The 129,473-nt window shown below is 48.8% G+C and overlaps 5 protein-coding genes across 9 annotated transcripts in view; 2 read left to right on the forward strand and 3 right to left on the reverse strand.

Moving 5' to 3' along the window:
• Positions 1–3,471, reverse strand: part of TERB2 (telomere repeat binding bouquet formation protein 2) — a 16,978-nt gene extending 13,507 nt beyond the window's left edge. For all 3 annotated transcript variants that reach the window (XM_034784845.1, XM_034784844.1, XM_034784843.1), the window contains exon 1: positions 3,318–3,471. In XM_034784845.1, coding sequence (XP_034640736.1) covers positions 3,318–3,381 — 64 coding nt within the window. In that variant the 5' untranslated portion in view covers positions 3,382–3,471. The remainder of the gene's footprint in view (positions 1–3,317) is intronic.
• Positions 3,472–6,246: 2,775 nt separating this feature from the next.
• TRIM69 (tripartite motif containing 69) lies at positions 6,247–25,126 on the reverse strand. Its single transcript, XM_034784169.1, has 6 exons — positions 24,620–25,126; positions 17,732–17,827; positions 11,533–11,766; positions 10,554–10,576; positions 8,617–8,741; positions 6,247–6,849 (listed from the first exon to the last, which is right to left on the reverse strand). The coding sequence occupies exons 1-6, from the start codon at positions 25,124–25,126 to the stop codon at positions 6,308–6,310; spliced, it is 1,527 nt and encodes a 508-aa protein (XP_034640060.1). The 3' UTR covers positions 6,247–6,307.
• Positions 25,127–32,403: 7,277 nt separating this feature from the next.
• Positions 32,404–38,069, reverse strand: B2M (beta-2-microglobulin). The gene is made up of 4 exons (XM_034784317.1): positions 37,921–38,069; positions 36,028–36,306; positions 34,413–34,447; positions 32,404–33,299 (listed from the first exon to the last, which is right to left on the reverse strand). The coding sequence occupies exons 1-3, from the start codon at positions 37,985–37,987 to the stop codon at positions 34,434–34,436; spliced, it is 360 nt and encodes a 119-aa protein (XP_034640208.1). The 5' UTR covers positions 37,988–38,069; the 3' UTR covers positions 32,404–33,299; positions 34,413–34,433.
• Positions 38,070–53,851: 15,782 nt separating this feature from the next.
• On the forward strand, positions 53,852–71,387 carry PATL2 (PAT1 homolog 2). 3 transcript variants are annotated; one of them, XM_034784740.1, is made up of 19 exons: positions 53,852–53,966; positions 56,358–56,460; positions 56,817–57,241; positions 57,661–57,729; positions 58,475–58,540; positions 59,544–59,711; positions 60,155–60,241; positions 62,775–62,929; positions 63,530–63,610; positions 65,169–65,310; positions 66,132–66,252; positions 66,335–66,432; positions 66,851–66,895; positions 67,724–67,872; positions 68,409–68,568; positions 69,344–69,484; positions 69,707–69,804; positions 69,938–70,087; positions 70,962–71,387. In XM_034784740.1, exons 1-19 carry the CDS (start codon positions 53,943–53,945, stop codon positions 70,999–71,001), a joined length of 2,322 nt encoding a protein of 773 aa, XP_034640631.1. In that variant the 5' UTR covers positions 53,852–53,942; the 3' UTR covers positions 71,002–71,387. The 3 variants fall into 3 exon arrangements, with proteins under 3 accessions (XP_034640631.1, XP_034640632.1, XP_034640633.1); XM_034784741.1 differs by lacking the exon at positions 56,358–56,460 and having other exon boundaries at positions 53,888–53,966; XM_034784742.1 differs by lacking the exons at positions 53,852–53,966; positions 56,358–56,460; positions 56,817–57,241; positions 57,661–57,729 and having other exon boundaries at positions 58,107–58,540; positions 59,620–59,711.
• Positions 71,388–81,010: 9,623 nt separating this feature from the next.
• SNX1 (sorting nexin 1) lies at positions 81,011–121,174 on the forward strand. The gene is made up of 15 exons (XM_034783535.1): positions 81,011–81,191; positions 100,549–100,651; positions 101,870–102,006; positions 103,864–103,930; positions 105,118–105,161; positions 108,015–108,156; positions 108,917–108,995; positions 110,271–110,346; positions 113,955–114,068; positions 114,276–114,369; positions 115,183–115,388; positions 118,070–118,213; positions 119,263–119,343; positions 120,044–120,115; positions 120,730–121,174. Exons 1-15 carry the CDS (start codon positions 81,072–81,074, stop codon positions 120,778–120,780), a joined length of 1,530 nt encoding a protein of 509 aa, XP_034639426.1. The 5' UTR covers positions 81,011–81,071; the 3' UTR covers positions 120,781–121,174.
• The last annotated feature ends 8,299 nt before the right edge of the window (positions 121,175–129,473 follow it).

Genomic DNA, 129,473 nt, shown 5'->3' on the forward strand with positions numbered 1-129,473 from the left:
CATTTGCAAACTTTATCAATGAGGATTTTGTGTTTTCTTCCTGGTCATTGATAAAAATGTTAAATAGCGTAGGGCCAAGAACAGATCCCCGCAGAACCCCACTAGAAACACACCCACTCAATGATGATTTCCTGTTTACCATTATATTTTGAGACTTATCATTTAGCTAGTTTTTAATCCAGTTAATCTGTGCCATGTTAATTTTATATCATTATAGTTTTTTAAATCAAATGTCATTTGTTACCAAATCAAATGCTTTACTGAAGTCTAAGTATATACATCAACACCTTTTTCAACTAACCTTGTAATCTCTTTAAAAATCAACTTTATTTGATAGGTTCTATTTTTCATAAACATATGTTGATTGGTATTAATTATGTTATTCTCTTTTCATTCTTTATTAAGTGAAGCCTGTATCAGTCGCTCCATTATATTGTCCGGAATCAATGTCAGACTGACAGACCTATAATTATCCCCAAGTCATCCCATTTACCCTTTTAAAATTGGCATATCAGCTGTCTTCCAGTCTTCTGGAACTTAAGTCTTTCAAGACTTATTGAAAATCAACATTAACAGTCCAGTGAGCTCCTCATCCAGCTCTGTTAAAAGTCTTGGATGCCAGTTAACTGGACCTGCTAATTTTAAAATGTCTAACCTTAGCTGTTATTCAACATCCTCTTCCAATACTAATGGAATGGAAAAAGAGCTATCATATGATATGACATCATCAGTTTTTTTCCCAGATACAGAACCAATATTTGTTGAACACTTCTGCCTTTTCTGCATCATTATTGATAATTATACTATTTCCATCTAGTATTGGACTAGTATCATTGTTTGGAGTCTTTTTGTTCACAGTGCACTTAAAAAACTCTCTTAATGACATTAACTGTCAGTCACAGAGCTCGCCTGGTGTCCCTTTGCTTCCCTTATCAATTTCTACAATTCCTAGCTTCTGATTTATAATTATTACTGTCATCTTCCCCTTTCTTCCACTTGTTATATTTTATTTTTTTATAGCTGTCTTCACTTCCCCTCTAAACCAAGTCTCTTTTTTAACCAACTTGGCATTCTTCCTTGATTATGGTCTTTTGGGCATCTAATAAAGTGTTCTTAAACAATTCCCAATTATTATTCATATTTTTCTGATTAAATTCTTCCTCACAGTTGATTTGGCTCATAACCGTTTTCAGCTTGTGAAATCGGCCCTTTTAAAAGCACCAAATGTGTGTGTGTATTAGTGGTCTAGACTTTATTCTGTTTTCACTTTACAAACGTGATCAAGTTATGATCATGTGTACCTAAGCACCCATTAATTTTTAGTTCTGCGATCTGTTCCACTTTATCTGTCAAGACAAGGTCTAATACAGAACTCTCCTGTGTTGGATGCAACACCTTGAGTTAGAATATTGCTATCTATAATATTTAGAAATGCCAAAGATGTTTTAGTACTGGCAGCATGTCATGTCTAGACTGGAAATAAGGTGTAAATTTTTAAGTGAGAGTAATTAACCACTAGGACAATTTACCAAAGGCTGTGATAGATGTTTTTCTAAGAGAGGTGGCTCAAGGAATTATTTTGGGGAGGTTCTCTGGCCTGTCTTACACAGGAAGTTACAGTAGATGATGACAATGGTCCCTTCTGGCCTTGGAGTCTATGGAGGTGTCAGTTAGACTGAAGCAACCCATGATCACAGTTAATTTTCCTACCCATTGTAGCAGGCTGTGCCAGGAGCCGGTCAGCCTGGTCCCCAATGAGCTCTGATGGTCTCAAAGCACTACCATACAGAAGTTCTGGGGTGCAGAAACTGGGGGCACAGGGACACGCAGCTGCTAGTAAGCACTATCACCAGCTGGCCCTGTGCTAAGTATCAGACATCCTCACACAGGCTGTGACGGTGCCCACAGGGCCATGCCTGCAGCTGGGAACAGCCCTTGTGAAGCAGCTCCAGGGGTGACGCTCCCCATCCGCTGCCCCATGTAGGACATGGGCTGTCAGCTGGGACCCCTCGCCCGGGACCCCTCAGCGTCCTTTTACCCCACCTGAGCCATGCGGAGGGAGTGGGCTGCCCTGGGGAAGGAGGGCGGCTCCCCCCAGGGCAGACCAGGCAGAGTCATAATGTGGTGCCGCAGCAGCCTGGTGGGTGACCCTAACCAGACACTCGTTGCTGCCCACTCAGCCCTGACAACGGCCAGAGCCCAGCCGGGGGAGGGGGGCTGCTCTGGCGGTAGGCACCTGCCCAGCGCCCCAGCTCCGAGACCGAGTCAGCCCCAGAGCGCTTCCGCCCGCACAGCCCCCGAGGGCAGGGTGCGTCACTGACTTCCCACCCCCGGCCTGTGCCCCCCTCAGCAGGGCCTGCCTCCACCCTCAGCAGGATATGACACTGCCCCCTCTCCAGCTGGGCCACTCAGCAACGTTTGCCACTGCCCATGGGCGGCGAGTTTTTTGGGCCCTTGGTGCCTGGGCACCAGGAATATTCCTGGCCCCGGGCCCGGATCCAGCCATGTTTGAGGCCAGGTCTCTCCCTCAGCCCCGCTTTCCGCCCCCTGGGTGATTTAAAACGGCCCAGGGCCCCCACCAACCACCAGCAGCACAGCAGAGCTGAGTGGCTTCCTCTCTGCTCACCCTATGTGGTACCGGCCCCTCCCTGCAGCCCCTGGGCAGGGTGGGTCTGTGTCCCGCCCCTGTGGCCAATAGGAAGCTGCAGGGGCAGTGCCTGGGGTTAGCAGCATGCTGAGGCCCCCCAGCCCGCCCTGCCTAGGAGCCCAAGGTAAACGCCACACCCCCAACCCAGAGCCTGCACACAACTTGCTCCCAGAGCCTGCACCCTTCACCCCCTCCTATACCCCTACCCCATCCCAGAGCCTGCACCCCAATCCCCTGCCCAGGGCCTGAACCCCCAACCTAAACTCCCTCACAGAACCTTAGGCAGGTGGGGGCAGAGTTTGGGGGGGGGCGGGCTCTGGGCATTCTGGGCACCACCAAAATTTCTACAAACCTGCCAACCCTGCCTCCACCCACCTCACGCCCCCATCAGCGGGGTGTGTCCAGTGCCATCCCGACCCATACACAAAGTACGCAGCTGCATAGGGCAGCAAGAAAGCTGCGTGAGGCTCCATCCCCTGCCCCGCCTCTTCCCCAAGGCCCCTGCCCCGTCCCCATTCCATCCCTTCCCCAAAGCCTCCACCCCTGCCCCGCTCCCCTGAGGAGGGCCGGGCCTGCACGCACCGGCGGCGAGCGCGGGCGGGCGGTTCCCCCCCCCGGGGGGGGGCTCCCTAGGGCCCAAGAATAACTGGCCGCTCGGCCCCCCCCTCACCCCACAAATCGCGGAGTTCCCGGCTGACGCTCTGCGAGAACCAGGCGCTGCGGCCCCGGAACATCCCGACACCCGCGCCTCAGAGCGAACTCCCGGCCCTCAGCTTGGCGGACAGCGTGGAGGAGGGGCCTGGAGCACTGCCCCGCCCACCGCCTGTCTCCGGGCTGTAGGGGGAGGGGCCTGGAGCACTGCCCCGCCCACCGCCTCTCCTGGGGCAGCGGAGAGTCCATAATGCGGCTTGATCACAGCGCCCTTAAACAGACACGCTCACCCCTCGCGTCATATTCATTGTATTTCTCTTTTGCAAACTTCTCTGTTTATTAACTGCAACACGTTATAGTCAAGAGATCAGTCGAACAAAGACAACAAACAACTTGGCTTTCAAGCAAAGTTATACAGCGAGAGCCTGTGTGTATAAATTCAACTGGGAAAATGTAAATTATAAGTTTATTTAAAGAATGCTCCCCTGGCGGAAACTCACAAGTCCAGCCAGGCCAGACTCAGTTCAGAAAAGAGAATACTAGTACTGTACACAGCTTTCAGATGAACTGCAGTAAGTGCTAAATATTTTTAACATTAACAAAAAAGTGAACATAAACTCTAGATTCTAAGAGGATGCAAAAAAGCAGTGTGTAAGGATGCATCCCCATCATCATTATGACTTTAATGAGCAACAACAATTAACCAGGAAAAAAAGCTGTCAGTAATATAAGTTTTCAACTTTAAATCTGAAAAACAATATAATACAAGTGTCCAGCACTTATAGTAAGGACTGCATTCTTCTCTCACACTGGTGTAAGCCTGCTGTAAATCAGAGAACAATCAGGCCCTGAGTATTTTCCATTCCTAAAGATATGTCCTTGTATCAAACCAAGTATTCATGGCAGAATTTTAGGGGTCCACTTTAACTTCCTCTAGCAATTTTAGGGGTGAAAATTATTTCTTTGTCATTAAGATTTAATAAAACTGCTACCCTAAAGCACTGCTCTATATGTAAGGGCTTCTTGAATGTTAAGGACTACAAGATTGTAATGTGTTGACAGGTGGTGCTAGTTAGATCAAAGACTTCTGCTCCTTCATAGATCTCTGGAATCTGGACATTTTCACTTCTCACATGTTCTCCAATATTTCACACTTCTTTAGAGGGCTCTACAATTCTGAGTTGTCAGTGCCATGATCTGCACCCACTGAGCTCTATGGGAGTTTTGCTATGGACTTTAATGAGAATAGGGTCAGGCCTCAAGTAAACTTGTTTCTTTTCTATAACATCTTTCTCATTGTCCTGTATTTTAGTCATGCCATGGTTTGACTGCCTCTGTGCTCCTCACTCATCCCTTATGATTGTTTCCATTGGAAAAAAGATGTCCTTTTACATTCGTTTAAAAAACTGGCTCATGCCAATGGACTTCAGTGACCTCTTTAGCTGTTCAAACTTCAGTACAGTTCTTGGTCTCCATTTGCTACTTTTTGTGTTTAGCAATAGCCCCTGTGCAGCTGTCAGAAATTCACTGCTGTTCTTTGTATTAGGTTCTGCTCCTGCCCCCTTCTAATTGTATTATTTTAAAACAAATCTATCTGCAATGGCATTTTGGGCTGTATAAAGTAGGGGCATTGCCAGCAGATCGAGGGACGTGATCGTTCCCCTTTATTCGACATTGGTGAGGCCTCATCTGGAGTACTGTGTCCAGTTTTGGGCCCCACACTACAAGAAGGATGTGGAAAAATTGGAAAGAGTCCAGCGGAGGGCGACAAAAATGATTAGGGGTCTGGAGCACATGACTTATGAGGAGATGCTGAGGGAACTGGGATTGTTTAGTCTCCAGAAGAGAAGAATGAGGGAGGATTTGATAGCAGCCTTCAACTACCTGAAGGGGGGTTCCAAAGAAGATGGAGCTCGGCTGTTCTCAGTGGTGGCAGATGACAGAACAAGGAGCAATGGTCTCAAGTTGCAGTGGGGGAGGTCCAAGTTGGATATTAGGAAAAAATATTTCACTACGAGGGTGGTGAAACACTGGAATGCATTACCTAGGGAGGTGGTGGAGTCTCCTTCCTTCGAGGTTTTTAAGGCCCGGCTTGACAAAGCCCTGGCTGGGATGATTTAGTTGGGAATTGGTCCTGCTTTGAGCAGGGGGTTGGACTAGATGACCTCTTGAGGTCCCTTCCAACCCTGATATTCTATGATTCTATGATTCTAGGTTACTGTGCAGAGTTCTATACTGGTTTATGGTGGACAAGAGGAGACTGAATGGAATAAAATTTGGTTTAAAAGGGCAACTTTTACACTCAAGGAGTCCCAATGCACATTTCTCTCCCAGCCTTGGCTATTTGAGCCTGTCTTATTTAGAGGAGAAATGTTGACCCTTTCCTTGCCTAAGAGGATCTCCTTAACCCTTAGAACAAGTGAAGAACAGTATACTCATCCTCAGCTCCTTCCCCCCAATACCCCAACTCCATTGCCCTCAGGCAACCCCTTGGAGACAGCTCAGCCCAAATACCACCCTTCCCTGCAGCTGGCTCTATTACTCTCTCGGATCTGGCTCCCTGCTGGTTTCCTACCCAGTCCTGCCTAGACTTGATCAACTCACCTTCCACACTTTCAAGATCCCAGCCCACTGGATCCTGTCCCAGCCAGTGGAACTGGTCAAGTGGGGAGTATTTTCCAGGCCTCAGGAATGTTTTCCATCAACAAAATAGAGTGAGACTGAATCAGGACTAACTCATGGCAGAAGTCCCAACCTCCCATCAAGACACTACCAGAAACCCTCCCCACTCCCCAGACTACTGCCCCTAAACCTGGAAAACCCTATGAAAGCATCAGAGACAAGTGCTACAAACAGCATTTGTGATGCTGGGTGTGTTGGAAGGGACACACCCTGCTATATTCAACACATTTTTAGTAACATCAGTTACTAAATCTATGAGCCTTGTTTCAGACCTACTGGTGTCTAGGGAACCCTGCTTCACAGGGGGAGCCATCAGCAAATCTGCTCCTACATGTTGAAGAAGATTTTCAGGGGTTCGCTGTTCTCACTGGAGTCATTCAAGCAGGGACAGAAATACGGGTAAAGCTTTTCTGTGAAAGTGTCCATGAAAGTGTAGATATGGGACATCTTATTAGCATCATAAAAGGACACCTGTCCCCCCTCATAGTCCAGATACACCCCAATCCTAGACAGGCTAGTGCTCAGGGTCAGACCTCTCGCAGGTATATCCAAAGCTTTAAACTTATTCCTATTCCTGAGCCTTATAAGCCAGTATCCATCCCTGGGTGATAATGTGTTGTTCCCTTTCCGGTTGATGGACTCTTTGACCACTCCCAAAGTCCATTTGGTCTTGTTCTCCACCTCCACTTCCCAATAATGTTTCCCTGAAGTGAATCCTTCAGATCCCAGGACAGCAACACTGGAATCAAACCTCTCTGGGTTATCTGGGAGCATCTGCTTTGTGTCATCGTGTCTCACACAGCGCAGATCTTCAGAGAGAACGAGGTTTGGATGCGCTGTCTTTGGGTCCAGAGTCACCAAAGAAAGACCTTGGTAAAAAGAGAAAACATGGTTATCAGAGACAGCATTTTAACATGGTACTTTCTGCAGAGTAACCAGGGCCCTGGGCATGCTGCCAAAATTGTCCCAGAACTGAGAAATTCTCCTCTTGCCTGGGAGCCTCTCAGGAGAATCAGACCTAAGAAGCACTGCAGAGCAGACAGAGGAAGCAGAGGCTCCACACATGGCAGGGTTCATCACCAAATCATTCCAAAAAGACCCAGCAAAGTAGGTGCAACCAAACCAAAGGAAAAACTATGGGGAAAATCTATTTGGGGGCGAGACACTCTGGGATGAGGTGAGAGGTGGAGAGAAGAGGAGGAAACAAAGGAGATGATGCTTCCCCTCTCCTCTTTCCACATCAGATAGTCCTTTTAAGTGCTTTCACTCTTTAATCACGTTACAACATTGCTCTCCCACCAAAATACCTCTTAGCCTAGAGAAAAGAAGCCAGCCATTTTAATCCTACCTCTTCCACTGACTAGCACTACATTTCTCAAGCCATATCTAACAAGGGTTCCCAAACATCCATCACCACATTCCTCCACCTCTCCTATTTTATAAATGGGTTAAGTGAGTACCTGGGAGGTGGCCCAAGGTTATAAAAGAAATTTATAGCACAGCTGGGACTAGAATCCAGGAAGAGCCATGTCCCATTTACAGAGCCTCTCAGAAAACATATGCCAGATCATCTGTTAAAGCTGTAAAATAGAGTTACTCCTAGTAGCATAGATACATTAACAAATATTACAATATGCTACACATATGTAACTAAAGTGTAGAAAAGTGTGGGGGGGTATATTGTATCATCTGAGAAATAGTGTAATTGTGTCTCACATGTGCTGTGGCACATGTGACAACAGGATGTCACAAATGTACAATTATAATTTCATAACAAACTTGTATGATATTATATTGCATTACTTGAGACACAGGATACGGCCATGTAATAAAATGCTAAATCATAAAGTGTAGACAAAAGGGGGCAGAGTTAAGGTTTGCCATTTCCTGAATTTACTATGACTTTGCAACCTTAACATTTCTTTATGGTGCTTTTTTTGTACAGAAGATATTATTATATATGCCCTCTTTTATATATGTTAAAAAAAACATTAAGGTTGTAAAACCAACCACTCAAATGTTAGGAAATATCAGAATTAAAGTTTCTGTTCAACCTTAATTTGGCTCCCTTGTGTGTATGCTCATAATACTGTCTTTAATTACATGATCATGTGCTATTTCTTCCACAGGACTTCATAAAGTGAATTACTAGTTATTCCATTTTTGTTTTTCATTCTCCTCATTCAGGGTGTGACTCCAGGCCTTATTTATTGCACACCATCCAAATCCCAAAACTATTAATTCCCTGCTGGGCATTTCTGTGGTGCTCTCATCATAATATCTGATCATACACATGAATGAATTTATCTTCCCAGCACCCCTCTGAGTTTTACAAAATCTAACAGTACTAGAAATATTTTAATAATTTTCAAAAATTAAATTTAAATTATTTTTTTTGTTTAGATTTAAACCTTTCCCTCTAGTTTTGGGACTCCAGGCATATCAGCATGTTGTTATTGCATGTGAATTAAAGATTGAAACAGACTAGAAACTAGGGGGGAAACTGCATGTAATAGCTCAGCATTTTGAAAATCAGGGTGGAACAGCAACACAAAAGGAAAAATAAAACCAGGACTGAAAAAAGGCAGGAATGGGTCAAATGGGCTGTAGCAAATAATGAAGCAATATCTCATTACCTGGTCCGAGGATGGATTTCATTTCCTTCCATGTGTTGTACTGAATTGGACCCTTGAACTGTCCCAGGCTCAGTTCACGACAGACAAGTGCACCCAGAGATAAGGTGCCTGCTTTTTGCTCTAAGCTGTGCAGGACACAAAGCACACTGCCTGTTAGATTGTGTTTACAGTGTCTGGTAAATACAGAGGCTACAGATGCACTAATGCTGCAAAAAACATTGTAGCGTCTTTGGTAAAATGTTAAAGAAAGTCTCTTTGACTGGATTCAAGCCCTTTTGTTTCTCCTTTCTGTGAACATTCTAGCAAACAAGCTATACTGGCACTGTGATTAATTAGACCACTGTGTCTAATCTAATATGGTCACCACTTTTACAAAATTGTGATAAATCTTGTACAAAGTATGCCTTGTGAGGTATAATTGGAAAAGTTATAATCTGCTGAGTATTATTATCTTATTGTACTGTGTCTATCGACATTGTGTGTGGAGTTATGAAATGTTGCTGTATGTTTGTAATTCAAACATGTTGTGAGTCTGAGAAATGCCCACAGGTTAGCTCTTCAGGAATCACAAAGGAACTGTAAACAAGAGCCTCTGCATGTCATTCCTGAAGACACCTCAAATGGGCACGTGCACAGAAGGTGCAAGCAAAAATTTGCAATTCATATGAAGGACTGATGGCAAAGCACAGACACGATTGAACTGCCTGACCCCATGACACACCAAAGATTTTTCCCTCAAAAAGGGTCAACATATAAAAAGGAAGAAGAAGGCCCCCTGGCTACCTCTTTCCTACCCTATCTCTGGACTGGTGAATTCTGACAAAAGAAATTTTGAACAAAAGGATGGAGGTCCCCAAAAATTATTTGGGAAACCCAGAGAGATGTATAGAAAACTAGCAGATTGAACATCCCTGCTATCATTTTGGACTTACAAACTCTAATTCACCTGTAACACATTTTACCTGCTTTAACTTCTAAAAATTCTCATTTCTTTTTCTTATCTAATAAATCTTTAGTTAGTTTACCAAGAAATTGACTGACAGCATTGTCTTTGGAGTGAGCTTTTGAGCATCCATTGACCTGGGGGTAAGTGACGGTCTCTTTAAATATCAGAGGGGTAGCCGGGTTAGTCTGGATCTGTAAAAAGCGACAAAGAGTCCTGTGGCACCTTATAGACTAACAGAAGTATTGGAGCATAAGTCTCTTTAAGGTGGCTGTAAAAACCTAAAGATGGTGATTTGGGGTTTTAATAAGCTTTAATCACAGACATCCAGTTCGTCTGGATGGTGGTATAGGCTGGAGTGTCTAGGGGGACTGTCTGTCGCTCCATAGTAAGCTAGTATAGTGATCCAGAAGCACACATTTGTTGCTGATTTGGTTAAATCTAATTATAGGTTATACTGCAGTGAGGGAGTGTCTGCCCAGTTCTTTGACAGTCTGACCTGAGACTGACCTTCTCAGCTGTGACCCATACCAGACATTGTGACAAGCACAAATACTCAGGATAAGCAAATCTGAAACCTGAATATTCACCAAAACTGAATGTCAGCTGGTGAAACTAATCAACAGCAACAGAAAGTGGAATTTCACACCCAATCATGCAATTCAGAATTTACACTCTTTTATTGATTAATAGCATAAATCATCCAATCTGAGAATGAGAACAATACCACGTGACTTATGTATGGCACCAACCCCACACAAATTCCACTTTCTGAATATTCACGTGGTGCTGTTTGCAAACAATCTGCAGACCAGCAATCATTTGTTGAAGAAATTTGTGAATAATTATGAACTGCTAAATTTGAGAATTTCACAATTTGTTCATAAATGGTTTTGCAAACAGAAAGAAGCAAAAATTGTCAACTAAATGATTTGTTATGAACTATTTGCCCAGCTCTAACAGAGACTGAAGAATACTATAAACTTGTACTTACTGTTCCATGAAGGTTTTTATGCCCTGTCAAAGGAAAAAAAGAGAAAGGTAAGAAGAGCCATTTATTAATTGTCTAATTCTGTATGGCACGTTAATGGTATTTAGAACCCCAGGAGGCAGCTATATGTTGTAGTGGAAAGGAAATTGACAGTTTTTTTGAACTCTCGAAGGAGAAGATGACCCTGCCATAGGCTCTCCTCTGAAACTGTCTCTAGCCTTCCTCCAGAGCATATTCCATTTCTCCCTCCTGACCAAGATCTGAGGGGTGATTTCAGCAAACATGCTTCTCAGGATATTTGGTATTTCACAGCTTGTTCTGGTTTTGATACTGGAGATGCCTTAGAGGGAATTATGGGAAATGTGCTGCTTAGAAACAGCTCCATGAATATATCCTACTTTTTCTATTTCCTTTCCTGTGCTCTTTGGCTGGTATTGTTAAAGGGGCCGAAGGGAGTTTGGCACCCAAATACCAAGGAAACTCCATAGGAGTTGGGCACACTTTAGCTCCTTTGAATTTCTCAGCTTTTAGTACACAGGACAAGTCAATCAGAATCCTTTCTTCCTGAGGCTTCATCTGCTCCTATTACTTATTCCCCAACCAAAATCACAATCCATTGGCTGTCCCAATGCAGGTCTTGGTATCAGGATTATCACAGAGGATCAGGCTTTCAGGTGAGGAATAAGCAGGAGAGCAGAATTTTTAACAAAAACAATTAGCCTATTTTCATGCACATTTCCTTCATAATAAAATCCAGGCATTAGCTGACAAATGTTTCTAAATAAATATTTTAAAGCATCTCATTAGGAATCAGCTGGGGTTAGAAATATCAAGAGGTAAACACCAATGATGGTGACTTGGATCACCCTTCTCCAGTTCTCCCTCCCATGTGCTCTGCAGATAGAACTTCATGTTCCCCAAATTATGACTCTGTCAGTCTACACTTCACTCTGTGTTAATATTTTAAGTCCAGATTTCTCACTGTAAGGAAGTCGATAGAACTGTGCTGGTAGAGCCGGGACTGAATGTGTAACACTGTCTCCTTGGCTCGCTGCCACTTTTCCTGGAGCTTGTTTAGATTGGCCTCCATTTCTTGGAGGAGGATTTTCCCCTCCTCTTGCAGCTCATTCATTAATTTTTTCTCCCTTCCATTAAGGAACTGGTGGAGTTTCAGAAACTCTAAGGAGATGTGGTGCTGAAGATGAAATTTGTTCTCCTGGAAAACACACACAGTTTGTTAAACGGGAAATATCTTGTACTCAGCAGCTTCAGATAAAAATATTTACTAAGATAACTAATTGCTACCAGCTCATAAAGCACAAGTTACAAATCACTTGTTTCATATTTTATAATTGCCAGTGTATCCTGTGAACCATTTATACCTTCTCAGAGGATTGTAGAATCTGCTTTACAAGGACAGACCCTTGGTCTGTCAAGTCTGCTATTGAACTCTAGCCAGGACAAATAAAAAATGGTTACTAACATGTTCTGTAACTTTTGTTCTTCGAGATGTGTTGCACATGTCCATTCCACTTTAAGTGTGTGCATGCCCTTAGAGGTACCCGTTGGGGCAGCGCATACATTATCTGCTGCCTCATGCTGCCATGCAATGGCATAAATGCAGAGTCACCCCCAATACAGTCACTGACTTTTGTTTTTGCCAGGGGGTGCTCTCTGCCTTCTGGTTTCACTGTTTGCCATGTACATGCTCCTGTCACCTACTGTTGGGTCATGGGTACTGAGCACCCCCTATTTTTTTCATTGGGTGCTTGAGCCCCAGAGCACCCATGGAGTCGGTACTTATGACCTCCAACCTCTCTCAGTTCCTTCTTACCAGATAGACTCTGATATAGAGAGGTAGGAGGGTGGGTCACGGAATGGACATATGCAACATATCTCAAAGAACAGCAGTTATGGGACAGATTAGTAACCATTTTTTCTTCTTTGAGTGATTGCACATGTCCATTTGACGTTAGAAGACTCAAAAGCAGTTCAATCTGGAGGTGGGATTGGAATCTACCTGAATAGTAACTGAAGAACTATCCATCCAAACCTTGCCTTATTTCTAGATTGCTGTGAGATGGTATAATGGGAGGCAAAGGTGTGTACTGAAGACCAGGTTGCCACTTTACAAATGTCTAGCACTTGAGCCAGAAAAGCCGTGGAGGTCACCTGAAATCTTGTTGAATGTGGTGTTACCCTGCTTTGTGGAGAAATATTAGCCAAGCCATGTCACAAGCGAATACATGAGGATGTCCAAGATGATATCCTCCGATATCAGACTGGGAGCACTTACATCCATCTGCCATCGCCACAAACAGCTGTTAGGATGATCTAAACTGCTTGGTCCAGTCCAGGTAGAATGCTAACACTCTCCTGACACCCAAAGTGTGAAGTCTCTCCCGTCTTTATGTGCATGTGTTTTGGGAAGAAAGAAGACATATTGCCTGATTGATATGGAAGTTAGACACTGCTTTTGAAACAAACTTTGGATATGGACGTGGATAAACTTTGTCTTTAAATAAAATAGTGTATTGAGTGCTAGATATTAGAACATGTAGCTTTCCTACCCTTCTGGTTGATGTAATAGCCACCAAAAAGGCTACCTTCATCAAGAGATGTAGTTAGGATCTGGTAGCAAAAGGGTCAAAGGGAGAATTCAGTAGTTTTGACACTACCAGGTTTAAGTCCCAAAGAAGAACAGGGTACCTGTACCTGTGGCTACACCTGTTCCAGCCACTTCGAAAACCTTATTGACATAGAATTGGAAACTACAGAGCAATTATCAATGGGAGGGTAGAAAGCCAAAATAGCTGCCAGATGGACTTTGTTAGAACCAACAGTCAGCACCCTGTTTTAGGAATAACCGATAGTCTGGAATATGCTGTATTGAAGATCAGACCAGTGAAACCCCTTTTCATCAGGACTAAATAGAGACTGGCTTCCATTTTGCCATGTTAGTGTTTCTAGCAGATAGTTTTCTACTATTTAAAAGCACATCCTGAACACGTCTCCTCTTCTTGAGGGTCTAGCCATGAAACTTCCAGACTGTCAGGTGCAGAACCTGCAGGTTGGTGTGGAGCAGGAAACCATGTTCTCGAGAAATTAGGTCTGGGCAGGGGCGGCTCCAGGCACCAGCACACCAAGCACAGGGGGCGGTTGCGGCAGCAATTTGGCGGTGGGTACACTGAAGGCGCAGGCCTGGCGGACCTCCCGCAGGCGTGCCGCCAAATCCGCATTACCAGTGGACCTCCTGCAGGCGTGCCGCCGAAGGCTGCCTGACTGCCGTGCTTGGGGCGGCAAAATACATAGAGCCGCCCTTGGGTCTGGGTCCAATGATGGAGGGGGTGGAGCTATGCCCAACAGGGACAAGCGAATGGAGAACCAGTGTTGCTGAGGCCACAATGGGGCTATAAGAATAACTCAGGTATGGTCTGCCCGATCTTCAACAACACTCTGGGTAGGAGTGGGATTAGAGGAAAGGCTACAGGAGCCTGTTAAACCAGGGTGACAGGAAAGCATCTGTGAGGGACCCCAGACTGTGATCTTGTTGAGAACAAAACTGCTGGTATTTCCTGTTGGCTTTCATTGTAAATAGGTCTACCTGGGGATTCTCCCACAGCAGGAAAATGCCCTAGGTGACATCCAGATAGAGAGACCATTCATGGTGACTCGTAAATGAGCTGCTTAGTTGGTCTGACAGCTGTTCTGCACAGCCAGAAGATCAGAGGCTTGGAGGTCAATTGAATTGGCAATGCAAAAGTCCCACTGCTTGCTGCCTCTTAGCAGCATAAAGACTACCTGGCCTATTGAGATAGAAGATGGCCACTGTATTGCCTGTAAGAACAAGCAGATTTCTTTCCTTGATATGGGGAAGAAAGGTTTGACATGCCAGCCAAATGGCTCTCAATTCACTGACATTTATACTCAGAGCTAACTCCTGAGTGGACCATACACCTTGTTTGTGCGGGGAACCCAGGAGGGTTCCCCATTCAAGAGCAGAAGTGTCTGTTACTAAGGTTAACGTTGGCTAAAGAGGAGCAAAGGGAACCCCCCACACACATTGGCAGGGATTGTCCACCAGTCCAGAGAGGCTAAGATCTGAGAGGGTACTTGCACCAACATGTCTAGGGGGTGACAGGTCTGTGAGTATACCAAAGCCAGCCATCCTTGCAGTTTCCTGAGACACACTCTGATGTGCTGGACTATATATGTCCATGAGGCCATATGCCTTTAAAAGCCTGAGGCAATTTCACACTGTCATGTTTGGATGAGCTTTCAGGTCTAATGCAGCAGTCTGTATCGTTGACAACAAACCTGACTGAGAGCCTTCGCCACCGAACTGAGCCTGTGGTCCTCCTTTATGAATAACATCGAGATGTGCTACATTAACATGCTGAGCTATCTACTAATAACATTGGAGCTCCAAGGTCAGAAGCCTGAGCAGCCTAAACAGCATTACCAAAGCAACGACAGTCCATCCTCCAGCACTTAACAACTCTGGATAGTACTATCGAGGTCTGCTGCACCAGCTGTCTGCACAGAGCTGGACATCAGGGGCAAAAATCTCTGGGGATTGGTCCTGCTTTGAGCAGGGGGTTGGACTAGATGACCTCCTGAGGTCCCTTCCAACCCTGATATTCTATGTCTCTAAGCACACTGAGAGAACACACACAAACACACCCACACAGCTGTCACATAAGCCTCTGGCATGAACAGCCCTGGGATAGCCTCAGACTGATGAGGGCACTACCAAGGACAAAGGAACCGCTTCTGGGGCCAAACTCAATGGGGCCTGCGCCAGCGCTGGAGTCAACCACCCTGTGATCCAGTGACTACCTCGAGGAGTGCTTCAATTCAGAGTGCACACTACTCGCACCTCTGTCCACATGTCTGCTGGACTTGGGACCCAGAGGACTCCCTCTCCCAGTCAGTTCCTTACAGGCCCTATGTTTCTTCCTTGGTCCTGGGGAGGGTGAACAGTTCCAGGATTTGTCCAGCACAGGGAGAGTGCTCCTCACAGAAGCTGAAGTGCTTGGCACAAACTTTGAGTAGGATGCCTCCAAAGGTCGCAGAGCTGCCTCCATCAGCAAAATCCTCAGCCTGGCCTTCCTGTCTTTTGTGTTCCTCAGTTTAAAGTCGCTACAAATCCAACACCGATCTCGTACCTGAGAGTCACCCAGATACTTTAGACAACTGGAGTGAGGATCATTCATGGGCATAGGTTTATTACAAGAAAACCAGGGCTTGAAGCCAAGTGACTGAGGCATGTCCAGGTACCAGTAGCAGAACTCAAAAAAGGGGGAACTGAAATGTAAAAATACTCTGAAAGAAAACTTAACACTCAAACTACTAACACTAAACCCATGGTAAACAGGCACCAACTATATACAAAAGGGGGAACTTGAGAAGGCAAGACCACAGATTCTAACAACCATCATGGGCGGTAAGAAGAAACTAAGAGGGGTCAAGGATAGTTCTACCGTTTATGCCATCGCACAGCTGCGTGAGGAAGCAGAGGGTGCATCCACTGCCCCCTATGGGTACCGCTGAGAGAAAGATCTCTGACAACTGTGTACTGGGCACGCACACTCCTGAAGTAGAATGGATATGTGCAATCACTCAAAGAAGAACTGATATTTCATAGGAAGAAGGAAAAATGCCCCTGACCAATTGTGAAATGCTGCAAATTCCTTCCTGACTCCTACAGTGATCCATTCATGCTGTGAAGCATTATATTTAGCTACCCTGTTAAAGCAAAACACAAATGTTACTAGTGGTCAAAGCATCATCCTCAAGAAGCAAAAGAGGATGCAAAAGAGGCAGAGCTGAGCAAACCTCATGTTATGAAAGTCTGTCAACAGGTGCTTCCTGATTGTGCTGCTGTCTTGAAACTCATTAATATTTCAATAAATGTAAGGTTGTTTCAGGAGCAACTGTGGTTTTCCAGTGAGAACTGGTGAAACTCAGTGAATCTGACTGAGTTCACTTTGAGTTAGTTTGAACTGCAAATCATAACCAAAGAAATATTCCACAAACCTTTTTGAACCCATTAGAGCTGGACGGGAATTTTTTGATGAAATGGTTTTTGCCAGAAAATGCATGTTCATCAAAACTGAAACTTTCAATAGAAAAGGGTCAGTTTTGGTGAAAAATTTGTTGGGAAGGTTTCTGAGGCCCAGAAGGGAATTTCTGGGCAAAGTGAGAGAGATAGAGAACCTGTACCTCAGGCTAGCCAACAGCCTGGTGATTAGGACACTTGCTGGGATATGAAAGACCTGGATTCAATCCCCTGCTCTGCCTGATTTACAGCAGGGACAAGAACCTACGTCTCCTACATCTCAGGCAATGCCCTGACCCCCAATATTACACTGTGAGAAGTCTTGGTTTCATCCTGCTCTGGAATGGGAACAATTTCTGAAGTCCTTAAAATGTGTGGGACAAGAAAAACATTTCTCACCCAGCTCTAGAACTGATAACATACACTTTGCAGGGCTCTAGAAATAAGCAGATCTGGTAAGAATGGTAGATATTTATAACTGTCTCCTGGTTAGACCTGATGGAGCAGTTTCTTTACTCTGCACATTCAGGAAGCTAATGATCCAAACTCTACTCCCATTGCTAAGAAATTAACATGGTGTGCAGTTTTTGTAGGTAATAGAGGATGTCTTGGGTGCATTGTCAGGTGTGAGGCCTTCAGCAGTGATGGAGAAACCTCAAACACACAGAGGTTTGGTTCAGGTAAGGCCCCAACATTCAGATGTTAATCAGACTTATCCAGACCTTTGGGATTTCTGTGCAATGAATGGATGAAATGACCTCTTGAGGTCCCTTCCAGCCTTACATTTCTAGGATGCCCAAAACAGTTGAACATGCATGTTGGATTCTGGAAAATCAGCTGATGAGGGACTTAGAGGACAAAGCCAATGAAGTTCTCTCCAAGTGCTTTTTTTGAATGACCATGCAGCAAAGGATTTTTTTAATGCAGGCACATTTCAATGTGCATTAAGATGCTTAATATATACCTCCACATATTGACCGCACATCATTTTGTTCTTAGTAGTAAACTGTCTACTCACTCTAGACTCTTTGTTCCAATAAGAAACCCTGAGTGCTGATCTCATCAAGAATGCCACCTAAAGTGCATTAAAATCAGGTCTTTTTGAATGAATGCTACTCACTTTGTGACAAGAGATCTTCTCTTGCTGGGCATTCTTCAGAGTCTTTAGTTCCTGCACGGTGGCCTCCAACTGAGTTCTGGTGGAGATCAGCTTTTCCTGTTGGTATGACAAAGACAGGCATTATGCTGTAACGTATGTAGTTATTTATACTAGCTGAAGCTAAATGGATGTCTGGGAGATGGGCCTAATGAGACCTAATTTTTCTCCTGCACTTTTCCAGTTGTTATGTTGGAGATCAGTTGAAATTAGGGGTACCAGAGGCACATAGATTATTCTCTGTAATCGATGGAAAGACTGCAGGAAATAGGTCAGTGGTTCTCAACCAGGGGTACATGTACCCCTGGGGGTATGCAAAGGTCTTCCAGGGGGTACATCAACTCATCTAAATATTTGCCTAATTTTAAAGCAGGCTAAATAAAAAGCACTAGCAAAGTCAGTACATACAAAAATTTCATACAGACAATGACTTGTTTATACTGCTCTATGTACTGAACATTGAAATGTAAGTACAGTATTTATATTCCAATTGTTTTGTTTTATAATTATATGGTAAAAATGAAAAAGCCTTTTTTCAGTAACTGTGCTGTGACACTTTTTTGTATTTTTATGCCTGGTTTTGAAAGCAAGTAATTTTTAAGTGAGGTGTAAGTTGGGGGTATGCAAGACAAATCAGACTCCTGAAAGGGTGCAGTATCTAGAAAGGTTGAGAGCCACTGGGTTAGGTGACCTCAGTCCACAGCCTCCCTGCAGATATGAGTGCTGCTGTGCAGTGGAATCCTTGTGGGGGGCAAGAGAATGGCATGAATACATAGCCTATTGCTGATCATATTTGGTACTTCTCTTTTAAAATGTTTCTTTGATGGCTGCTGCAGCCCTCCAAACCCAGGTTACTGTCCACCAAACCCAGGTTACTGTCCTTGTGGATCAGTGCAGCATTCCCCCTCCCAGGGCCGGCTTTAAGCCAATTCAGCCAATTCCACAGAATGGGGCCCCATGCCTAAGAGGGCCCCGCAACGTCCAGAGCTGCCGGTGGAGCGGGGGAAAAAAAAAAAAGCTATGTCCTGCTTCTCCCCCCTCCCTCCAGCACTTGCGCCGCCATAGAGCTGATCAGTGCAAGCCTGGGAGGGAGGGGTGAGGAGGAGGAATGCAGTGTGCTTGGGGAAGACGCGGGGCCAGGGCGGGGATTTGGGGAGAGATCCGAGGGGCGGAGTCGGGGAGGAGTTGGGGCGGAGAGGGGGCGCAAGACAATTCGGGTCCCAGCGTGGGGCCCCGCACCTGCTAAAGCCAGCCCTGCCCCCTCCCCCTCTAAGAAGGGCATCATGCAGGGCCGGCTTTAGGAAGTGCGGGGCCCGATTCAAACAGTTTCGACAGGGCCCTGACAGGGATGACTTAAAAAAAAAAAAAAAAAACATGTTAAAAAAAACACGTGGGGCTTGTACTCACCGGCCCGCGCTCCTAGTCTTTGGTGGCGGGTCCTTCACTCACTCCGGGTCTTCGGCAGCACTGAAGGACCCGCCGCCAAAGTGCCACCAAAGACCCGGAGCGAGTGAAGGACCCGCTGCCAAAGACCTGGAGCGCCGCCAGGTGAGTAAAAATTAAAAAGGTGCCTCTAGCCAGGGAAGGGATTCTCTGCCACTTGCCCCCCACTCTGGCCCTGCCACTGGGCGCGGGGCCCTCTTAAGCGCGGGGCCCGATTCGGGGGAATTGGTGGAATTGGCCTAAAGCCGGCCCTGGCATCATGCATGCTATCTACTCCACACCCACTGTGAATGTCTCAATGAAGTGTTCCAGGAACAGACCAGCAGGCACTCTGCCTTCTGAGACCAGTGAGCCACCCACCTAGGGCTCCACCTCTCCCTCATCCCAGAGAGCACAAGCCCTCCACTCCTGAGGCTATACAAAAGGTAGGAATCAGAGGAGATTCCTACAGCCCACCTCTCAGGAGAGCGCAATACACTAGGGACATACCAGCAACTTCCCTTAGCATCTTAATCACTGCACAATAGTTAACGAGAGTCCTAAACAGAATTTAAAGAGAGACTTTCAGCTGGGTAAGCTTGAATAATTAAACACAAATCCAGTCCCTCAGCCAGTATCTGTCTCAGATCTCTATAGATATATTTGCATTCAAAGCAAAGGGGAGCTTTTCATCCCTCTCACGCTATCTCTTCCTGCTGATGAATTCTGCAACAGTCATTACTGTGGGTTTCTGGCATCACAATCTGTTGTCATGGAAATGATTATGACATCACACACTGCGTTTTTGTGACCTCCCTGCTGGACAAATCTGAGAGGGAGCAAATGTCTCTTCAGTGCAAACATCTGTACAAAGCAAAACATGTGGTGAGAAAGATTAATGAAAGCTGAATCGGGGTTTGACGAATGGCGAATCAAAAACTTGCCCTGGTGACTGGCCCTTACCCATTAGGATTTGGAGAATCTCAGCTTTTTTAGCCCTTATGGTTGGGAAGATCCCTTTTGAATGGGCCTCATGTAATCAATTGCAGTATTGTTTTCTAGAGTCTGCAGTCACACTGAATAACTGTGAACAGCCAAAGGCCCAAATCCTACCACCAGTATACAGCCTGAGCAGCCTGCTCTGTGCTGGGGACTTACTGAAACCCCCAGGTCATTCAGTGGAGCCAGTTGGTGTCTGACACTCCAGCCTTAGGAGCAGCACCTGTGCTCCCACTACGTGAAGGTGTGAAAGGAATAGCTCGAGAGTACAGATCCTATACAAATTCAGTTTGTTTTAAATGGCTTTTGTCTTGACAGGCTTTAAAGTAACTTCCCTCTACCAAGATGAAGATGCCAAAAGATAAACTGCTTGACTTATAGCCCAGTGCTAAAATAGAAAAAATTACTGTACATTCATCAGTTCTAAAGGAACTGGAGCTGATGAAACTGGACATAGTTTGAAGAATTTATCTTTAACTTTGCTGCTGGGTGAATGTTGAGCGATTGGGAGGGATAGCTCAGTGGTTTGAGCATTGTGAGTTCAATCCTTGAGGGGGCCATTTAGGGATTTAATTGGGGGTTGGACTAGATAACCTCCTGGAGTCCCTTCTAACCCTGATATTCTATGATTGGTTGTTGCTAGGGTTCTTTTTTCAATCAGTTATTTTTATATGACTTTTTAATTTTGAACTTTCCTGTAAACTGGTGACACAATGTCATCTCAAGACCTTTTCACCTGGTTACAACCAGACCAGCTTCCCCAAAGTGGTCTCATGAATCCAGATTTTTGCTAATTTTAAGGGATCACAGATGTCAGTCTCTGTGGTATGCAAAACACCACATTTTTTTTCAATTACTGATTTAAGTGGAAAAAGAACAGGAGTACTTGTGGCACCTTAGAGACTAACAAATTTATTAGAGCATAAGCTTTCGTGGGCTGCTGCCCACTTCTTCGGCTGCATATAGAGTGGAACATATATTGAGGAGATATATATACACACATACAGAGAGCATGAACAGGTGGGAGTTGTCTTACCAACTCTGAGAGGCCAATTAAGTAAGAGGAAAAAAAATTTTTTTTGAAGTGATAATCAAGATAGCCCAGTACAGACAGTTTGATAAGAAGTGTGAGAATACTTACAAGGGGAGATAGATTCAATGTTTATAATGGCTCAGGCATTCCCAGTCCTTATTCAATCCTGAGTTGATTGTATCTAGTTTGCATATCAATTCCAGGTCAGCAGTCTCTCGTTGGAGTCTGTTTTTGAAGTTTTTCTGTTGTAAGATAGCCACCTGCAGGTCTGTCATTGAATGGCCAGACAGGTTAAGATCTACAACCTATCCTGAAAGATGATCCTTTACTCTCACAGATCTTGGGAGACAGACCTGTCCTCGCTTACAGACAACCCCCCAACCTAAAGCAAATACTCACCAGCAACCACACATCACTGAACAAAAACACTGACCCAGGAACCTATCCTTGTAACAAAGCCCAATGCCAACTCTGTCCACATATCTATTCAAGTGACATCATCATAGGACCTAATCACATCAGCCATACCATCAGGGGCTCATTCACCTGCACATCTACCAATGTGATATATGCCATCTTGTGCGAGCAATGCCCCTCTGCCATGTACATTAGCCAAACCGGACAGTCTCTACGCAAAAGAATTAATGGACACAAATCTGACATCAGGAATCATAATACTCAAAAACCAGTGGGAGAACACTTTAACCTGTCTGGCCATTCAATGACAGACCTGCGGGTGGCTATCTTACAACAGAAAAACTTCAAAAACAGACTCCAAAGAGAGACTGCTGAGCTGGAATTGATAAGCAAACTAGATACAATCAACTCAGGATTGAATAAGGACTGGGAATGGCTGAGCCATTACAAACATTGAATCTATCTCCCCTTGTAAGTATTCTCACACTTCTTATCAAACTGTCTGTACTGGGCTAGCTTGATTATCACTTCAAAAATTTTTTTTTCTCTTACTTAATTGGCCTCCCAGAGTTGGTAAGACAACTCCCACCTGTTGATGCTCTCTCTCTGTATGTGTGTATATATATCTCCTCAATATATGTTCCACTCTATATGCATCCGAAGAAGTGGGCAGTAGCCCACGAAAGCTTATGCTCTAATAAATGTTAGTCTCTAAGGTGCCACAAGTACTCCTGTTCTTTTTGCGGATACAGACTAACACGGCTGCTACTCTGAAACCTGATTTAAGTGGGACTTTTCCAGGTTGACACTTGCTAAGAAATTACCCAATTGGAACCTCGTTGGAGCAAACTGCATGATTCCAAGGTTGGCCCAGAACTTGATTTGTCCAAAGAACTTGGAGGGAGGCCTTGCAAGACTGAGCAAGCAAAATTTTCAAACTATAAGGATCAAGGATAAGGCTAAGAAGCTTTGCCTTTTGGGTCAACATGCTACTTGAGGCAAGGCTGACCTTCCAGAATCTCCAAGACTGGCCATCTTGGGAACATGAAATCATGACATCAACAAACAGCCTTTGATCAGCACCCAAATAAGGCCCTTTAATGTGTAGCGCTGCACCAGCAAAACATCACCATCTGGCTGTTTGCCTGCAGGTCCAGCTCTTACTCTACAAGAGTCCAGAAGACTGCAAGAATTGAGAGTTCATGAGCCCCTGTTATCTTATTTTTCATTTTTGTACTTTTATTAGCTGGAAGCCATCCCAGCTGCTTAATATTTTTTTAATTTTAGTGTGGGAAAGTGTGGTTATGACCATTCATGTGTGTCTGAGCACCCTCAGAAAGTTCACACAATGAAGGCACCAGAAAGAAAAGTTCCTCAGGTTTAAACAGCTCTAAATAGTGGATCATTCCATTACCCATTGGGGTGTGTACAAAAGCATTGTGTTAAAGTCTGTATTATAAAAGAAGCAGATCTTGTTAGCCACCACATAAGAAAGGAATTCTAAGAAGGCAGCTTTGTAATTGGCTTCCATATTAAGCTCTTGATGAGCTTTAAATCCTCAATTTGATTGGTTTAGATACAATTCTTTAGTTGGAATTGAAAACAAAATAGAGAACCACCTTCTTAGAATCTTCTCTAGAATTGATAAGGATTGATTATTTTTAGCATTCATTTGACTATTTAATTCCAATCCAAAATTGAGACTGTGTGGATTTGATTTTGATTTGACTGTTGTAATGCACCATTTTTAGTTTAGTTTAAAAGTACCGATAGTAGCTTAGATGTATTCTCAATTTATTTTTGTTTAGTTAATAGATTTAATCCCATTAATAAAACTGATACTGAGTCACATTTCCTTCAGAATACAAATGTGGGTTCAGAACCTTTGAGGATATCAGCCAATCAACTTAAAAGCCTGAGCAGCACACGGTTATTAGTTTTTGGTAAGTAGATCACCCTGCTCCCAAATTCCTGGTACAGTGGGGTCCAGAGGCAGCCCCACTTGAAACTAGGCCTCATAGTGTGCAGGGATATTCCTATCCTGCATGGGCTCTCCAAATCCTGTTCTGTCCCCTGCAAAGACAAACTATGCTGGTTCTGGGCCACTACAAGAGAGCCTTCCACTGCCATTGAAAGAGGAGGCAGAATTTACCCCAAGAGCAGTAGTGTTCATCACAGTGGAATGTTAACTCCACTTTATAACTGACACACTTCATAGTCCATCCTTCAGCACTGGGACAGTGCAACTGCTGGAAATTAGAGTATGCACAAGGCTCAAGCAATTTTATTACCTAATACAGCTGGATGATATGATGGTAAAAATACCTGCATCCTCAACAGCTTCTACTGTTGCTACCACTAGCGATGAATTCCAGCTATGAAATTTACTAATGTAAATGCAGCCCTTGGCTCTCACTTTTATCCCTCAGAATTTCAAGCTGCTCTATAACCTAGGAGGCTCAAACCTTTACCCCACCTCCAGAGTTGTGAGCACTTCAAGCCCTGGTGATGAAGATAAAATCCTCTGCCTAGTGACATACTGCATAAATATTCATGTTTTAATTGTAGCATGGACAGTGCTTAGCATGTAAAAATCATGACTCAGATCCCTAAAATCAAGAGAGTGGCTTAAAATAATTATTTTTTAAAAAATAATAAGTGGGGTTCTTTTTATTCACATCCTGGTTTTTGGAGCCTTTGGGGTTCCCTTGGGTAATGTTTTCAAGTATTTCTTCAGAACCATGAAGGCTAGGATCCTATTATTACTTTGAAATGAAAGCTGAGAGTCTCACAAGATCACAGAATTCCAGGAGCCAGGACTTTAAGAATAATATCTAATGTGGCAAGACTTTCAATAACGTGGGAGTTGGCAACACTGTAACGTATTGAATGTTCCACATTCTCTTCAGTGGAAAGGACTCTCTGTAAAATGTGCTAAAGTAGCAGAGAATGTTTCACACCTGCCTTTGACTAAGCCTTACCGCATAGAGCTGCACAGCGTCTGGGAGGAGTAGGAATTGGGAGCTTTGATCTTCAGGCTTCTGGGCATCTCTGCAGAGAAAGCAGGCCAGTTTCCCATCCATCTTCCAGAAGAGCTTGAGAGGCTCACCGTGTTTGCTGCATTTCTGCTGGCATTTCCCTACATGAAAGCCCTTGATCTTTTCCACTAGTTTTTCCAGCACTATGTTCCCTATGTACTGCCTGTCCGGGGACTGTGCTTGGCACTCTGGGCACAGGCAGACCTCCGCCCTGCCCCGGATTTCCTCAATACAGGGTCTGCAGAAGTTGTGGCCACAAGGCAAAATCACCGGCTCCTTAAACCATTCCAGGCACAGAGGGCAGGTCAGCTCCTTGGTGAAATCTTCAGCTTGTGGCCTCGAGGGCAGGTCGGAGGAGCTGGTGCTGAGTAAGAGGTTTATTTTGCTTTCATTATCACTTACAGAAGTGGATGAGGAAGAGGAGACGTTTGTACTGGAGAAAGATGACATCGTGCTGGAGGGAAATGTCTTAGATCAACTACCAAGCAAAGACCATCCTGTCAAAAGGGAAATGACTGGAATGAGATGTCCCTTCCTACCCTAGGGCACAGATCTCATCAAGGGTAACTTAAGCATGAGGAGGAACTTCAGCAAAACTCTCCTGTTGAGAGGGGCCTTGGAGTGAGTCTCTATGACCAAGGCCGCACCCACCCCCAAGCCCAGTGTTAGCTGCTCACATTGGCACATCAGCATAGTGCACATACTGACACTGGGCCAGCCTGGCAGCTACATAGGGAGTAATCAAATTTACCTGATAGCCAGCCCTCAAGCTCACTCCCCGGTCTCCCACTAAACACCTGAGACTGCAGACAGCACTCAACCCAGAGATGTGCACCCAATGAGGAACAACCGTACAAAGTAACACAACCTATAAAAGCACACATAGCCCCGCCCTATATCACCACATACACCCAACCATTCCCCAACTCCCGGCCTCACAGATCTAGCCCCAGTACCGACAAAACCTTGCTCACCAGATATATTACTGCACACAGTGCATGTCCCAGCTACACTTCAGACCCCCCAGATATTCCCCAGTACTAAGATATGCCCCAAACACACACACACCTCATATCTCCTACATATACCAGAGAAATATACAACAGAAACAACTATCCCTAAGTATGTCCTTGACACCCCAACTCACCACTACACAGCTACATTCCACACATAGACTCGAGAAGCCCCAGTTTCCAGATAGACCCCAGACACCATCACATTCCAGCTGGGCACGCAAAAGTCACATTTGGAAATGTAGGTCCATAGATGTATTTTTCACTGCTTCTTCAGTGAGGAAATCATTTTAAAAGCAAAGCCAATCTAAATTATCTTTCTACAGTCTTAAACTAGCAACCCTCGGTTTTGTAGCTCAACTGCACTAACCAATAATCTCTGATATGGTAATGACTCCTCCCACTCCACACTGGTCAGCAATGGAGACTGAATCCCAGATCTTCAGTACTCAAAATGTGAGTCACAGCTATTCGAACTAAGGTAGCACTGCTTTTAGTCGCTTGCACTAGTAGGCTTTTATCATCTTTCTTAGGACCAGCCAGAACGGAGAACTAAAAAAACACCTGGAACCAGTAGGTTACACTTTGCTATTGGCCACTCAGGATTTTTCAACATGTACCAACACTTTAGGGCCCACTGAAAATCCCCTGCAGAATCTCAACATAAAGAGAGAATCCTGTACTAGGTGCTGGGTCTTCTGCTGCTCCTACCTCAGGCCCTGGCAAGATTCACAAGGAGAAATTGCCCTCTGCTACTTCTCCATGCTTCATGGCCCCTTAAGGGTGCATCCCCTTCACTGCTCCTCCTCCCCCCGGCCATGGGTAGGCTCAAGGGGTTAGCTCCTCAGCCATCCCCTCCTTCTCCTCACTCTAGTCCTCCGGAGGAGCTTCCTCTTCTTCCGGCACAGTGGAGAGGGAGTGGGAGGTCTCCTGTTTTGCTCTTATCCTTTCTTCCCCAGGGCCTACCCCCATGCAGCTGCAAGTCCCAGGCTGTGCAGCCACCTTGAGCAGAGCCCTGAGTCTGCTGGCAGCCTGCACCATGGCTCTGTGGTCCCAGAGTGAAGGGGAAGGTAGAGACAAGGCAGCTCCTCTCTGCTCCCTCCCAGGCCAGACTGTGTGCATGGCACACCAGGCGCAGAGCTGCAGGAAACAGCAGCGGGGGGGGGGGGGAGGAGGGAGAGCAAAGGGAGGAGGAGGGAATGGTGTGAAGAGCCTAAAGGCTGGAGGAAGGCAGTCTGAAAAGTCAGCAGCTCTGCTGAAGAGACACCGCGGTCCAGGGTACACCTATCACCCCATCCAGAGACACCTCAGGGTACTCAGCCTACCCCCCACATCCAGCTATTCCACAGGAGATGCCCCCTCCCCATCCAGATATACTGCACACATGCTCCCCCACACATCACTCAGCAAGGTGATGGATGTCCATGAGTCCCAGAGTCTAGGCCTCTATGTTTGTGGTGGAGATCTACCCCAAGGCGATCGGTCTCAACAGATCCTAGGGACTAGGCCCAATGAATCTAGGGAGGAGTTTTATCCTCAGAAGATGGCAATTGGCGAGCTCTGGACTAGGCCCATGTGGAGGACTTGGGAGACTTGCAAACGAGGCAGCTGTCAAGTCACTGGGTCTGGCCAAGCAGGCCCCTTAGTGAGCGATGCCACAGGAAAATGGCACAGGCAAGGTTCTGGAAGAGGGTGAGCATGTGGTGAGGGGCAGGTAGTTCCCCAGGGACCTGGGGGCAGATGCTGGAAGAGAGTGGCTGGGGGAGGCAGACGCTGGGAAAGCTGAGGAATTTGTGACCTTGAAGCAGACCGGCGGTGTTCTGAGGGGTGCGTGGAGTGCAAGGGAGGTTTCTCAGAGAGGATGGCAGTTAGCGAGAGGCAGAATGGCAGTTACTCAGTTCCCTCCCATGGAGGAGAAGGTTCTAGAAAACAGGACCAGCAAGGTAGGGCTTCTCCCATCCACGTTTTCCCAGACTGGCCCCTTGGCTTGGGTAGCTGTCTTGGATGAAATGGTTCGGATGGCCTGGGTTTTTGTAGCTGAGAGGCGGCAACCCTACACACTAATCCACACAGCCCAACATTTCAAGTAGTTACTCTGGGATGGGTCCTAACCCCAGGGAGGGGTGGGAAGCCCTGGGGGTGGGGAGATGGAGAGAAGTTACAGAGTGAGCTTGCCCCACCTTCACCCCACAGCAGCAACTCCTGGGCTCCTATCCTGTGGGGTTGGCAGGGCTCAGCACCCCACCCTGGGCATTATGACCAGGGCCAAGTGCATAGCACTGCTCAGGTTTGGTCTGGACCCCTCACCCCATGCACCAGGTCACAATGCCACTCACTCAAATTTAGCCTGGGCATGCGCACATATATATATGCCAACAGCAGGCCAGGCCAAACCTGACCACCCCTGTGTGACACGGGTCATTTTGTAATACCTAGAACGGGGAGCCAAGCCCAGTGGGGCAGGGATCACTTTGTAATACCGGGAGCGGGGAACCAAGCCCTGTGGGGCAGGAGCCACTTGAACCAGGACAGGGGGGCCGGGGGGGGGGTGTCAAAGCAAGACCGTTCTGCTAAACCTGGGACAACTATTGGGAAGTCTGCTAGTCAGTGGGAGGCATATGGGCAGATAGCATTTTTCCTAATGAAAGTAATTAATTAATATAATGTTCAGCATTTCTACAATCTTAAATATCCTAAAAGTGCTGTGCAAACATTAACTGCTTGGTTTGAGTCCATGAGGTCACAGGAACCTGGGGAGAAAAGTTATGGCTAGAGAGATGGGCAGTAGTACTAATGTATTCATGTTTACTACTTACATAATAATAAAAGTGTTACTTGCATATTAAGTAATTAAAGGTGAACTTTCAGATAAATTTAGACCCAAAAGTAGTTGCAGTTAAAACAAACTTTTGCTAAGCCTCACACCTCAATAGAAACATTCCAGTGAATTTTTTGTTTAAACTTTCAAAGGATACAATTTATTGGTAAAGGCCTAACATTTCCCTACAGTGTTTGCTACCTAGAGATTGCCACCCTCTGCTAATGTGCGAGAATGCAGGAAAGTGATTAGTAACCAAATACATTTATACTCACTCTGTCCCTGCTAATTTAGGTGGTTAGAAAAGAAGAATGGGGTTTAATTATTTGATACACTTTTCTTGGTTTTAAAATACAGATAAATTCCTGTCTCTTACAGAGCATCGACAATTGTAATATACCAGACTTTTCTTTATTCCTGTGTTTTCAGAAAGAGTTTTCTTACTCAGCCTGAGCTTAAAATTTCCATAATTAGAGAGCCTCTTTAAGCAAATGCCGTGTTCAAATACAAAACCTGAAATGGGATGAGAAGATTGTACAAAGTAATGTCTGTCGTCTTCCTTATCTGTTAAAAATAATTTCATGATTAAATGGGAAAAAGTTGTCACATCCTTTCAAACCAGAGGGATGGAATTCCATAATGTCTTTCATACACGCTTGTTCTGCCTCAACAAGCTTGTTAGAGTCACACTATCAGATCGCATGGAAAACATTGCAATCACTATGGTGCCCTGCATCCTGGGCTCTGGCCCTGCCCCATATTAGTTCCTTATTATGCACTTGCTCTTTTTTTTTTTTTACACTGAACAAAAATATTGGCTTTTTCAGAAAATAAGGCCAGCAGGGGCCATTATGATCACAACAGGTATAGGATTTCACCCAGTACACCTCCACCCCGATAGAACGCTGTCCTCAGGAACCAAAAAATCTTACCGCTTTATAGGTGAAACCACATTATATTGAACTTGCTTTGATCCGCCGGAGCGTGCAGCCCTGCCCCCCGGAGCGCTGCTTTACCATGTTATATCCGAATTCATGTTATATCAGGTCACGTTATATTGGGGTAGAGGTGTAATTTCTCCATCAAGCCAAACAACTTCTAGTGGGGCTAGAACCAGGGGCAGCTCTATGTATTTTGCTGCCCCAAGCACGGCAGTCAGGGGGCTTTCGGTGGCACGCCTGCAGGAGGTCCGCTGGTAACACAGATTTGGTGGCATGCCTGCGGGAGGTCTGCCGGTTCCACGCCTTTGGTGTACCTGCCGCCGAAACCGCAGAACCGGCGGACCTCCCGCAGTCATGCCGCTGAAGGCAGCCTGACTGCTGCCCTCACGGTGACCGGCAGACCGCCCCCGTGTCTTGCCACCCCAGGCACGCGCTTGGTGCGCTGGTGCCTGGAGCCACCCCTGGCTAGAACCTCTGTTTTTGATGCCATTCCTTCCAGAATCTTGTTTCTTGACATACCTGAACGCTTGAGGAACAGCGCAAAACCGGATACTAGCCTGGCTTTTGCTGCTGACTGCTCTGGCAGTTGTTTGTAGGAGAAAGGAACCCTGGCTCTCCCTCCATGGTGGAATGGGCTCACCAGGCCTGGACCAGTCTGCCTTTCTATCACACAGCACAACTACACTTGTGAGAAAGCATGTTTGTATAAAAGCGCTTTTTTTTTTTTTTGCAAGTTATCTTAAAGCAAAAAACAGTTGTATAAAGTGGATTGTTCACTTGAATAAAACTTAGAGAAACTGATGAATTTCTCTCATCTAGTTTCCATTTTTGTCTGTTTCTTTCCCAACTGCTTAGATCGGGGTGGGCAAACTTTTTGACCTGAGGGCCGCATCAGGTTTTGTAAATTGTATGGAGGGCCGGTTAGGAGAGGGGGTCATGGCCCAGTCCCCACCTCCTATCTGCCCCCCCCCCAGGACTCCTGTCCCATCCACACACACTGCTCCCTGTCCCCTGACCACCCCCAGACCCCTGCCGCCCCATCCAACCCCTCCTCTCATTTCTGATGGCTCCCCTGGCCCATCCAACCCCCCCTGCCACCCCGTCCAACCCCCCCTCCTTCCTGACTGCCCCCCAGGACACCTGCCCCCATTCAACCCTCTGTTCCCAACTGCCCTGACCCCTATCCACACCCCTGCCCCCCACTCCAAACTCCCCTGCCCTCTATGCAAACCTCCCCTCCCTCCCCCGCTCCCTACCCCCTTACTGTGCTGCCGGTAGCATGGGTGGCTGGCAACACTACAGCCAACTGCCGCCGCAGCAGCTACGAAGCACAGAGACTGGGTCAGGCCGGGCTCTTCAGCTGCGTTGCCCCAGGAGCTCACAGCCCTGCCGCCCAGAGCATTGCTTCGCTGTTAGAGCAAGCAAGCTGAGGCTGCAGGGGAGAGGGAACAGTAGAGGAAGGGCCGGGGGCAAGCCAGGCAGGACGGTCCCACGGGGCCGATGTGGCCCACGCGTGGTAGTTTCCCCACCTCGGGCTTAAATCTTATCACTTTATTTTTCTGTTTTGAAAGAACTGAACAGACCTTAGTGTAACTTATAAGTTTATGCATGAAGGCTTTAGTCATTTTAATTTTTTTTTTTTTAATTAAATGTTAAGGGACTTGTGTTATTCTCCCAGCAAGGCTCCAAGAGCCAGGAACAAAAACCCTACAAGAAATTCAAAGCAGCTGAACTACATGGTGGTTTACTCTCCTGACATCTGGCAACAGCTTTTATTTAAAGAAGAGTATCTGCTAGTCTGTTTGAATGCTACACCTTCTCAGAGCTACAGGTGGGACATTTGTATTGTTCTGGCAGTATCCAGGGTAACCTCAACAATCAGACCTCCTTAAGTAACTCCTGTATTTGTTTCATTTGTCTTCAAACAAGTCTTTTCCTTTCATTGAAGAACTGACTCACTCAAAATCCTTCTGAAAAGTTGTCTGAAGACCACCCTTATTGACAATGTCTCAACTCCACTGACCCAGTCTTCTTCCCATAGCTCTGCTCCTTAGGGTGACCAGATGTCCTGCTTTTATAGGGACAGTCCTGATTTTTGGGTCTTTTTCTTAAATAGACTCCTATTACCACCTCCCCCCCCCCCCCATCCTGAATTTTTCCACACTTGCTGTCTGGTCACTACTGCCCCTCCCTATAGTGAGGTTGGGTGTTCCAGAAACACAAGGATCATGATTCATTTGACCCATACAGAAATATGGTCATGGGGGTGTCTTATAGGAGTTTGTGCAAGGGCAGAGGCTGGAAAATGCACCTGTATTCCACTCCATGGTCCAGCACAGGCTCCCAGTCTGGGCTTCTGGTTCCTCAGCCGTCACCTCTCAGAGGTAGAGACCCTATCTCTTCCCCTCCTAAGCAGGGTTTTTCCAGACTGCATGGTTCCTTGCCTACACTGTTATGCCCAACAAGCTAGACTGCCTCATACAGGTTGGTGTTTGCGCTTTTGCTCTCTTCAGAGGCGATAAAATAGCATAAGTGCCCACTTAGTTACCACACAGCTCATTCTAAGCAAGCATGTTTATTCTTAAGGTAAAAGCACTTCAGAAAATATGCTAAATAATAAAAACATAAATGCATGCTAATAAAACTTCCATGAGATCATCCCCCACAGGTGCTGTGGTTGGAGTCAGTCCTTCTGAGCTGAGGAGAAAGCAAAGGATTGTTAGGAGCAGAGCTGTGCAGGATTTGAAGGCAAGGCTGAGAAGTTAATGATCATATGGATCAGGAACACAATCTCCTCCTTTTACTTTTATCAGAAAGGGGGAAAAAAGATTTGAGTAGCTGCTCTTACAGCAGGGACACCAATTCATTGACAGATTATATTGCATGCCATGCTGTATCCGATGCAAGACAAGAAATGTCCTTTCTTCGACTTAAGAAATCACAACTTCCACAGGGTTGATTTTTTTAAAATATATTTAAGACAAAACATTATATACAATTAAGAACCATACAAAGTGTTACACTCTCCTTTTAATTAGTAAAGCAGTTCCATACTGAGATTGTCCAAAAATGTTTAACAGACTTGCACACAGATTTTTTGCTTAAAACTGGCAATAATTTTATTGATTGGCATTTATAGTAAGAAATGCTGTAGCCAAGAGCTGTTCTTGAAAGCTCTACTACTGCTCACCCCAAAGGGCTTAACACATGTTGCACTCAGGCCCTGATAGCCCTCAATGCTGCCCCCATCCCTGGCGAAGACTGCTGCTGCCTACACATAGGTTGTGCTGGGACCTTGTTATAGCTCTTATGTTCTGGAGCTACTGGAAAGACAAAACTCTTCCAAATTTGCAGTTCAATCTCTCTCAATACCATGAGCACAGCATATCTGGATTAGAAGAAGGATCCGTGGGTCTTAAAGACCCTGAGATATGTTTAGGATTTACTTTACAACTGTCATTTTAACTAGCAGTAGCACACCCACCAGACAGCCCAATACAAGATTGGCTTATCTTTGCATAAGACCTATAATGATTCTATAACATGTCCACCACCAGATTACCCAAGTGGTTTTTTTCCCCCCCACCTAACCAGACAGAGCATCGAGAATTTTGGTGCGAGGCCAGCTGTAATGTCACACTCCATACACAGGGGGCCCCAGACTCAAATCTAACATTTCACACTAGCGGATTATTAATTACAAAAGACCACCCCCACACAATTTATTTAGCATTATCTTAAAAGCTAGACATTCAGCTCCAATACAAAGTGAGCGTGGGGTATGAAGAGCGCAGAGGAAAACAGGTTAGGGCTTAAGCTGATTTCAGATTGCAAGGCAGAGTTCTTCAGACCTGAAAAGAGGGGGGAAAAAAAGATGGTTTTTTATTAAAGCTTATATTATCATAAAGAATAAGCAATCTGAAAGGGAGAACCTGGCTCAGAGATCCCATCTGCAAACAACTAGTATAAACCCTAACAGGTTCTGGACTTCATAGATTCTAAGAGCAGCTGCACCTCCAAAGTCACATTCTCAGACAGTTTAAGGCACTGAACACCTCTTACCTGTTCACATTTGGTGTACTGCATTTGCTGGTGCTGTACATTAAGCCATTTGTTATCATTCACCAACTCAAAGCTGCTCCAGCACTGCCTGCCCCCCCTCCGCCCAAAAATGATGCCTTACAGTGACTGCTGTCCCTCTAACTCTAATGCAGTATTAGCCATCCCTCCCAGGAGATATAGCTAGACCATAAGCAAGGACTGGCAAATGTCAAATCCACCTCTCCCCACCCATCAAGAGAAAACACCATGGGGTCTGGTGACTAGCAGACCCTGTGACATATAAGAACCCTTCTTTCCAGGTGCCAAGTGAAGTCATAAGCCTTGCAAAAAATATAATTTTTGCTTCAAAAGGCTGCTCTCTAATCCTTGGACAAGCAAGTGTAGTCTCCATATGGGCATGATATTGTTACCAGTGCTAAGAAGTGGAACAATTTCAGGCCACACGCATACCACCTAATAAGCTAGACACAGAGCTGCCTGTTTATCTTCTCCCTGTCTTTCTGCCTCAGCATGGCAGGCGTTTTGCTTCCTTCCCTTGGGCTTCAGCCTAAGGCCTGGTCTACACTGGGGGCAGGAAAATCGATCCAAGTTACACAACTTCAGCTACATAAATAACATAGCTGAAGTTGATGTACTTAGATCTACTTACCGCAGTGTCTTTGCTGCAGTAAGTTGACGGCTAATGCTCTCCCGTCGACTCTGCCTCTCACCCTGGTGGAGTACCAGAGTCGACGGGAGAGTGCTCAGCGGTCGATTTATCATGTCTAGACTAGATGCGATAAATCAACCCCCTTTGGATCGATTGCTGACCCTCAATCCAGCGGATAATGTAGTCAAGCCCTAAAGATCAGTCTAGCACCAAACTCACTTTGACAGCAAGAAACGAAATATCCATAACTTACCATATGCGTCTAAGAAGCAGGTTAATTATCTGGGTCTACAAAAAGAGGATGACAGGATGTTAGCCTTCACTTCCAAGACGTTGCTGTGCTGCACAAATAATCCTCCCACCAATCACAACAATTCTAAACACAGAGCCGGGAGAGTTCTATCACTCCAGCAGCCAGAGAGATGCCCGGTGATAAGCCATCACTGCTCATGCTAGGGGATTATGGACTGGGCCAGAAAATAAACTGACACCACACCCTCATCTTCTTGCCAACTGTCCTAAGCATCTTTGCTTAGTTCACCTAAACTAATCAGGTTTCCTCCTCCCAGCAAGCAGAAGTCAACTGGATTCCGTTCCACCCTGGCATCACAAGCATGACAAACAAATTCAAAGTCCTGGACCTTTTATTGTTGGTGATTATGTATCAAATATGGGGGGGGGGGGAGGGGGGGAGGGGGATGTACGGCGTCGGGGGGGGGGGGGGGGGGGCGATTTAAGATACGCAAATTCAGCTACGCAAATAGCGTAACTGAATTCGACGTATTGCAGCTGACTTATCCCGCTGTAGGGACGGCGGCAAAAATCGACCTCTGCGGCTTCCCGTCGACGGCGCTTACTCCCACCTCCGCTGGTGGAGTAAGAGCGTCGATTTGGGGATCGATTGTCGCGTCCCAACGGGACGCGATAAATCAATCCCCGAGAGGTCGATTTCTACCCGCCGATTCAGGCGGGTAGTGTAGACCCAGCCAAAGAAACATAGGGAAAAGCCTGCAGACAGGACAGCAAAGTAAAAGACCAGGCTGAGGTTGAAAATGGTTTCTCTGACAAAAACTGCTCTTTTAATAACTTACCCTTTTTCAACAGGCAAGTCATATAAAAAGTTACATCTAACATATCTGTTCAGGCAGTTTTTATTTAGAGAGGTATATAAGGGAATAAGATACCATTAAGACACTATGATAACATTAAAGTCAGGTACAGAGTGGACAGGCAGCGGTTGTGCACACCTTCCCCAGAGCTCTGCTAACTGAGGCTATGTTTACACTAGCACTTTTGTCGATCAGGGGTGTGAAAAGAACACCCTGGACCAACGTAAGTTTCACCAACAAAAGTACTGGTGTGGACAATGCTATTGTCAGTAGGAGGGCCTCTCCTGCAGACCTAGCTAACACCGCTTGTTTGGGGTGGGGGTGGGGGTTAATTATGCCGGCTACATGGCAGACCTTACAGTGGCACAGCTGTACCTGTAAGGTCCACAGTGTAGATATAGCCTGATCTGATCTACAGCACCTCCACTATTCCAGAAATTAGTCTCTCCCTCTTTCCATTACTATCAGATGTTCCAATGCAGTGCATTCATTTACATGTTCCCTTTGGCAGCTAGAAACAAATTATTTCACTTGAGCCTAGGAAGAAGCCAAAGGTCTCTAGAAACAAGAATTCAGGAACTCACCCTATTACATTAAAAAAAAAAAAAACCCACAACAACCACACCACACTGGACTTGTGACTAAGCAGGCAAGCTGCATCTCTGGCAGAGTGCAGGATCTCAGTAGCAACAGAATCCAAATCCAGTGTACAATTCCTGAGGGATGAAGTGAACAAGATGGAAGTAGTGAAATACTCACCCCATCTGACGTTCTTGGGACTTGTAAGGGTGCTATGCTCCACTTTGCATTCATATGAATCTTTCCCATTAGGAGTGAACGGGGCATGCACCAGGCGCTGGAAAGTCCAGTCGTCACTGAAGGAAAGGTCAGACATTTCCATGGCATCCATCTTAACACCATTCTTCAGCAGGGTGATCTCAATGTTCGGGGGGTGGAACCCCTCCACATAGCAGTTCAGGACATTCGACTTGCCATCCTCCACTGGGTGGCGGGAGTACACATGTACTTTGGGGGAACCTGAAGAAGTTGAGAAAAGAACAGCAGCTAGGATGTCACTCAGCTCTGTAATTGTCTCCCCCCAGGGAGACTCCACCAGCTGTGCACTAACGACTCAAAGAGCCAAGCCAGGGCACAATGGCAGCTTGCTAGAGTTTGAGCCTTTAAAGCTCTAGTACAGTAGCACCTCAGAGTTATGAACACCGCAGGAATAGGAGGCTGTTCACAATGCTGAAATGTTATGGTTGTTCCTTCAAAAGTTTACAACTGAACATTTGCATAGTAAGTTTCAAAGCTGTATAAAGTTAAAGAAAAATGCTGCTTTTAACTATCTTAATGTAAATGAAACAAGCCCAGAAACAGTTTCCTTACTTTGTCAAAAAAATAGATTTTCCTTAGTTCTTTAGTAGTTTACATTTAACAGTACTGTACTATACAGTATTTACTTCCCCCCACATCCTATCTCTGCTACCTGATTATATACTTCTGGTTCCAAATGAGGTGTGTGGTTGACTGGTCAATTGGTAACTCGGGTGTGAAAGTTTTTGGACTGCTACCCCAATGCGTTGGTAGGTATTGCAATAAACGGGCCTTAGGCTTGAGTCTGTGAACTAAAATTAATGCGTGGGTGACTTTTTCCACAACACTCTTGAGTTCTACTGGAGCGCAAGCAGGACTGGCACTGCAGCACAATAAGGGCACAGCTTGGGCACAGCTGATACAACATATCAGTCTAGCTATATGCATAAGTGTGTGAAAAATCCTTAGCCCAATCAACATGCCAGCCACCCCGGCAGCATAGACACAGCTAGAGCCTCTACACGGGCACAGTCCCAGTGCAGACAGCCTACGCCAACAGCAGCTTTGCTGCCAGCGTAGGACCAGCACCTCCCTGACTGCTAGGATCACCAGATATCCTGATTATATAGGGACAGCCACACTATTCTGGGCTTTGTCTTATATTGGTGCCTATAACCCCACTCCCCCTTCCCAATTGTTCACACTTGCTATCTAGTCACCCTATTGCAAGCAGGGTCAGTGGAACCTGGCTCCTGCTGGCCCAGCCAGACTCACGGAGGGAGGTGGGGTCCCCACCGCAGCACCACTTCTCTGAGCACAGGCTACAGCCACACCAGGGCACCCTCAGTATGAACGCAGCCCTGGGGGCTCCCGCCGGGGGCTAACCCGGTGCTGGGGCTCATCCAGCGCCCTCCCACCACCGCAGCAGAGGCGCCCCGCTCCCAACCAAAAGCGAAAGCCAGGCGGGCAGCGCCATCAGGCGCCTTCCCGGAAAGCCCCTGGCGCACGGCCAGCCGGAGCCGCCCGCCCCAGCGGACTCCGCCAACAACCCAGCCAGGGGGTCGCGGGGCGCTGAACACCGCCCGGGGGACCCACTCCCGGGCTGGGCTGTTGGGGAGGTGCCCCCGCCCGGGCCAGTACAGGACTCGACGCACCCCGCGCACCTGAAGCGGGAGTCGCCCCCAGGCTCGGAGCATGGCCCGGCTCCCCGGCTAAGAGCCGCCCCCGCTGCCTGGCAGGACCCCCCAGCTGGCTCGAACACTGCGCGGCCAGGAGCCGGTCTCAAGGCTCACACCCCCACCCCACGGTCCCGGCGCAGCACGGAGCGGGTCTCACTTGTGGTTGCCTCCAGGCCGGCGAGACCAAGCAGTACCAGCAGCAGCACACCGAGACCCCGTGCCATGGCTCCCGCTACACGCGCTCCTCCGCGATCACTCTCAGCGAACTACCGCCCCCGTGCCCCGCCAGCGCCTTTTATACCCTGCCGGCCTCGGGCCAATCACAGCGGGGTGAGGCCTCTCGCATCATTCGTCACCAGGCAGACATGCCACTGACAGGTTATCCGAGCGGAGAGGGGCTTTCCAGCGCGTGCGCGCTCCTCACAGCAGCCCCTCCCTCGGGCTCCAGCTCTCGTTTCGCTTTCGCTTTCCAGGCTCCAGTCTCGGAGCAACTAGCGCGGGCCCCTCTCGCTAGGGCCCTTTGTGTAACAACCTGGGCTCGGCTCTGGTTCCTTACAGCGCCTCTCCCCCAGCTGAGACCCTGCTCAAGATAATAGTCTCAGCGCCTCCGCCGCCTCACCTGCCGCTATCTCCTTCTCCACCACCTGCAAGTGGGATTTCTACAAAAACACCCGTTCCCCCCCACGCCGCGTCCCCACCACCTTACCTAGCCCTGCTCAGCCACAGTGCTCACAGCGCCGTGCACAGGCGGTCAGTCTCCTTAGCCCCTTTTACAGATGGGGAGCTTGAGGCTCTGGCTGGAGCCCTCCTTTAAAACCCCGTAAAGTAGAGGTGGTGCCCTTGGTGGTCACAAGTTCAACAGAGCAAGCACACAGCCCTTCCTTAAGGTTTAGGGCATCCATGAGCCAAGGGCCTGTCCCTTTTCTGGATCAGGAAGAAGGCCCTGAGCCAATTTAAAACCAGGTTATTTATCCAAAAATCCTTTCTTTGTCTGATACAGACTAACATGGCTACTCTTCTTTGTCTGGTAGTTCCTGAAGAATCCAGTGTGAACTAGTGTATGTACACTTTTCTGGGGGTGTCTTCAAAGGGCTGGTAATAGGAATGACATTAATGTTCCCTCCTACTGGAGAAGGTACATACAATGCCACAATAACACACCATAACTGCATTTTTAATACAACAGACCCCAAAGGTATTAAACCTAATTCATAAGGTATAACTTAATTCAGTAAAGTTTATCTTAATTCCAGAAGATTTGTCCAGGGTATTATCAGTCTGTCACATCCAACATCCCTACAGTATTTTTACTGTTAAATTACTGATACATCCACAGACTTAACTCCAGTTTAATTTACTTTGTATCTGGAAATATAAAATAAGATTCATCATTATTGTTCCTATTGCCGTGGGGGGGTTTATGACAAATTAACTAAGTATCACATGACACTGACATAGCTTCTAGCGTCTTCCTGTGTGGTTTACTGGTCGCTTGAGTGTGTGTGTGGTGTGAGGTTTGTCATTCCCTGCAGCACAGAATGTTACCGGTGCATGGAACTGAAAACAAACAAAAAGAGAGAAAGAGAGAGAGAGAGATTCTTAGAAAATAGAGTAACAAAGAACCAGACTCAGCCCTCAGTTATACCCAAGCAAGCCCCTCATCAAGAGCATAAGGTCACATGGTTACGAATGAGGGCAGAATTGGGCCCCTGTTTTTGTTCTTGTTTTTTATTTAAATTTATTGGGATTTGCTTTTAGCTTAATACATTTTGGTCCCTCCAGACTAGCCAAGATTGACCCTTTCAGGGAGTGACAGTTACTTCCTGGTTTCCCTGCTTAGTCACTTATTTTTCCTAATTGGTGAAGGGGGATGTAAGGTTCATGGCAGAATAATAAAAATCCTCTACTCATCCATTTTTAGTTTCTAGCAGAAAAATTCTGTTCTTTTTGAGGTCGTGGCATAGCTTGTTCCCAAACAGCAAGAGTCTCAGATTACAGAGCCTCCCTTTTCCTGGCAACAATCAAGATTACAGCCAACTCAATACAAGGCAAGGTTTCTCAGGGTAAGCCAGCCTTTCATCTTACTTCCCTATATTTCTACCCCTTTCACTAAAGAGATCACTTTTACCAACTCTTATGAATTGATTGAAAGTCTTATCATATTTGGGTTTCAAGTGCCAGTCATGTGAATATGCAAAAATCTCAACTTTTTCATTTTTTAAAGCAAGTTTCTAGCCCTCATGGTTGTGAAGGTAAGTTTGAAAATGTTGCACAAGGCAACGTAAAGGCTCAGAAACCAGAAGCCAAATAAAAAAAACCAACCCTACTGTTACTATTTTTTAAAAGTCTTATGATTTTTAGGCTGGTCTAGTTTTCAGCTGACTGACTCACGATTTTTGACCACTTTGGATTGGCAAAACTATAACAAGTGCCACATACTCCCAACTGAGTCCTGGTAAAAACATAGGTGCCTCCTTTTCACCCACAATTAGGGCACGTCTTCACTACCCGCCGGATCGGCGGGTAGCAATCGATCTATTGGGGATCGACTTATCGTGTCGAGTGAAGACACGATAAAATCGATCCCCGATAACTCTGCCGTCGACTCCGGAAATCCACCATGGCAAGAGGCGGAAGCGGAGTCGATGGCGGCGCAGCAGCGGTCGACTCACCGCCGTCCTCACAGCCAGGTAAGTCGACCTAAAATATGCAACTTCAGCTACGCTATTCACGTAGCTGAAGTTGCGTATCTTAGGTCGACCCCCCCCCCGTAGTGTAGACCTAGGAATACATAAGAACGGCCATACTGAGTCAGACCAAAGGTCCATCTGGCCCAGTATCCTGTCTTCCGACAGCGGACATTGCCAGGTGCCCACAGGGAATGAAAAGAACAGGTAATCATCAAATGATCCACCTCCTGCTCCTGTTGCCCATTCCCAGTTTCTGGCGAACTGAGGTTAGGGATACCATCCCTGCCCTCCCTATTCCTGGCTAATAGCCATTGATGAACCTGTCCTCCATGAATTTATCTAGTTCTTTTTTGAACCTTGTTATAATCTTAGCCTTCACAACATCCTCTGGCAAGGAGTTCCACGGGACACAGTTGTGCCTTGTTAACCCTGGCTAATCACCTTTCTTAATGGTTTGAGTTTGATGGGCAGCACCAGAACAATGTTGGCAAGAAGCTATTTTGGTTCCCGAAAAGGGCTGTACAGCACTGAACCAATGCCCTAATCTGGTGTTAGGGGAACTGTGCTATAGGAGATACCACTTCAAGTAGAGACATAAAACCAACATCCTGCTCACTTGGACTATTAGGGATCCCCCTATTACTTATCACAGAGGTTAGTGGGTCAGCCAGAGCTTTGTGACTAAATTCAAGGCTATTTACATTCTGCCCCATATAATTTCAGTGGGATTTTGAGAACCTGTCATTCTCCTCAGCAATAAAAAAAGAAAAACATATCAGGAACTCACCAATTGGAAGAGAAATGCAGCAAGCAGAGGCCAGCTGCACAGTAGCTACAGCTGCTTGGCTCTGCCAAGCTTAAAGGACCACATGCAGACAGACAGACATAGTAGGAAAAAGTTCCTATAAGAGGGCAAACTTTGCAGTGGGTAGCATCAATAGGAAGCAATTGCTGGATTCACAGGCACCTAAATATCTTTGTGACTCCCACCCCATATTGTCACAAAACACCCTGCAGGCTGATGGGATATGCCTGTGGAAAACCCAAAAAAACCTTAATCAAAGTTATATCAATAGGGAAAAACAAGATATGAATTAAGTGGTTGCTGTTAAGGAGGTGATTCTGTGTATTATGCACTGTCACTTACATTGCATGAGTTCAAGATTGTTCCTTACTTTGTGTTGCATTGTTGTGCATTGTTACAGAGCTGCAGCATTTCAGCCCAGAGGTGATGATATTCTATTAGGAGATACAGTTGTGTTGTAATGAGGTCATAAGGGCTGCTCCTGCCCTCTTGGTTCAATGGGAGCCTTCTCACAAATCCCAACAGTAGCAGGAACAAGCTCATTCCATTTAGGATTTAAGTGCCAGCCAATCTCCATATCTGTTACCAATCCCCTCAGCCAGCCAGTCTTCAGCTGGGATTTGCTGCCTTTGGCCCTGACCTTGCAGGCTTTATTCACATGTTGAACTTCATGCACATAAACAGTCCTAATGACTTCAACAGAATTATTCACATACATAAGTCTTCTCTGGCTGCAGTAAGGGCCCAGCCCTGTCTGTTTGTTCCTCAGGCTTGAAGCTGTTCAGATGGGGATTCCCGGTGATGATCTCATAGTAAACAACCCTGACTGAAAGGGTTTCCTGTAAAAAGAAACTGAACTGTAATCTCCTGCATAGGAAATTTTTAGAAAGCAAAAGGAATCTTGTTTATTTGAAATTCAAGGAAATCCCTCCCATTCTTCTTTTGAATTGTCATAGAATCATAGCATATCAGGGTTGGAAGGGACCTCAGGAGGTCATCTAGTCCAACCCCCTGCTCAAAGCAGGACCACTCCCCAACTAAATTATCCTAGCCAGGGCTTCCTCAAGCCTGACCTTAAAAACCTCTAAGGAAGGAGATTCCACCACCTCCCTAGGTAACCCATTCCAGTGCTTCACCACCCTCCTAGTGAAAAAGTTTTTCCTAATATCCAACCTAAACCTCCCCAACATCTTCCATGTGTTTTTGGACCAATGGAAAAAAACAGGTACAATTCAAGTGACTTTTAAAATTGCGTATGAAACTGAATTAACAAAATTAATGAGCTTATAAACAACCAGAAAATATACTAGGAGTACTTGTGGCACCTTAGAAACTAACAAATTTATTGTAGCATAAGCTTTCGTGGGCTACAGCCCACTTCATTGGATGCATGTAGTGGAAAATACAGAAGGAAGATATATATATACACAGGGAACATGAAACAATGGGTGTTACCATACACATTATAAGGAGAGTGATCAGTTAAGGTGAGCTGTTGTCAGCAAGAGAGAAAAATAACTGTTTGTAGTGGTAATGAAAATGGCCCACTTCCAGCAATTGACAAGGAGATATAAGGAAGATAGCTGGGAGCCTCCCGGCCAATGGGCTGGGCTGGGCTGGGCTGGGGGGAGGAGAGCGGAAGGCAAAGGGGGGGATTGTAGGGAGCTCTGGAGCAGGGGAGGCAGTGGGGGAGGGGAGTTGTCTGGCACAAAGGGGGGGCTATCTGGAGAGGGATGACAGGGGCACGGGCTGTTGGGGAGGTCCCTTGGGGGGGCAGAGGGTTGTGTGGGTCTCTGTGGGGCAGGGGGGAGTGATGGACGGAGCCAGCCGCAGCCCAGGTCTGCTCTGTGGGGGGGGTGTTGCTATAGCCCCCTCAGGAAGCCCCCTCTGTCTGGTGTATTTTATGCCAGCCCCAGGTTGCCCATTGCTGCTCCTTTTCCCCACCCCCGGCTCCATCTGTCTGTCCCCACAACCCCTGGCTGTGTCTGCCTGCCCCCACAACCCCCTGGCTCACTGGCTGTGTCTGTCTATCAGGGACAGACTCCTGCTGCTCACTCTGCCCAGGGCTGAGAGCCGCTGCCTGTGACTCCCGCCCCCTCCCTGCCGTGGAGGCGTGGCCAGGCAGCTCTGGCACAGCCCCCTGCTGCAGCTCCCATTGACTGGATTCACGGCCAATGGGCTGGGAGCTGGGTCAGCGCTGGGGCCTCTCCACAGCATGCAGCGACTCCGGGGACGGGGAGCTGCTCCCGAGGTGAGAGCGCCCCGTGTTGCCGACCCATGGCACGGGGACCCCCAAAGGACGGGGCTTGGGGCCCAAACGTTGGTGGAGCTGAGCCCACCTTCAGGAACATGGGCACCACGGGCCCATATAAGTCGCTGTCTATGCTCCTATGCACTGTTAAGTGTCGTGAGAACATCGCACGTGGCAGCAGAGTTACTCACAAAGTTACTGACAGAGGATGAATCGCAGGCACCAGAATGTGATATGGACAGCAGCAACTTATCAGTGATTTTGGCATTCACAGAGCACCTGCATATGGTAGACCGTCGCTTTTGCGCTAGGGAAACAAGCACTGATTGGGGGGATTGCATTGGCATGCAGGTGTGGGATAATAACCAGTGGGTACAGAACTTTGGGATGCATAAAGCAACCTTCCTGGAGCTATGTGCTGAGCTGGCCCCCGACCTGCAGCGCAAGGACACCAGAATGAGAGCTGCCTTTTCGGTAGAGAAGCGTGTTGCAATCAGTGTGTGGAAGCTGGCGAATCCAGACTGCTACCGGTCAGTTGCAAATCAATTTGGAGTGGGGAAGTGCACTGTTGGGGCTGTATTACTCCAAGTGTGCAGGGCAATAAATTGCATCCTGCTGTGGAGGACCATGACTCTGGGAAATGTGCATGAAATAGTGGATGGCTTTGCAGAGATGGGTTTCCCAAACTGTGGCAGGGCGATTGATGGCACGCACATTCCAATTTTAGCGCCAGACCACCTTGCCTCAGAATACATCAATAGGAAGGAAAACTTCTCCACGGTAGGGTGACCAGACGTCCTGATTTTATCGGGACTGTCCTGATATTTGCTTGTTTGTCCCGCGTCCCGACCAATGTTAGGTTGGGACACTGGACAAACAAGCAAACGCTCCGAAGCCCAGAAGGGCTCCCCCTCCCCCCCGACTCCACCTCCTCCTCCCCCATTGGATCCCTCCCCAAATCCCTGCCCCCATCCCCGCCCCCTCACTGCCCCATTGGCTCCCTCCCCAAATCCCTGCCTCTTCCCCAAGCACGCCATGCCCGGGAGACGCAGGGGAGCGCGGGGCCGGGGTGAGTGTGAGTCCGGCCTGGCCCCGAGCAGGCAGGACTCGGGCGCGGTACCTGGAGGGAGAGTAGGGGGGCAGCCCGCGGGGCCAGGCGGCAGCTGTTCTCCCCATCTGGGCAGCGGGACTCGGGAGCAGCCGCTGCTGCAGCTCCCACTGCCACGGGGGAAGGAAGCGGCCAAGCACGTGGTGCTCGGCGGCTGCGGCTATGGCGCCCGGGCCCGAACCTGGGCCTGCTGCGGGGACCCAGCGCGCACGCTGCGCCCAGCCCCTGGCCAGTCACATCTGGGCTGGCTGCCCAGCTGGTGTAATCCCGCGGGCGGCGGCATCGGCAGCCCCGTTCGTTCCCCTGCGGGACCCGAGCAGGATGGGGGGGCTGGACCCTGCTGCCCCCACTCTGGGGCCGCCCGCGAGATTGCACCAGCTGGGTAGCCAGCCCAGATGCAACTGGCCAGGAGCTGGGTGCGCGCAGCGTCTGCGCTGGGTCGCCGCAGCAGGCCTGGGCTCGGGGGCTTCGTGGGCGCCAGAGCCGCAGCGCGCCACGTGCTTGGCCAGCGGCCGCTTCCTCCCACCGTGGCAGTGGGAGCTGCAGCAGCGGCTGCTCCCGAGTCCTGCTGCCCAGGTGGGGAGAACAGCCGCCGCCTGGCCCCGCGGGCCGCCCCCTACTCTACCTCCAGGTACTGCGCCCGAGTCCTGCCTGCGCTCAGGGCCAGGCTGGACTCTCACTCACCCCAGCCCTGCATCTCCCAGGCCTCCCTCCAGCACTTGCGGAGGGAGGAGGAATGGTGTGTTTGTGCGGGGGGGGGGGGTTGTTGTTTTTTGCTCTGCTGCCATTTTTTTTCCCCCTCTGCCCTCCCCCCCCACATCCCGATATTTGACCTGGGTGATCTGGTCACCCTACTCCATGGTATTGGCGGAGCTTCTGGATCACTGGGGGCGTTTCACGGACATCAATGCAGGCTGGTCTGGAAAGGTGCATGACGCACACATCTTCAGGAACAGTGGCCTGTACAGAAAGCTGCAGGCAGGGACTTTCTTTCCAGACCACAAGATCACAGTGGAGGATGTGGAAATGCCCATATTAATCCTGGGAGACCCGGCTTACCCCTTACAGCCCTGGCTAATGAAACCTTACACAGGGCACCTGGACAGCAGCAAGGAGCATTTTAACAACAGGCTGAACAGGTGCCACATAGTAGTCAAATGTGCCTTTGGCCGTTCGAGACACCTCCGGTGAGCTTTCAATGGCAGGCTTACCGAAGATAATATTCCCGTGGTCATAGCCACCTGCTGCACTTTGCATAATCTGTGTGAATCTAAGGGTGAAATGTTTGCTCAGGTGTGGAGCACCGAGGCAGAGCGCTTAGCTGCACAGTTTCGACAGCCAGATGCTTGGGCTGTCAGAGGAGCCCAGAGGGCTGCTATTAACATCAGAGAGGCTTTGAGGAACCACTTTGACAATGAGGAGCAATAACACATGTCTGCTTTGGAGTTGCTTCCCTGGTACATCCATGTACAATTTTGGGGCCCAAGCTCCATGCAACAAAATCCTTTAGAAGCCTGTTCCTGAGAGTGAATTGATTGCTATACGCTTTTGTAGAACACAAAATAAAAACGCTGTACCGTTAAATACCTTAGCCTTTATTTATAGTTAAAAAGGGTAAAACCTCACAACTGTCATTGTGCAAGCTGTGAGAGGGGGTGGAGTGATGGGGAAACTCAGGAGTGCTGTGAAGTGAAAAAGAATGTGTGGGCATAGAGGGGGGTGGGGTTGGCAAAGAATGGTGCATGTGCATGTGCTGCAGTGGAGGTCGACCACGGATCTGCTCAGTCTGTACCTGTATCGAAGACTCCGTGAGCACCCCAATCATGGTGAGTGTCAGGAGTGGGGGGAAGGTGGTTGTGCGTATGGACAAAATGGTCACGGTTTGCAGGGCAGATTTGCAGGGAACTCATTCTAAAATTATCACACACTTTTGCACAGGCAGCCAGCCTGCTGGCTGACATCTCACTGGTGTGGGTAAGCAGGGAAACCAGGGCACAACTACGGCATGCTTGCGGCTTTCAGCCCAGTCTATATGCACCTCAGCTATGTGCTACTTTGGTCCCAGCTCCAGTGATTGCTAAATGGCATGGTACAGTTTCCTCTAATGGGGACACTAACAAGACTGCAATCCCTTGGAATCTGTGGCAGAGGATTAGCAGGTACCTCTTGGAAACTTTCCAGAGCCTGTCTCTGGAGGATTCCCTGTAGAGGTCTTGATGTCCATTGACACCCTGCTTGGCCATGCAGATTAGCTACACAGGGCAATGTCCAGCTCACATAAAATACTACCTGCCTCCTACTTTTCGATTCCCTACACAAGTCATAGCAACTTACCCAGTGTCTCATCTGCTTCCTGCTCCCCACAGAGCACTTCTGGAGTGGAGAAAAGTTCCTGGCTGCCTGCCCCACCAGGCGACCCCGCTGGGAGCACCACATCCTCTTCTAGCTCCACTTCTTCATCCAGAATTTCAGTCTCTGGGTTACCCCCCCTTTCTGCTGCCTCCAAAGTATCCACGGGGCTATCGGCGATGAAGGTGGGGTCACCACCGAGGATAGCATTCAGCTCCTTATAGAAGCAGCAGATCTTAGGTGCACCACTGGAGCGATGGTTTGCCTCCCACGCCTTATGGTATGCCTGCCTCAGCTCCTTTATCTTCGCTCTGCACTGCTGCGTGTCCCGATCATAGCCCTTTTCGCACAAGCCTATTGCGGTGTGCACGCTATCGCTGTTTTGTCATCAAAAGGCAGTTTTTGGCAACAAAACTTGCCAGTGTAGACAAGCCCTGAGAAACTCTTGTGCATATTGGCACCAAACCCTGATAGCAGAAGGAGGAATCAATTGAAAGTGAGGAGTATCCAACCCTGACTTGGCATCCTGTGTCTGACTGGCATGGTGCAGAGAGAAGCTTCCTTGGGACAAGTGACAAAGCCTTACACTAGGGTGACCAGATGCCCAGTGTTGTGGGTGAGGCCCAGTTTCAGTATAAGCCACTTGAGCCAGCCGTCCCACACCAAGCTCTGGTCTCTTTAATGTGCTGAGGAGGCCATGGTGGACACAGGAGGAAGAGTCAAGGTCCAGAGGCTAAGCCAGTGAGTAGCAGAGAAAGTCTGACAGAGCATCACTTTAAACAAGTATCAGAGGAGTAGCCGTGTTAGTCTGAATCTGTAAAAAGCAACAGAGGGTCCTGTGGCACCAAGACTAACAGAAGTATTGGGAGCATAAGCTTTCGTGGGTAAGAACCTCACTTCTTCAGATGCAAGTAATGGAAATTTCCAGAGGTAGGTATAAGTCAGTATGGAAATAACGAGGTTAGTTCAATCAGGGAGGGTGAGGTGCTCTGCTAGCAGTTGAGGTGTGAACACCAAGGGAGGAGAAACTGTTTCTGTAGTTGGATAGCCATTCACAGTCTTTGTTTAATCCTGATCTGATGGTGTCAAATTTGCAAATGAACTGGAGCTCAGCAGTTTCTCTTTGGAGTCTGGTCCTGAAGTTTTTTTTGCTGTAAAATGGCTACCTTTACATCTGCTATTGTGTGGCCAGGGAGGTTGAAGTGTTCTCCTACAGGTTTTTGTATATTGCCATTCCTGATATCTGACTTGTGTCCATTTATCCTCTTGCGTAGTGACTGTCCAGTTTGGCCAATGTACATAGCAGAGGGGCATTGCTGGCACATGATGGCATATATAACATTGGTGGACGTGCAGGTGAATGAGCCGGTGATGTTGTAGCTGATCTGGTTAGGTCCTGTGATGGTGTTGCTGGCGTAGATATGTGGGCAGAGTTGGCATCGAGGTTTGTTGCATGGGTTGGTTCCTGAGTTAGAGTTGTTATGGTGCGGTGCATGGTTGCTGGTGAGAATATGCTTAAGGTTGGCGGGCTGTCTGTGGGCGAGGACTGGCCTGCCTCCCAAGGTCTGTGAAAGTGAGGGATCATTGTCCAGGATGGGTTGTAGATCACTGATGATGCGTTGGAAAGGTTTAAGCTGAGGACTGTAGGTGATGGCCAGTTCTGTTGGTTTCTTTTTTGGGCCTGTCTTGTAGCAGGAGGCTTCTGGATACACGTCTGGCTCTGTTGATTTGTTTCTTTATTTCCTTGTGTGGGTATCGTAGTTTTGAGAATGCTTGGTGAAGATCTTGTAGGTGTTGGTCTCTGTCTGAGGGGTTGGAGCAGATGCGGTTGTACCTCAGCGCTTGGCTGTACACGATGGATCATGTGGTGTGTCTGGGGTGGAAGCTGGAGGCATGAAGGTAGGCGTAGCGGTCGGTGGGTTTTTGGTATAGGGTGGTGTTAACGTGGCCATCGCTTATTTGTACTGTGGTGTCTAGGAAGTGGACCTCCCGTGTAGATTGGTCCAGGCTGAGGTTGATGGTGGGGTGGAAGCTGTTGAAATCATGGTGGAATTCTTCCAGGGTCTCCTTCCCATGGGTCCAGATGATGAAGATGTCATCAATGTAGCGTAGGTAGAGAAGGGGCGTGAGTGGACGAGAGCTGAGGGAGCGTTGTTCCAGGTCAGCCATAAAAATGTTGGCATATTGTGGGCCATGCGGGTGCCCATAGCGGTGCCACTGGTTTGGAGGTATATATTGTCACCAAATTTGAAATAATTGTGCGTGAGGATAAAGTCACAGAGCTCAGCAACAAGTTGTGCTGTGTCATCATCAGGGATACTGTTCCTGACAGCTTGTATTCCAAGCTCGTTATCTCCATACTGACTTATGTATGGGGTGGAGGGATAGCTCAGTGGTTTGAGCATTGGCCTGCTAAACCCAGGGTTGTGAGTTCAATCCTTGAGGGGGGGAATCTGGGGCAAAATCAGTACTTGGTCCTGCTAGTGAAGGCAGGGGGCTGGACTTGATGACCTTTCAAGGTCCCTTCCAGTTCTAGGAGATGGGATATCTCCATTATACCTGCCTCTGGAAATTTCCATTATGTGCATCTGAACAAGTGAGGTTCTTACCCACAAAAGCTTATGCTCCCAATATTTCTGTTAGTCTTAAAGGTGCCACAGGACCCTCTGTTACTTTTAACAGGCATCGCAACCTGACTCATGCCATGAGTTTTTCATCATAGCTACCAAACCCTCTCACTCCTTGAGAAGAAGGCCCCTTCCCAACCCAATCCCAACTCTAGCCATGTAAACTCACCTGCACTCCATGACTAGCTCACCCCCTTCCTTCCTGCCCTGCCCCTATGATGGGAATAAGGAAGGTGCCCCATTTTTTCTCTCATTAATTCTTGCCTTTTTATTTTGAAGTCTCTGCTTTAAGTTTACAGAATTCCAGGAAGATTCAGGGTCCCTCTGGCCCTGGAAGAGGATCTGCTACCAACAGTGTCCCTGCCACAGCTCAGGGGCACCGAGACCAACTCTTAAGGAAAATAGGGTTACCATACATCCGGATTTTCCCGGACATGTCCGGCTTTTTGGGCCTCAAATCCCCATCCAGGGGGAAATCCAAAAATCCCGTATGGTAACCGGGGGCCGGCGGTGCTGGGCCGGGGGTGCTGGGCCGGGGGCTGGCCCAGGGCTGGCACCCCAGGGCCTGAGCCGAGCCAGGTTGGAGACGCTGGGGCTGGGGCCGGCCGCTGGAGGAAACCGCTCGGTTGGGAGGGTGGGAGTAGACTGGGCCACGCTTCCTCCCCCCACCAGCTTACCTGCTGCCTGCTCCAGGCTTCCCGCGAATCAAATGTTCGCGGGAAGCAGGGAAAGGGGTGGAGTTGGGGCAGGGGCGGGGCTGGGGGCGTGGCCCCATGGAGTGTCCTCTTTTTGGACACTCAAAATATGGTAACCCTAAGGAAAAGGAAGGAGGAAAAAGGTGAATTCCTGCCCCACCAAGGATTCAATCCACATGCTAATGCCAGCTGCATTCCTCAAAATCACACTGCATGTGCATGTGGGCCTGCAACACTGCAAGGAGCCAGAGACATTCTTTATCACCCTGCTATCCAATAGCCTCAAAGGTCCCAGCCCTGCAATGAGCACCGTGAAGACCAGACCCCGGCAGACATGTGGAGCCTCAGTGGGTGAGCCCCTGCACCAGGGGGCAACAGAATCTCCCTAAAAGTGTGTGGGGGGACGACATCGGCACCCGAACCATGGCCCCACCCCACCCGCGCTGCCCTGAGCCCCTGCCCTTGCATCGCTCTACCCTCTCCCCCCATCGCTTGCCCTTACAGCTGGTAAAAAGTGGGAGGGCAAAGCCCCCTGGCTCCCCTGTTCCGGCACCCCTGCTCTGCACCAACGGGGCTCTGTGTAGTTGCAGAGGTCTACTTGTGCAAAGTTCATTGCAGGATCAGGGGCAAGGCATCCAACCTATCTCATAATCACCAGTGATACCACACAAAATGTTGAGACCAAGGCAGACCATGCACCCTGATTTGTCTGCAACAAAATCTTTATCATCCTAAACTGATGGGTTCTAATCTGATTCACACATTAATGTTTGTATTTATTCTGATTGCTATACAAAACAAGAAACGGCTCTACCATATATGAAATTGTAAGAACAGCAGCTTCTTCTCACACCCCAAACCAAAAACTACCAATCAGAAAATAAAGCCCCAAAATCGCCCACCCCTCAAACATCCTCTTCCTCCATCACTAGTGGAGACCATCCACAAGTCCAACCTCTGCAGTCTCCATTATATTCCTAGATCAGATCCCCGACTGACAAAGTTCAGGGAGATCTGAGGCACCAGAGACTCAGCTGTCTCACCACCTCTTCTTAAATAATAATCAAAAATGGAAGACTAGATTCCAGACAATAATTGTCAGCATCAAGTGATGGTTGCTTGAACAGTAGCTGCATTTGCCAGATATGGAATCCCTGAAAGGATTCTGTCTGCAAATAAGTCAATATGCTTCAAAGAAATTTCTTGTATTTACCAAACATGACATTTTAAACACACCCCAAAAGTCTGTATTACCCATAAAGCACTAGTGTTGCTGATTAAACAGCTGAACACATGTTGGATAAGATATTCCACCTTAGTCTACTTGAGTTTCCTGGTATTCTTACTAAAATTGAATGTTTTGCTCACCTCACACCAGAGATTTACCAAAATCTGTCTGTGCTTCCATGACTGGAAAGCAGCGCGCTTAGCACAGGACTTCTGGTTGGTGGCCACTGCAAACGCAGGAGAAGGTTCACTGTGTTTGCAGCTCAGCAGTCAGAATAAAATGGAAGGGTTAAGCACCAAGCTGTTGGTGAACAAAGGGGGTTGCCTCTGTTGTCTGGGAGTCATTTGGTGACTGGTGGGTTAGAAGGGACAAAGAACACTGGCCCATGGGACTGTGAGATAGGGTTGGCAGACTCTCAGGGCTTGATTCTGGCATTACTGTGTCCATGCTGCACAATAGGGCTTGAACCCTGGGTCCCAGCTGGACTTGGGCTGGGATCCTCCACCCCTGTGGGATCCTAGGACCCTGGGTCCAAGTTTGAGCCCAAGAGATCTGTGTATAGACGGAAGGGGTAGGGGGGTAGAGTTTGAATCTGAGTCTGAGCTTACATTGCACTGTAGACATACCACTATTGACAACTCCATTATCTCTGATACGATACTAAAATATCTCAGATGCTATGGTGATTACATTTGTTAACTGGTGACTTATTTTTAAACACTGGTCGGGGTTAAAACTCTGCCGAACTGGTAAGTCCTTCCTTAATACTGCCCTCTGCAGATAAAGAGCTGAAACCTGAGACAGTGAATACAAGCTACATTCAAGCTTAGGTAACAAAAGCTGCAGTACTATTGCAAGAGTTCTGCTGCATCTTTCCTCCTCCCATTCTCCGTTGGTCCCATCTCCTGCAGAAGTTTAATAATCAGTATAGCTTGGGACAGACAAAGATGTCAAATGCTACTCAACCTCAGGGGTGTTAAATGACAATGTATTTTCAAATTGTGATTTAGATCCATAGTGTGTTATTTTATTCTACCAATGGTATTTTTAGGAATACCATCTCTTTCTACAAAGTTGGCTGTGGTTATCTGGGTGACAACTTTTAATTTTTTGTTTTGTGGTAATGCCTAGGAATCTGAGTCACAGGCCTGAACCCCATTGTGCTAGATGTGGTACAAACACAGAACAAAGAGACAGTCCCTGCCCCCAAAGAGCTACAGTCTACATATAAGACAAGAGGTGGACACAGGCAGTTAGATGGGGGAAGCACAAGGAAACAATGAGACAATATGGTTAGTTGAATCTTGCTTCACCAGTTAAACCTTGGTTTTACATACGAGCAGGTTAGAACCCACAGAAGAGACCCCCCCAACTCAGTCTGTGTACGCTGAGATGTTGGGTTCTGAATTGTAACTAGCTGGGTGACACCGGAAGTCAGTTGCTTAAGGATCTGAGCTAGCACCAACAGAAACGTTTTCTTGGGATCACATGGCCAGCCCTGAGCCTGCCAGCTGCAGTGTGTACAAGGCAGGAGGGTGACTGCTGGAAAGCACCCCGCCCTGAGGGTGAGTTTCCTCACTGTGGCTGGACTGGAGGCAATCATGGGTGCAGCCACTGCCACTCTAATGACAGCAGGAGCATCAAATCCCATGCTTAATTTGTAATGAAAGAGGTGGTGGTGCTCAAGCAATTTTTTTTGGCATTCATAACTGATGCAGCAAGCCCAGAGGTGCTGTGGCTATGAACTGCTAAGCCCAGAGGTACTGGGGCACAGCCCTGGCACAAATTAAGTACTGCTCCAACCTTGACTGCTGCTCATACCCCAGTGCTGCAGGTACCTAGAGCTCCACTGATAGGAACCCCCTAGAGCCTGGTGTTGCCAAACCCTGGGGTCAACAAAGTCCCCCACTGCAGGAGTTCAGGGCCCAGCCACGCACCATGGCCAGTGCAACCCTAGAGCCCCCAGAACAGGTACTACTGGGGCCAACATAGCATCAGAACCCACCCTGGCTCTCCATGCAGCCAAGCTAGGGGTGGGATCCTGGGGAGCCCTGGGGCTGCACGTGCACCTCCTACCTGCGAGGAGCCAGGGCAGCGTCTGGCCCCGCGCCTGATACACAGGCTAGAGTATCCACCCCCCTCAGGGGAACTCAGACCGCACCACTCCACAGAAACGGGGGGAGGAATAGGAGCTCCTGGACGGTGTCACTGCCGAGAGGGACTACAGGTGAGGCAGCGCAGCCTCACACTTGCGCAGGTGCACTCCCCTGCTTACTTAACTACACGCCGCCATGTTGTAAGGACGAGTACGCTCCCCGCATGCGCAGTGGCGCAGCCTCGCTCCCCTTGCCGCTGCCCTTTAAAAGCCGCCCGGCGGCCGGAGCCCGGCCCCATAGAGGGAAATCTCGGTGGGTGGGGACGGCGCGATGGCGGAGAGTAGTGAGCCGTCTGTAAGTGTTCTCTGCTGCCGTCCCGGTTCTTCCCCCACCCCGGGAGCCCAGAATCTCCTGCTTTGGGGGCGTCTGGGGCAGGGGAGAGCTCCCTCTGTGTAGTGCCAGGACATCACCTTCTGGGTAGCTGCACTGTCCCGCCCCACCCCCACCTGGAGCCCCCTGGCCTGCCTGGCAGTCACCCCTTGGCCTGCTCCAGCTACTCAGCCCTTTGGCTCTGCCTCTCGGACCCTAGGTGCCTGGCTGTGCAGGGAAGGGGGCAGTTATCAGCCCCTAGACTCAGGGCAGCCACTGGCCCTGGCAAGTGCCCCAGGCAGGAGAGCAGTGAGGCTCACGGGTGGGGAACTCCCAGCAAGGGCAGAACTACTCCCCTTGGCCCCAGGCGAAACCCCTGGTGTGGTGCTGAGTCAAGTGCCCATGCATGCCCAGCCACTGGATAGGGCTTCTTGGGCTATGGCTGTGTAGCCCCAGATGACCGGTGTGACTTGACCACTCTGGCTCCAGCCCTGCTCTGACTGGTTAAGCCAGTATCTTGGTCCCCTCGTGGGATGTCTGTCCTGATGTCTATTCTGGAGTTTGCTTTTCCTAGCTCACAGCCTGGTCCTTGGTTTTGCCTCTCAGCCTTTCCCAGACTAAGGCTGTTTGTCCCAGTTTAGAGTCTAATGGTATGAAACTAAAGGGCCTCTCCACGGTACTAAGCCAGGATTGTCTTGGCTCCTTTTCGTGTCCTACAGGTTCAGCTACTGCTTTTGTGAGGCTGGTTCTCAAATCCACCTTTCCTCCTTCATCCAAACTCCTCTTTCCAGCTGCCTCTTAGGCATTCCCACCACTACCTCTCCCTCATCAGGATGGAGCTTCTTATTGTTTCCCCATCAGGCAGCTTCACACCTCTCCCCATCCCCAAGGCCTATGATCTGGGCAGCCTCTTGGCTCTTCTACCCCATATCCAGCCTCTTGCTAGAGCCTGTCTCCTGTCTAATGTCCCCCTTTCCCTGCTGTCCTCACAGCTAAACCCCTTTTCCATGTAGTGGTCACTTCTTGCCTTTATCACAGTAACATCCTCTCTGGCCTTCCTTCTTCTGCTCCCTGGGGTCTGTCGAAAATGCTGCTACTGAAGATCCTTTGTTCTGCTGCTGTTCAAATTACATCACTCCCTCCATTGGCTCCCTGGTTCACTGCATCAGATTTGCACACTGCCTCCTCTGGGTCCAATATCAGTGGGGCTGTCTCTGACCCCCTTGGTGGATTCATTTCAGTCCCTTGACCAATGTAGGTTCTGTGGAATCTCCACTTTCATTTTAAGAAAAACTTCTTGTCCTCCTGGTTGCCAAGCAAACCTTCTAAATGGGACTTGTGTGAAACCAGTGCAGGATTGTCCCGAGTCTGTAGACAGTGTTAGCTTTGAGAAGCATGAACTTCCCTCATTAATATCAGCTGGGCGATAACTCTTAAACCTACCAGTGATACTTTGAGAGCTACATTATCACATAGTGAAGGTGTAGAACTGGGCTCCTAATTTGTGCAAGTACAGCAGTTGTGTGTACAAACTGAGGAACTGCACATGCCAGTGGCTAGTTAAACAAAAGGACAGACATAACTTTGTTTCTAACAGCTCTGGCATTGCTTTTCCCACTCAGTGACAGGAGCTTTACCGACTGAGACCCTGGTCCTCCAACTTGTACCATGTGGTTGGATCCTGTGCCCACACAGAACTCTCTTAAAGTCCACATGGATTCTCTGAGTCTCTGAAACAAGTTGTAGGCTCAGGGCCCCACAGTTAATTTCTACGGAAGCAGGGTAAACTTCCCATTGATTTCAGTGGAGCAGCTGAGAGATTAAAAACCGGTAGACTAAGTTGCCATCACCCTTCCAGCTAGTGCCTTGGAGGTGCCAGGAGTCTGGGATTAGCAGTAGGCAGGGCCGTCTCCAGGTACCAGCGAAGGAAGCAGGTTCCTGGGGCGGCCAATAGAAAGGGGCGTCACTCCGTCCGTTATTGGGGCAGCACGTCTGGGTCTTCGGTGGCAATTTGGTGGCGGGTCCTTCACTCCATCTCTTCCTCTTCGGCGGCTCAATCGGGTTTTTCTTTTTCTTTTCTTTTTCTTCACCGCTTGGGGCGGCAAAAAAGCTGGAGCCAGCCCTGGCAGTAAGGGCTGTCAGGGATCGCTAAATACCTGTTGTTAGCCAGCAGGACATGCCCCATCTGGGGCTTGGCTAGAGGAAGATCTTTGTCAATACTGTGGTATTAGTTCAGCACCCCTTCTTTGGCTGGGGGAGCAAAGGGGTGCTCACCCTCCTCTCTGGCTTGGGGCAGGTCAGGATGTCTCTTTCCTTACCAGCTGGCTCCTGGAAGGGGCAGGGACGCCCTATTCCCCATCTCGCTCTGTCTCCTAGATCCTAGAAGACTACCTTCTGGCAGAAGATGCTCCTTTGCTGGAAGAAATGGCGGAGGAAGATGAGGAGATTGACCTGTACAATGAAATGACGTTTGGGTTAGGTAGGGCTTGGAGGCAGCAGGAGAGGATGAGCATCAGGGCACGGGGGGTGAGCAGACTTGGGAAAGAGAGGGCAATGGGGAACACAAAGATTGGGCAGCTGGGATGTGACTTGGGCTTGTTGGGAGGTGTTGATGGCTGGGGCTTGGGGGTATTACTTGCAGGAGCGATCCCACACCAGGGGAGTTGCTCTCTGGAGCAGGAACCTCAAAGGTCAATTTCCCAGCATCTAGCTCCCCCTGTTGGTCAGGGCAGCATCTCCCCCAGTTCAGACTGGGCACACCACAGGCAGTGGAGCTGCTGTGGAATCCCCCAGCTGCCTGCCCCTGACTGGAGCCCACCTTTCTTTCCTCCAAAGATCGAGACTCTATGGAAGAGGAAGTGGCAAAAGCCCTGGCTCCTCCAGTTAAAGGCCCCGAGCTGAGTCTTGTGGGCAAAAATGAGGCAGCGGCAATGGCAGAGGTAGCGGTGGAGGAGGAGGATGAGTACAAGGCCACTGAGCAGCCTGGCCTGGGGGCAGAAGAGGAGCAGCCCATGCTGGAGGAGATGGAAGAGGCAGGGGAAGAAAGTGAGGCAGAGCCTGGGGCTCAGCATGACGACTTTGCTGACATGGAGGAGGAGATAGGGGTAGATGAGGAGGAGGAGGAGGAGGAGGAAGAAGAGGAAGAGGAGGAGGAGGAAGAAGGGGAAGAAGAGGAGCAGCATAACGAGGACAACGAGGAGCAGAATGATTTGGGAGACCCAGCAGTGATGAGAGCTGTGCACAGCAAGCCCACGCTGGAGGTGAGAAAGGCCGGGGGTGGTGGCTTCAGAAGGACATGTGGATTTAGTCCTTTCTCCATGAGTGTTTGGGGAGTGGTGCTGTCTCCTCCCAGCAATCTGGGCAGGGGGTCCCTCCCACCCACGCACAGCAGGATTCTCCCCATTAACTTTAGCAGCCCCTGGGAACTGGGAAGATACCAGCTGAGGTGGGGGAGGGGGTCTGCTGGGAGATGGCCATGTGCATTGCCCCTTCCTGTCACTGACCCCAGGGTCAGCCATTCTGGGATTGAGGACAGATCCTCCCCATGCTGGGAGCAAGTGACTCCCCCACACTCTCCCTGGGGCAAGTCCCCTTCCTTCTCCCCCAGGTCCAGAGGGAGGCAGGGAAGCTGAATTCCCCAGACCGTGGGGACTGAGTGCAATTCTTCTGTGCCCTGCAGAGCCTGGACTCAGCAGTTCTCGACAGCAGGATCGGCTCCACCTGGGGAGAATTCGAGGGCGATGACTTGGTAAGAGTGAGGTCACCTTCCCCCTGCCTGTCCTGGTTCCCTGGAGTGCTGCTGGCTGGGGGAGGGGGGATGGGAGGAGCTTGGGGCTCCCCCACAACCAGTGCTCCTGCACCTCACAGCATCTCGTCTAGGGAGGGGGTTGGGACTGGAGCAATGGGGAGCTTCAGTTGCTGGCCCTGTACCTGCAGCACCCACTGCTGGAAGAGACTAGGGCAGTGGTCCCCAACACTGTGTCCGCGGGTGCGCCCGCATACTGGCCAGCGGACAAGCATCCGCTGAAATGCCACTGAAAAGCGGCCTCACCAATAGGTGTTGCCGCTGAAATACCGCTGAAAAGCAGCCTCACCAATAGGTGTCGCCGCTGAAATGCTGCTGATTTTAGTCAGCATTTTGGCAGCGACACCTCTTGACATTGCTGCTTCTTGGCGGCATTTCGGCAGATGCTTGTCTGCCGGCCACGGTCCTCGATGGCTCGTCGTCCAGCACCCGCCACCCAGAAAAGTTTGGGGACCACTGGACTAGGGTGAGTGGCTGGGAGCTCCCCTGATAGTTGTAACTTCTACAGCACCTGCTGCTGGAAGAGGCCAGGCCTGGAGTAGCTGTAGGTTCACTCAGTGTTTCTAAGCTGTTCTCTGCAGTGCCTCCTGCTGACAGATGCTGGGACTACAGCTGTTCTTTCCTTCTTGCTCCCTCCACCTTTGCTCGGTGAGTCTTTCCATCGAGCCTAACTCCCAGTGCCTTTCAGATGGTTGCAGATTCAGGTGCGTGGACCTCATCCCCAAGCAGCATCCTGTCGCGCCACATGTTGGAGGTGAGCACCACCCTTTGCCTTCTCCCCGTATCCAGAAGAGGGCATCACTGGGCACCGTGAGCATGGAACCATCCAATGCTCTGGAGCCATCAAGCTGCCTAGGCTGGAGGTCCCCTCTCCCTCACTCCCCTGAACATCCAGGGGTCCAGAGCCCAAACCAAAGGGCTTGCTGAGTTTCAGGCAGGGGCTGGTACATGGGACTGATGGATATGGTGGGGGAGTGTCCCAAGGGTGGGCAGGAGCTGGCATGGCCTGTGGGCAGAGGGCTCTTTCAGGCTGAAGGTGCTGTAGGAACGTGGAAGGGTTCCAGGACTGGCGGTCGATGGAGAATGGGCTTTGGTGGCCCCGAAGGAGTTTGGAGGCATGGAAGAGACTCCTTTGGCCCATCCCCCTGAGGCGGGGTTGGTGCAAAGACTTGTGGGAGAAGGGACCCGCTCTGCAGAGTCCTGTGCCCTGCTAGAGCTGAGCTGATCCTGTGGTGGAATTTGGGAGTTCTGTGGGGAGGACATATCCCCAGCTGTAGCACTCCTCGTGGGCTCGGGAAAGCCAGCCAGCCCTTGCCATGCTCTGGGGAGTGTATCGGCTCCACAATCCCTCTAGCAGCTCCAGAGCTGGAGGTGCCCGTGCGCAGAGCTTTCCCCTACCCCCACTCCATTGCGACTCCAAACCCCAGGGCTGGTTGGCTTTGTGGCCTACAGGCAGGTATATACAGCTGCTTTCCAAAGCAGGGATTGTCCAGCCATCCGCCCACCCAGGCTCACATGGGCCTGGCCTAGGGGTGACCCTGGGAATGTCGGCTCTGACTCACTGCTGATCCCTTTAGTCAGTGCTCCCAGCTCCCTGGGATTGTGGGGGACTCGAGGGCCCATCTCACCTGATTTGGGTCAGGCAGTGGTGACTGAAACCAGTCCTTGGGGCTGCCAGGGTTGTCACTCTCCCTCCAGCAGTGGCCCGGTATACCCTGGGGTACAGCAGAAAGGCTCTATCTTTGTCTCCCCTGTAGGACAAAGCCATTCTCCAGGCATTGGACAGGGGCCCCCCCATGTCGCATATGAACCTGGACTTCCTTGTCTCCCCAGCGCAGAGGGGGTACCTGGGCTCCCCTGGACTTAAGCGCCCAGATTTCAGAATGATGTCCCCGAAATCCTTCCCTCAGCGCTTTATGCGGCAGGTAAAGTGACTTCCTACCTTCTGCCCTTCATTCCCCTGCTCCTGCGTCCCTGCTACTCCTCTGTTGGTCCCCTCTGCCCTGTGTCACTTTGGGGTCACTCTGCCCCATGCTCTGGGCCATCCCTCACAGCAGTGCAGCTCCAACAGTGTCTGTCTTGCATGTGCTATTTACACCATTGATGCTGAATGCTGCCAGGCAAGCTGCAGGGCAGGGCCTGACACTGGCCCAGTCAGTTAGCCTGCTGCAGCCCTGCTTCCAGTATCGGAGGGGTAGCCGTGTTAGTCTGTATTCACAAAAACAACGAGGAGTCCGGTGGCACCTTAAAGACTAGCAGATTTATTTGGGCATAAGCTTTCGTGGGTAAAAACACACTTCTTCAGATGCATCTTTAAGGTGCCACTGGACTCCTGCTTCCAGTAACATTCCTGTCTCCTGTCCTGCAGCAGTCTCCCATGATGCCCCGCTCCATGGGCTCCCCTCGACCGTACACGCCGTCCCGCAGAGCCTCACCTCTCTTCACCCCCAATCAGGTAACACCCCAAGCTGCTTCTTCCCTCCCAGCCCAGGGCCTCTCAGGAAGCTTTGGCCATTCCAATCTGCACCCGTACATGCGTCACCGGAGCTGATCAGCCCATCTCCCAATGTGGCAGCGCCAGGGAGTTTGAGGAAGGTGTCACGGCGTATTGACCTGGCTGCTAGCACAGCTCTATGGTGGGGGGAGGGAGGGCATTTCTTCTGAGCAAGCCCTAGCCCAAGGAATCTTTCTTCCCTGAAATGGCAGGATCAGCACTTGTAACTTCATCCTGGTCAGTGTCACTGCAGGTGCTGCTGTCTGGTCCTTCTTAGTAACTTACTAAGCTGTTCTCCTCCAGCAGGCAGTTCCACAGGTGGTTACATAAAGAATCACTTCCTTCATCCATCTCAAATGCTCTGTCTTTTAATCCCAAGTGCCCTTTTCTGTTGTCTCCTGGGGAAAGGAAATAGTCCCCTGCAGAGGTGTTCTCTTACAGACCTCTCTTCTCTTCTTTCCAAACTGCATAGCCATCCTCAATGTCTCCTCCTCTGGGATCCTGCCCCCACCCCTGACATGTTATCGCTCTTGAGGATGTTCTCTTGGAGCCATACCCCTTGTCCCCTGTGCCTCCTCAGTCCTGCTGCCCCCTGTTGGATGAGGTGGGCAGCACCAAGTACAGTACATAGGGGAGGAGCTAGAGGGTGGCCTGGGGCATATTGTGTGGAGAGTTTGCTCTAGGCCTCAGCCAAAGCCCCACCTTCAGTTCCAGGCATCATGCTTCGGAAAAGACCAACAGGTAGAGTTACCATATTGCAATATTGGAAAAAGAGGACACTCCAAGGGGCCCAGGCTCCGTCCCTTCCCCGGCCCTGCCCAACTCGCCCCCTCCCCAAAGTCCCCGCCCCAACGCCGCCCCCTCCCCTGAGCACACCACATTCCCCCTCCTCCCCTCCCCTGAATGCTCCGCCCCCCTGCTCCTCCCCCTCCCCTGCTTCCCGCGAATCAAATGTTCGCCGGAAGCCTGAAACAGGCAGGCAGCAGGTAAGCTGGGGCAGTGGGGTGGGGGGAGGGGAGGAGGCATGGCCCAGTCTGGCCCCCCTGGCCGAGCGGCTCCCTCTGGCGCCCAGCCCTGGCCCAGCACCCCCGGCGGCTCCGGCCCCGGCTCTAGCGACTCCAGCTAGGCTCCGGCCCCGGTCCCAGCGGCTCCGGCCCAGCTCGGCTCAGGTCCTGGCCCTGGCCGAGCGGCACCAGCCGGTGGCCGAGCACCCCTGGGCCCAGCGGCTCCGGCCCCAGTGGCTCCAGCCCAGACCCAAGCCCCACGACCCTGGCCGGAGCTCCGGCCGGAGCGCGGCCCAATTCCTGGGGGAATTGGGTCCCGCTCTTGCTAAAGCCGGCCCTGATCGGGGGAGTTGTTAGTTTTGCTGCAGCTACTCCACTCACATTCGGGGTCACCCGAGTGTCTTTTGCCCGAGTGCGAGTGGCTGCAGCAAAACTAACAGCTCCCCTGATCTGCGGGGGGCACAGAGGCGGTGGGCGGCATCCGAGTGCGCAGCCGCCTCCTCCCGGGCTCCGGCTGCTGCTGCGCTGGGGAAGTTGCTTCGGCCCCGGTGCGCGGTGGAGAGCGGCGGGAGCCGGGAAAGTTGGAGCCTGGGGAGGAGGCGGTGCCTCCCTATTTTCCTGGACATGCCTCCCTATATTCCTGGACATGTCCGGCTTTTTGGAAATTCCTCCCAGATGGGGATTTGAGGACCAAAAAGCTGGACATGTCCAGGAAAATCCGGACGTATGGTAACCCTACCAACAGGGAGGTTAGAGAACAGCATGGACAGGGCAGGCAGGGACATACTGAACCAGCAGCAGGACACAGGGCAGGGAAGAGTGTGTCTTTAGGAGCCATTCAGGGCCTGGAGCTGGGCCCCACATTGGGCACAGTTCCCCTAGTAGTATGGCCGGAAAGGGATCGGACCGGATCCCTGGAGCCCACTAATAGGTCACCTGACTCCTCCCTGGCGCTGGGGCAGCAGAGACCATCTTTGCTGGCTTGGCAGCATGATGCTGAAGTCCCAGCTGTGGTCTGTGTAATGGGGCTGAGGACAGGATCCCGCCGGGGCTTTGAGGAACAGCTGGGAGCAGGAATTTTCAGACCCAATGGGCAACTAGGGCAGTGTCTGTCAGTTAGTAGGGGGTGCTGTCCACATGACTGGCTGGAGATGGACCCGCAACAAAACTCCTCCAGCACTGGGCGCTTCCTGGCCATGCCTGGCAGTTGCGTGGGGGAGGGGTGAAGGAGCTCCATCCTGCCATGCAGCCTGTGCCGCTCTCATCAGCATGCAGCAGGGTGCAGAGGAGGAGGCAGCTCCACTACAGCATGCAGAGGGACAGGGAGGAGCCAGCACCTCTGGCCATGGGGCATTCCACTCCTTCTCCTTAATGCCAGGTGAACGAAAGTGCCCCACATCCGTACTGGCCCTTCAAGGGATCCTGGGTTTCTTGGTTAGGGGAAGAGGGTGCTCCAGCTCTGGAAACCTAACCCTTCTCTCCTCTTTCAGAGCTCGGGGTATGTGTCTCCGACCCCCTTTAGGCCCATGTCACGCAACATCAGCACCCCAACGCAGCCCCTGGCCATGCACTTTGGCCCCATGTCTCCCTCTCTGGAGCCCCCTCTCTTCTTCAGTCCTCCAGCCGGCTGCCAGCTGAAGTTCAGGTATCGTGGCAGGGGGCAGGATCCCTGTGACCAAAGCATCCAGGGCTCCAGCCTGTCTGATCTCCCCACTGATTGTGGGGCAGGGAGGGCGGCTAACCCCACAAACTGGATTTGGGCCGAAGTCTGGTATTGAGGTTGGATTATATATCTGGTGCATGCTCTGAAATGGGAGCTGGGTGCCAGGGCCCCTACCAGAGCTGGGGCTAAGGAGGCATTGTGGCCTGTGAACCCCAAAATGATTTGAGGTTCAATGTTGCAGCCCTCCCACCTTATAGCTAAGGATCATGGGGGTGGGACTAGAACTGGTGCTACTGCTTCTTAATTAGTCAGCAGGCTGGCTGGGACATTCCCCTGGATCCTCCAGGAATGGGCCCAGGTTGCCCACAGGGCAGTGGGGGGAAGAGACAGGGCACCCCCCTGCAGGGCCCCTTGTAGATCCAGATGCAGAGCCCCCTGCTCTGGAAGGCAGTGGCCTGAGTCTGGCCTGGTGTCAGAGTGTCAGAGCCCGCCCCGCTTTGCCCCCACCCATCTTCATTGCCATATCCTCCATCAGCCCTTCTTGCTGCTGGCCTCATCCCTGCCACCTGTCTTTCATTGCAGTGTGCCCAGCCACATGACCCAGCTGCACCCTCAGCATCAGCGGATCCTGAATCAGCGGCAGCAGCGAGGGCAGGCGCAGAGGTGAGCTGGGGGGCAGGGAGGAAAGAGACTGGGGGCTCCTGTAAGGAGTTTGCGGGGCACAGCCGGCACATGGTGAGATTGGCACAAACCTAAGCCTGGCGCCCTGGTGCTCCTAGCTGTGTGGGTGCAGCTTGCTGACGGGGTCCAGATGTTTCACTCCAGGCTACTCCCTGCTCTCTCTAGGCTGCAGTGCCTTTCCAGGGCTTCCTCTGGAGTTTTCTCAGCTAGGGACCTGGGGGACAGCTGATCCCCTAGGAGATGGCACTAGGCTGTGAGTGCCATGCCCAGGGCAAGGAAGCTTGAGATGTCTCCCCCTAGATGTTTGTGCCTGTGTCCTGCTGTGAGTCTGGTTGTGTGTAGGGGGTCACGGAGCCCCAGGCTGGCCCACTGGGATCCCGGCCGGGGGTTGTGTATAGGGGGTCACAGAGCCCCAGGCTGGCTCACTGTGATCCTGGCCAGGGGTTGTGTATAGGGGGTCATGGTAAGAGAGTGTGAGTGTGAGAGACTGAAAAGCAAATGCAAACTGCTGTATTCTCAATAAATGCGGCATGTTGCCTTCTCCCCTATAAAAAAAAAAAATCTTGTGTACTTTGTTTAAGCATAACATCACGGAGCCCCAGACTGGCTCACTGTGATCCCAGCTGGGGGTTGTGTATAGGGGGTTACGGAGCCCCAAGCTGGTTCACTGTGCTCCATGGTCTGCGGCCGGCACAGAGCATAGCAGTGGCCTGAGCAGCTGTGACCCTGTGATTTGTCCCAGGCTCTGTGCACCTGCTGCCTGTAAAGGGGCACCTTGCCACTAATGTGGCACCAGTCGGGGTATCTGGCAGTGCCTGCTCTGGATTCCCCCTGCCTTTCAGGCCTCCACCCAGCTGGGGACATGCCCTGGTGCTGGGTAGCTCTCACTCCCTGGGGCCCTGGCGCTCCCCACATATCGGTTCCTCAGCCCCATGCTCCTCCCTCCATGTACATGGCTGGAAATACTCCCATTGGAGGTGTGTGGCCTGGCCTTCCCCAGGTTGGGCTGAGACCCAGGCAGATCTGCCGAGGCTGCTGGGTGGGTAGGGAGACTCGGGTGTGAGAAGTGGCTGGAGAGAGGGCCAGCTCTATGTGAGGGGGGCTCTGCCCATGATTCCCCCCTCTCCCCCCCACTGGCACTGCCACCAGCTCAGCTCCAGGATGAAGGAGCTGACCCACCTGGGGAGAGGTCAGGAGGGGACTGGGGGCTGGCCTGTGCCAGGTGTGCAGCACAGGCGCTGGAGGGGGAGCAGCCAGCAGAATCATCTCAACCAGAGGATCTTTCACCTCCTTGTGCTCAGTGCTCTCCCTCCCATCCCGGGGCCCCTTGTGCTCCCCACATATTGGTTCCTGTCTTGCTAGGCCTTCCCAGGGCCTGTGTAGTCCCCCTGCTACCACCCACATCTCCAGGCAGAAGCCTGATGTGAACCCTTTAATTGATGGGGGGGGGTTGGCCCAATGGGAGCAGCTGGTTGCTGCAGATGCTGCCCCAGGTGGAGTCCCCAGGGAGTAACACTGGTGGGTGATTCCTGCCCTGCAGCATCTCCCCCAAGAAGGCATGGTCCCCGAAGGCGGATCCCTATTCTGGGCTCATGACACGCAAGGAGAAGGATTGGGTGATCAAGGTGCAGATGATGCAGCTGCAGAGTGAGAATCCTCACCTGGACGACTACTATTACCAGGTGAAGGGGGCGGGGGGGGGATCCGATGCCTTCTCTCCCTAGAATGGGCAGAGACCTCCCTGGCTGCGTGGGGCTTGGGTTTCCCCCACAGCCCCAGCTGGGCAGACCCCCACTATCCCCAGGCTGCTCCCCAGCTAGGTTGGTTCTGTCCCACAGGATCCATCGCTGCACAGCTCTGTCCCAGCTGTGGGGTGGAGGAGGGTGCTCGTGCCCTGTCCTGATGTTGGCCATCCCCGGAGCATGGGGCCTGATGAGGAGGATGCAGGGGGCAGCCAGGAGCCCTGGACTGAGGGCAGAGGCAGGAGAATTAGACTGGCCCCTCCTGGTGCAGAAACCCACTTGGGGCAGATGGACCAATTAAACTGCTTCTCCCCCCAGCAAGAGCCCCGGGGCTGATGTTGGACTGGGTGGAGCCCTTCCCCCTCTTTGGGCCACTGCAAGGGCATCAAAACCTTTTGGGGGGGGTTGGGGGAGGGAGGGGAAAGGGCAAAAACGGAAGTGCCCCCTCCCTCTCCAGGGCTCGCTGCTCCAGTGGTGTGCCAGCTGCCCTCTTCTGGTGCCACAGCAGCCCCTGGTGGGCCAAAGATGTAATTGCAGCACCTCCTGGGCAGAATCTTATTCCGCAGGGAAGAAAAATCAGCAGCAGACATGAATCCAGCTCTTATGTTTCTTTTGTTAAAAAGTGTGGGGAGGGGGCCAAGGACCCCTAGTCCTCCGGTGCCAGTGGGCCACGGCTACTGCAGTGTGCTCAGCCCCATAGCAGGCCTGTGCCCAGCCTGCTGCCTCCTCTCACAGCTGCTTTGCCGTCCTTTCCTTCGCAGGCCTATTACCACAGGCTGGAGCGGAAGCAGGCAGAGGAGGAGCTGCTTGGGGGGCGCAACAAGCAGGAGCCCCCCAAGCTGGTCACACCGTACATTCAGAAGATGGAGATCTATGACTCTGGTAAGGATGAGGGGAAGGGCACTGCCTGAGGCAGGCAGAAGGGGCCCTGGGTAGGTTCTCAGCACGTCTGCCTCTCTTTCAGTGGTGCGGATTGCAGGCTCGCTGGGCCAGGTTGCCGTGTCCACATGTTACAGCCCCCGTAGGGCCATCGATGCCGTGCACCACGCCCTGCAGGAGGAGGTACGTATGAGGTGGCTGTGCTCCCCTGAACCTGCCCTGGCCCTCTGTGCAGCCACTCGGTGGGAGCTTTCTCATCTGCCTTAAAGCTTCCCGGAGGAGATTGGGACTCCTGCCCCCTTTTGTAGCTGCTCTGGCTAGTGAGGCTCCGGCAGCCGTCGCTCTGGATCTATCACTGGTGAGATCAGCCCAGCACTGGGGATAGGTCAAGTAGCCAGGTCAGGTGGGGTCAGCTCCTGGGCTTCATGCAGCTTGACAGGAGCCCTTTGAAGTGCTCCCCATGTGGGTTGCTCAGTGTCCTGCTGCTGTCACATCTGATCAAGCCTGGTAGTAGCTTGGGGACAGCACTGTGGCCTGGAGACTGCTGTGTTTTGTGGTGGTTGTAACTGGTTGTCTTCCCTTCTCCCCTTTGGATCTGAAGGCTGCAGGGAACCAGCGACTTCGGGCGCTGCACAGAATCGAGAAGGTGAGAGGGCACCTCATGCACCGCCATGGCTTCGGGGCAAGACATTTCCCCTCCAGTTGACGTACTGGGGGGAGCAAGGGCAGGGGAACAGCAGTGGCGGAAGGCGGGTTCATTAGAAGCTGGATATCGGCTCCCTCCAACTTCTGCAAACCCGGTGTGGCCTGGAACTTGGCGTGTCCAGCCTCTCGGGGCAGAGATGCTTGGGGGGAGGGTTAGTGTCAAGTGGGGCAGGGAGGGTTTGAGAGATGAGTCCAACAGCGTCTCGGGGCAAAACCAGGGGATGTTCTGTGGAAGATCCCAGCTTGCATGTGGCTTTGGTGCAGACGCTCCACTCTGCCACATTCATCTGTCTCCTTGAACCTAGGGCACAGGGCTATTCTGAAGAAGGTCAGATAGTCAATGTTAGAGGCTGTGGATCAGTGGATCTCTGGCTTCTCCGAGTCCCCTGCAGAGTTCACAAGTCCATAAGAAACTGTGTATTAGAGCTAGTCCGGGAGACCTGAGTGGCTGAGTGAGCACCTCTGGCTGATGGAGGTCCTGGATCCTTGCAGTGAGGGTGGGGTGAGACTTACCCAAGGGTCCCAGGTCCCTCCTCAACCCCGATGGGAAGTCTCTGTTGTACGTAGGAGCTGTGGCTGGGACCTCTTGGGATGTCCCAGCTGCTTCTCTCACAGCCAGGCAGCTCGCTCCTTGTCACAGGCTGAGTGCTGGGGGAAGGATATAGAGTGTAGGGCTACTGTCTATCCAGACAGGCTCATATAGGATCTCATTATTCCTCCCCCCCACCCCACCCCGGCCCACCTACTAGCTTCTCTCCTGCTTCCTCAGATGTTCCTGCAGCTCCTGGAAGTGGAGGAGACTCAGCGGAAGATGAGCCTGCTGCCCGAAGAACAGCACCCCCGTTTCCGTGAGAAGAAGAGCCACGAAGTGGGGCGCATCTACCAGGCCCTGAAGATCAGGGCGTGCAACAGTGAAGAGTGAGTTTGCTGGTGCACATTTGTGCACTGTCCCTGTGCACGGCTGGCCCCTGGGGAAGGGGGCCTAGGGGCTATCTGGGCAGGGTGCAGGTCCCAGCCCCATGGTGAAGCACGCCCCATGCGCATGCAGATGCTGTTAGAACAGCAGATCTCTAAGGCCAGATGGGAACGCCCTGTTTCCTGTCACCTGGCACTAGTGGGTTTGGGAATCTGAAACATTCCTGTCTTCAAACTCAGCACTCCACATCCAGCTGTACCACATCAAATACTCTGGGGCTAAGCCCGCTGCCCACTTGATGGGAGACAGCTCCTCTGCTGGACACTGGGGCCCTGTGCTGCCTTCTCCTGGCTCCTCCTTCATCCCCACACCCAAGCCATGCAGGATCCTGTTAAACTCCCCTGCTGGAGGCACAGGCCCCTCCCTGTCACCCTAGTTGCCTGCTTCCCTGGCGGCACTTCCCGCTGCCAGTGGAGCAAGGGTAGGTGGGAGGGTGCTGGGTCCTACAGGGTCTGGGCAGCTCAGGGCTCTCCCACAGGGAGGCAGAAGACGAGTTCCTGCAGGTCCTTTGTGTACGGAAGGGGAAGAAACTGACCGCGCGGCTGCTGCCGCACCTGGCACGGGAGCAGGCGGAGGAGATCCTGGTCACCATCACCCGCCACCTGCCTTTCCTCATGAGGAAGGATGTGCTGGATGAGGTAATGGCCTTCTGGGGGTAGGGAGAGGCTGGTCCTGGGATGGGGCACCATTTCTCCCTCCCCCAAACCACTGCCCTGGAGCGAGCAGGGAATTTGCCCTCCGCGTTCAATCCAAGCTGGGCCCTAGATTCTAGAGGGGCCATTCTGCAGGCACTGGGTACTGATGAACTGGAGGGAGCTCAGGAGAAGGCCTCAACCATTGTAGGAAACTGGGGAATGAGAGGGCTGGCGTGAGGCAGAAGGGTCCACCTGGGCAGCAAGTCTAGGGCTGGGATCCCAGAGTCCAGCAGGGGTGAGTGATACAGGGTTATAACTAGGGCAATGGGGGGAGGCTGGGAAAGTGGGGATGTAGCCAGGGCTGCAGGGAAAGTCCTGGCTGGGCATGGCCAGACTGTGGCCTAGTCTGCAGATTGCTATGCCGGAAGGTCCCTTGCTTGGCTGCCCTGGGGAATAGACTGTAGGGCACAATTCTGCCCAGGCCGATGGGCTGGAGGATCTGTGGTGTCTGGGCTGGAAAGGGGGCGCTTTGTTTACACCTTCAGCTGCCAGCATGAGCTCGCCTGTTTCAGTTGGGAGGGGCAGGTCCAGCCAGTGAGCACTTGATAGTGCTTCCCAGTGCCCCCTGCAGGTTGGGTTCGTTTCCCCCACCCCTGCAAGCAGATGCTGTTGCGATTACATGCCAGAGCAGGGAGTAGGAGTTGAGCCCACCTGTATGGTGTCAGGTCTGGGGGCTGGTTTTAACCGCGCTGACTCCTCTCTCCGTGCTGGTGTTTAGTCCCTGCCTGTCCTGTACGGCCCCCTCAGCGAGATGGTGGGCCGGATGACCTTCAGCGAGCTCATCGAGGTCCTGCAGGAGCTGACCAGGCCGCTTGCCGGCTCCACCGAGCTGCCGCTCACCATGACCTTTAAGAACCAGGTGTGTGGGGCTGGGTGGGGCAGGAAGTTGGGGCCAGAAGGGCTCCAGGAGGGAAAGCCGGTGAGCTCAGCGCTGTCCTGGAGGATGAGATTCTGCGCCTGTCTCTGGGCGCTCTGGGGTGGGTGCTGGGCCCTGTGGGGGACATGCTCCATCCTGGGGCTGGGCCTGGCCTGGCTGTGGCTGCTGTTTCTAACCCATGGCCACTCCTGTGCTTCCCCGCAGTTCGGGATCTCGCTTCTGTACGCCCTGCTGAGTCACGGCGAGAGGCTGCTCTCCTCTGACATGCCGCTGGAGCCGCACAGTGGGGACTTCGAGAAGTGGTGAGGTGCCACGGGGAGGGGTTTGGCCCAGGCGGTGCCCCGTGGGGGAGGGTGGCTGGGTAGCACACAGCACGCCATGTTGGCTGGTGCCGGGGGGGCAGCCAGGTGCTCACTGGTGGGTTTGTCTCCCCAGGACGGACACAGTGTTCCTGGTTGCCAGGGAGCTGTCCCAAGTGCCCAAGACTGCCCTGGTGGAGCCTCTCTTCCTCCCCAGCAACCTCCTCTCTTTGTTCTGCCGCTACCTGGACAAGCAGACTATCCACCGCCTGGAGGCCAAGATGGAGTGAGTGCTGGTCTCCCGGGCTGTGCTGGGGGGCTCTTGGGGCACTGGCTGTGCCCAGGCTGTAGTAGCTGTTGTGCTGACCAGTGCCCATGGCTGCCCGCAGCAGGTGTGCCAGAGCTGCCTGGGGCAGTCGCTGGCCCTGGGCTGTTAAGGAGGCAGGAAGGGGTGTAGCTCTACTGTCAGGAACATAAGCCAGGCAGAGACCTTCCGAAGCGGGAAAGAGCCGAAGGGTAATGCTGCGAGGTGGGCCCCCAGACCTGTTGGGCTGGGATCCTTGGAGAGGTGTCTGGTATTGTGGCACTCTGAGCTTTGCCCTTCAGGCTGCTCAGAAACCTCGCAGCATGGTAGCAGGAATGAAGGGGGTGGGCAAGCATTGGCCCAACCCAGTGGCCTTTTGGGGCCCTGTGAGTGGCTTGTGGCTTGGCCAGGCTGTCAGCATTACACAGCTGTCCCGGCGCCCTGGGATGTCCTGGCTCCTCCTGCACAAAGGTGGCTCCTTGATCCAGTCATTTCAAGTGACTGGTTTGTTGTCTGTCTTTTCTGGTGGGGGCTGCCTGGCACCTGCCTGCGGGGGGGAGTCGTCACATGCAGAGGGGCCAGTGATGTTGCTGTAACGCATCCTGATGGTACCAAGCAAGAGGCCCTTGTAGCAGCATAGCTCCGTCCTGTACCAGACGTGGTCTGGGCTGGGGAGGGGGGAAATGACTCCTGGGTGGCAGGTGGTCTGTGACAGTAACATCAGCTGGAGATGAAGCGAGAGCAGCCCCCGAACGCTGCCAACCCAGAACAGTGGGCGTTAGAGCATGGGGCCTGCAGGGGCCATGTCCCAGCTGCTGCATTAGCCCATTCCTAACATGCTGGTCTTGCCCTGCAGGTGCTCCCCTCTGCCCTCAGAGGCTGCCATGCCATGCTGAGACCTCCCATTCCTGGGAAAGTGGATGAGACCAGTTTCCTGGGCAGTGGTGCCCATCTTCTCTGAGATGCACAGGCAGGGGGCATCACCTTGTGACTTTGTTTCCAAATCAGACACTATCCCTGGCACAAGGGGACTTTGTGTTTTTTGCCCTAGCGCCGGGAGGAGCAAGATTCAAGGGCTGATCATGGCCCTCTCCAGCGCCGGTGCTTGGGGACACAGCACAGGGGACATGGGTAACTTATTTGGGCCTCGCCCCGCAGAGGCAAGCACTGGAGCACAGCGGGCTCAAAGCAGATGTGTACAGTGGGCATGGGGAGCACCTGGTGGCGGGCGATTGAGGTTGACTGTGTACAGCACTCGCTAAAATAAAAGCGATTAACAAGACCCCCTGGCCTCGGTATGTGAAGTCTCCAGCTTGGGCGAGCCCCCAGTGTGCTGTAAACAGGGCATGGAAGTGCAACCAAGAGACCACATGTTCCCACCAAGCTCCTGGCACATGGCTCCTCAGCAGCTGCTCCGTCACCTGCCTTCTCTGTGTGGACACAGGTCTGGTGTGTGCAGCCCTCTCAGAGAACCTTCCTGGGCTGAACTGCAATAGTCTTGTGTGTTGGCATGGAGTGGGGCATGTGGATAGATTTGCTGCCCGAGCTCCAGGCTCTGTAAATGACCAATCTAACTCCTCCCTCTCACATGCAGCACCGAGGCAGGCGCACAGGATACCAGCTTACATTTAATGGTCTGTTTGGGCTCAGCCTGGAGAACAATCAGTGGTGGTATGCTCCCATGGCCCATCTACTCTGGACACAGGTTCCAGTCTTCCTAACAGGATTGTCCCTCATCGCAACCTGTTTGCTCTGATCATCTGGGAATTAGTTAATGATGCTGGCAGTTTAAAGGTGATTATTCGGCTTCAGCGATCGCTATCCAGGGAGCTGAGTAGAAGCAGTTCAGATGTGACCCAAACTTACTGTTGCAGGCTGTCTGCAGACTCAGGCAGATGGCACTACACCAGTTGTACTTGGGTCACAGATTGAAAGTTTCCTTCACAACCATGAACTTAATTTTATAATGAAAGTTGAAATTCTGGAGCCTGGGGCTAGACCACTGGATCAAGACTCAGACCTTGGTTCTACTCCTACCTCTGCACTGATTGGCTGGGTGACCTTGGTAAGTCATATTATCTTTCTTGGTTCCTGCCTTGCGCCCCACCCCCCCAAACTTTGTCATCATTTCTCTTTAGACCAGTGGTTCTCAACCTTTTATCATTGTGGGCTGCATATGCAGCTCTCTGTTATGTGGGCCACATCCATACATACTACCTGTATGGCCCTGAGAGCCACATGGACCGCAGCTGTGTGCTGATTGGGCCATGGGTTGAGAACCAGAGCTTTAGACTGTGAGCTCTGTGGGACGGACTGTGTCTCACTAAGTGTTTGTGCAGCACCCAGAACAAAGGGGCCTTGAGCATGACTGGGCCTTCTAGATGCTACTGGAATACAAGTGACATTAATTAGATGGCCACTACCAAGGGAGAGGAATGGCTCCCAAGCCTGTCCACTCAGCGCTGGTACAGTCTCCATCTCCAAGGTGATTGCCCTATTACTTAACCGCTGACCAGGCTGAATTTGACACTGATCCCAGGCGTACAGTGCAGGGCAGCTGCTGAGCCGGGGAGGCTGGCGCTCGCATCTGAAGTGAGGCTGCCAAGAGTGCAAGAATCCAAAGGAGGTTACTGCACCAGCTCCAGGTGTTGCCAAAAGGAAGCTTGCTCTAGCCGAGGTTGAAGGAGAGAACTGGTGTAAGAGGGAATGTGAGAAGTGGGGTGGTGGGGCGGGCGGTGGAATTTTGCTGGCTAATCAGAGGTGACCCCCTGAACCTGAAAACAACCCCTCTGTGCTTGGGCTGCTGCAAGTACCTGCAATGGAGGTCCCCTGCCAGGGGCCCGGACTGCCAGAGTCAGCAGTGAAGGGGGTGACACCACAGCAGCACCAGGGCTCAAATCACATTCTCAGTGGAGAATGACAGGGAGAGGAACTTGAAAAATGTTTGTGACAGCGCAGAGGGAGGGAACTGCTTGCTGCTGCTCCTAGCAAGGAAAGGCCAATGCCGAGTGCATAAAGAAGGGTAGCTGAGTCAGATCTTGAGGTTGCAGCTAAGCACTCGGGTATGTTCCAGTGAGGAAGTGTCCATCCTCACCCATGTCATGTGTAGCAATGGGGTGGAGAGACAAGGCAGGCCACAGCAGACATGTCACACGGCTCCCCTGCTGCTGCTGGAGGAATGTGTGACTCTCGCTGCTTCGCTCCTCCAGGGGAAGTGATGGGTTGCAGCTTGGTATGGAAGTTCCCCAGCTCTAAAATCCTCCTGTGAGGGAGTTCTGCTCATGCACTAGGCGGCTGCTAGAATGGGCAGGGACTCAAGTCGTATGTGGCTTGGAGAGGGGAGTGTACCTCAATGCCCAGAGAGGGTCCCGGGGGCCTGTACTCCTGGGCTCCTTTCCTCACTCAGCCATGACTTGGCTGTGAGGGGTTTACCAAGCACCAGTCTGTGCCTCAGTTTCCTTCTCAGTTTTAACACCGACTCCTGCCAGACCAGCCCCTCATGGGACTGACTTATAAAAGGAGGAGGAGCTCCCACTTGGGGGCCAGGCCCTTTGAAGGTCTTGGCCCCTATGCCTCTGCGGCTGGCTCGGAGATCCTCTGTGGAGAGAGTTGGGCAGCAGCAGGTGCACACGCCTTCCCAGGCTCAAGAACTTCATCCTGCTGCCTCCTTATTCAGCAGCCAGTGCCTGCTCTCAATCCCAGAGGGGAGGGAGTGGGTGGTGGGCTTACTGTGCAAAGCAGAGGGAGGGTGAGATGTGGAGTTGGAGTGGAAATAGCTGGCAAGTGTCTGTAATGCACAAGGAGCCAATAGCTTAAAGTTTAATCCCCAAAACCTAATCCAGGAGGTGGAGGATTAAAAAGATGGGGCAAAGTTGTGTATTAAAATGCTGAAGTAGTTGTATACAGGGAGGGGGAAAGGCTGTGCTGTTCCATTTCTCTCCTCTGTGTGTAATTAGAGTACAGATTCTTCTGTCTCTCCATCACCGTAGTATCTGCGCACCTTCCTCCTCAATTCAATAGCAAAGCTCCTAGTGAATTTCTTGGAGTTTCTGGCTCTTCTCCCTTTTGGGGGGTCAAAACTCCAAGTGTAGGGGGTGGTTTGATTTTTTTTTTAAAGATTTTTATTAATTTACTCTGTGTTTAGGCTAGTTTGTTTCAGGGTAACTCCTGCTTGGCTGGAGTTACTGTTGTGTGTCATTCTTATGATGGAACGGCCTTCTCTTTGCAATGTTCCATCAAGGCAGTTAGTCTTAATTCACCTAATCTTCTCTGGAAGACTGCTCCCTAGCTGGATCCCTCGGGCACAGAATATTTTGTCCCAGCTCTCATGCTTCATTCTGTACTGTGAGCTGCATTGTCCCAGAAGAGTGCAGCTTTTGTGGTGGTTCAGAGATTGATGTTTGATCTTTAATGTGGCTGGGGCAGGATCCGTTGTTTTGAAGATTAGGGCAGTTTAAGACATTGAGCCTAAAGTTCTTCAGGACAAGGCTCTCCCTTGTCTGAGCACTAGCTAGCATGGTTTGCATCCTTCTTTAAAAAACCCGGTTTATCTAGCATGTGGTGGTATAATGGTGGTTTGTAAGGTGTTAGCAGATCCTCACTATAGTCAGGTAACATTCTACTGATCACAAGCAGCTCACCCAATGAGAGAAGTGTTCCTGTCTTCTTCCCTCCCCACCCCATGAGGGAGTCTCATACGGTGGCCATCCATGAACCGTCTCCTATCATCGAGGTCGCTGTCTATATGGAAGAGTTCACCTAAAATTAATCTTCTGGTTCTAAACACACAGGATCAACATTTGAGTGGAAGGACAATCTTTGAGAAAGGTATCACCCATGAGATTAGTAGCTCTGAGTCTATCCAGGAGGGGGCACTGCAATACCTACAATCAAGCAAGTTCAGTGCACTTTTATTTCAAAACCAAACCTCCTCCAAAATTACCCAGTGGTGGGAGGTGTACTTGATCTGAGAACTATTGCTCTTTGTAATCATTTACATGTTCAGTAGGAAAATATACACAGCCCACAACTACATGAAAAGAACATTTTAAATTAGAAACTCAGTCTCTTGAAAGGTTAGGAAAGGCTAGATTTGTTAGTATTCATTCTGCCCTGCTGGGTCTCTGGGGTCCTTTAAAATAAAAAGTTTATTTTGTACAACTGTACCCCACCCCCAATACTGCCTGCAGCATTTGCCCCCTTAACCTTCAGCCCAGCCTGCTACAAGACTAGCTACATTAACTGGATGCTGTGTTGCTGTGGTCTGAGGATAGCAGAGACACAGTCTTTTGAGTTTTACATAGAATGTACTTGAGAGAGAGCTCTGTGTAAGCTTGAAAGCTTCTCTTCTCCCCCCCTGCCCCCTCCAAAGCTGGTCTAATAAAAGCTATTCCCTCTCCCACCTTGTCTCTCAACAGTAGCTGGAAGCAGAAGTTGGTTGAGATCCCAGCCATGGAAGTGCTGCTTGGTCTGGGGCAATGGTTGAGGAGCCTGACTTGACCTCGATCTCCCATCCTCCCTGAAGTGGGGGGAGCTCCAGCCCATACCCACCTCATGGTGTCCCTAGAGGTGGGATGGGTTGCTTGGGCCATGTGCTGGATCCAAGAGGGCGGGGGTGGGGTGTGTGTGTCAAGTTTGCTCCCTTGGGGAGATAGAGCTGCTCCAGCCCTTATGATGATCTTGAGTCAGCCTTGCTCTTGTGGCCTCTTCCTCCACTGCTCCAACCTCTACAGTGGCTCTGGCAGCTCCTGGATATCCCCAGTATTGTGTGTGTGGGGGGGGGGGGGCGGTGTGAGCTCACCTTTGGTGTGGTGGGGTATTTGGCTATTCTGGCTGCTACCTCTCCTGAGGAAAAAGAGAGAAGGGAAATGGTGCCTCTTAACTCTTTCTATCAGAGCAGCCAGAATGGTGAGGGACAGAGACAAAGCTCCTCTCAAGCCAGAGTGCTTGCCCCCTACTGAATAGTAAAGACCTACTTAAAACAATGGCGGTGTGAGAGCCTCTCAAAGGAAAGGTCACAAGAAGCTGTTATAAGGGAAAGGGCCGGGCAGCCTAAATAGTGGTGGGGGTACCATCTACCCTTAGCGTGAGGAAGGCCCTGCTATCACTGCAGCTTAGCAATAGGTACACGCTATCCCTCAAACTCGGCGAGCAGCTCCCTGGAGGGTCCAGCCCTGGTTCACTGGACAATTGTCGTATTTACAGATTCACTGCTTCCAGAGAAACAGCTTGCGAGTTCCTACTCAGCTCCCCGCTCCGCCTAACACACAGCACTGAGATTGGTTTCTAGTGAAATCAGGGATAAGTTTATTTAACAAAGCCCTGAGACTCAAGTAATAGCACGTGAAAGTATTGGAAACAAACTGTTACATCCCAAATAAAATCATAACATGCCTTCTGGAGCCTAGACTTAATTAACAAGATACTCTTGGGATCCTAAGGGTTTGTCTACACAGCAACTAGATGCCCGGGGCTGGCCCATGCCAGCTGACTCAGGCTTGCAGGGCTATTTTATTGCTGTGTAGACTTCTGGGCTTGGGCTGCAGCCTGGGCTCTAGGATGCTGCAGGATAGGAGAGTACTAGAGCTCGGGTGCCAGCCCAAGCCCAGAAGTCTACACAGCAATGAAACAGCCCCCCAGACCCTGTTGCCTGGCACAGGCCAGCCGTGGGACTTTCTTTGCTGTGCAGACATAACCTATAAGTCCCTCAATGCCAACTGGCAGAGGGCCACTGTTCTGCAAACTCCTGCCACCTCTGACACACACTACACTTCACATGTTGCCATCATAGTATTTTCTGTAAAGTGTTATGTGTAGAGTTAAATGAAAGCTGGTGTGTCACTGCTCATTAATAGCATGGCGTGGGGTGCGTACTGATGGCGTGTAAAGAGTTGTGTGTGTGTGCTGGAAATATGTTCCTAAAATACTTTTTTGGGGCAGACTTGATAAACACGTTTGTTCTAGACAAAGGAGATTTGTTTTGCCTTTTTGCTGGAATCTATAATGTAAATTGAGCAGAATACTGGCAGAGACAGTGGGCAGTTTGAGGGAACTGAGGGATCTGCATCTGAGGGAAACACCAGTTACCAGAACTTCAAAAGAATAGATCTCAAAGGTTCACTGTACTGTAAGAAGAAGGGGAGAGAACCCCTTTGTTACCCAGCACTGAGGGAACAAAACGGGCAGTGCTCTTTGCACTCTATGAACAATGGATGCCTGGCCATGTGGATTGGAGACGTGAAAAGTAGCTGTAGGTGAGAAAACTGCCTTAGATAAAGCTTGGCACCTGTTATGGTTATCCATACACTCTAAGAAGTGTGCCATGCCTCCGTCTCATCAATCTGTGACGATCTGACAAGCTACAAAGCCCTCCAAGTTTGCCCTCGCACCAACCTCCCCAGGAAGGGATCACACCCAGCTGTGTTCATGAATGCTCTGGCCAGCCACTCATGAGCCAACAATAGAGCGGCTCCAGCCAAAATGCCCCCCAGTTCCTCAGCTTAGGACCCTGGAGTTGTACGGTCCTGTCCTGGTCAAAAACCTGACCATTAAAGATTATTACAATTACCCAGTCCACCCCTCCCTCGATTTGGAGAGGAATATACACAGAACCTTTATTCACTGAGCTGAGGTTTTCCACACACTTCAAGCAAACCACACTGTTTTAGATTAAAAAATATACAACAGATTTATTAACTACAGAAAGATGGATTTTAAGTGATTATAAGTAATAGCAAACAGATCAAAGATGGTTACCTAAGAAATGAACAAAACTGCAGTCTTAAGTTTTATGTACTAGATAGGATTTGAATCAAGCAGTGTCTCACCCTGTTAGATAGTACAAACAGTCCATCAAGCTTCCATACACAGGCTAGAAATCCCTTTAGCCTGGGACTAGCACTTCCCCCAGTTCAGTCTTTGTTCCTCCGGTGTTTCCAGGTGTTCTTATGTGAGGAGTGGGGCCCTGGGGTGATGTCACTTCTCCCTTTTATAATTTCTTCCATATGGTAGGAAGCCCTTTGTTCCAAGCCAAGTTCCCAGCCGAGTTTGTGAAAAAATACAGGTATCAAAATGGAGTTTAGTATCATGTGACCTAGTTACTTTCCCTTGCATGCTTTGCTGAGTCATGACAGCCATTATCCACAGGCTGACTGAAGCGTCCCCAGAACAGTTCATCAAGTGAAGATAAGCTTTCCCCATGACCCATTGTCTTTGCTGATGGGCCATTCAAGCTGAATAGGCCATTCACAGTGTGCTAGCAAACTGTATGTAAAGCTTTGTGTGTGTTACCCAGGTGCAAGCACATTTGAAATACAAATACATAGTTAATATTCATAACTCCAGATACAAAAATGATACATTCATACAAATAAGATAATCATATTCAGAAAACCATAACTTTTCCATAGACACCTCACATGACATATGTACAAGATGCATAATAATTATATCATAATCATATTACTATGGTGAATATGGGGTGTGTAATCTGTGATCGTATAATTAAAGACTTGTATCATAATGCATACACACACAGGCAGATTAAGTTGCAGGGGCAATGGTAACACTGGCCTTTCCTAACTCTCAAATGTTTGACTTTGCAACATTATTTTAATAGTTTTTTTTTAGGTAGTTTAATATTTACAAGATGGTAGTACCCAGTGGCCTGGACAGAGATTGAGGCCCCTTGGGCTGAGCACTATACAGAGGTAGACATAACCAGTGCCTTAAAGGGGTGGCCAACCTGAGTGTTTTGAGAGCAACCATCATGCAAAGGTAATGTCTGTTTGGCAAATTGAAGACTTGCTTCCAGAGTTACACCTGCAGCAGGTGTTTGACTCAGCCCCATTCTTACGGGAGGAACTGGGGTGCTGCCTCCCACAGTGCAGCTGCCCAGACACTCCCGCATGGTGCGCTTGCCATATTGCAGGGGAGGAAAGAGTGAGCAGGATACAAGTTTAATGGGGGGTGCCTAGGAATGGATGGGGCACCTCCCATACTATCCCCAGGGCAACGCAGGAGAGGAGAGGGCCAAGGAGAAGCTGAGAATCTGGATAGGTGATACCCAGCAGCCCTGCCAGTGTGCCGCATAGACCACTGCCACATGGCCAATGGCAATGCGTGGAGCCGTGCGGTTTGGTGCCCTGCCTGAACCTACAGAAGGGCATGGAAAAGACTGGACTCCAGTGCTTCACTGGAGAAGGAAATGCAGGTGCTCTGCCCTCAGGGAAATCCCAGTGCTCTCAGCCATGCACTGACATATACACTAACGACAAGCCTTGCCCCACCCTGCCCCCCTTGGTTCTGGGCTCGCGGGGTGCGGGGGTAGGAGGGAGCCAGCAGGCTGGGCTAACACACCTTCCCACGAAGGGGGAGGCTCTTTCTGCTCCCCATCCCCTCCTGTGGGAATGGTATGGGCCTTGAGGCCGTTTCCCTCTCCCCACCTGTGGACGAGAAGCTGGATGTGAGTCAAGAGTGTGCCCTTCATGCCAAGAAGGCTAATGGCATTTTGGGCTGTATAAGTAGGGGCATTGCCAGCAGATCGAGGGACGTGATCGTTCCCCTCTATTCGACATTGATGAGGCCTCACCTGGAGTACTGTGTCCTGTTTTGGGCCCCAAACTACAAGAAGGATGTGGAAAAATTGGAAAGAGTCCAGTGGAGGGCAACAAAAATGATTAGGGGGCTGGAGCACATGACTTATGAGGAGAGGCTGAGGGAACTGGGATTGTTTAGTCTCCAGAAGAGAAGAATGAGGGGGATTTGATAGCTGCTTTCAACTACCTGAAAGGGGGTTCCAAAGAGGATGGATCTAGACTGTTCTCAGTGGTAGCAGATGACAGAACAAGGAGTAATGGTCTCAAGTTGCAGTGAGGGAGGTTTAGATTGGATATTAGGAAAAACTTTTTCACTAGGAGAGTGGTGAAGCACTGGAATGGGTTACCTAGGGAGGTGGTGGAATCTCCTTCCTTAGAGGTTTTTAAGGTCAGGCTTGACAAAGCCCTGGCTGGGATGATTTAGTTGGGATTATATCCTGCTTTGAGCAGGGGGTTGGACTAGATGACCTCCTGATAGGGTGACCAGCTGTTCCGATTTTATAGGGACAGTCTGGATTTTTGGGTCTTTTTCTTATATAGGCTCCTATTACCCCCACCCAGTCCTGATTTTTCACATTTGCTGTCTGGTCACCCTACCTCCTGAGGTCCCTGCCAACCCTGATATTCTTTGATTCTATTGGCTGTCTTTTCCCAAGCTGAGTGGCAGAACCCTCTGCCTACAGTCAGCATCTCTCATTGGCTGCCCTTGCTGAGGAGGCGGGGAAGGGGGAAAAGGCAGCCAATCAGGCAGGGCTTTTTGGCATGATCCCCTCCCTTCTCTGAAAAAAGAACAGGAGTACTTGTGGCACCTTAGAGACTAACAAATTTATTAGAGCATAAGCTTTCGTGGACTACAGCCCACTTCTTCGGATGCATATAGAATGGAACATATATTGAGGAGATATATATACACACATACAGAGAGCATGAACAGGTGGGAGTTGTCTTACCAACTCTGAGAGGGCGATCGCGGGCCCTGCGCCATGACACCGAGCCCATCTCGCGGAACAGTTTGCAGAGCGCACAAGCACGGCACGCGACCAGCAGGACCACCTAGACATGGCACAGCCCCACCCCTATTCTGGCTCCACCCATGGCAGCCAGCCCCGCCCCTCCCGAAGTCCCGCGCCCTCTCCCGGCTCTTTCCTCTGTGTATTCTGGCGGGCTCGCCCCCCGTTTGGCTCCCCCCACCAAGGGCATCCCCTCACCCGCTCCGCCCCGCCCCCCCCCGACATGGCTCCTCCCCCTTGTCCGCAGGGCCAGGCCCCGCCCTCGCTCACGGCGCCGCTCTCTCCTCATAAAGCTGTCGTTGGCGTTTCCGCCCCAGTAGGCATCTGGGAGGCGGAAGCAGCTTCCGCGAGCGCAGGGACATGGCGTCGGGCGGCGCCTGCAGCTCCAGCCCCTCTGCGGAGCGGTTGCCCCCGCCCTTCCCTAGGGCCGAAGGGGATGCGGACAGCGACACCGAGGGCGAGGACATCTTCACCGGCGCCGTGAGTCCGCCCGGGCCCTGGGGCTCCCGAGCGTTGCTGCGCCGCTGCCCCCGTGTCGCGCCGGAAAGCCGCGAGCTCCCGTCTGTCAGAGCCGCTGCTGAGCTCTGCCGTGAGGGGCTGGTGGAGCCCGGGGGCCCCAAGGGAGGCGCTCGGGACACCGCTGGGCCCCGGTTCTCAGTGGCGCTGATGGAAGCCGGGTCGGTCTTTCCTCTCGCGAGCTGGAGCGGGGTCTGGAGCTCCTGGCTGGGGAGTGACTGTAACTCTTGACTAGCCCTTGATCGCAGGGCTGGGCTTTCGGGTGGCAGGGTCTCCAGTGACATCCTCGCCTATCCCTTGGTCGAAATGCGGAGTAAGGCAGGAGCAGGCGGGGAGGGACGCTACCTAATTGCTAGAGTACCACTGACTTCATGTATGCCCCTGGGCATATTACTTATCTGCTCTGTGCTCCTTCCTTTGTAAAGTAAGAATAATAACTGGCCTTTTAAAGGGGTGTGAAGATTGGGTTGCCAAGAGATCTGAAAATGCAAATCCAGTGATTGCTTATAATGTTGGCCTCCACTGGAATATCTGTGGGTAGATAAAAACTAAAATGTTACAGACCAGTCACTTCGCTGAGTTGCTGTCTTGATCTTAATCTACATTAGATCAGCTGCTTAGAAATCACTTAATACAAATCTATTACCATAGGAGCCCTAGTCGTGGACTAGGAGAAATCTTTACTTTTTTTTTGGTTATAATATCCTACATAACAAAGCCCTAATTCTTAATACCTGTAGTCAAAGAAATCTAAACATCACTAGGGCCTGGTCTACATTGGGGGGAGATCAATCTAAATTAAGCAACTTCAGCTATGTGAATAACGTAGCTGAAGTCGACATACTTAGGTCAACTTACCGCGGTGAAGACACCACGGTGAGTCAACTGCTGCTGCTCCCCTGTCAACTTCGTCTGTGCCTCTCCCGATAGTGGAGTACAGGAGTTGACGATAGCGCGACTGGGAATCAATTTATCATGTCTAGATTAGATGTGATAAATTGACCCTTGCTGGATCGATCGCTGCCCGCTGATCTGGCAGTTAATGTAGAAATACCCTAGGACATGGGGGGTGGAACCTTGGAGGGAGTCATTCTGTAACTAGCTGCTTAAGAATTTTTGGCCAAAACCATATGGCATGGCATTGCTAACAATAGCTAAATTAGTTTTCCAGTCTGGGTATGGTTACATTAAGGAAACGTATGTTGCTGGCATGTTTCATCAGGCTTTGTGATGTGGTGAGTTTTGTTGCACTTGTATAAGCAGTGAACTGTTTTCAACCCAACTTGGTGGGGAGAGGGTGGCAGAGGGAGTTTCCTAGGGAGGGTAGTGCTTGAGTGAACAATGTCACTCTATTGTAAAGTAGGCTGCCTTTAAAAAAGACCTGTTGGGGTTTTATGAACATGTGCTGATGTGAACGTGCAGCTAATCATTCTAGGGCTGTGTGAAAAGTGATCGAGGGAAACATGTGATATACCTGTGGATAGTTAAGCAGGGCCAACATTAGACTCAATGGGGCCCAGGGCAGAAAGCCGGGGCCCAAACAATGTAGCTTTGCAGGGGCAGGCAGTTGTCCTGCTTGCTATCCCCTAATGCCAGCCCTGGCTTTTATATGCAGAAATCCAGTTGTTGTGGCACAGCTGGGCTGTGGAATCTTTATACCATGTGTGGGAGACTCAAAGAGATTTTGAGAGCCCCTGGCCTAGACTGTCCCAGAGAGTCCTGTCCCACATAAGGATGGGGAGATGCTGCCACTTTAATTGCCCATCAAAGTCAGGAATCTCCTGGCCAGACTTAAAACTGTGCATTTCCAGAATAGGATGTGGGTGTAGGGTGAAAGGGAGAGGGGTCTCTGAGTGCACTAAGACCTTCTCACTTTTGTGTGGAAGTGTTACCTTAATTTATTTCTGATTCTTTGCCTTAACAGAAAATGTCACCTTTGAAGCTGGTTAAAGATGCAGTAGTAGAGGATATTAGGCTTGTGGCCTCCCGTTGTTGTTGTTCTCCTTTATACACTTGAGAAGCAAAAGTTTCTGAAAGCATCTTGCACTTGAAAATCTGGTCCCATCTAGCCTGGAACTAGTTTAACAACATAATGGCCAAGAATGAAAGTTGAACAACCAAGAAAAAGGTTTTAAAATCACTATTTCAGCGTTCTTTTGCTAACAGGTCAAAGTTCAATGAACCAACACTTGGGAGAAATGGAGTCTTAAAATTTCTAGACCCACATGCCCAATCAGTTTGTGAGCTAACAACATATGTTCATGAAGAAACCCAGCAAGTTTTCCAACAGAGAAGGCCAAAGTTGATATTCCTAAGGAAAACCTAGCTTGCCTTTTTCCCCTCAAAGAAGCAAAGGGCACAAGACCAACTTCTCAAATCCTCTAGTTAACTACTCTTTGACTAGGAAAAACAAATATAAAAGCTGTATCCCTTAACATGTAACAGAAGGCTTGACATTGTCATTTCTTAGTCAAATATAACACTAATTGGTGATTATAGCAAAACGTATCTTGTTACAGACAACATAGCTCTCAAAATCCAGCTTTGCAAGCAAGAGTAGTAAGTCCTCAGGGAGTAAATGTACAGTGTACATGATTTTCTGGAAGAAATTGTTTGAAAAAGGACTCAAAGTAAAAAAGCTAACCTGTGAAATCTTAACCCTGGGAATCTCGTCTCTATCTCTGTAATAAAAGAACTATTTGTAGCAAAACATCATTGGTGCTATATTTGAAAATGAACACATGAAATTTAGGGATGGTGGTGTTTGCTTCATGGGAAAGATTGCAGTTACACAAACCTACTAGTTACACAGGAAGGTTTAAAATAGAAACTCTTCTGGAATGGAGTAGAATCTGTAGGTTGCAGGCATAAGAAAATGGCTTGGTCAGGACATTGCTGAAGTAACCCAGTGGTGAGTGGGAAGCTTTTCCTAGTGTGTATTGGTGCTGATCTGTCAACTTCTGCAGAAACAGGGTCTCTTAAAACCTGGAGATGTCAGCTTTATGGCTGTGAAGATGCTTCCAAATGTGACCTGAGATTGCTAGTAGACCAGTGTCAGTGCCATGCCTCTGCTGCTCATAGCTTTGCCAAGCAGCAGTTTGAAATCGACAAAACTGGTCTTGTTCTGAGCTAATGGGGTAATCTGTGGGTCCCAGTACAGTAACTCCTTGCTTAACCTTGTAGTTCTGTTCCTGAGAAATGTGACTTTAAGTGAAATGATTTTAAGCAAATCCAATTTCCCCATAAGAATTAATGTAAATGGGGGAGGGGGTTAGGTTCCAGGGAAACTTTTTTCCACAGACAAGACTATATTATATACATGCACAGAAGTTTTAAACAATTAATTTAATACTGGTACACAATGATGATGATTATGTAGCTTGGTTGAGGTGGCGAAATCAGAGGGAGGGATATTTCCCAGGGAATGCCTTACTGCTAAATGATGAATTAGCACTCAGCTGAGCCCTCAATGGTTTACCCATTGTTGTTAATGTAGCCTCACACTCTGCCATGCTGTCACCCCTCCCTCCATTCCTGCTGCTCTGTAGAGAGAGACAGACACTCACCGTGTGCAAGAGAGACGTGCATTTCCCTTTTAAGTATGCTGGCCCCACTCTCTAAGTACATTGCCTTTTTAAGTAAATCAGCAAGTTCAGACACAGCTGTTGCCTGCAAGCTCCCTCCATCCTGAGCCCTGTTGTTCTCCCCCCCCCCCCCCCGCTCTATGGAGATGGGGGTAAGCGGGGAGCAGGGGGGAGGGAGACACCCTGACATTAGCCCCCCTCACAGCAAGCAGGAGGCTCCAGGGAGCAGCTCCAAGGCAGAGGGCAGGAGCAGCATATGGCAAGTGGGGGGAGGGACAGCCGAACTGCTGGCAATTGATAGCCTGCTGGGTGGCTGCAGCACAGGGAACTTAGGGGAACAGGGAGCTGAAAGGGGGGCTGCCGGTCCATCCTGGTTCCAAGCCCCCACTAGCTAGCTCCAATGGCTGCTCTTGCTGCAAGCAATGGACAAAGCAGGTGGTTGCCAAATGAGGGAGCATTGCGCAACTTTAAACGAGCACGTTCTCTAATTGATCAGCAACGTAACAACATTACCAGGGACGACTTTAAGTGAGGAATTACTATACAAATGTTCTTATACTACTACTTGAGGCAGAAGTTCTGAGCAGCAGAGGCAGGTACTAGGATACTCTTTAGGGGTAGAATAGCAGATCCTCTCCACCACAGCAGTAAGGTGGCTCTGGAGAGGGAGAAGAAAAACAGCTGCATTTTTCCTTCAGCAGCTAGAGGGGGTAGGTACATTAGATTTGATGCCAGTTAGCTGAAGACTGATATGAAAGATGGTGTCAGGAGGAGCTTCCCAAAGGCCTTGCACTTGGATCTCTTGTTTCTCATGAGCAGCTGAAGGGCTGGTCCACACCAAAAATTTATTAGGCATAATTGCCTATCTCAGGGGTGTGATACCCCTGATACCCACAGCTATGCGACTCTAAGCCTCAGTATAGACAGTGCTAGGTTGGTGAAAGAATTCTTCTGTCAGCCCAGCTGCCACCTCTCAGAAGTGGATTAACTACAGCAACAGGCGAGCCCCTCCTGTCGCTATAGAAAGCATCTATACCAAAGTGCTATAGCGGTATTGCTGTAACATTTTAAGTGTCGATGTACCTTTTAGTCTTCACATTTGGGCCTTGTCTATCCTGCTACATTTCCCATTGTTGCTAAACACGGGTCAGCATTAGCAGTGTTGAGCCCCAACCTGGGGAAAGGATGAGAGAATGACGAACGTGTGATGGAAGTGAGTCATGTCACTGAGGCAAAGGCAACACTACCACTTCTGCAAATAAGCAACTCCCCTGAGTGATGTAAGTTACACTGACCTAAGCACCAGTGTAGACAGCATTATGTTGATGGGAGAGCTTCTCCCACCAACATAGCTACCGCCTCTCATGGAGGTGGACTTATTATGCCAACAGAAGAGCTCTCTTGCCTGTCTGCATAGAGTGTTTTCACCTAACACACTACAGTGGCACATAGTGCTTCTAGTGTAGTATACTTCTGGAAGGTGCTTGGTACTGTGGTGGCAAGGGTGGTATAAGAACCTCATTCAAATAGAATGATGGGTTGCTGGCATGGCTGCCTCTAGCACTGTATAAACTTGTGTAGAACATGTCTAATCAACTTGGTATCAAAAGCTGGCAGCAACCAACATGCATTGTTTCTAGTGTTGGTAATGCAGGCAGAAGCTAAACAATGTTGGCAACAGCTAAACATTTTTAGAAAGCAGAACTAGTGTAGACAAAGCCTGGATGTCTTTTGCTTAAAAAAAAAAAAAAAAAAGTCCAGCTCTGTATTAAGGAAATTTTAGAATGATAACCCCCAGCTTGCAGCAAAATGAATGTCCTAATTCATTTCTAAAGCTCATTCTCTGCTTGCTTGTGGAGTTTTAGCTCCTCCTCTACTAGGCATCATGATGGCTGGAAGGGACTATCTGGAACAAAACTCTCTGGCTCACTCTGCCATATTGAGCAAAGCTTTGAAGATTCATGCAGTGTCTTACATTTTTTCACTTGCCTGAAAGATGGCTGTCCTGTCCACATATTAGCTAATGGAAACAAATTGGAGTTCTGTGTGTGCTTGGGGCAGCAGTCTTTGCAGATAATACTGGGCAAACAAACAGTAGTGAGGGCTCAATGTAGAGATGCTCCCCAAATGCTAGACAGTGGTGCTACAGCTCCTTCTGCTGTGCAGTTCATTGGGATCATTCTTGAATGACGCTGGTCTGCTGCCCTTTTTACTAAAAGATGCAGTATGAAACTGCTGTCTGCACCTCTTTCCTGCTAAATAGATGTGCACTTTAAGCCCTTCAGGTCATAAATGAGTAGAAACTGCTAGGAGCTAAAAGAGAACCCTTGTTTAATTAATGCAATGACATGGCGAGATGAGGGACCAGAAGTGGCCTGGCCATTCAGCAATTAATCAGTGACTTGGTAATCTGGATAAACATGTTGTTAATAGTCCTGTCTGGACACTGCCTTTCCTTGACCCCTTCTCCACCTTGTGTGCCTGAATCCCTAGATAGGTAGAGGAAAGTCCTTGGTTTTTGTTTAACTCATGCCCTCTTTAGCTGACTAGATCTGTATCTGTTGCTCCTGCCCCTGCCTATTAAGTGGTGGGAATTCCAGCAGTGATAAGTAGCTCTTAGACTTGCTGTGTAGGCACATAAGCTGGAGTCCCATAGTAAAGAGACTGTTAACAGAATGTACAGCCACATTGGAATTGCCAGAACAGAGCAATGATCAATATAGTTGGGGTATCCTTTATCAACAGCAGCCATTGCCAGATGCTTTGGAGGAGAGCTCAGCCAGCCTCCAAAATCTACATAAATACAATATTTTGTTGATGGAAACTTCCTTCCTGGACTCACCTGAATACCACCTTGTACCTCAAACTATATATGGGCTGACAAAAACCCCATGGTTTTCCTATCTAGTGTAACTGCTGGTAAGATCCCTGTTTAGAAAAATGGATGATTCTCTTGGATCTTACTAAACTCTTGCATTGATATCCTGCAGCAGTTTCATAAGGCTAATACTTCCTAGTATTCTAGCCATTATAGGTCTTTGTCCTCCTGGCTGAGACATATATGTCAACAAGCAATGCTTGGGGAGGATCACAAAGCAGGAATTGAAAAAGCCACTTGCCAATGACAGTAGAAGACTTACCCTAGTGAGTTGTGGGAGGGAAGGGTACGGAAGCCAAGCTAGCCAATTCTGAACAATTTCTTAAGTCTGTCATTTGACTCTGACAAGAGTGCTTCGCTTGTGATTGACTAATGCATTGGTGACTTCTGAGCTGTCTGCAGACCAGGAGTTTCTACTGCTGTTGGTAGCTTTTCCCAGCAGCCTACTGAATCTGACAAGACAGACAAGAGCCAGAAGGAGCTAAGATTGTCACTAGGGTCTTGCCCTTTCTTTTTGCTTGTAGTCTGCTTAAATTTTCATATCTGTCTAGTAGGTATCTGGCCTTAAATATGTACCACTATCTGAGATAAAAGGACGATAGAGAAACAGTTCTTGAGAAAGGGGATGTGAAACTCTAGCTGTTACTGACCCATACATCCTCTTCTGCCTTGGTCAAATGCTCCATGTGAGTGCTATTGTATTATTTTTGATTCAGTAAATGGGCCCAGAGAGTCGAAGAAGTTAATGTGACACTGTCACCATACAACATTTTAATATGTATGCAAAACACATGTAATGGGGTGGGGGGAGAAGAATCACTAAATTTAGTGCTTTATGTTGATTCTGTTGTGTATATCCCAATCACTAAGTTTCCAATCTTTGGCATGAGTTTTTTCTAGTGGTTTGTCATGGTACTAAGCAAGCAGAGGCCTCTGTACTCCAAATACACCACTTTCTTTTAATATTTATTTAAGTCCCTTTTTCAGAGGGTATGACCTCTTATTTTGTCAGCCATCCCTTTTTGATGAGGAAGAAAAGATTTGTTCTAGTTATTTGAGTCAAGAATGAGTCTTTCTTGCTCTTAACAAAACAGGCCAACAGGGCAGAAGATAGGATGACAAAAGGGGGTGGGGGTGGAGTACAGTTGATACATTTTAGGATACAGGGTGACTAGTCAGTTATGGCGAGATGCTTTGGGCTGGCAGATTGGCCACAGCAGCTGTTGCTCTGGACCTGGCTCACCTCTTTCAGGGATGCTATCTGGTTTCTTGGTCAAGTCCCTTCCCTTCATGGGGTCCTTCTCCAGCTGGTCAGAGCTGGATGGGCCATAGCATCTCATTATGCTGGTGCTGTGTAGTTAATCACAGGATCATATGAAAATCCCAGAGACAGGCCAGGAGGAAGATAGTGGGAGATGGAAAGGGACACATGAGGTCAGGGAAGATGGAGCAGGATCTTGCATGGAGCAGGCTGAGTGCCACCACTGCACCAGCAAGGACATCCGGCATACCCACTAGTATGCCAAGGTCTGCGTGTTAGGATGAAAGTCCCTTAGCAGCAACTGCAATGGAAGATCACTTCCCTGCGCTGCCCCTGCCCCCAAAATCTTTTTAAGGGCCCCCAAAAGGGGGTGATGGATGGGCTATTCCATTCTTACCTTATTTTGTTCATCAATTAGGCCTAACTTCCAAAGTACCAATTTTGGTCCATTGACTTCCAGTCCCATATTCCTCTTGTTTACTGGGCATGCTCTTAAGTGAAAGACTGTTATATTAGCAGGCCTGTTTGGCTTAACCCAGTCTGTCTCCCTTTCTATCTCTTCCTACCAACACTTACTGTTGTAGGTGATAGGAACATCTTATAAACTTATCTTCCCCACTGATGAATTCCCAATTTGCATAGGTCTGGCAGGCCCCAATTATAGCAGTTAATGTTAAATGCTTGACAGAACTATAATTCCTGTCGTCCTGCTCTAGGCATATGTGAGGCAAATTAATGTAGTTGGTACCTTTATGCTGGTTGCAGGCAGGCACTTCTTGCAGAATGAACTGAAATTCTTGCCTGCATGGATAGAACAAAAGATCATCTCCCTATTGTATCTTTCCCATAGTTGTATAATAGTCTCTTCCTTCCAGAAGGGGAAGAATAATTCTGGCTAACATATAGGCCACGCATCTAGATCTGTATAAACTTGTGACTGCTAATGCTACAGTGAGAATGGCATGCCTACCTAGGTGACCTTTAGCATCTGGCATGTAATCTAGATATGTCCCCTTAATGTATTGACTGCCAAATCTCTGTTATGTAGGCTGCAATTTAGGCCTAGATCCACAGACATAACTAGGCACCTAAGTCCCATTCTTAGATGCCACTGCAATCCACAGTTATTGCTTGGCTGCTGCCTAAAATCACATGATGCCTATATGGGGTATTTTTGTTGTTGGGGTGGTAAATGTTCCCTAGGCACCTGTATTTCTGCCACTGGGCATGTGTACTGTTGCCTCACTCTAGCTGTCCAGATATTTATCTCCCACCTGAGCACCGGAGCATTCATAAACCAGGGGAAGATAAGTGGAGGAGCATCTGGCTCATATGTACATAAAAACAGCCATACTGGGTCACACCAAAGATCCATCTAGCCCAGTATCCTGTCTTCTGACAGTGGCAAATGCCAAGTGCCCCAGAGGGAATGAACAGAACAGGTATCAAGTGATCCATCCCCTGTCACCCAATCCTAGCTTCTGGGAAACAGAGGCTAGGGATTCCATCCTGGCTAATAGCCATTGATAGACCTCCATGAATTCATCTGGTTCTTTTTTGAACTCTGTTATAGTCTTGGCCTTCACAACCTCCTCTGGCAAGGAGTTCCACAGGTTGACTGTGCGTTGTGTGGGTGGAAAAAAAAAATACTTCCCTTTGTTTGTTAAACCTGCTGCCTATTAATTTCATTTAGTGATCCCTGATTCTTGTGTTATGAGAAGGAGTAAATAACACTTCCTTACTTACTTTCTTCACACTAGTCATGATTTTATAGACCTCTATCATATCTCTTCTCCTCTCCCCCCCCCCCCCCCCCCATCCCGTCGGACTTTTCAGCTTGGAAAAAAGACAAGTCTTATTAATCTCTCCTCATACAGAATCCATTCCATACCCCAATCATTTTTGTTACCCTTTTCTGAAGCTTTTCCAGTTCAAATATATTTTTTGAGATGGGGCAACCACATCTGCACACAGTATTCAAGATGTAGGCATACCATGGATTTATATAGAGGCAATATATTTTCTGTCTTATCTATCCCTTTCTTAATGATTCCCAAATTCTGGACGCTTTTTTGACTGCTGCTGCACGTTGAGTGGATGTTTTCAGAGAACTGTCCACAACGACTTCAAGATCTTTCTTGAGTGGTAACAGCTAATTTAGACCCCATCATTTTATATGTATAGTTGGGCTTATGTTTTCCAATATGAATTACTTTGCATTTATCAACATTGAATTTCATCTGCCCTTTTTTGTTGCCCAGTCACCCAGTTTTGAAAGATACTTTTGTAGCTCTTCACGGTCTGCTTGGGACTTAACTATCTTGAGTAGTTTTGTATCTTCTGCAAATCTTGCCACCTCACTGTTTACCCATTTTTTTTAAGATAGTTTATGAATATTAAATAGTCCTAGTTCCAATACAGACCACTGGGGGACACCACTATTTACCTCTCTCCAATCTGCAAAACTGACTATTATTCCTACCCTATGTTATCTTTTTAACCAATTGCTGATCCACGAGAGGACCTTCCCTCTTATCCCATGACAGCTTACTTTGCTTAAGAGCCTTTGGTGAGGGACCTTGTTAAAGGCTTTCTGAAAATATAAGTTCGCTATATCCACTGGTTCCCGCTTGTTGACCCCCCTCAAAGAATTCTAGTAGATTGGTGAGGCATGATTTCCTTTTACAAAAACCATGTTGACTCTTTCCCCCAACAAATTATGTTCATCTGTATATTAAGTTCCCTCTAAGCTGTGTGGACATGCAACAGCCTATCAAGGGCCACACAGGTGCTCAAGGATGCAGTGGGGAAAGGCACCTCTCCCCTGGCCCCAGAGCTGCAGCAGCCACAGAGAGACAGGGAAAGGCAGCTGCTGTGGCCAGGGAGAGGGCTGGGGGGAGTCCTCTCCCCACCATAGCCCTGGAGCAGTCTGCACCCCAGGCTCCTCAGCCCCACCCTAGAGCCCACACCCCCAGCTGGAGCGATCACCCCCCTGCACTCCAACCCTCTGCCCCAGACATGAGCCCCTTCCTACATTCTGAACCCCTTGGCCCCACCCCCACAACACATCACCTCCATATTGGTGCACATAACAAAATTCATTTTGCATATGCATGTAAAAAGTTAGAGGGAATATTGTCTGTGTCTGACAGTTTTATCCTTTGCTATAGTTTTAATCCGTTTGCCCAGTACTGAAATCAGGCTTACCTGCCTATATTTGCCAGGATCACCTCTGGAGCCCTTTTTTTAAAAATTGGCATCACATTAGCTACCCTCCAGTCATTTGGTACAAAAGCTGATTTAAATGATAGGTTACAAACTACAGTTCTGCAATTTCACATTTGAGTTTCTTCAGAACTCTTGGGTGAATGCCATCTGATACTGGTGACTTATTACTGTTTAGTTTATCAGTTTGTTCCAAAAGCACCTCTAATGACTCCTCCAATCTGGTGTAGGGCCTGATTGGTAGGTGTGCTCAGAGGCTGCTGACCTCCACACAAAACAGCGGGGGGCGGGGAGAGACAGGAGGAAGACTTTGCTGACAACCTCTTGCCTAGTGGCTACAGCACTCACCTGGGTTGTAGGAGACCACCAGTTCAAGTCCTCTCTCTGCCTGAGAATGGATTTGAACAGGGATGTGCCACCTCTCAGGTGAATGCCCTAACCTCAGGGCTATTGTCATTCTCACTTTTCTGGCCGAATTAAATTTTGAAGTTGTTCCTCTTACTGTTTAAATTGGGCCAGTGAATGAGTAACTATAGCCCAGTGGTTAGGGTATTCACCTGAGTGATAACATCTGGAAGGAGGACCCCAAGTATGTGATTGTCTCCCTTTGCTCCAGCTTGATTTCCTCAAGACTTTTTCATCCTCAACAGCACAGAGGCTGTCAGAGTGGGGATGGGACCATGCTGTGTCCCTGGAAGTCTTATCTATGTACCTCTGTCCCTCCTAGCTCCTCCAACTCAGCCGCTTGTGCTCCATCTGACTGCCATGAGCTCCTTGCGCCATTTGTGCACATACGCCACCTGCCCAAAAGGCAGATGATGATACATGCTGCATTCGGTGCAATAAAGTAGAGAATCCGCACTCTGCTGCTGGACTTTTGCCTACCTTCTTTTCACTCTTGCAGGGGTTTGGGTTTTTGAGTTGTTTAGAATGTTTATAGGTGTATCTGGGTCTCTAAACTCCCTGGTTTGCAGTTTCTGGTAGCTTAGGCGCTAGCTTCCTAAATGCCTGTTCTCCCAAGTTAGCCCCACCCCCCTTGTCAAGGGATCCTAAAGGGGCTAGGGATCAAAGACTAGCAGGCTAGAACCTCCTTAGTGAGCTCTCAGCCTAGCCAGGCAGGCCACTTGGCTCAGCACACAGACCCCAGACTAGATCTCACTGTAATCTTTAATCAAGCAAGCACCCAACAAACTGACAGGCTTACCCCCAAGGATCCTGTGACTGCCTCCTTCACCTGAACTCTGTTGCAAGTCTCCAGTCTTTTCTGCTCATTTAGCTAGGAGCTAGACAACAGTGCTAAGGCAAACCTCTCCTGAGAAAAGTATAGGAACCCTGCTATATCGCTGCAGGCCTGCGTTGCTGGACTATGGCGTACTGTAAAATCTGGTTCTAATCACTGCTAGGTACTTGCATAGGCAGACTCCCATTGATCTCAGTTGGAGCAGTCCTGCCTACTAAAACAGCAGTGTTGTGTTGTGTTTTTTTTTTTTTTTTAAGCTACCTCAGTTTCGCTGTTCTACATGAAATATGCATTCAGCTAGGACATATGCGTTTGGACTCTTAAAATTCCAGCAGCCAGTTTAATCCGCAATGACTCAGTTGGCAGTGAGTCGGAACTGAGTTGTTTTCTTTGGACCAAGCATTATAAGCAGAACCAGAGCTGAAACTTGGCTGTTATGGTGACTTCCATAGTGAAGTACACTCAGGAGAGGACTGCCTGCCTTGCAACAATCCATGTTTCTGTTCTTTGTTCTGAGCTAAGCTCTCTGCCATGCCCCGTTACTCTTCCATGTTCCAGCAAATAAAACAAATCTTCATGTGAGGAGCTAAACAAAGACTTCATCGCAAGGTAGTGCTCACATCAGGGGTCTGGGTAGAGTCTGACTTGCCGTACTTACAAATAGCACAAGCCCTTATCTTCCCAAGGGGAGTGTGCTACTGCTGAGCATGTTAAATCCAGCATCTCCAGTGAATCAGCATAGGTGTCAGAGTAGCAGCCGTGTTAGTCTGTATCCGCAAAAAGAACAGGAGTACTTGTGGCACCTTAGAGACTTATGCTCTAATAAATTTGTTAGTCTCTAAGGTGCCACAAGTACTCCTGTTCAGCATAAGTGGACCATCACAGACTGTGATGGGAGAATAGTGAGACCTATAGAAGTTTCTAGAGCTACAGCTTAGTCACTACTATAGTGTAGCCATGAACACTACAGAGGAATAGGCATTGGAGATGGTACAATCAATAGTACTGTTTGATAACAAACTAGACATAACCCAAATAGCTTGGCATCTTTAACAGGTGTGAGTTGGAACCTGATTACTTTAAGAATAATAATAATAATAATAAACCTCACTGTGAGATGTTGAGACTTTTGAGCAGTTAGCATTCCCCCTTCATTTAAATAAGGGCATGGCTACACTGGAAACACTCCCATGGCAGCACTCTGAAGTGCGAGTGTGGTTGTGCACAAGCTGGTAATCCACGTCCACTTGGAGCCTGTCTACACTAGCGCTTTAAAGCGCTCAGACTTGCTGTGCTCAGGGGGGTGATTTTTCATACCCCCAAGCCAGCAAGTTAGAGCGCTATAAAATGTAAGTGGAGACAAGCCCTAAGAGGTGGCTGCGGAGCACAACAAACCTCTAATGCAGTGCAGGGAAACCTCAGTCTCTTACTACAATCCTGCCTATGTCATCTGTGCCCCTTCTTCCCTAGTTTAATGGTAAGATTAACTGCAGAAAAACAAGATCTGAATTGCACCTGCTTCAACAGAAGTCAATCACCACAGCATCCATGAAGAGAGCAGGGCTGGGTTGAAGTGCTATAGGCCAATGCCTAGAGCTCTCCTGCCTGGAGTTGTGAATCTCAGCTTTCATGTAAATTTCTAGGCCTCATGTTTGTAAAGCAAAGCTCAAATGTAACAATGCATTGGTGATTGCTAGTCTTCAGACAGCCTGAAGCAATAGCTCTAAGGGTATGAACTGCCCCATGCATCTCAATGAGGTGTTAATTCCAAGCCCCAGTGCTCTGGGGAACCTCACCAATGCACAATCTAATAGAGGACCCTGCAAATAACCTTCTGTGGGTTCTAGTGGGTCACAGATTGAATGAGCCAGCAATGTGATACTAGCTGTTCATGCAGCTGCCCCATTTATTAACAAAACTGCATGGTTCGTCTTGAGAAAAGACGACTGAGAGTGGACCTGTTAAGTCTTCAAATATATTAAGGGCTGTTGTAAAGACGATGGTGATCAATTGTTCTGTATCCTTTGCAGGTAGGATAAATGGTAAATGGCTTAATCTGCAGTAAGGTGATGTGGGTTATATTAGGAAATCTTTTCCAGCTATAAAATAGTTAAGCACCAGAACAGGCTTCCAATGGAGACTGTGGCATCCCCCGTCGTTGGAGGCTTTTAAGAACAGGTTGGACGAACACGCCAGGGGTGCTCTAGGTTTACTTGGCCCTCATAGACTTTGTCAGAAGGGACAATTATGATCATCTAGTCTGACCTCCTGCACAACACAGGCCACAGAATCTCACCCACCTACTCCTATAACAAACCCCTAACCTATGTCTGAGTTATTGAAGTCCTCAAATCGTGGTTTAAAGACCTCCAGGTGCAGAGAATATTCCAGCAAGTGACCCATGCCCCATGCTGCAGAGGAAGGCAAAAAACCTCCAGGGCCTCTGCCAATCTGCCCTGGAGGAAAATTCCTTCCTGACGCCAAATATGGCAGTCAGTTAAACCCTGAGCATGTGGGCAAGACTCACCAGCCAGCACCCAGGAAAGAATTCTCTGTAGTAACTCAGATCCCACCCCATCTAACATCCCATCACAGACCACTGGGGACTGGACTTGATGATCTCTTGAGTTCCCTTTCAGCCTGACATTTCTGTGATTGAGTCTGACTGCAGCAGGTCCAGCCCACTCACACTATGGCTGTGGGAGTATCTGCTTGCCCAAGTTACTGGGGTTTCCCCTTGATGCCACCTGTGCATCTTGAGGTGAAAGGGGACCCCTGCTGCTCTTGAAGGGGAGAAGGGGGGTGCCCATGCTGCTTTCCTTGCCTCTTTAGAAGGGCAGGAGGGCCTCCTCCCCCACCTATACTCCAAGTGGGAGTGGCCCCATGGTACAGGGCTGGCCCCACAGGAGGGAGCCCATGTCATGGTGTAGCTAAGGGTCTGGATTGCCTTAATCCAGCTCTGGGACAGATAATCTCAGCAAGGGCGCTGTGTATTCTGTTGCTGTAGCACTTCTTCTGTCCAGCAGGAGGTAGAGTGGAGCAGGGAGCTAAAGTGGTTCATTGCCACTCTATCTTTGCTTGGGCTGAAACTCCACTCCAGTTTCAAAATCCCTGATCTCTGTTGTCTAACCACCTTAACGTGAGATTTTATCATTACTGATGTTGGTTATTTCCACTTTCAGTTAACTGTCTTTGGACAGCATGGTCTCTGCTGCAAAACCATGTTGTGCTCCAAGTATACAGGCAGGTGCCAACAGAAATGCACTATACACAATGCTGCAACTGTACCTCATGTTAGAAGAGCGGGCTCTGGAGACAAGATCTCTGCACCTTCATGTCAATGTTCGGTAACAGCAAAGGAAGAAGTGTATAAATGCTATATGGGCATAACTGTCCAGATACCCCAGAAAACAAGTATCCAGAGGCTCAAGGGTCCTCTTGTTAGGCCAAGCTACACCTCTTAGTGTCTGACTCCATCTCTGTAACTGGGACCACAGGTCACTGTAATTGCCTCTGACCCAGCCAGGATCTAAAACTAATTATCAGGTGCATTTTTATTTCCCCCTTGTGAGTCTCTAGAGAATAAGTCTAAGGATTAGAAAAGGAGTTTAGCTTTATCAGCTGGGTGATGTACTAGTTTTGTCTCTGCTTGAGGTCTGGATTAAAAACAGATTGTTCTACAGGAGAAAGCTGGGGAACAGAGTTCAGTTTGCCATACTTTTATAGAAACACAAGGAAGTTTGTTCCCAGCACAAATTTAAGTCTGCAAAAATAAAGTGAGGAAGAGTTTACTCTTAAGTGGATGCAGTACCTTAATGTGAGCTGGACAGGTAACATCTCTAGAGAACTGCAACAGCAGTACTTCACACCTGCTAGAGAAGAACAGGAGGGATGTAACTAATGCAAATTGCAGCACACTCCCTAGACAAAGATGCCCACCCCAGTGCTACACCTAGCTGACTAGTTAATGCAGGAGTCAGCAACCTATGGCACGCATGCCAAACACAGCACGCAAGCCGATTTTTGAGTGGCACGCTGCTGCCTGCCATGATCCCAGCCCTCAGCCCCACCGCTCTCCCTTGCAGGGCAGGAGGCAGAAGCTTGGTCCTGCTGCAGCCAAGCTTCCCCCCACCCCACCCCCCGCTTCTTCCACCAACGTGCTGCTTTCCTGCCCCTCCTCCTCTCCTTCCCTGTGCCGATCAGCTGATGGCCCTTGCAAGGGGGAGGAGGAGGAGTGGCAGTGTGCTCGCTGCTCCGTAGAGGAGGCAAAGAGGAGGTAGGGACAGGGCCTTGGGGAAGGGAGTGGAACAGGGCATATCCCTTCCAGCCCCCTGCCGTGAGCCGCTCAAGCCAGGAGGCTGGGAGCACCCCCATGAGCCGAGCACCCCAGCCCTGACCTCTGAACTACCCTTCCTCGCACCCAGCCGTCTGACCTGCACCCCCTCACACCCAGCCTTCTGCCCTGATGCCTGAACCCCCCCAGGTCTGGGGTCCCAGCTGCCGGCCCCTTGCCAGCTGGTGTCCCAGCTGCATGCCCCGCTCAGCCCACTGCCAGCCTAGGTGAACAGAACCCCAGGCTGGCAGTGGGCTGAGCAGGCTGGGGCTGTAAGATCAGCATTTTAATTTAACTTTTAAATGAAGCTTCTTAAACATTTTGAAAACCTTGTTTACTTGACATACAACAATAGTTTAGTTATATAATATAGACTTTTAGAGAGAGACCTTCTAAAAAACATTAAAATGTATTACTGGCACACAACCTTAAATTAAAGTGAATAAATGAAAACTCAGCACACCACTTCTGAAAGGTTGCCTACCCCTGAGCTAATGGCATTCCAGTCCTCTCCTGGCAACCAGTAAATGCCCTGTTGAGATCAGCCCTACGTGTGGCAGGGGAGTGGAGAGTTCTCATCTTGCTGGATTGCACTGCTTGGGTTAGAGGCTATTGTTACACTATCCTCAAACTTGAGCTGTGAATCTTTGCCCTTTCTCTTCCCTTCCAATGCCTTTCCTCCACCCTAAAACTCTAGAGATGAACCCATAGCTCCTACTGGCCCATGAGCCCATTGGGTTGGATGGAGATTTGTGTAGGCAAAGACTTCATTATGGTGGAAGTACAGGACTACTTTTAACGTGTAACTAGCTACTTGGCATACTGGTTTCCCTGGGCAGACTTTCATTGTGTCTTAGATCACTCTGTGTTGCCAAGTCACTGTCTCTTGCCTATTGAGCAGCCTGCTCAAATGGCTGTATTCTGTGTGCTGTGGATGGAGCAGCCCTGCAAACTCATTGAGTCACAGCATTGGATTGGCCCTGTTGACAGCTCAGTACTAATTGACACTGCAAAGTGTAGGTGGGGTTGGGGGGGGGAGCAACTTTCAGAAAGAACTAATGTTCCTTTTGAAAAGCCAGGAAGTTATCCAGAGTTATGTGTTAGGGCTTGGTGTCAGCTTCAGAAGCTGGCACTGTGCATTGCATGGCTTTGAAGTGAAATCTCTAAAGCACTCAGGACGGAAATTCTAGACAGTGTGGCCTTCTCTGCCTTTGTAGAATCCTTCTAGGAGAAGACATGCTGCAACCTTATATAGAACAGATTACTGGTACAGATCTGGCTCCAAACCATGCCCGGTGAGCAAGGCATGCAAATAGATCCACAGAACGACCCTTTTTCTCTTTCTTTGTGCAGCAGTCTGCAGTTGGTGTAATGGATAGAAACCCACTGATCTGAAAACTTAATCCTGTTTGCTTCACACCTGGCCTCTCCTGCACTTCAGGAAATGACCCCCTAGCAGTAGTGACACGTGCTCAAGTCACTGGTATCCTGACCACTAAAGAGGCCGGCTCTGAACATAGCTGACTGTATAGTAGTGAAGGTACACCTCTACCACAATATAACACTGTCCTCAGGAGCCAAAAAATCTTACCACGTTATAGGTGAAACCGTGTTATAGCGAACTTGCTTTGATCCACTGGAGTGCGCAGCCCCTCTTCTCCCCCCCCCCCACCCCCCCCCCCCCCGAGTGCTGCTTTACCGCGTTAGAACACGAATTCAGATATATCGGGCCGTGTTATATCTGGGTAGAGGTGTATTAGCGCTTCCCCATTGCTACCAATGGATCTGCCGGGCATGGAATTATAGGCACTAACTTGCCCAGTGTATGCAGAGTCCAATGCTGAACAGTGCATGGTGCATTTAAACTCTGACCCTGTCCATGCTATCTTTGAAATAGTACTAGTCATATCTATGTGTAAATAGCTGTCTGCACCATCTGACTAGCATGAGCAGTGCCTTCTGGGGATCTGTTATCAACAGTGCTACTGTTACAGCAGGCAGTGTCTCTGTACATGTCTGTCCTTGCTAGTCAGGAAAACCTTCTAGAATCTTACTTGCAGCAACCATTTTCAACACCTAATACCATTGCCGTTCCAGCTATAGTGCAGATGGGGTCTAAGAACTCACTTGTGACAGGAGTGCAAAGGCTCAGAGCAAATTTAATCTCCCTCTGCAGTGGCAGAAAATCCAGTGACAAAACTTCTAAATTGAATGTTCATAAGATAGAGGTGCAGGAAGTACCTGGCGTTGCTAAGCTTGGCTGTATTGATTGCCTGTGCTGTTCCTTGCACAGATCCTTTTCCTCTATTACTTTGAGTTCTTCCTTCCCTTAAACTTTAGAATCCTTGCAAGTTTTAATGCTCTTCTGCCATCCCATTTCTAAATTCAATGAGTAGTGACGTGACCAAGCATGACTGTGGCAGGAGCAGCAGAGCAACAGCTGTGTGAAATCACACCACATCATCTGGACTGAATAGTGTGGTTGGGTTGGGGCTAGCCTTAGGGAAAATAGCACCCTGGGTGAACTTATATTTTGGAGCGCGGGTCCCCACTGTCTCCCTGGGCTTTCCACCCCCATTACACTGAGCTCCTTTCTGCAGCCTTGCATTCTAGGCTCGCCCCATTTCTTGCCTCTTGACCATGGCACCCCCTGACCACAGTGCCCGGGGCAGTCACCCATGCATAAGGCCAGCCCTGGTTGGGGGAGGTTTGGCTGGGAACTGGAACAGTCATCTGATTGGCACAGATCACTTATACCTGTCACTCATGATGTCCATACTGACTGCCACTCTGCTTTCAGAGCAAGCCCCAGTCACCCAAGAGGGAATCTCCTCTCCCAGTGAATAGCAGCTTCAAAGAAAATGGGGTTCGTGTGGAACAAGATGATCAGGACCTATTTGCAGGTAAGCTTCCCTGCACTGTGTGTAAAACAACTCACCCTTTTTCCAAGTAGGGTGAGAGGCAACTGCAGCCACTGGATAAGAGCTAAAAGCTGCAGGAGGCTTGTCATTACTTGTGTTTAAGTACCCAGTGGAGGAGGGGATCTGTGGTAAGGGTGGCACCTGCCCCTTCCATGCATCTGCTTATGTTCCTTTGAAAATAGAAGCAGTAACAAGCTCTCCTGGCCTCTCTGGGAAAGCTGGGTAAGGGTTTCCTTAGCACTACCTTAAAGGGGCAGCTCTAAATTGCAGTGGGAAAACTGCTTGCCTGTGGCAACTGCCTGGAGATGCCTAAACACCAAACTCTAAAGAATGTAAGCATTGTGATCTGCTGCAGTGTGCTTCTGGAATGTGCAGGCAGAGCAGGTAGCATCTGGAGCTTAGAGTTCCCAACCAGCTGTGGAATGAAAGTACCACATGGGTCAGTTTAAACTGTTGCTGTTCAGAATCCTATGACTGTCAGTGACGTGGACAGTACAGCTACTTGTAGACTTGCCAATCAGTCATGATGGCACTAGAGCTGCTCACTGGGGAGGAAGCCAAAAGTGAGAGGTCCTCAGCTCCTTGCAGCAGCCAGGAAGCTGAAAAGATTGCATGAAGCGCTTCCACGCTCCAGTGGCCAGCATAAGGGCTCCAGACTGCACAGAAGAGTGCACCAAAGCAGTCTCCATGGAGAGCATCCTGGGAGGAATTGCAGAACTATTGCTCTACGAATAGCAGGGAATTAACTCCTGCCAGGGAGGGTGCCAGGAGCAGGTGCCATTCAAGGATCTATTACACCGTTCCAGCTGCTCTTGCTATTCCCCCCCCACGTACAGCCAAGCAGAGAGGAGTATGGCGTAGCATAAGGTAAGAACTGGTGCCCTGGCCAGTATGAGCAGAAAAGAGCTGTTCACTGGGACAATGGCTTGGTCACACTCTAAAAAGTGTGAGGGGATTTAAAAACTCCATAAAGTGATAGCACTACTGGAAGCCGAAGCCAAGCACTAAGCATATAGGAGTTCAGGGGAAACTTTCTCCAAGGTGAACACTCTGTCAAATACCTACATGTGTAAATTCTTGAGAGTGGGGAGTATAATACTGCCCAGAACAAGAGCTCTACTAGTTTCTCTGGAACCAGGTGACTGTCAGACTAGAAAAGCTGCTGACTCTCCCTTGGTGGTGACCCTTGTGCCTTTACAGATGCCACGGTGGAGCTGTCTCTGGACAGTACACAAAACAACCAAAAGAAGGAACCAGCCAGAGTGTCCAGCCCTGCCCCGCCTCTAGAAGTAGCAGCAAGTTCCTCTTCCAAACACCAGCCAAAGAGCTATGAGGAGGTGAGAATTGCTACTTCCATGCTGGTTGCCTTGTGTCCAGTTCACCTCTGCCGATCTGGAACTGGCATCAGGAGGTGTAGTGGTCTGCATGTGATTGAAGGGTAAAATGGCAGGGGCACCCCCACAAGACTGGTTAACTTCAAGGGGGCTCAGAGTCCCTTGAACTTAATTATCCTTTCCCTGTGAGATGGCAGCTCCTGCTAGCTGAGAGCAGGACACTGCTAAAAGCTTCTGCCAGGGTGGAATGTGGCAGCCACTTGAGGGACAAAGATCAGCCTGAGTGAGTGACCAAGCTGTTGCCCATTGTGGACATGCAGTGCTGCTGTCAGATGACCACTTCCAATGCTGCAATACTAGCTGAATACAAAGTTGCTTGTAATGGTGTCACATAGATTTCACTATCATCCCTTCATGGGGCACCTTCACAGGTGTCAGACCTCAGGCCTTTACCTCATCTAGGTGCAATTCTGCAATTTGTGTACTCTGCTAGGGACCTGGGTTACAGCCCCTGGTACCAACTGTGATTGATTCAGCTGGGATAGGACCTGCCTGAGTTCCTCTTTGCAAGCCTGCATCAGCATATATTTGCATACAGACAGAAACCACGTCTCAAAACAGCATGACTTAATTTGCCAAAACGGTTATACAGTGCTTAGAGGTGGCTTTAAAGTAACAGACCTGCATGCATATTCCCAGGGCAGACAGTATAATAGCTTGTTTCCACTAGCTATTTGCCTTCCCATCCAGAAGTGAGCTGCTTTTTTCTTTGTTGTAAAAGTCTGTCTCCTTGTAAGCCAGCTTTTAACATTGGGTCCTTATGTCTAGTGTGTGGGCTGGGCTGTCTGATCCTGTGTCAGCAGCGAGAGTATGGTTATAAATAAAGGCCAAATGAAGTAACTCTGCAGTGCTGGGTGGGAGAAGAGACTTGAATTTGGGCAGAAGACCCATCTTCCTCCAGAGGTGTTGCTTTGTGTTCAATGCCTCCTGTTTTCCCCTGCACACACCTGGCCAACCATGGACCTGCACTGATGGGTTCCAGCTGAGGACTGATCTCTCTGGCAGGATGATATATGCAGTACCAGGGTCTCTAGTGGGAGAGCCCTTTAGCCGGGGGAAGGGGTCTCTGAATCTCAAGTGCCACTTCAATGTTACCCTCTTTACCTAAAGCAGTGCAGTATAGCTGGAGATGCTGCTCATTTAACCAATCAGTGGCCTCCTTTCACATTTTAGACTGAAGTGCCCTGAGGACTAGTTTTGCAGCCTTGCTCCATCCAGCAACTTGAATGCTGCTCCTGTGACATAAAGGTGTTATGGTGGATTAAGCAGCTGCCTGAAGATTCCTGTGGGGCAATCCACAGGTGGCAGACCTGGTGTATTTGGCTCTGTTCCATCCTCTATCCCAGCCTGTGTGGCAGGGGATATGGTGGAAGTGCCACTCCAGTCTAGTTATCCCAAGCTGCCATACTGGTTCTTGGGGCATACACAGCCAGGAGTAATGTAATACAGCCTTGAGGCTACTCTGTCACACTTTCCCACAAGGTCAGAGGAATGAAATGGTGTCAAAACTGCCTTTGGTTCCTGGATCTCACGCTGGGCACAGTTTGGGTGAGATGAACTGTAGGAAACAGCATTTGATGTGGCTTTGCATTTCTGGGAACTGTCTTGAGGTCCAGCACTATGCCCCTGTCTGTGCTGTGTGAGACACAACAGCTCAGCCCTGCCCTGAGGAACTTGTAATCTAAACACCAGATAAGCACATGTCTGAATATGTAATGATTTGGCATGGTTTGAGGCAGGCTGAAACCTTGATCTTGGATTGTACTGACTTGCTATATGTACTCTCCTCTTCCTAAACAGCTGGAGGAAGAGGAACAGGAGGACAAGTTTGAGCTGACTGTGGGAGTAAGTGACCCAGAAAAAATTGGTGAGTCTGTGTACAATGTATAGTGTGCATGGAGGTAAAGTGGAGTCTAGAAGTGGCACTTAGCAGGATGTAATGCAGCCAGTCCACTCTCTTCTCTCCTGAATACACAGCCAAGTCCTGCTCCTATCCGTTCTCAAAATGTCAATCTCTTCAGTTTGCTTTCTTGCTGGTGGCTAGTTCTGGAGACTCCTCTGTACCTATCAACTTGAGCTTTTAATAAATGCATTGCCCTCAATGGCTGATATGCTGCTGTTAGGTCATGATCTTCTCTTTATTGTAAAGAGGAAGGATGCCTGCCTGCCTACCTAAAGATGGCTACTGAGAGAGCTCTCCACTAGAGAGACTGATAGTTCAGGGCATATAAGGACTAAACCACCAAAGGTAGCAATGGCAGAGTCTGTAGGGCCCACACTGCACCGACAGGATGGTTCTGAGAACCAGCATCAAGCCTGACAGCACCCTGATCTTGGCCAGCACAGTGGCCTCCTGCTTTAGTGGGTTTTTTCTGTTGGAATCGGTACCTCAGGTATCCACTAAACTGGTTAGGTCAGGAGTCTGGACACAGATCTTGATCCATTCATCAATCAAAGGCATCTGTAAAGCAATTACTGCTATAAAAAGGAAGGGTGTGGAAGCATTTCCCTGCAGCTGGAGAACACGATAGATAGCCCCTTAGTTTGCCTAGAAGAAAGGGAAGTGTCTGCTTTGTTTTAATACTCTGGCTATGATGGAGTCTCTGAAAAGGCAAATCACATGTAGCTAAGGGGTAGGTTAGCATCTAGCTTCCTTCTAAATAGGTTGCCTCCTGTTCCATACAGCCACTGAATTGTTCACCCTTAAACAGATGTGTGGAACTAGCCCAAATGCTGGCAGTGCAACAAATGATTAATTGTAAGTGTGTCCAGCTCACTTCTTTAGGAAGTACAAAGAGGGCTCGGCAGCATCAAGCAGCCAGATCTGTTAACTGGCAGGAATCCAGCAGCTCCTATAATGTGAGCTGCAGCATGCCTTTGGACACATACTGTCAGTAGGCAAACCGAGCTATCCAGAAGTTCTAAATGCAGCAGGTTGGAGCACGCCATCCCCTGCTTCAGAAAGGGGCTAGCATATATGCCAAGCATCAGTAGGAAATAAGATGTAGATTGACTGGAGAACTAATATTTTTTGCTTTCTTGGTTTTTCTGTAGGGGATGGCATGAATGCATACGTAGCCTACAAAGTCTCAACACAGGTACGTCTAATTAGGGGTCTCTTCCTTTTTCTCCACTGGGATTTTACAAACACTTCCTTCACTCTGCAGTTGCTGAGATAGTGTAAGGTAGAATCTTGGATTATTTCCCTACAAAATGTGAAGTCTTCAGCAATCTCCTTCATAGGTCTGCTTTGCATGTTGTCCCCAAACAGCTGTAGCTCCTCCTTTAACCCCTTAGTAGCCTGGCAAAACAATGATGTACTGAAGACCTAAATCCTAACTGAGTCAGTTTCTGCAAGCTCTCTAGGGCTGACTCCTTATTCCCTTTTTGCACAATGAAGGATCAGTCTAGCTACTGTTTGTTCTCTCTAAAGCTACACAATGTCTCTCCAGTGAAATCTCTCCTGACATAAGATTGTCAGGCACCAGCTCCATGCAGAATAATAAGGGGGCTTTACTGTCACTTGGCAGGAAGCCAGTTTCAAGAGCCTGTTAGGATTGTGGCCAGAACTCATTCCCATCTAAATATTCTCTCCTTTAAAGAGGCTGTAAAACCCAAGCTAGGTATGTTTAAAACACCTCTTCCCCCAGCCCTGCCAGCAACTGCCATAAGCTAATAGGAGTTGTACCTGGCCTGTAAAGGGATAGGAGCTCTTCATTCCTGGCAGCATTCTCTCCCCCCATGGTGTTTTGTGGCACAGTAGGTGGCTTTCCCTCAGTCAGCCATGACCCAATGGCTCAGTTTGTTACGAGAGAAACCATACAGGCTGGGGTTGCTACTTCTGGATGATGTACAAAACTCAGGCTCTGCTCACTTGATACTGAAGAGCCACTGCCCTTTCCCTGTTCCTGTAAAGGTGAGAAGAGTACTAACAACTCCAGGTTAGTTAACCACACACGCTGCCAAAAATCTCTGGCTCCAGAATCTTAACTTCCTGTCTTTCCTGAAACAGCTGTGGGGCTGCTGTGTGCTTTGCAGAAATGAATGAGTCCCTGCCCCAAAGTTCACTACCTGATCTCACTCATGAGAAGTGACTGTCCTAAACAAGTCCTGGGGGAATAGGGGAGCAGCAATGAATAGTGTATTGTCTTGGACACATGTTCCTGCTTCCCTTTTGTGGTTTTAAAAACTGGAAGAATGACTTAAAACTAACAGGCCAGCTATGCACTGGTTATATCACAGTGGCTTCAGACAGGCTATTGCCTAAGCTTGCCATCCCAGCTGAATTACTGTCACCTCTGTCAATTATTCCCTTCTCCACATAGTTATCCTAGCCAAGCCTTCAGGCTTGTGCTATATAGAATGACATCTGTTTTTGAGGAATGGCATGACTGTATCTTTCTGCAATTCTGTGGCAGAGATCTGTGACCATGGGCAGACTGCAGTCTTGTTGCACTGAAATAACTGTCCTCTTGCTGGCTGACTGGGAGTGGGAGGAGAGATGACTTCCTGTCCTGAGTGCAGTGCCTATTCCCAAACTGAACACGCCCACTTCTTGTCTTTATAGCCAAGGCTAGTAAAATAAATCACAAATTGTAGTGATGCTGGTGACATTTGCATCATCCCCATCTGTATGGGAATTTTATGCTCTGGTAGCACTAGTAACTTGCTGTTGCTCAGTTAACTACCTAAAAGCTGCTATTGTGTGGTACCTGCTCTTTAAAGAGAAGGTACCACACGAGAAATAGTTAGAAATAGTCTGGCAAAGTTCATTGGGAGTGGAGATGAGTCTGGGGATAGTGATTGGTGACAGTAATACTTGGTGGTGTCCAGAGATCCCATAATTCTAGATGCTCTACAGAGGTAGAGCCAGTCCCTGCTCCAAGGAGCTTTCAGTTGAAGACAAGCTGCATGTGTGATGGCAGCCATCTTGCATGGCACCAGAAGTCTCATGCTACAAACTGAATCTCTACAGCTTGAGCTTCAGAGCCAGGCTTTCATATTGAGATGCTCATCTTCTGGATTTGGCACAAAGGGGACACAAATGCATGGATCAGTGCGCGCGCACACACACTGTGAGAATGAGACAATAGATGTGATTACTGTATCTGTTACTCTAACACCACTTGTGTTGCCTGCCCTGCAGGCAGGGCCGTCCCTAGGGAGGTGCGGGGCCCAGGGCAGAAGTGACAGATTCATCTCTTCTGGGACCGACCACATCAGCCAATCGCACCGGCCCATGGGGCTCTCCCAAAGCATGGGGTCTGAAGCGGTCACCCCAAGTTGCCGTACACAGCTCTGCCCACAGGCTTACAATTTCATCTGTCTCAGCTGCTGCTGCTGAACACTGAAAGGCTGTTCTTGTAGTAAAGAAGTTGGCAGTCACTCTAACAAGGATTTGCTCAAAGCCATTCACCCTTCCTTGTACGTGACTGAAGGATGACAGCAACACAACTCTCAAACCCTCCATGTGTGCGTCCCAACAGCTTGGTCTTACTGTTTCCATCTCCCTGGGTGTTACTTGTCAAGCTTTGTAAGCCCTCTGAAGAAATACTGAGCAAATTTCTGAAGTGCTCTAAATGACTCTGAAGGCTAACAGGAGCTCACTGGCAAAACTGTCGTGCCATGAAACTTAATACAGCTACAGAGCTATCCTGTCCTCAGATGGCTCATCTAAATAGCAGTGTTAAGTGACTCTTCAGTAACCGTTTCTTTTCAGACTTGCTTGCCAAAATGAGCTAATGTAGCTTGAGTTTAAGTCTTGGTGAGTGGGGAATGCTGAAGGATAGGAGAGGCCACTCTAGGCTGTTGTAGGAGGAAAACTGTCCTTTCCTGGCTAAGAGGCTCTGTGAGGGAAGGTGAAATGCTAGCTGAACATCCAGTAAAGGGGTTCTTGGCTATATCAGTTGCACAGTATTTAGTCTTGTTTGACTCTTGTCTTTCTCCTGCAGACCAGTTTGCCAATGTTCAGGAGCAAGCAGTTCTCTGTGAAAAGGAGATTCAGTGACTTCTTGGGTCTGTATGAGAAGCTATCAGAGAAGCACTCTCAGAATGGATTCATAGTCCCACCACCTCCAGAAAAAAGCTTAATAGGTGAGGGTGATGTCCAGAAACTCTGCTGACAGTCAATGCAATTGAGTCTAATCCCGAGGTGAGCTGTTAGCTTTCCATGAATGTGCGCTAGTGCATTGGGTTTACTGGCAGGCATGTTCTCTCAAACTGCAAAACTGAGACAAATCCTGCAGAATATTAATAGGAAAACAAATCTTGAGTTTATAAGAGCATCAGAATCTGGATTCTGAGTAATGATCATACAGCTTAAGGGGCAATCCGAACTGTCTCTGGTCAAGTGCTGCACCTCAAATGTAAACTCTTAATCTGTCAGTAGCTTTGAGAAGCTCTTAATAACTTCTGACAAACCTAAAATTTTCTCTTGGAGCAACTTGTGAACAGCGTATCAAACACTGGAATAAATCACCTGATTATTCACATAGCTATAGTTTGTGTACACAGAGTTGGTAGTGTGTACCACATTACATACACTTGAACTTAGCAAGTCAGTGATGATCTTTTCACTTCAGGATCCAGATCACTTACCCTTCCTCTCAAATCCTGCACAGGCTTTGTTCCACCTCATTCCATGCATGTGGCTTCTCTCCTTTGTATCTGCTTATCTGGCAGCATCCCCTTGTCCCTTCCCAGCCTGGCTGCTGCTGGTACAGGATCCTCTTGCTGCCTCAGAGGAAAGCTGTTTCTGATCAATCTGCCATATTTGTTACCTTTAGCTGAAGCCTCTGTCTGAAAGTACCTAGTGCTATTCAAATGAAGTAGTGTCTCCTGTCTGCCATTCCAGGAATGACCAAAGTGAAAGTTGGGAAAGAAGACTCCTCCTCTGCGGAATTCCTAGAGAAGAGACGGGCTGCTCTAGAAAGGTATGGGCCATTCCCTCTGAGACACTGCCCTCGGGACAGCCTGCCTCTTCTCAGTGTAGCTACCCCCAATACAAGCAAAGATTCAGAGAGGAAGCCTTGAAGGAAGGGTCAGTGAGACGTCTCCTGAGTATGGGCACAGGCTTGCAAAGCTCACTGACCTAAATGGGAATCAGCTCAAAGCTCTGCCTGGGTTTTTAAAACCTCATGAGATGACTACAGCAAGATGAGACCCCCATCACTTCAGCAAACTGTGTTCACCTCGGTTACAGGAGATCCTGTGTAATACAGACAGGTTCTAGACCTCAAAGGGCACTAGTTCCAATGTAGGTTACGAAGTTTGTTTAAAAACAGAAATGGCTCTGCTCCAAAACCAAACCTAAAGTAGTAAATGAATACCCAGCAGGCTTATAAACCGAGCAGGATTGGGGGTAGGGAACAATTCATTATGGAATTGTTCCATCTTCCTTGGTAGATGGCAGTGAAACTAGGGTGTTAGGCCTTGTCTGGATGGAGGGTTAGTGTGCAGATAGCTGGGCTGTAAATGTACAGTGTACTGCATGCTCACTGGCTGCATGAGCCCGCTACAATGCATTTAAAAACTCCATAGTGCACTTTGAGCTACTCCCATTTGAAATGTTCCCTGAGGAGAGCGTCGTGTGCAGTAGCAGGGTCCACACAGCGAGCTAGTGCTCAGCATGCTAGGCCGCTATAGATATATAGCCCTGTTTGCCATGCACTAACTCTGTCTAGACAAACCCTTAATCTTGTCAAAGGAGGCTTCTGATCTGTTAGTCACATGCAGACTGACTCCTAGAGTTCAGAACTATGGTGCGGCGCAATCTTCTGAAGCTTGGGAATATCGGGAACACCTGCCTTCAGAAGGATGTGATGGATTCTTTGAGTCCTTGAGTCAAGATTGGTCTCTCTAAATGTACTAGAACTCTACCACAATTTATGGGCTAAATGCAGGAATTATTTGGTGAAATTCTGTGGGCTGACACATGAGTCAAGACTAGATTGTAATGGTCCCTTTTATATGTAATCTTTAAGGAACAGATCTCTGGGTGGGAACAGCTTGTTAGCCTACAGCTGGCTTGCTGGTCTGTCTTGGTGGCTTAATTGCACTTTACAGGTTCTGTTAAAACATGCTGTACTGATACTGTTCAGACTTCACTTCCTTGAGGCTTTTTATAACTGCTAGTAATGCTAGAGCTAAAGGAGGAAAGTCTGGATAGAACAAATGACTTGCTTGTTAATGCATTTTTCACTCTATAGGTACCTTCAGAGAATAGTCAACCATCCAACCATGCTGCAGGACCCTGATGTAAGGGAGTTCTTGGAAAAAGAAGAGGTTAGTATAGAGTGCACCTAAATACAGCTGCAGGTGTTCTGGAAGTGTAGGTAGACAACCTCAATACATGTCTTAAGAGGATTCAAATTAAACTACACGCTTCAGGAATTAGTTAAGTAACTTTTACTGTTAGGGTGTAACATTCTAAATCTTTCACTTGAGTGTCAAAGCTGTCGACATTTTGCCTTTTCACCAACTCTGCACAGATTATAAGAGCTCTTCTCAACACATAGTAATTACAAGAATCAAATTCCTTTAACTTCTACCAAAACAAAGTGGGGATAAATGCCTAATCATGTGGTGAAATCACACATCTAGGACTTGGGAGACCAGACACTTCTGTCTGGCTGCCACTGACTGACCTTGAGCAAGTCATGCAGAGTCTCATTCAGAGGCTGATCTCTGAATGCTCTGCAGAGACCTTAGGGTGGCTAGTGCTGAGTTGTTGGAAAAGGGGATGCCTTCATAAGATGGTAGGGTAGTCCTTGTTCTTTGAAAACATGCAGGCATGAGATCCAAGCTGTCCAGGTGCTTGAGCTTCAGCTGGCTGCCCAATGTTGGCGAAAGTCAAGTCAACAGGCTCACTAGTCTCAAATATGAAATGCTCAAAAGAAATCTGGGGTGGATGGGTGACTGTGACTCACTCCGCTTCACTGCTGTGTCTCTTGGATCATAAGTCTTAAAGTTCTTTTCTAGTTAGTGACTCAGTGTTACTCTGGGGCTCCACACTTATTCCCGTATCATGTGCCCAATTCACAGCTAAACCTCTGCACCATCCCAGCAAACTTGCCCTGGTATTTGAGTCAAGCTGTGTTCTCTCCTTGTCAGAACAAGTGACTGTGCACTCTCACTTTATAAAGGAGGGTGCACAAGTGTAACCAACGGATATAGCAAACGATGCCTGAGCAATAAAATCCAGCTCAGCATTGGCTGTTTTGGCCTTGTAGGGCCAATGGGAATAAACTTAAACAGCGAGTCCACTCATGGAAGTAGAAGTATTCATAGTAGAACCACCTTCTCAGTTGTACACGACTGCATGTATAGTCCCCTTGGTAAGATGATCTATGCCAGACTTTGAGCTGGTTTCTCAGACCTGGAGGAGCTCTGTGTAGCTGAAAAGTTTCTCTTGCCAACAGAAGTTGGTCCAGTAAAAGAAATTACCTTATTCACCTTGTGTCTCTAATATACTGCATACAACATATGCCAGACTCTGATGACTGAGTCATGAGCTCACTTCTGAGGGTGGGATTGACAGAGGTAACCTGGCCAATCAGCATGCAATTAGTTTAAATTTGATCTCCATTAAAATACTAAGTCTGAGTTTCAAATGAGCATGCCAGTTCTAGCAGGGTTTCCTAACGACACTCTGCAACATGCAAGGGCATTTAGCCCATGTTCTAAGATAGCAAAGCTCTTGCTTCTGGCACTGTGTAGACAGTAAATCTTCAAACATTGCCCTGAGGTACCAAGTATGCCTCCTGGTTCTTGGAGACCCACTCCAGAGCTTTAAACCCTGAGTGACTTAGGAAGCAGCTTGAACTACAGAAAGCTATATAACCAGAAAACATCATAGCAAATGCCAATTCATACCTCTAGACTACAGGAAACATGTGCCATTTAACTAGCCTTGGCCACTTATCCAGAACTAGTCTCCTGAAAGGGAACTGAGTCAGTGCATGTCTATGAATCGGTAAACTCAGGGGTTGTACTGTACAACTAGAGAATTGCTAACATAGTTCTATTTTTAAGAAAGGGGAGTGGGGGGAAGGTGATCCGAGTAACCATAGGCCTGTTAGTTTGACATCTGTAGTATGTAAGGTCTTGGAAAAAATTTTGAAGGAGAAAGTAGTTAAGGACATTGAGGTCAATGGTAATTGGGACAAAATACAACATGGTTTTACAAAAGGTAGATCATGCCAAACCAACCTGATCACCTTCTTTGAGATCTAAGAGGTAAATTAGATCCACTGCGTGGATCTAATTTCTATTTCAGTAAGGCATTTTATACGGTTCCACATGGGGAACTATTAGCTAAATTGGAAAAGGTGAGGATCAATATGAAAACTGAAAGGTGGATAAGGAACTGGTTAAAGGGGATACTACAACAGGTCATACTGAAAGGTAAACTGTCAGGCTGGAAGGAGGTTACTAGTAGAGTTCCTCAGGGATCAGTTTTGGGACCAATCTTATTTAATCTTTTTATTACGGACCTTGGCACAAAAAGTGGGAATGCGCTAATAAAGTTTGCAGATGACACAAAGCTGGGAGGTATTGCTAATACAGAGAAGGACCGGGATATCATACAGGAAGATCTGGATGACCTTGTAAACTGGACTAATAGTAATAGGATGAAATATAATAGTGAAAAGTACAAGGTCATGCATTTAGGGATTAATAACAAGAATTTTGGTTATAAATTGGGGACACATCAGTTGGAAGTAACAGAGAAGGACCTCAGAGTATTGGTTGATCGCAGGATGACTATGAGCCGCCAATGTGATATGGCTGTTAAAGCTAATGCGGTCTTGGGATGCATCAGGTGAGGTATTTCCAATAAAGATAAAGAGGTGTTTGTACCGTTATACAAGGCACTGGTGAGACCTCATCTGGAATATTGTGTGCAGTTCTGATCTCCCATGTTTAAGAAGGATGAATTCAAACTGGAACAAGTAGAGAGAAGGGCTACTAGGATGATCCGAGGAATGGAAAACCTGTTTTATGAAAGGAGACTCAAAGAGCTTGGCTTGTTTAGCCTAACCAAAAGAAGGCTATGGGGAGATATGATTGCTCTTGATAAGTATATCAGAGGGATAAATATCAGGGAGGGAGAGAAATTATTCAAGCTTAGTACCAATGTGGACACAAGATCAAATGGATATAAACTGGACATTAAGAAGTTTAGACTTGAAATTAGACGAAGGTTTCTAACCATCAGAGGAGTGAAGTTCTGGAGAGTAGTGGGGGCAAAAGACATATCTGGGTTCAAGACTAAGCTTGATAAGTTTATGGAGGGGGTGGTATGATGGGATAGCCTAATTTGAGAAATTAATTGATCTTTGATTATTAGCAGGTAAATATGCCCAATGGCCTACGATTGGATGTTAGATGGGGTGGGATCTGAGTTACTACAGAGAATTCTTTCCTGGGTGTCTGGTGAATCTTGCCCATATGCTCAGGGTTTAACTGATGGCCATATTTGGGGTTGGGAAGGAATTTTCCTCCAGGGCAGTTTGGCAGAGGCCCTGGAGGCTTTTCGCCTTCCTCTCCAGTGTGGGGCACGGGTCACTTGCTGGAGGATTCTCTGCACCTTGAGGTCTTTAAACCACAATTTGAGGACTTCAGTAATTCAGGCATAGGTTAGGGATTTGGGTGGGTGAGATTCTGTGGCCTGTGTTGTGCAGGAGGTCAGACTAAATGATCATAATGATCCCTTCTGACCTTAAAGTCTGAGTCTATCATCGCAATGATTATCATGAAGCCAGTCAATCTAACAGCACTCTTTTGCAGCATCTCTGTTGTCCATGTGGCACTCTGATACACTAAGATCAAACTAACCAGCAATTCTGCCACTATAGCAAACAACCAAAGGGTTTTTGATCTCTCTACAGCTGCCCCGAGCAGTAGGCACCCAGACACTGAGTGGAGCAGGTATACTAAAGATGTTCAGCAAAGCCACTGATGCGGTCAGTAAAATGACCATCAAGATGAATGAATCAGACATTGTAAGTATTCAGTGGCATTTCTCCTTGGGCAGCCTGTGCTGTCCCCTTGACTTTGACACTATCCTTTGGGCTGTGGGGTTTAGGAGTGCCAAAGAGGGAAAACGGGTTGGCTAAGACCCAAATGTAACCTTGCAACCATTCATTCAGTCCTCATTCATGCCATGAGAATGTGTTAACTCGCCTCAGTTGTGGATTTGTCCATTTCAGTGGTTTGAGGAGAAACTTCAGGAGGTGGAGTGTGAGGAGCAGCGCCTACGGAAGCTACATGCTGCTGTAGAAACACTAGTCAACCACAGGAAAGGTAACTGGTTCTGTCTCAATAGAACTTGCAGCTTTGAACTATAGACTCTGCTGAGTGTTAACTTTGTGTGGGGGTTGAGATCTGCTCACCACTAGAACCTGCTCTGCACTATGGTGCTTCCCTCCTAGAGTTACCTTTGCTAATACCATGCCTGCAGTGGGTAGGAAAACAGAGCTGGAAGGGGTGGGAGAATACATCTGGCCTGTAAAATCTCCTGGTTGGGAGGCATGATGTGCAGCAGAGAAGGGGCAGAATCAGTAAGATTAAATAGTTTCCTGATCTGGATTCAGAGGCTGCTGCAGTAATTGAATAAACTCCAATTCCAGCTTCCCCTCTGACTCCTAAGAAGCTGTTCATTCTGCTACTTTTCATTGTGAGCTCTCTGAAAGACAACTATATGCAGTGGGGAGCAGCAATTTCACTATCTCTTCACATAGAAATATATAAAAACACATAGTGGCTGCCTGGGATCTGCATCTCTAGTGTGCCTGGCCTCCTACTTTATTTCTTTGCCAACTTATCCACTCTTGCTACTAGCTACAGGCACCTAGCCCTTCCCCCTCAAAGTCCCAAGAGGCAGTTGATTCCTGCTGTGGGATAACTGGCTCTTTTCAGTTGACCACTGGGTGGTCAGAAGGCAATTGTGTTAGTAACTAAATTAGAGCTAAGAAGCAACCTTTAGCCTTTTCTCTCCCCCCACTCCTACTCTGTGGGCTAATCTTGCTAATTGGGTTGTCCCCTTATTGGCTACTGCTTGACCTTTGAGTGCTCTGCAGTGAGCTGTATTTACTCTCTTCTCATTCCATCCACTAGAGTTAGTACTGAACACAGCACAGTTTGCAAAGAGTTTGGCCATGCTAGGGAGTTCAGAAGACAACACAGCCCTGTCTCGGGCACTCTCCCAGCTGGCTGAGGTGGAAGAGAAGATAGAACAGCTGCACCAGGAACAGGCCAACAACGACTTCTTCCTCCTGGCTGAGCTCCTGAGTGACTATGTTCGCCTTCTCTCAGTTGTAAGGGTAAGCAATCCTCACATCCTGTCCATAGCAGGCAAACCTTTGGCATCTTGCCACAAGAGTAGAGCAGGGCTGGCCAGAACATGGCCCTTGGAGTTGGTACAAGCCAGAAAGAGGCCACTTTCATTTTTAATGTGGAGGTGCAGGCCCAGACTATGGGTTCCAGCATGATGTGCCAACAGCAAGTAGGATCAAGATGCAGCATTGCATGCTGGGCCCTGTAGATGCACTATCTGAGCCTTGGTCTGGCTGCATTTCATACAGGGACCTATAGTCTGTGCTGTTGCTTTGTAGTACAGCTGAGGAAACTCTGTTCTACCTGAGCTAATATAAACCACGTGTAGCTCCCATAAAATTGTCGCTATGGCCCTTGGCTGGGCAAGATGGGCAGGCCTGCTGTAAGCTTGTGCTGCGTGAGCCAGATGTGCTGACCTGGTAAATATTCTTTATGGGCCAAGCTTAGCTCTCCTAGAATTCTCCCCTCTGACCCATGCGGTCAGCCTCAGGATGCATTACAAATTGATACAAAGAACAAAGTCCCAGAGTAGCTGGGAGCCCAGGAAAGGGATTGGCTTCATTAGTCATCGGTACAGAATATGGAGCCCAGGTGTTATCTGGGGCTCAGCTCACTTTAAAGATTTTCTTTTCTTGCTGCTGTTCTAGATTTCTCACTTCCATTTGTCATTTGTCCAATCTTTGCAAACTGTTGTAAATTGCTCCTTCCCGTATCTCGCCTTGATGGTGTCATTCACTGCGTAGGAGTCCAGAGAGGAAGGCTGGCTTGGTGATTAGGGTGTTCACCTGGAGCTTGGAAGACCTGGGTCCTAATCTGGGCTCTGTCACAGTACGAGACCCTTTACACAAGACACTTAACATGTTTGGGCTGCAGTTCCATCTGTCAAATGGAGCTACAGTGCATACTTAGAAGGGAATTGTGGGGGATAAATACATACAAACTGAGCCGAGAATTCAGACACTACTGCCTGCTTAAGTTCTTAAGATGTAGTCTGGGCTCTAACTGTGTTGTAGAGAAGATGTATTGACTTTCTGCTGGGGGAAATCCCCAGCAGGAGGGTCAGGGTTTCTACACCTTTGTTTCCCCCTAGCTTGTCTTTGTCCTTCAGTGTCTGAAATGCACCCAAGTAGATTGTCTCCTGTGTTCTGAAATGGATGCTCACCCCCACTCCTGACCAAAGTAGGGGAGGGTTATCTGTTCAGGCAGCTCTTGCAGATCCCAGATACCAAACATACCACTAAAGCATATGGTCAACACTATCTAACCCAAGTTACAGATCAGTATCTGAATGGCCAGAGTTTGAAATGCTGATTTCCATAAATCCTACTGAAAAGAATACAAGCTGCAGGTACTTGGCACCTTTGAAAATTAAGCATTTAACTCCAAGCACCTGTGTTTGAAAGTGCTGGCTGAGTCCTGGGACAGCTAATCTGAAGCCTGAAAGATACTGGGGCAAGGGGCCTGCAGGAAGGAATAGCCTGTTCCAGTCACTTGCATGTGCCCTTACTGCATGGGATTAGCATCTGCCTCTCATGATTGGCAGTGTCACTTGTGACTGGCAATGCTCATGGAAGAGCCACATTCTGAAAGGAGCATGTGTCCCTAGTCTCTGGAGCTGTGCTAGGCTTCTGGGAGCAAGGGCCACTACAGTCTCTCAAAAGTAGAGACTTGCTCAGCACTTCACTTTCTCTGGGTAGCATTCATAACAGCACAGAGGACATCTGTTGAGCAGGTAGCATCCAGTTACCTTGTTCTCACAGCCTCCTTTTCCACTATACAAGACCTGTGCTGTGCAGCAGATTCAGGCCTGCTCAATTGCCTTGCTCAGTTTGCAAAGTGATTCTAATTTCCTAACTGGGGGTAATGGGGGAGAAACAGGGACTCTGAAAAGCTTTCTTCATTGCAGCACCATCCTTCAGATCCATGACCTGTCCTGGCCCATTCATGTGAACTGGTCTCTTCCCTACCTTAACAGACCAGTTGATGTGGCCTTTGGATTTTCCAATCCCAAAGGGGGCAAGATTTGGGTTGCCTGGAGCACAAGGAGTCTCTGGCCTTACCACACCATATGCTGGCTCCTCCAGTCTGAAACTCCAAGTTACAGAACACTGAAGGAGCAGGTTCCACCTGTTGAAATTCTGCAACATGTAGCCTGTCTTCAATTCAGAGACTCTTCAAAGGGAAGGTTTCCAGATCTTGTCAAGAGACAAAGGTGCTTTACTGCCTTGAAACACGCTCCAGAGAGGAGACAGTAAATGACCCAATACTTCTGAGCTAGTAATCCCAAGAGAATCATTTGATTCTCTTGGGATTACTAGCTCAAAAGTAGCTTGGTGGGTGACAGTCACTGGAGCAGGAAGGAAGGTCATGTTATGAGACTCCTGGAAGTCCGTTAGTTACAGGTAATGTAAACTGTGCACTGGCCCATCCCAGAGCCAGGGGGCAGTGTCCTATGAGAGACAGAGCAATGAAACAATCCTAGCAGAGGCTGGAGCAGGTCAGTGGAGGGGACTGGCACAATAGCTTAGTTTCACTGTCTAATACAGCCCCCCGTGACTACATAACAAACCTCTTGTAATGCTGTGACCGTCCCCTTATGCAGATGCACTGAACATAGCTGTGTGGGCAAACTGCTGGTCTAATGTTCTATCTGCTCCGGCACTGGCAGGGTGCCTTTGACCAGCGCATGAAGACCTGGCAGCGTTGGCAGGATGCCCAGACCATGTTGCAGAAGAAGCGGGAGACTGAGGCCAGGCTTCTATGGGCCAACAAACCTGACAAGCTACAGCAGGCCAAAGAGGAGATCTCTGAGGTGAGGAACTTTTTGAGGCGATGGGGAGGCAAGCTGCCTCAAACCAGGGCACCAGCTAAGCAGGCCTGGATGTAATGTCTCATTGTGCTGTGCAATTGCCTTGGTTTGGCTCCCAAACCAGTGCAGTGACCCTTCCCTTCTGCACACCATCCCAGCAAGCCCAGTTACCAAGTAGCACTGCACAGGAACTATAAATAAAAGGTCAGAGCCACTTCTCTAGACCAGGCAATGGCTCTGCTTCCACCCTAGTGCTGAGTTGTGTGTCCTGAGCCTAGGACAGGGGTGGCCAAACTGTGGCTCACAAGCAACATGTGGCTCTTACTGTTAAAGTGCGGCTTGCAGAGCCCCACTTCCCTGTTTTCCACCTACCAGATGTGGGAGGGGGAACTTGGGACCTCTGCCTGGCAGTAGGATAGTGGCTTCTGCCCAGCGGGAAGGCGGGGGCAGTGTCTCTGTGTGTCCCAGCTTTTGAACTTCTCCAGATTGTCGTATATGGCTCAGAGGTCAGTAAGTTTGGTCATCCCTGGCCTAGGAGATAGGATGCCCTATTAATGGAAGGGATGGGTTTCTGGCTAGTGACAAGAATTTTGCCCCTCTTTGTGCAAGACCCAAGCCTGGTTTAAACACAGGCCTGTCAATGCAAGGCTCTATAGTGGGAGATCTTTTCTCTGTCCTCAGTGGGACCTTTCAGTGTATGTGACCTAGCTGTCTTCCTCCAGCTTGATGGCATGGCAGTAATCCAACAAGAGTTGAATGACATGGGGCTGGGGCTGCAGCTGGCTGTATAGTTTTAATGAGGGGACCTGATGGGTGTGCAACCTGGGTAGCTCGGCTGTAATAGCCCAGCAAGAGCCAGATTGTTCCCCACTGAGGGGAGACGGTGAAGTCCGCAGGGAATCTCCCTTGAGGTTATCTGCAGGGAGTTGTAGGTGGCACTAAGCAGCTCAGTGTAGTGGATGTATTGGAAGAGGAAGTGACTGTGTAATCCAAACGGAATCTGCCCTGCCCTGGGAGTTGAAGAAATAACATGACCTGTCAACTCTTTGCAGTGGGAGTCTCGTGTGACACAGTATGAAAGGGATTTCGAGCGGATTTCTGCCGTGGTCCGCAAGGAAGTGATACGGTTTGAGGTACAGTGGATCCCAGTCCTTCCTGCAGCATGCGGATAACCAAACCGGGCAACTCGCTCCCATCTTGCATGCCCATCTGCCTTCAGATGGGCATTATGCTCTGCCCTAGCCACTGATACTGAGATGTCTAACAGTGGGGTGGGTAGGAGGGAATTCTCCCAAGCCCTTCCCTGCTCCTCCCAGATGGTGTCCTCTGGATTCAGTGAGGACTATAAAACTGGACAATCCAGCCTGATTGGGCAAAAATAAACTTCTACTTCACTCATCTCTCCCTCCCTCACCCAGCCCCTCCAATGGGTAACATGCACAGAACTCTGGTCTCTGCACTGCTCCAGTGTCCATGGAGACACAGGACAAACGGTGCACTCCAGTAGCAAGTATCCCAGCAACTTATTGCAGGCAACTTCAGGTAGTTCCTTCAGGCTACTGACAGAAGTGCTGACATATCTTTCCAGCTGCTTCTAATCCAATTAATCTGTAGCCAGCAGCCAAGATCTTAAACTGCATTTTGGTCCTATGGCAGCTTTATTATCTGTTTGTATAGAATGTGCATGATATAACCACTAGGTGGTTAAATTAAGAATCCTAAATGAAAACTTTAAGCAAAATCCTCTTCGCAGCTCTTCTTGAGTCTTGCCTGTTCCAGCTGGAGATGAACCACACTGTAGGTATGAGGCTGAATTAATGTCTTCTCTTGCAGAAAGAGAAATCAAAGGACTTCAGAAACCATGTGACTAAATACCTTGAGACACTCTTAAACTCACAGCAGCAGGTGAGAATCCCTGATCAGCAGCTCATAAATCCCTCAACTGGTTTATTCCTGACTTCAACAAGTCCAGTTGAATGTAGGAGGCTGTGTACTGGGTTACACCTGGCAAAGTAAAGCCTAGCTCTGAAAACCTGCACTAAAGACTCCTATATAGTACATGCAGAATGCAGCGTTGGCTGCCCTGGCAAGCCAGAGACCTACCCAGCCCCAGAGTGTCTGGAGAAGTGATGATGCTCCTGAGCAGAGATGAATGGTGTCTGTTTGTTTTGAATAACCATGTCCCATGAGAGGCTAAGCTAAACCTGGAAACTTGTATCCCATAGTGATGGTAGGAGCAGCAGGAAAAGGAGTGGTTAAGCATGGCTACTTAATAACAAGCCAGGCCATCAATATAGCCAGAGGTCTGCCTGGGTCAGTCAAAATGAGCACGGGTCAGTGGGCTTCCACTAGACCTCTATGTACAAACTCCTCTATAGACAGTATAGTCCTTCCCATGTTGCAGAAGGAACAGGCCTTTTTCCTTAAAGTGCTAGACTTCAATTGGGAACTTGTCTTGGCAGATGACTGGCAGCTTGCTTGCTGACTACTTGTCTTTTGTCTCCTTGTGGTCTCTGCAGCTCGTGAAGTACTGGGAGGCGTTCTTACCTGAAGCGAAGGCCATCTCATAATCAGACCAAGCAAACCAGAACACACCTGAACTTACTCTGCCTTTTTATACACTATACCTCTTCGTCTTTTATGGACCGACCCTAACTGAATGCATCCTGCAGAGCCGTTAGAGATTTAACCCCCAAATGAGCAGCGGCCCGGACAGTAACTCTTCTAATTGTATTTTTGATTTAGCTTCATATATATATTTTCTTAATGGAGAGACTAGTTTCCTGCTTTCAGCCAAGACCTACAGTACATGGTGTGTGTGTGTGGGGAGGGGGTTAATGATATCATGTGTATATAAATAAAATGTATATTTTTCAGGCTGGGCTCTAGGACCTGGGAATAATGGTTTTCTGTTACTCCTGCAGTGCCATGAAGATTATGTAATAAAATATTTAAAAATCAGGGCAAACCAGCTAATTCTTGTCTCTTCTGAGTAGGTGCCACAGGGCTGGGGGGGGGGTCTTGTCAAACCAAGCTAAAGTTTATCACAAGATGGTTTTTATTTTGAGTATATTGTGGGAAGCTGGAAACCAGTTTCTCAATTAAAACAAACACTGGAAGATCTGGAGTGGAAATTAGTTAGAATATCACTTCAAACTCTCCCTTCCCTGGGCTGGCAACAGATGTTAGACTTTTAACTGTCAGTAGGATAACTGACTTTGTCTCACCTTCTAACCCTCCAGACTTGTGCAGGGGGGAGAGTGGTCTGTGGGATGGGACTTCTAGAGGAAACCCTTAGTCACCACCTTTCTCCACCCCACCCCAACTTTAGTGTGTACTGTGATCTCCATTGTGCAGTGCACCTTTGTTCTCCTGTATCTTGCACCTGCAGAGCCTATTCTCCCTCTGTCTTGCCAGCCCTGAGCATTCAAAAATGAATTGGACCCCAGGACTAAACCAAACATTTTTCAACCTGCCTTCTTGTTGGAGCCTGTGTGGCTCCCGAGTGCAGAACCAGAGCCTGAACACAGGAATCTCTGCTCTCACTTAGATGTGGAACTTGGCTGGTTGTGTGACTCCACATGCTGACACTGTAAGAAACGCCAAATATTACAGGACACTTGACAAAACCACAGGCTGAGAATGCCATGCCTCTCACTCATGAGCTGTGTTGTGGGGAAACAAGCTTCCTCAAATGAGACTGTCTTGAGATGACAAGGGGTCCTGCAGCTCCCTGTGAGTATCCAGGGGTTCTGGTATTACATTTCCACCTTCTGCCACCAATAACCCACCCTTGTCTTACATATTAAGTTTAATCAAAGTAGACTGTTGTGCAGAGAAAAGAACCTTAAATGCAAACTATCACCAGAAGGATCTGAACCATGCCTGAAAAGGCCTTGGTCGCAAGGTTGCTTACACATGTTCCTCCACCAGCTTTCACACTGTTCCAACCTCAGCAGAGAATTAGGTTAAAACTGTTCCTTTAACACAGCTTAATTCTGCTAGATGCTGCTGTCATGTGCTTTTGGAATCGCTTACTGTGGCCTGTGTAGGCTCCTAGTAACAGTCAGTGCAGGAGAAATGATTTGATCACAGATCCTCTCCCTTAAATAAGGCTACCATCATGTTGGAGGTCTTGGCCCTATAGGCTAAAAACTTTTAGCCACAGGCTAACCCCTGCCCTTAGCTTAACATGTTTGATTTTAGCTGTTTTGGTACCCTGAGCAGTAAGAAGGCAAAGCACTAACCAGGTATTTACACTCAGCCTTGCACCTTGAGGGCCAGTTTATCCAGAGTTTGCTCAAATGGTGGTATTTTGGGGGTTCTGTGTCAGACTGCAGAGGGCTACAAAGAGTGAGTGGAAAGTAAACAGCTGTTTCCTCAGCAGTGAACTAGCCACTTCCCCTTGGAGGGCAGGGGTAGAGTCCCTAAGAAGGGATAGGGCCTATAACATCATGCCAGGCCATGTCTGATTCTACAGAAACCTTAGGTGCAGTACTATATATACCCTTCTGCACTCCTTGGGGCACCATCTTCACACAAGGCCTAGCAAGTGTTAGCTGTGCTCTAGGTCTGACTAGTTATGGCTAAGACAAAGGAGAAACCTGGCCTAGGCCATTCCTAGTACACCTCTACCTCGATATAATGCTGTCCTCAAGAGCCAAAAAATCTTACTGTGTTATAGATGAAAGCGTGTTATGTTGAACTTGCTTTGATCCACTAGAGTGCTCAGCCTCTCTCCCCCTTCCCCCACCCCCCCGAGCACTGCTTTACGGTGTTATATCTGAATTCGTGTTATATCAAGTCACATTATATCAAGGTAGAGGTGTATCACTGCTGTGAGCTGAGACCAATTCTCTACAGATTTTAAATGGTAAAGGAGACATGTAAAGCCCTAAATGTCCCCCTGGAGCAGTGGTTTTCAACCTGTGGACCCTGGAGAGGGTGAGGGCTGACTCTTTTTAAAAAAAAAAAAAAAAAAAAAATTGTTCTGCAAATGGGGGGGAAAAAAGGTTGAAAACCACTGACCCTAGAGAGGCTACCCCTGGCTTTCCTGGAGGGAGAGTGTGCTGTGGAGCACTGCAAGCCCCCTGCCCCTATGTCTAGAATTGTCACATTTTATCCCTCAACCCTGCAGAGAAATATAGGTCCCAGGCTCTGTATATTAAAGGGGTGGTGAAAGAACCACTGAGCCTGGGACAAGGCATTTAAGGATGTCTGCAAACAAGCAGCTAGTCCATAGAATATGGTATCTTACAGCTAGAGAGATGCAAAAGTAATGTTCTACCTACCCTGCCCAGCATGTCACCCTTCCCTGAAAGGCAGCCACCTGTGGCAGGAGAATGAGCCCCATGGGGATTGTCAGGAAGATGTGCTTGAACATCTCTCAAGGCTGAATTTCACTCTCCCTTTGTCCCTGCCCAGCCAAGGTCTTACCTTCCCCCAGAAGCCAAGCACTGCATGATCCTGCCTTGCTGGGGCGAGGGTGTCCAGCTCAAGGATAAAAATGCAACAAATTAAAACTCTTAAATGGCCCTGTTTCCTGTTCTAGCAGCAAAGGGGAGCCTGGCATACAACCTCCCCAGCGGTGCTTTCCTTGAACCTAGTCAGTTGCAGGGATAGTTGCAGAACATAAATTTCACCCCTTCCTCTAGGCTTGCTGTTAGCTGCCTTCGAGGAAAGGCTTTAGGGGCTGAGCATTGGGCTATCTCACGCTTACCTGTGCCGCGGAGGACCTTGACCTGAACAGCTAGTCAGTGACTGCTGTATCAGTGCAGGGTATGGATTATTTATGTCCCCTAGTCTGGCCCTTTACAGAGACAAATAAGACATGAGCCTTTCCGCTAGTCTATGGTATAATCCAGGGCTTCTCAACCTCTGGGTCATGACTGCAAATTACACTGTGAGAATGACAGAGTTGTGTGGGGAGGGTTGGGTCCTGACCCTGGGGGAGGACAGGGGGGATCGTAGATCTGTCCCAATACTTGCCCCACCACAGCTCCTGCAGCTCCAGTCCCATGGGACTGTGAGAGGCCTCATCTTGTGCACAGGGTTGCAGTGCTGCTCAGGTTTGACCCAGCCCCCCAATATCATGACAATGGGGGCACTGGCTGGGCCAGATGTGTGTGACACTGCAACCCCATGTGCTAGGTCACAACCCCTCTCATGCAAATTTGGCCTGGCAGGGAGGCTAGCCCCATGCTGAGCAGTGCTGCTACCACAGAGGTTGCAACAAGAGGGGCCGGGAGCCAAGCTTAGCCAGTCCTGCAGGCCAGAAGCTGCTGCTATGGTACTCAGTGTACTTGTTTAGTACTTGTTGTGTTAATAGGGCTAGTGTATCTCATGGGTATTCAGTAAGCCAGATGTTTTTTGTACTGAAGCTATTTAGTGGGTCATGAGAGGCCCTTGAAGTTCACACCTGGGTCCTGAACCCCAGCAGCTTGAGACCCATGCTCTAATCCACACCGCTACTAGTGCAGGTCATAACAAAGGTGGGGAATGGGCAAGGAAGGCCAGGCTCCAGGAAGATGGGGCAGTTGCCATCTAAGGCAGGCTTTCTCACCCTGTAGGTTGGGACCCAGAATTGAGTCACCAGAATGTTTCAAAGGGTGATGTGGCAGCAACCCCATGAGTTGTGTCACAAGCCCCTCAAACAAATTTGGTCCAGTCGGGGACAGAGCCAAACCTGAGCAGTGCTGCAGCCCCAGAGGTTGCAACACCTGGAGAGAGAACCAAGCCCAGCCAGTCCCACAGCACAGGAGCTACCACTGTAGGGTGAGTGCTGGGCAGGACCCAAGCAAAACCACCCCGGAGCCTCCACCCCCAGACTATTTACTGGCCATAAACATTTCCAAACAGGTCCTGAGCCCAAAAAGTTTGAACACCGCTGGTCTAAGGGATGGCCACGTTCTGATGGCTCCATTGAATTAGGTATTTAGTAAGGCTGTCAATTAATGACAGTTAACTCACACAATTAACTCAAAAAAATTAATCACAATGAATTGCAGTATTAATCACACTGTTAAATAATAGAATACCAATTGAAATATATTAAATATTTTGGATGTTTTTCTACATTTTCATATATATTGTATTCTGTGTTGTAATTGAAATCAAAGTGTATATTATTTTTTATTACAAATATTTGCACTGTAAAAATGATAAAAGAAATAGTATTTTTCAATTCACCTCATACAAGTATTGTAGTGCAACCTCTTTGTCCTGAAAGTGTAACTTACAAATTTAGATTTTTTTTTTGTTACATAACTGCACTCAAAAACAAAAATGTCAGAGCCTACAAATTCACTCAGTCCTACTTCTTGTTCAGCCAATCGCTAAGACAAACACATTTGTTTACATTTACAGGAGATAATGCTGTCCTCTTCTTATTTACAATGTCACCAGAAAGTGAGAATAGGCATTTGCATGGCACTTTTGTAGCCAGCTGTGATAAATGAAGTGGGGGAGGGGGTAGCTCCCTTTTATGGACACCCAGCCAGCCAGTTAGCTATCAAGTCCCTCTTGGTGGCTGTTCTCTGCTTGCTTTACCTGTAAAGGGTTAACAAAGTCCCCCAGGTGAAGGAAAGGGAGTGAACACCTGACCAAAAAAGCCTATGAGAAGGCTAGAACTTTTTAAAATGGGGAAAAAAAACTATCCCTTTTTGTCTCTGTTGTTCTCTGGGAAAGTGGGGAATGGGGACCAGTTATGAGAAGCTTTAAAAGCCACGTATGATCACAGATCATCAGAACATACCTAGCACTACTATTTGGAACCCCCAAATGTATAAGTAGATCAGGAATGTTTAGAAAGAGGCGATTAGGTTTATTTCTTACGGCTAAGTGGACTCCTCTGTGCTAACCCTCTGTTTGCTTGTAACCTTTAAGCTGAACCACCCCCCCCCCCCAAGAAAGCTATTTTGGGTGCTTAATTTTTGGAATTGCTCTTTTAAAATCTAGCAAAAGCTAAGTTCCAGATGTATTTTCTTTCTTTTTGTTTTTAATAAAATTTACCTTTTTTAAGAACAGGATTGGATTTTTGGTGTCCTAAGAGATTTGTACTTATGTTGTTTAATTAGCTGGTGGCAACAGCTAATTTCCTTTGTTTTCTTTCTCAACTCTTCCCTGGTGGTGGGGGGGGGGGGTGAAAGGGCTTGAGGGTACCCCACAGGAAGGAATTCCCAAGTGCACCTTCTTGGGTTCCAAAAAGGGGTTTTGCATTAGGGTGGTGGCAGCATTTACCAAGCCAAGGTCAGAGAAAAGCTGTAACCTTGGGAGTTTAATACAAGCCTAGAGTGGCCAATATTAATTTTTAAAAATCCTTGCAGGCCCCCACCTTCTGCACTAGAAGTGACAGAGTGGGGAATCAGCCTTGACACCAGCATTACAAGTAGGGTGACTAGACAGCAAATGTGAAAAATCAGGATGGGGGTGGGGTGGGGGGTTAATAGGAGCCTATATAAGAAAAAGACCCAAAAATCGGGACTGTCCCTATAAAATCAGAACATCTGGTCACCCTAGTTGCAAGGTATTTACATGCCAGATATGCTAAACATTTGTATGCCCCTTCATACTTCGGCCACCATTCCAGAGGACATGCTTCCATGCTGATGACGCTCGTTAAAAAAAAGTTAATTAAATTTGTGACTGAACTCCTTGGGAGAGAATTGTATGCCTCCTGCCCTGTTTTACCCGCATTCTGCCATATATTTCATGTTCTAGCAGTCTTGGATGATGACCTAGCACATGTTGTTCATTTTAAGAACTCTCTCTGCAGATTTGACAAAACGCAAAGAAGATACCAATGTGAGATTTCTAAAGATAGCTACAGCACTCGAGCCAAGGTTTAAGAATCTGAAGTGCCTTCCAAAATCTGAGCGGGATAATGTGTGGAGCATGAGTTCAGAAGTCTTAAAAGAGCAACGCTCTGATGCGGAAACTACAAAGAACCCAAACCACCAAAAAAGAAAATCAACCTTTTGCTGGTGGCATCTGACTCAGATGATGAAAATGAACATGTTGGTCTGCACTGCTTTGGATCATTATTGAGCAGCACCTGTCATCAGCATGGACACATGTCCTCTGGAATGGTGGCTGAAGCAGGAAGGGACATATGAATCTTTAGCACATCTGGCACGTCAATATCTTGTGACACGGGTTACAACAATGCCATGTGAACACCTGTTCTCACTTTCTGGTGACATTGTAAATAAGAAGAGGGCAGCATTATCTCCCACAAATGTAAACAAACTTGTTTGTCTGAGCAATTGGCTGAACAAGAAATAGGACTGAGTGGACCTGCAGGCTCTAAAATTTTACATTGTTTTATTTTTGAATGCAGTTTTTTTGATACATAATTTTACATTTGTAAATTCAACTTTCATCATAAAGAGATTGCCCTACAGTACTTGTATTAGGTGAATTGAAAAATACTATTTTGTTTTTTTACAGTGCAAATACTTGTAATCAAAAATAAATATAGTGTGAGCACTATACACTTTGTAGTCTGTATTGTAATTGAAATCAATATATTTGAAAATGTAGAAAACATCCAAAAATATCTAACAGCGCGATGAATTACAATTAATTTTTTTAATTGCTTGACAGCCCTAGTATTTAGTAATTCCTGGTGGTAGGGTACACAGAGGCAATGAGTTTCTTCAGACATAGAACAAAGTTTGAGCGCTAATAGCCATTCAGTGAGGGAGAATCACAGCTCCCACCCAGATTCCCATAACTGTGTGTAAGTCAAACCTCTCCTAAGACACAGGGGAGGTGGAATTTATAGCTGGATGGGCTGTATCCCCACACACGCCAACATTTTGTGGCCAGCTGTTCCAACCACGGTGATACGTACCAAGCCTCAGACAAGCTCCTGGCTCGCCCATTGGCTAGAGTTGTCTCTATCAGCTCTTTCATGTCCTGAAAGCTGTGGTCAGTGACTTGTTTCTGAAACTGCTGCAGGGAGAGGTGGAAGCCACACAAAGGCCTGGACACAGCAGCAAGGTTTCTGTGCAGCAACACTGGAAACCCCAAAAATGAGTCAAGGAAAATGAAAGCCATACTTTGGGTGCAAAGCTGGTGAACGGCTGGCTAGAATCAGGCTCAGGGAAGGAGATTCCCTTACCCTTCCTTTTACAAACAAGTCAGGGTAGCCTGAGCGCTTTGAGGAAGTGGTATGGGAGAAGGGCTGAGGATGCCACACGTGGGGTGACACCGTATACAGAGGCTGGTACAGAAGGTGCTTTCCCTGTGGGAGTGCCAGGAGCTGCATGGCTGCCTATTGGCTTGCAAGTGGCATTTAAGGTGTTTGGCTCTATAAAGCCCTAAGTGGCCTTGGACCTGCCTATTTGTGACGCCTCCACCCCAGGCCACAGAGACAGTCAGCAGCGTCATTTGAGCTGCATTCCTCTGGATTTAACGGCGGGGGACTGCTAGCAGTAGGGTGCTCTCTGCAAGTGGCCTTCAGCTTTGGACTCAACCCCCGTCTTGGTCTGACACAGCCCTGGGGTTGTTGATCTTCCAGGGTGTCCTGCATAGACGTGCGCAGCACATTTCATTAGGGTGTGCACCCAGGGAATTTTTTTTTTTAAAGGCAAACATCATAAAGGTTGGGGTGTGGGAGGGGGGTGCTGTGTGCAGGAAGGGGCTCAGGGCAAGGGATTGGGTCAGAGGAGGGGTGTGGGGTGTATGAGGGGGCTCAGGAAAGGGGGTTGGGGTGTAGGAGGGGTGCGGCAGGGGGCTCAGGGTAGGAGGCTGGGGTTCAGGAGGGGTGCAGTGTGCAGGAAGGAGCTCAGGGCAAGAGATTGGGGCACAGGGTGTGGCAGGGGGCTCAGGACAGGGAGTTGGGGTGAGAGGTGCAGGCAGGGGGCTCAGGACAGGGAGTTGGGGTGCAGTAGGTTGGGCTGTTTGCAGGCAGGCCCAGGGCTGGGGATCTGGGCTCTCCCATCCCGGCAGGCAGGCTTGGGGGCCGGGCAGAGGGGGCCGGGCTGGGCGCTTGGGGCCAGGCCGGGCAGAGGCAGCTGGGGAGGATCGCAGAGGGGCCGGGCTGCTCCCAGGGCTGGACTAAAGGTAGGGTTACCATACGTCTGGATTTTCCTGGACATGTCCGGCTTTTTGGGCTCCAAATCCCCGTCCGGGGAGAAATCCCAAAAAGCCAGACATGTCCGGGAAAATCGGGCCGGGCCGGCGGAGCGGTGCCGGGGGCTCGGGGGACGGGCCAGCGGTGCGGTGCCGGGCCGGGCCGGGGGCTCGGGGGACGGGCCGG

The sequence above is a fragment of the Trachemys scripta genome, chromosome 10 (genome assembly GCF_013100865.1).
Source record: "Trachemys scripta elegans isolate TJP31775 chromosome 10, CAS_Tse_1.0, whole genome shotgun sequence".
Taxonomy (NCBI): domain Eukaryota; kingdom Metazoa; phylum Chordata; order Testudines; family Emydidae; genus Trachemys; species Trachemys scripta.

Bases quoted from the DNA above. Each gene is read 5' to 3' on its own strand.
- SNX1 (XM_034783535.1), top strand. From the start codon at position 81,072: ATGGCGTCGGGCGGCGCCTGCAGCTCCAGCCCCTCTGCGGAGCGGTTG. The intron at 105,162-108,014 runs GTACGTCTAATT...TTTCTCCTGCAG, and splicing joins CCTACAAAGTCTCAACACAG to ACCAGTTTGCCAATGTTCAG. The intron at 120,116-120,729 runs GTGAGAATCCCT...TGGTCTCTGCAG, and splicing joins TCTTAAACTCACAGCAGCAG to CTCGTGAAGTACTGGGAGGC.
- PATL2 (XM_034784740.1), top strand. From the start codon at position 53,943: ATGGCGGAGAGTAGTGAGCCGTCT. The intron at 66,433-66,850 runs GTACGTATGAGG...TTGGATCTGAAG, and splicing joins ACCACGCCCTGCAGGAGGAG to GCTGCAGGGAACCAGCGACT. The intron at 67,873-68,408 runs GTGAGTTTGCTG...GCTCTCCCACAG, and splicing joins AGGGCGTGCAACAGTGAAGA to GGAGGCAGAAGACGAGTTCC.
- TRIM69 (XM_034784169.1), bottom strand. From the start codon at position 25,126: ATGTCATCTTTCTCCAGTACAAACGTCTCCTCTTCCTCATCCACTTCT. The intron at 10,577-11,532 runs GTGAGAAATCTG...TTCCTTTGACAG, and splicing joins GTTCTATCGACTTCCTTACA to GGCATAAAAACCTTCATGGA. The intron at 8,742-10,553 runs GTAAGTACAAGT...TGTCCTGCACAG, and splicing joins ATAAAAACCTTCATGGAACA to CTTAGAGCAAAAAGCAGGCA.
- B2M (XM_034784317.1), bottom strand. From the start codon at position 37,987: ATGGCACGGGGTCTCGGTGTGCTGCTGCTGGTACTGCTTGGTCTCGCC. The intron at 36,307-37,920 runs GTGAGACCCGCT...CAACTTCTTCAG, and splicing joins CGGCCTGGAGGCAACCACAA to GTTCCCCCAAAGTACATGTG.